This window comes from Microchirus variegatus (assembly GCF_963457635.1).
Source record: "Microchirus variegatus genome assembly, chromosome: 2".
NCBI classification, from domain to species: domain Eukaryota; kingdom Metazoa; phylum Chordata; class Actinopteri; order Pleuronectiformes; family Soleidae; genus Microchirus; species Microchirus variegatus.
Genome location: NC_139803.1, coordinates 35,413,958 through 35,556,037, shown reverse-complemented (window position 1 = coordinate 35,556,037; position 142,080 = coordinate 35,413,958). Strand labels below are relative to the sequence as shown.

The following is a 142,080-nucleotide window of genomic DNA, read 5'->3' as shown; positions in this document are numbered from 1 at the left end:
ATGTCAGGTGAACACGTTCGTCCGACTAAAATTGACACAACCTTCATACAACCTTAATAGAACGTTCTATGTTGGTTTCCAGAACGTTCCCATAACCACTTTTGTCATATAACCTTTATAGAACCTTTTCTTTTGTTCCCCAGAATGTTCCCCTAACGATACTTTTTCACCACCTACATGCTACCTTTATAGAACGTTCTCTTTTAAAGTTCCCCTAAGGTTACTTTGTCACCTTTATGCAACCTTTATAGAAGGTTCTCTTTTAACATTCCCCTATCGTTACTTTGTCACCTTTATGCAACCTTTATAGAACATTCTCTTTTAACATTCCCCTTAAGTTACTTTGTCACAACCGTTATAGAACGTTCTCTTTTAAAGTTCCCCTAAGGTTACTTTGTCACCTTTATGCAACCTTTATAGAAGGTTCTCTTTTAACGTTCCCCTTCCGTTACTTCGTCACAACCTTTATAGAACATTCTCTGTTAAAGTTCCCCTAAGGTAACTTTGTCACCTTTATGCAACCTTTATAGAAGGTTCTCTTTTAACATTCCCCTTCTGTTACCTTGTCACAACCTTTATAGAACATTCTCTGTTAAAGTTCCCCTAAGGTTACTTTGTCACCTTTATGCAACCTTTATAGAAGGTTCTCTTTTAACATTCCCCTTCCGTTACTTTGTCACAACCTTCATGCAACCTTTATTGAACGTCCTCTTTTAATGTTCATCTAACGTAACTTTGTCACAACCTTTATAGAATGTTTTCTTTTAATGTTCACCTAAAGTTACTTTGTCACAACCTTTATAGAACGTTCTCTTTTAAAGTTCCCCTAAGGTTACTTTGTCACCTTTATGCAACCTTTATAGAAGGTTCTCTTTTAACATTCCCCTTCCGTTACTTTGTCACAACCTTTATAGAACATTCTCTGTTAAAGTTCCCCTAAGGTTACTTTGTCACCTTTATGCAACCTTTATAGAAGGTTCTCTTTTAACATTCCCCTTCCGTTACTTTGTCACAACCTTCATGCAACCTTTATAGAAGGCTCTCTTTTAACGTTCCCCTACCGTTACTTTGTCACAACCGTTATAGAACGTTCTCTTTTAACGTTCCCCTAAAATACTTTGTCATAACCTTCATACAACCTTTGCAGGACGTTCTGTATTGGTTCCCAGAACGTTCCCCCAATGTAACTTTTATCACAAGCTTCATGCAACCTTTGTAGAACATGACTTTTGGTGGCATTTCCATGGCAGCACTTGGCAACATTTGACACGCTGTCCTCATACATGTAGTCTTAGAAGAATGAACATGCAGACTTGACAGGACGGTGTTAGTAGGGCCCTATCTTTTGAAGAATGCGCCCTCTGTCCTCACTCTACTATGGCGAGTAGATCTATCTATAACTCAGGGTAACAGCAGCTGTAGTAGACGCGCGCGCCTTTAAATCAGCGTGCGTGCGCACATGCGTAATAAAGTGTAGTAGGAGGCCGCGCATGGCATCTGTGATCCGGCTGCTGCTGCTGTCGCTGCTGCTGCTGCTCCTCCGCCGCTGGGTCCCCGCTGTTGTTACTGTTACTGCTGCTGTTGCTGCTGGTGATGCCGAGCTCAGCGTCTCTATGTGCGGACACAACCGCATCGAGTTCCCGAGACTGATGATGCCGAATGAGACGCGAGCGGACGCTGAATGGTGATGATGGTGGCGATGGTGATGATGAAGATGACGGATGGTGTGAGCCGTTTCTCATCGCTCGGACAGCTGTAACGTCGTCGTCGTCGGCGGCGGCGGACACGCGCGTGGATTCATCAAAAAGGTGAGAGTGCGGCTGTGAATCACAGAGTAAAAAAAAAAAAAAAAAAGCAACACATCCTGCGTGATTCCACTCTGGAGCACTTCTTCTCCTCATCTGATGCTGATGCTGCTGGTCCTCTGATGATGATGATGATGATGCTGTAAACGCAAACCTGAGTGATTTTCCTCCGGTAAAAGGCCAATTAATTTCTCTATCATAACGATTACCTCTTGTTCGACGCCAGTGTGGAATGAGCACAATAAGGTTTGAAGGGGGACAAAAAAAAAAAAAAAATCATGTTTATGTGGAGACAGCTTTATTCCCTCTGCAGGCATGAGGTAATAAAAAAAAAAAGGCAGTTAAATCATCAACATGGCTGCTATTTTTTTTTTTTTTTTTTGAAGTGTTGCAGCATTTGCTCAGTGTGAGAATCCAGACTTGAACAAACGGGAGAAGTGAATGATGTCAGCGGAAGGCAGATACTGCAGCAGCCCAGTCCTTATGTTGACTCAAAGGATGTTGTCATTACCTCGAATGCTGAAGGTGCGGTTATAGAGGGGGAAAAAGGAGGAAATGCACCTTTACGGGCCGTTTATTATGATGATTATTATGTTTAATTAGATCATTTATTTACATGTAAGTAAAAATAAAACATGGATTCGTGTGCTGAGCATCTGCATGTGTGCTTTTGTGTCTATGAATAATTCACTTTTTTTTTTAAATTATTATTCATGGTCACATCTTATTATATTTGATAAAATGATTAATATGCATGTGTCATTTCACTGCCAGGCCCTCACAGCTCACAGCGCCTCTGCCAAACCAAGTGCCGAGTTGCCTACTCATGAATTTCTGCAGTTACTTCACAGGCTGAATATTTACAATGAGCCGTTGTGTTATTTCTTCTCTTCTTTTTTTTTTTTTTGCTGACATGTGTCTGTTGCTTCTCCCACTGAGCAAATGTTTTCTCGTGTATCGCTCCATTAGTGCTTCTCTGACATATTCTTCCACCTACAGATTAATGTTTTTATTATTTCACTGCCAATTTCAGGACCCAGTGCGATGTGTGTTATGTCATTATTTGAAAACATTTAATCCTGAAATGGAGGATACTGGTCACACACAAAAAGATTGGATCAGACCAGATTGGATACACATAGATGTACACAGTCTGTGTACATTTGGCTTGTTTATTATTTGTCTTGCAGTTGGAGTGTTGTGTTTTTAAAGGTTTTTGTTTGTGTCGTCAGCGGCTTCGTTGGACTGATTTCGGTAGATGCTCAAGGTTGTGAAATCGGTTGAAAAAGTGGTTATTTAGCTGTGTTATGGCGCTTTTCCACCAGCGCGACTCGCCTCACCTAGCACGACACGGCACGGTTATTTTGCTTTTCCATTAGCGATAGTACCATGGTACCTGCTCTGGCGAGGTTCCTAGAGAGCTAATACTATTACCATGTTTCCACTATGGTGCCAGCTCGGCTCGATTCTACGCGGTTTGGTTGGTTTCCCGTTACAATAAAGTACCTCCTCATTGGGGGCGGAGTCATCACTGCATGAAACTTAAGATTTTAGACATTTCCATACTAAATGTTGGAGATTAACGCACATTTTGAGCATTTTTTGGCATCGTTTTGGTTTGATTCTTGTGTCGGACACTTTGACCAATCAGTGGCCGTCAGGCTGACGACGTCACGCATAGTATTCGGCTCAGCTCGCTTGGAACCACATCAGAGCAGGTACTAAAAAAAGTGCCGGGTACTATCGTGAATGGAAAAGCAAAAGAAAATGGGTCGAGTCGAGTCGTGCCGGGACCATGTAGTGGAAAAGTGGCATTAGAGTCATGTATCACTATTTGACTGAATTACTGAATTTTTCCCAACTAGAGCTGCAACTCACCATTATTAAGTGCCTGTTTGGTCGGTAAAATGTCAGAAAATGTAATGGAAATGATGACGCTCTCAATTAATGTTTTTGTTTGGTCCCCCAAATCAAAAATGGTTCAGTCTTTACTTAAATGTGAAAAATATTCACATTTAAGACGCTGATAAAATCAGAAAGTGTTTGAAAACACACAAGTGATTCCAACCTGGAATTAAGGGAAACACCCGCAAAACAACACCAATCGAGTAAAAGTAGGAAAACAAAGTCTTGATAAGAAATAAAATAGAATAAATTCATAGAAAATGAAAATAAAATGCTTTTATATGCATCCACCCAATGTCAGGTTTATGCCTCAGCTGCCCTAATTTTGATGTTTCTGTAATGGTTAATACACCAGCATGTAGAAGCTCTTTAACCAAAATGCTATTTTCAATACTAAAGTATAGTTATTATAGTTATTTACTTGCATTCCTGAACAGAAAAGTTAGTTTTAGTGGTTAAATGTTATGCTCAAGAAGAAGCCCAGAACTCAAATTAGGAGCTCCCACTTCTTTTCATACATGTAAATTGATATAGTTTGTGTGCGGTGGAATGCCCATCTGCATTGTCAAAACATGACACAAAATCCCTTCATGTCTTCTGACCTTCTGGAGGTAGAGGAGAATCTAAACGTGACCTAGGCATATTTTATTTTGGAAACGCCGTCGTCCCTCCTGTGAGTCCGAGGCTCACACTCATCCGTCACTGGCCAGGGTCGTAATGTGCTCTTCTGTGTCCATTATCATTAAGTTGTTCCCCTTTTGCAGCTCAGTCGGTGTCATTAGCCCACAGGATGCAGTCACTGCTGAGAGTGGGTTGGGGGGGTGGGGGGGTGTTGGTGTCATGGAGAATTATCATTTGCACAGTGCACGAGCACTGGAGCGTTCATCACCAGCTACAGCTACAGCTCACCAACATCTCTCCTCCACCACTGCAGCAGAGAGAAAACACTCAACCTGTGACTTAATAATGAAGTCCTTCAAGATGTTGATGCTCACTAATAACTCTTCATCTTTTTTATTCTCAGGGTCGACGTTTAAGGCTTTTTGACGTTTGACATTCAGCGGCAGGTAAGTACTTTTTACTTTTGTTTGAAAGTTGAATTAAAGCACACCTCCAATGTTATTACTTACACGCTAAAAAGAAATACATGCTTGTTTGTTTATCATTGTCGATAGATAGATTTTAGCTGTCAAAAAAGGGAAAAACACCAAATTCCTACATTGTGATGAAAAAAACACTGGCAGTTGTCGGCCTACTTTAAAATAAAACACTGAAGTATGTAGATCTATTTGAGAGTTAATAAAATAAAATGTAACCCAGTTTGCAGTAAATAAAATACTTTTTGTGGGAGTTTATGTTCCAGAAAACCATAATTATGTGGATTAAAATAAAATAAAAACGCTACAGGGAGCCACTGCCGAGGCGCTGAAGAGCCACATGTGCCTCAAGGGCCACAGTTGCTATATCTTACAATACTTAAGTACTGTTTACTGTTTACTGTGGTGCAAATTATCCTTTGATTTAACCCATTAATTCAAATGTTCAGCTCATCAACAAGCTCTGCAGAAGCCCGATAATTTGAATCAGGTGTGTTGGAGCTAGGAAACTTCTTAAAACATGCAGGTCAGTGGGTCCCCAGGACCAGGACTGAAGGACTCTGATTTAAGCTATTAAACGGTTAAATTTAATGATTATTCTCAAATTAGATGAAGGTTCTTCACAAAACTACACCAAATGTATTCTATTTAGGGCTGAAGAAGTAATTGTTTTTTAAGGTAGGTAGTTCGGTAGCTCGATGCTAGGTATAGGTACCGAGCGATAGATAGATAGATAGATAGATAGATAGATAGATAGATAGATAGATAGATAGATAGATAGATAGATAGATAGATAGATAGATAGATAGATAGATAGATAGATAGATAGATAGATAGATAGATAGATGGATAGAAAGTTAGCTAGCTAGTTAGCTGGATGGATAGATAGAAAGTTCGCTAGCTTGCTAGAGGGATAGAAAGTTAGCTAGTGATAGATAGATAGATAGATAGATAGATAGATAGATAGATAGATAGATAGATAGATAGATAGATAGATAGATAGATAGATAGATAGATAGATAGATAGATAGATAGATAGATAGATAGATAGAAAGTTAGCTAGAGATAGATAGATAGATAGATAGATAGATCGATAGATAGATAGATAGATAGATAGATAGATAGATAGATAGATAGATAGATAGATAGATAGATAGATAGATAGATAGATAGAAAGTTAGCTAGAGATAGATAGATAGATAGATAGATAGATAGATAGATAGATAGATAGATAGATAGATAGATAGATAGATAGATAGATAGATAGATAGATAGATAGATGGATAGATAGATGGATAGATAGATGGATAGATAGATAGATAGATAGATAGATAGATAGATAGATAGATAGATAGATAGATAGATAGATAGATAGATAGATAGATAGATAGATAGATAGATAGAAAGTTAGCTAGCAAGCTAGAGGGATAGAAAGTTAGCTAGTGATAGATAGATAGATAGATAGATAGATAGATAGATAGATAGATAGATAGATAGATAGATAGATAGATAGATAGATAGATAGATAGATAGATAGATAGATAGATAGATAGATAGATAGATAACAAAACATTTTGTTTTAAACACGTTTTTGAAAGATTTTTAAAATATATTTGTTTTCTCATTTTAATGACAAGTAGTCTAATAAAAAAGGTAGAATTGTTATTAAAACCTCTTAATGTTCTTCTTAATCTTGTGTTAGCTTGCCAAACAAAGCCAGATTTGACTAATGACTAATATAGTCCTTTATGTTCAAGGTGATAAAAAAAACAAAACAACACACTGGATCCTAATCTGGGAATTTCAGAAATAACACACATGAAGACCATAATGTTAGGTTTACATATTTATTTGAATATTTTTGTGCTAATTTGCATGTAATCTGAGTGATGTTTGGACGATAAAAACAAACAAACCTGTGCTCTTGTGTGTTGCCTCCTCTCAATGTGTGCTGTGTGCGACGTGTGATGTGCTCCAGAATGATCGAGGAAGGCAGTAAACGAGGCAAGGCCATGGTGGAGAAGAGACAGCTCTTCATGGAGATGAGTGAGTGCAAATCTCTCTTCTTCTTTTTTTTCCTCCACTGTGTGTAATTCTCTGACTGTCTCGAGGTCGCCTGCACAGGAAAGATCACTTTAGACTTGGTCCCGCGCAAACGCAGAAGAGACGGTGTTTTAAATGTGTCCTCACTGAGACGTGACTGTGCTGTAGACTGTGTCTACATTGTTAGACTTATTATTTCCAGATCAGTGTTGAAAGAAAAAAATGGTAAAAAGAGATACAAGATTGTTTGTGTCCTTGTTAAAACAAAGCGAGTCATCATCATAATAAGCCAAATATTTAATTTTCCTCATTTATCACCCAGTCTGTCATAAACCTCTGATCCTTGGTTTGAACCATCATAATTCCACTCTTATTAGAATTCATTTTGACTCAATCCAGCACTCAAATGAGACAACACCTCAATATGTATTTAATAGTTAGTTTGTACATTATTTTTTTGTTGACACTGTATATAATTACACAGTTTTTACCTCGGAAATGAAACTGTCAATAATCAGTGTTGTAATGTAACAAAGTACAAATACTTCTTTACTGTACTTAAGTACAAAATCCACGTATCTATACTTCGCTTTGTTATTTATATTTCTAGCAACTTTACTTTTACTCCACAAAAATTTCCTCTATCTGTCTTTGTTACTCACTACTACCAAATAAAATCAGAAGAAGAAGAGTTGGTAAATGTCTGTATGTGCAGTATATAGAGGTTTTCTAGTAAAAACGTACAATACAAGTACAGTAAATGTCATATAATTTAAGACTTTTACTTAAGTAATATTATAAAATGTGACTTTAACTTCTACTAAAGTAATTTTCGTGGTGAGATAATTGTACTTTTATTCAAGTATCCCTACTTTATACAAGACTGACCAAACATCTGATGATTGATTAAAGTAAAAATCTTAGTCTCTTAGAGAGAGAGCGATAATCCATGTTCACATTAACAAAGAATATTTAATTCCATTGTTGTGGAAAAAACTCTGCATTTATTTAGCAAAAGTACAGTTTGTGCTTTATTTGTCCTTTTTTTTTAGGAGCTCAGAACTTTGACGTTATCAGACTGTCGACGTACAGAACTGCCTGCAAACTCCGCTTTGTGCAGAAGAGATGCAACCGTGAGACACATTTTCTCCTTCCTCCGTTTCCTTTTATCTATTACGACACTGTGTAACCAAATGAACGCAGACTGGATTGATTGATTGATTGATTGATTGATTGATTGATCACACTCGGTCTGTTTACCCCGTCGCTCACAGTTCATCTGGTGGACGTGTGGAATATGATCGAAGCCTTTCGCGACAACGGGCTCAACACGCTGGACCACAACGCCGAGATCAACGTGTCGCGGCTGGAGACGATCCTGTCTTCCATCTACTACCAGCTCAACAAGCGGCTGCCCACCACACACCAGATCAACGTGGAGCAGTCCATCGGGCTGCTGCTCAACTTCATGGTGGCCACGTACGACAGGTCAGAATCAGCAGATTTACTCATGTTGGGGGCTAGAGTTGTATGGAATACACTTTTTAATACACTTTATATAAAAACAGCACCAGGTGTCAGGTACTGTCCCTAATGGAAGCTGCGCTGAGCCGTTCTTGACCTGTACACTGGAAAAGCACCATACAATACAATTTAAAGGTCCAGTGTGAAACAATTGGGACAGAGTTTGGGCTGAAATTTAATTTACTCTACACAAGTATGCTTGCATGAATGTAGCCTTAGAATAAGCCCTTTATATGAGCAAGACTTAATGGAGGATGCTATCTTGTCTACGGCCATTCAAATGGACAAACTAGCCACTTGCGTTCCGTGTTGAATCACCTCTGTTATCTGCAGTCTCTCAACGTTAGATGTCATCAAAATTCTGACACACTGGACCTTTGGAAGAATTAACTGCCGTTTCACTAACGTTAATTTTTCAGTCCTTAACCAAGGACTTAGGAAACAAACAATGCAAAAAATTCAATATGGATGTTATTAATGCATATTTCCTCAAATCACTTTGATTAAAGTGTATATTGAGTCATGTAGAGAGCGTCAGGGTCATATAGGAAGCTATCACGCTGCTATTGTATGTACAGTGGGATAATGTATCATGGCTACTCTCGCCTACTGGGCCTTTAAAGAGCAGCAATATATCTATTGAGCAGCAAACCATCTTGAAGGTTGCTGTAAATCAAATTGAGGGTGATTATAGTGAATTTTAAAGTGTCATTTATCTGATTTCATTGCACAAATGTGCCTTTACAGTACGACACACACACAGGATGTTTTCTCGAAAGGGTTAAAACAAAATTGATGACAATCGCCTCTGATTTATTTGTCTTCAGGGACTAATAGTCCCAGCCCCTGCAAAACACAAACTGTGTGGAAAAATGACTGAAATAAATATTAACATGCACGTCAAACGACAACCAGTGCACTCCATCACACCAACAGTGCACTGTGTTAAAAGAGGTGCCATGAGCTGAAGTGTCCCAGTGATGTTTTACTGTATGTCTCCTCCTCCTCTTAATGTCTCAGAACACTTTAGGTCCTGAAGCACGGAGGTTTATCATTAACCGTAAAGCTCCCCCTTCGTTATTCTGCCTCGTGTGTGCTTAAAAATTGATTGGCCGCTCGCCCCCCACCCCCACTGTCCATTCATGAGCCTGTTCAATTGGTTTACGTTTATCAGTCAGGCAGGCCACTCTGATTATTCATGCAGCCATATCTGTGAGGAAACTCAGTGGAAATGACTGTGTACCGATCACAGGAAGTGGTTTCGCTGTCTGTCCCTGAGGTCCAAACTGAATTAGACAGAAGAGCTTTCATGTACTTACTCTGCTGCTCGGAAGCCAGAGCTGTCTCTCTCTCTCTCTCTCTCTCTCTCTCTCAGCAGGTTATAATGATTTTAACCCTTAGTCCTTATGCGGCACAGATCTGTGCAGATCGGCACAGATCTGTGCAGATCGGCACAGAAGGAGCAATAATTAGTAGCAATAAGTAAGTAGTAATAATTGTGCAGAGGTCACAAAATTAGACTGTTTTTTAAATTTTATTTTTGTTCATAAAAACGAGCCCAGCGAACTTTGAACTGTGACGTACTTCCAAATTTCACAAATTCAATCTGATTTGAAACATTTTGAGGACATTTTGCTCAGCTAGTATTCATTATAGTAGATTATAATTATTATTATTTTATCAGATTGTAGGAGATAAGACACTCTATATTGCACATTCTTATAGCCTCTGTATACTGTAAGTTTAAACATAGTGGTGGAAAAAAACACTCAGTGCAATAGTATTTAATCTTAAAAAAAGAAAAACATTCTGAATTTCTAAATCATAAAACCAGAGATCATAAATAAATAATAAAGAACTTATATTAAAGATATAAAAAACCTTGGAAGAATCAGTCATAGGACAGGTTGTTTATTAAGAAATGTAATGGAAGATGGGAAAAAGCGATACTCTCTCCCTGAAGGTAAAAGTGCATATTCTGGATGTAAAATACAACGTTTTTGTCTTTCAGAAATGTTTGGTGCGTGAGGAAGTTCAGCGTTTCTCATAGATTGATTTTTTAGTGATTTCAGTTTCCTTTTTAATAACCTTTGAAGCTCATAAAACCTGTTTTTCAATCTTTGATTTAATCTGATTTAACGATTTAATCTTTGAGAACCAAATCCAGGCTGCCATCCCATTCTCTTAATAATGCTTTAGGACTGTTTGCTGTTTACTATGGTGCAAATTATCCTTTGATTTAGCCGATTAAACGCTTACATTTCATGATTAGTCTCAAATTAGATGAAGGTTCTTCACAAAATTACACCAGATTTATTCTGTTTAGGGCTGAAGAAGTAATTGTTTTTAAGGTAGGTAGGTAGTGTTATGTTGGGTTTTTTCTCTTCCAAAAGTCACTAATTTAAATTTTTAATGCACTTACATTTGTTTTCTTATTTCCTTGCAGTGAAAGCCATGGCAAGTTGACAGTTTTCTCAATGAAAGCAATGCTGGCAACAATGTGTGGAGGCAAAATTGTGGACAAACTACGTTGTGAGTGCACATTCATCCACTCTTCATCTAACATGTTTTTGATTTTGATGTTTATGTCGTTTTGTCAAATGTCATCTGTAGGTTGGTTTCCCTTAACACTTAAGCCTCAAAAGCCACTTTTTTTTCTTATTCTAAACATAAAAGGGCTAGAAAATGTCCTGTAAGTAAGTGCTTTTGCCCATTTTTCCACAATAACTTTAAATATCTGGCAGTTATTTACAATTTACACTAAAAAAAAGTGTAGTAACAATTTAAAAACCAGTAAAACATATTTAGGATGACATTTGTTTGAGTCTTTGTCTCAATGTTCAAAATCAGGCCAAAAAATTTAAACTATGTGTAGGCGTTTTTCCAACTCTCTCCTCTCTGGTGACAAAGACGCTGATTCTCCAGCTTCCTGCAACAGAATTTTTACTGTCAAGGCCTTGTTAGATAAACGTTAGATAAACCTATTATATATTTCTAGCCTCTGATCATATAATATCAGCAAATGCAGAACCAGTTCTACCACATCATTTCACTACAGGCACTGTTTTAGCTGTTTTATGACGTTTTAAAGGCATTTTATGGACCGTCATGAACGAAACATGTTGGTTTATAATTCTTTTTGACGGTTTCGGATTAAGGATCTTGTTGGTAGGGCCTGTATACTTCTACACTTTATTTTATCTGTTGTTTTAACTGTTATCTGTATAGCTTGTATATTATGTTGTGAGTTTTATATTTATTTTTTATTTAACCTCTATTTAACCAGGAAAATCCCATTGAGATTAAGAACTTCTTTTTCAAGGGAGCCCTGGCCGAGTTAGGCAGCATTGAATATGAAATACTCAACAGTTTAACACAGATAAAACAGAGCAGACAACAAATAAAAAAAGAATCCAGATTCAATTTAAAAGCATTTGAGAAAAACAAGTGCATTTTTTGGAGTTGGACTCAAGAACTCTCAGTTTGGATTTGAAAGCGTTTGATGACGTTAACTCAGTTATTGTCCAGTCTTTCTGCAACATATTCCATGCAAAAGTTACAGAATTATATCTGAAATCATCTTGTCTCTGTAACTATTTTACTATCTGTGGTGCTAAATTGACCAGGACTCCCTGGAAGAAGAGCGCTTGTATCTCAAAGGGACCTTCCTGACTAAACAAAGCATAAATAAATAAATAAATAAAAATTACTGTAGGTAACAAACTGTAGGTGTGAATAGTGTGAACGAGTGTGCTGGTGTCTGCGATGGACTGACCCTTGACCCTCGTGTCATTTCTTATTTGGGCCCAACATGAAATGTTTTCCTTCAGTCCTGGTGGAGCTGAAGTCTCCCTGTAGTTGCTCAAATAGAACACACGGGGGCACTGTTGGAACACAAGAACAGAACTCATTCACTGTGTGACCTCTGATGGGCAGAGGTGGAAAGAGTACTGAAATAATTCTACTCTAAGTAAAAGTGCCAGTATTTTACTGAAGTAAACGTACTTGTATTTAAGTTAAAGTAAAAAAAAGTACCTTTAAAAGAGTGCAGACAAAATTAAATATGCAAACACATGATATATCAGTCAACATGGGTCAAAGGTCACACATGCTTTAACTTTCTCACCTAAATTAGTGCCCGATTCACCTGTCCTCTACCTGTCCTCTACCTGTGTGTATATGTAGATATACATACATATATATATATATATAGATACTATATTTGTACACTGTGGATGAGCAGAATGTGTGTGTTGTCGGAGAGTAAACTGTGACATTTGCTGTCTCTCTCAGATATTTTCTCACAGATCTCCGACTCGGGCGGCGTCATGGTGTTTGCCAAGTTTGATCAGTTTCTCCGGGAGGTTCTGAAACTGCCCACAGCCGTGTTCGAGGGCCCGTCGTTCGGCTACACGGAGCATTCGGTGCGCACGTGCTTCCCTCAGCAGGTGGGATAGTTCAACAACAACCCCGATCCTCCTCTTTTATTGTTATTATTCGTATAATACGTTTGCATAACGTCTAAACACCGGAGACACGTGTCTTGTGCTTGTCTTTCAGAAGAAGATCATGCTGAACACGTTTCTGGACGTGTTGATGGCCGATCCTCCTCCTCAGTGTCTCGTGTGGCTGCCTCTCATGCACCGACTCGCTAATGTTGAAAACGGTAAGATGTGGATCAGACGCAGATGCCTGATTTAGTAGAAAAGTTGAGAGGATTTTTTGACATCCATATTAATCGCTTATCGATTTTTGTATTCAAACCTGACAATTTTACGTGGATCTAAAATTAATTTCTGTCCCACAAAGGAGGGATTATTGTGTGTCGTGTGTCACGGAATGCATCGAAATATCATAGAACAGCTGAGTCGCTTGTTTAATTGGAACACTTCTATAATGTGGTGTGAGGTTAAAGAATGAATTACAGTGCACATATTCTTAGAAACACTGTATCTACATGAGAATTGATACACACCTGAAATAGCTGCTAAAAAGGGATATTTCGTCATTTTTTCACACTTTAAAGCACTGGTTCAGGACTAAGATGACATCTGACAGTCGGACTGCAACTAGCGATTATTTTCACAACTGATTAATTCATATTGGATTACACTTGGTCGGTAAAATATCAGAAAATGTTGAAAAATGATGTTCTCTAATGTCTTTTTTTTGTCTCCAAACCAACAATGATTCAGTTTGAATGATTTCTTTGTTATGTGGCGCAAAGAAACCAGGAAATATTCACATTTTAGAAGCTGAAACAATCAGAGAAACTTACCCAATAATCATTGCAGCCCTATCTGACAGTGATAACTTATTATTATTTCACTGTTCCAACAAATCTAAGCGTCACCAGATACAACTTTGAAAAAGTTCTGTTGTAGACTTTTTTGTGAATGTTTTATTTGTTGTTTATATGAGAAGCATCAAGAGTAAGAGGTGACCCACACTATTTTTGTATTCAGGGATTCCATTGCTCCTTGAAATCATTCAAAGAGGCCCTTGAAAGTTTTGGAAAATTACCCTAAATCGACATGGAAAGTGCTATCACTTTATGCAAGAAAGTTGATATTTATGTAAATGTCTCCCTGTCTCCGGTTCGTGCCCTGCATTGCTTGATGTGCGTAGACTAGGCCTACGCAGAACAAACATGGAGTTTTACGTACTCGCTGTGTACTAGTGTTGTGGACATTGTCCACTGTCTGTCCATATCTCTCCACCGTTGACGTGATATTCCGTGCAGAACAACGAGCGAGTAACGTCAAGCAAGAGAGATTCCAAGATCTCTGTCTCACCACAGAAAAATGACAAAGACTGACTTTGACGGATATCCCAAGGACAGTCGACTTGTCCAGATGCAGCTCGTGCTGCAAATCAATAAACGTAGACGCCATGGGCGAAGCAGCTCTTACAGCGCACTGAATGTCCTTGAATTTCAGGAAATTGGTACTGTAAAGTCCTTACAAAGTCATTGAAAAACACTAGTCATGTTTTAAAATGTGTTGTAATTATACCGAATAAATAGAGTGGGTATTAAATGACCGGTATTACCTTTGAAATGCAGTAGAAGAGAAGCTAAACGTAACAAAAAATGGATATACCAAAGTTTATATCTGACTTGAGTGCATATTTTTTTTTTTTTTTTTGAACAATATGTTTATTGACATTTTTCTCAAAACACATGTGTACAGTGTACAATTCCAGACTCCTAAAAGTGAACAAATATTCCAGGCTACACTGAGACATGTGGTATAAACAAAACTTCAGACAAACAATTTAAGGAAAAATTAAATAAATAATACAAAATACAGAAGAAAATTAAATAAATAATAATAATAAAAAAATTAAACAAAACAAAAGAAACCTCTCAGGTAGTAACACTCATATGTTACAAAATAGTGCAACAATTTGTTGCTTATTCAATCTCATTTATAAATATCTTCACAGTATATATTCTCTTTAGCCTCATTAAGAGGTTTACATTGACCCAAACTCAATCCTCCTCTTCGTCCACTAGCTCCACACCTTTCACAAACCGCTCAAATGGTCCCCAAATTTTCTCAAAAAGTTCTTGTTTCCCTCTCTGTATGTATGTTATTTTTTCCAAAGGGAAAGTAATTAACATTTGCCTAACCCAGTAAGTGACACTTGGTTTGCTGGATTTCTTCCAAAATAATGCTATTGATTTTTTTGCATGTAAAAGACACATGTCTATCAGAACTTGTTCACTCTTGGTATATTTGTGATTTTTGGGGTAGAGTCCTAAAATGAAGAAAACTGGGCTTATCACAAGATCTTTTGAAATAATCTTTTCTATCGCTTTCTTAATTTCTTCCCAAAATTGAGTGCATATTTTAGTTTTAAACTGACTGTATGTTCTTGTCAGTAAAGCTGTGAATGTCTCAGACTGAAAATCCTCTTTGTCACTGCTCAGTCTTCCATCCGGTGGAATGTTCTTATTGCCGGAGCGAGAGCATGATGGGTTTCCGGTATCGGTGCCAACAGTGCCATGGCTACCAGCTTTGTCAGAGCTGCTTCTGGCGTGGCCATGCCAATGGTCCCCATAGCAACCAGCACCAGATGAAGGAGCACTCGTCTTGGGTAAGACAAATCCCCCCGATCGCTCTCAATTTTTTTTTTACACCGCGTTGTTCCCAATTATAAACAACTCAAAAGTCAATATCACTCTGTGAGTGTGGAATGATTTTCCAGCAACGTGAGTAAACGGTTCCTGTACTCGCTTAAGCAAACCCAAGAGGGATTTTACACGCTTTTACTTATTTTGATTGATTGAATTCACATTGTTGCCAGTTTCCCCCTCAAAGCTCAGTCATTATCTTATCAATGGAAACAGGGGAAACAGGTGCTGGAAACCACTCACAGTTTTACCAGCTGATGAAGTGAGGTGCAATCCTCCAGTTTTCCCCCCCGACTTTTAATTGTGTCATTTTGTTTCCAGCTTATTGACCTGTCTGCAATGTTTGGTTTTAGCATTTGGCAGCTTTTCGAGTTCACCTTTCCTCTGTGTCGTTGGCAGAATGAATGGCCACGCTCCGTCTCATGACAGACAATGGTAACGGCTCATTCAGGAGTCATTTTCCCCATCTGTTGCCAAGGTCACTGTTTGTACATCGGATTACATGAGTCCAACGTGCGCAGGGAAGATTATGTATAGCTACCACTGTCAATCAGCTCAAATCGTTTGTTTATCTGAAAAAGTGTTTTTATTTAAATCCTAGAGATTAGATTACATTTTAAAAAGTTGTTTCCCCAATAACACATTAAATTACTCTTTATTTTGTTGTATATAATGGAGAGTATTACACTGACAAGCCTTCTTTAAGGATGTATAATCCTATTTTACCTAACTTATTTTATCTAAGTTAAGTCTAATTGATTCTTGTGTTATTCAATGCATTTTAAGTGTATTTTGCATTTTAAAAATGCTACTTTGATTGAAAACAAAAAAAATTGCTGCCAAAAAATTAGAGGAAGATACATTGAGTTTTGTCTTTATTTTCTTTGGGAGTAAGTTATTCCTTGCTTTAATTTTATTAATTAAGAGTTCCTTTGTGTGGCCCTGCATTGTATACATTGTGTTTCCACCACACTTCCACACAGTAACTCAAATAATATGGTCAAATGAATGAACAATATCATGTATATATAGTGCTTTGTGATTAAACACAACATAAAACGTAAATACAAAGGAATAGAATAGAATAGTCTGCACAAAAAAGCCTCTTCTAAAGGCCAAACTACAGAATAAAAAAAGATCTCATATAAAAATGAAAATATTAGACGGAAGTCAACACAATTTAGATGTGAATTGTGCAAACACAAACTCAGACAGTCACAGCTTGCGTGACCTGTTGTTAATCCACCCTTCTGACCCACAGTAAACAGACTCTTGACCCAGTTATGTAAATGAGTGCTGAAGGTGAAGGTTCTTTTGTTTTGCTCCTCCTCACAGAAGTCTCCAGCCAAAAAGCTGAGCCACGCGATCAGCAAATCTCTCGGCTGCGTCCCCATCGGAGAGCCACCGCATCCTGTTTTCCCCGAGCAGGCGGAGCGACCACAGGAGCTCACTCACACCGTGTAAGTGCCCATGCCCGAGGTGTTTGTTACCTCTCTTTGTGTCATTAATATGGGGCTACTCAGGCCCATTTGTTGATTAACAGCACAGCACGGCCCCACTGTGCTCATGATCTACGGTCTGTTCTTGTCATGTAACTGCCTCCACCTTTTCCATTTCGCTGTCCGGACGTGAGTGATCGAGTGCCATCTCGCCAAGACGTCAAGCCCCTGATTATTTGCCAACGCGGAAATAGCTGATATACTGCACAGGTTCGGCCGCGGCCGTTAAAAAGCACCGGCGTCCTCATCAGTCTGTTGGCAATGAAACGGGGACGACGGTATAAATCTCACACTCCAGGGGCTTTGAAGCTCCTCGAAGTCATTATAGGAAATGCATTATATTCTGCTGCTGTCTTAAACCCCGCACATTCATTTACATTTCAGCTGAAAAATAGGACAATTTCCATAATCAATTCCACCACAGAGAGGCTTCTGCAGCACTTCACAATGCTGAGGTCACTTCATATTTTTCTCATTATTGTCGCACTGAAACGCAGACACTTTTGGCCTCCAACAAGACACAGTCTAATGTTTCAGATTCCAGAAAAAGACATAGGATTTACGATTTCACTCGTTTGTGGCATGAATGATTAGTGATGTGTCTCACGCTCTCATCACAGCTTTGAAGCATTTCTCATGGCACGTTTCACAACGAAATCCCGTTTCATATTCCAGTCACAGCCATCAATCTGAGCTGTCTGTGTGTGTGTATGCGTTGTGCTGCCGGCGAGTGTCAGTGAGTAACTGATAGCGAGCTCCACCACGAGGGGAGAAAGTAGCTCAGTAAATGCCAGGAAAAACAGACACGGTGTAAAATATACGTCATTGTGATTTCCTGTTTTACTTCTGCGATGGGTGTACCACCGCTCTGCCTGCTGGCGTCTCTCGCATCCGTGCACTGCCGTGCCCAAAATGATGCATTTCAGATGAAGTTGAAATGAAGATGAAATTCATCACAGTGCGTGTGGAAAATCAGCTGTTGACCCGACTGCTTCTTGCAGCTGAGAGATGAGCCGATTGGATAAGCCTGTGAGTGGTATAGTCCGTCTACCATGAAATTACATCACAAAAGTAGATTAATATTGATTAAAATACAATTTGTAGCTAAAACTGTTTTGGATTATGACTCTCCAGTGCCCTGAGCAAGTGGTAATCTGTGTCATTTTTTGTCCCCTTTTTCCCTCTGTTGATTATTTCAGATGATGGAGGCTCAGAGAATATTGAGTTCTGTCCATTTGAGGCTCTTGGTTTTATTAGATTTTGTAGCACAAAGGTCATTTATTGTTTTTGTTTTCTCTCTGGGAACTGCAAAGCTTCACATAAAAAGATGAAGGTATTGTATGTAACCTCAATAGAGAGTGTTTTCAGGACTTTGGTTGAGTGTTTTCATTGTTGGCAACTTTATATTTCGGCTTTTCTTCATGTCAGATTGTCAGTTTTCACTCCATCTATGAGTACTAGTTATTTTCCAAATTAAGATTTGACATTAAAATAGAAACTTTACAGCACTATAATGGATTGTAAGGTTCGAGACACATTTTTCCTTTAAACTTTAATTTTATACGTTGTCTTAATAAACGAAAAGCATCAAAACTGCTATACTTGAGCAGATATCCAAGTAAACTCTTTTATAACTGTACAAAGTTATAAAAGAGTGTTTTTGAAGAGAAATGACAGGAAATGCTTTATTTCTGTTTTGCTTTAAAACCCAAATGGACAAAGTGCATTCTCATGTTCTCACAAATGGCATTTCAAGGTTGTGTCACTGATTGTGTTCACTGACTTTTAGGAGAATGGATGTGACGTTGACCCCTGAGACTCATCTTTCTGTCTGTCTGACTCTGTCCTTGTTATATCTACTGCAAGGGTTAAAGTCTCCAGAAAACAAATGCCAGTTTGTGCTTCCAGGTGCATTTATTTGTCCGTGGTGACTATGTAGCGCTTTTTTATAAGCCACTGTATAAATATTCTTTTTTTAATTCCATATTTAACCCTGTGTGTGAAATTCTATGCCAAGTGTCACTGACTTATAAATTATTAGGAGTACTTTGCCTATAGCATAAAGACGTGAAACAAGGGAAAACTGTTAGCCTAGCTGTGTCAATATCAACAAAATTCACCCACAAGCACCAGATGTATTTTTATTTCTTGTAGTCTGGAGTATGACTAATAATATCTGAAACTTTAATTCAAATAATGATACGATTGATAATCTGTCAAATGCTTTATCAAGCAGAGTTAGCTTAGCTTAGCATTACGATGAAACAGCAGGAAGTAGCTTTGTCAAAGGCAACAACATTTAAACCACCTTGTAAGCTCAATATGATCCTGTTATACTCATTAAGTAACAAAAATTAGGCAAAAGCCACTAAGAATATTAGCATTTTTTAGCAATAGTACTAGTAGTCCTAGTTGTAGTAAACCATCATTTTATCAGGTTATATTTATGCTTCAAGCATGTTAGCATAAAACCACAAACATCACAGATAGGGTTTAAAGAGCAATATCAAAGCTAGGAAATTGATTTAGCATATATAATAGACAAGCAAAACATTTAAAAACTAAATGTATAACAAACTCATTGTGTTTAAACGTGTATGTTGGTATCAGACAAAGCCAGGTCAGCTGGTTTCTCCTACACTTGAGCCATGCTAATTGGCTACTGGCCATAGCTTCATATTTAATTCATTTATGAGACTGGCATCGATCTTCTCCTCTAACTTCCCAAAAAAGCTGAACAGTTTCTTTAAACCTAACCACATAGCTCCTGAAGCCATAAGGTAGAAAAACGGAGTGGAGTAATTTCCGTTGTTAAACGGTCGATTTTTAAGAGAACTTATGGCTGAATACAGTAATTATCTGCCTGACCGTTCCCTTGTTGATTTCCCTGCTGGCTTCAGAGATCTTCAAACTGGACCCATCAGATCATTAGTCATGGGAAGAGTGCCAAACCACCGGTTTTAGTTTAACATTAACTCGACGGGGACAAATGCACCGCTGCTGTTCTTAAAGACTCCTGTTTTCTGTGTTATTTCATGTTTCATTTGTCAGCTGGGTCTCTCAGGTGTGTGTGTGTGGGTGTGTACTTGTATTTATATATTTGTGAGGATGTTTTTGACCTTGTGAGGACATTTTGCCTGAACATTAAAGGGCTTTTTCCAGGGTGAAGACCTGGGTTTAGAGTTTGCCACATAGTTGTGATGGTTAAGCTTTGGCTAAGGGAATGCATTACGTCTATGCCGTGTCCTCACTGAGGTATAACAACCAGTTAGTGTGTGTTTGTGTGAGGGGTCGACTGTGCCTGTGAGTGAGTGGTGATGGCAGAATCGGGGTAGAGCGTCAGGTTTGATCAAAACTTCAAATTGAGTTGGACGCGAGTTTCCCAGCTGTCCGACCTCTCGCGTCGTCTCCAGACAAAGTGCAGCTATACTCTGATACCACACTGTTGAAATATTAACTGACATCTGAAGGCGAAGACTAACAAGAGAAGTGAAAGCAGTGCATTTCTTCTTCTTCTTCTTCTTTTTTTTCACCCTCTCCACTCAAACTGTCAGCGAGATTCTTTGGGATTTGAGTTTGGGGTTTGGGGATGAGTCTGACTCTCAGACTTCTGCTGCCAAAACGCAAAGAAATTGTTTCAAAATCTTACCTTACTTTGCATTAATGTGGAACACCCACTTTGGCACCAGATTCTCAGTGCCATAGCAACCAATCTTTTTCTATTCTTGAGGTCAATGCAAATTCCAGTCAGGGTCATTCAAATGAGCGGGAGCACATGCATGTAATCCACTTTTCTGTGTGCGCGCGTGATTCATTATTTTGTTGTTCTGGCAAAGGTAACCTGTAGCCATCGCCGGGGGGGAAAAGTCAAGCTCTTGCTCGCCAGCAGCAGGAGGAAGGCACGCGTCGTCATGTTTGCATATTAATTATCTGAGCCGTGTGAGGGTGACTGAAGACTGTCGCGTCACGCGTCTCTCAGACGTAAAAAGGTGGATCGTCACCAAGGACGGGGGAAAAAAGGGCCGACACATTGTCATTCGCAGCACACGGGTGTAGAACAAGGCTTAGCGCATTGCAGACTTTGATCTCTTACTTCCCAAATGTTTTGTCAGTTCACTCTTATTTGACCTCTGAGCAGTGGCTGACTGTGTGTGTGTGTGTGTGTGTGTGTGTGTGTGTGTGTGTGTGTGTGTGTGTGTGTTCTCAGTTACCACATATGGCTGCAGAGATACTGACACAGACAACTTCAGAGGACATAATCAAAATATTAGAAGGTTGAATGAAATAGAGCAATTGAACCCTACTGTGCACGAGGCAAGGACTGATGATTATTTATAGAAGGGTAGCTGTGAGGAGCTTTGACTTATGTGACTCTTTGAAGGTAAAGTTAAAAAAAAAAAGACATGGAATGTAAATGTTGTTACAAATAGAGTGAAACGTATTGCACACATGGTTTTTGTTAGAAGCTGAAAGTGAGGTGTTTTTGAGTAAATGGCATTTCTCTTAATGATCAGTATTTATCAGAGAGAGGTTAAAAGACAGAGAGTCAGAGCAGCGAGCTTCAAATAGAGAGAGAGAGGCAGTGTGTGTGTGAGGCAGAGAGAGAGATAGAGAAAATCTACGCCATCATAAAGTCATGTGACCGCCGAGTTTCCTTGGAGACAGCAGCAGCAGCAGCAGCAGCAGCAGAGTGTAGTACATTGAGATGCTCGCCTGCTCAGTTGAGGGCAGGTTAGGCATCTGGCAACAGCAGCCGTCGGATGTATTTTGCCAGTCAGGCAGGTGCTCGCTCTCCTCTCAGAGGTAAGTGCGACGCCTCGTGTTCTCGTCGTCCTCTCGTCTGGAGTTCACCTTTTTAAGAGTCAAGAACAATAATTAACTCCGGTGTGAAATGATTCTTGCATGGTACTGGGATTTAAATTCTTTGCTTGTGAAGTTCTTGTTTGAGTTGTGACCGCTGTTTTTTTTTTTGTTTGTTTATTTTACCCCCTCTCTTATTGTTTCTTTGTTATTATCTGAGGATTTTGTTTGTGCAAATTGCCATAGAAACCTACAGTTAAATGAGGACTTTTGAACAGCCATGTTTTTTTGTCTTTTAATCTCTGAGACTAGAGGAAACTAGTAAGTGCAGTATATTATCTTTCAAAAAGGACATACTAACCCCCTTTGAGTATGCTCTTTAATATAGGGAAAATGTACTTTTGTCACTGTAAAATGACAATTTTAGAAGTAGTCCAAACATTTATCTTACTTCATTTTCATTTTAAGTCAAAAATAATGTCTGTGCAGCTCTCAGTTCTTCATGCTGATAACTGTTTTCTGCACAATGTGGATATAAATAGTTTCCTTTGGCAACAAAAAAACACCCCAAAAAAGCTGACAAACGAACATGAACTCAATTCTGTTTGCCTTTTATGTGATAACGAGAGCTTTGAGCCATTATACTGTGCAGACTGAGCAGATGCATCCTCGCAGACGCCGTCGTGAGTGGCTGCCCTCTTCTGTGTCCCGGGTGAAGTGTGAAGCAGACGAGCACCTGAGATGCGCGGGGCGGGAGATATTTTTGCTCCATTAATGAGACTCTGTGGTGCGTGGCTCTCGGGCGAGCTCGTCGCGGGGGCCACCGATTCTGCCCGCCAGATGGCCCCCGTTTGCTTTGTTTACTCTCGCAAATTGCCTCCCACAATGTCACCTTTTTTTCCCTCGTTTTTCACAGACTTCCAGTTTAATTAGATTTTTCCTGTCTGCCGCTGCTGCTGCTGCTGCTGCTTATGTTAATTTGTTTTAAAGCTAATAGCCTGAAAACGTTGAGGTTGCCAGAGCAAAAGTCAATTATTCCGGAACAATTCCAGAGTTAACTTGTTGCCTAGGAGTTTGTCAAGATTGTCACCTGCCTCCACCCCCTTTAACCCTCTTTATTACTGTTAGATTAAAGTGAAGTCAGGAGAACCTGATTTATGAATATTAATAAAAAGCAAATGCACTCCCTTCCACTCCCCCGGTGACAGGTCTCTACAGCGTAGCATTAAAGACTTCTAATCTTGTCTTTTAGTCAGCCGAAACCAGTGGCCAACAACATGAACGACACAATTCTCATGTCCTCCGGGGCACCGACACCTTCCAAAAGGTAAGCAACACCCCCCCCCCTCTCAGACATTGTTAGATTATTCCACAGAACTGGGTTAACATTTGTTATTATTAAATTATGACGTATTCTACCTCATCAGTGGGAATAAAGAACAGTGCTACAGATGTTCCAGACTTGACTTGACTCTCACACTTGACACACATTTTCACAGCATTGCCCTTGTGAGTGTATTTTTAGAGGGGAATTTGTTATGCTGTCGCGAAGGGTGTGTGCGCGCATAAAAGGGCTGATGTGACAAATAGACGATGATAGAACTGGAGCCTGATCGTGCTAAGTGTTATCAGGCGACAGCCCCTTGGAAGCAGCCTAATTATTATAGTCTGATCATTTCAGAGTTTAAAAGGCCACACGTTCTATTATTATTATTATTATTATTTACTCAGAGTGGTAATGAAGCATTGAGGTTGGTAATGACGACCACGCACAGGGAGCTGTAACACATCCTGCAAAGTTTCTCTCTTGTGTACAGTGTATTATTTCTCGCTGTCACATCCTTTCCGGAGGCGCGAGTGCTCAGGGACTTCAGGACGTCCCACGACACATTAGAAGGGACACAAGACGTCACAGTCCACTCAGAGGTCTGACAGTTCACCCCCATTTAAATCCAGACAAAGGCTTTTTGTGGAGGATTTAGAAGAAGAGCAATGGATGTTTTATTACATGCAGTACAACTTGCAAGGACCCAGGCCTCAAAATCTGTAGATTTTACCCCATCATTCCCTCACCTAGAAATGGGCATTACAGTTGGAAGAGAAAGTGTTATCACGTATCGCCGCAGGAAGATTTCCTTTCTTGCATTTTCCAGAAAAAAATGAGATGCCACCAATCAATACTAGATTAAGGCGAGCATTTTTGTGCAGTGCAGTCATGTTTCTCTCTGCGGTTCCCCGCGGCGTCGAGATTAGAGCAGGTCTGACGGAAGCTGACGAGATAGGGACACCCGAGGGCGGTAAAAACGATGCTCTGCATCAGGACCCCGTTGGAGGGCAGGGGGGGCGGTTGAAGGAGTCACGTGTTGTAGTGGAAGGACGGCGCTCTCCTGAGCTTTGTTTCAGGACAGTGGCAGTAATGAAGAAGCTGGATAACCTTTGTCTTGACATTTTTGCTCTGTGAGTCAGAGGCTGCTCATGGAGGATGCGGTGCACGGAGGATGCCGTTTGCCTTGGAGGGGCATTACAGCGACAAAGCTGTCACGTTTAGGGCAGAGATTGTGCATTAATGCGCTTGTGATGCTTTCAAAATAGAGCATTATGTTGAATTCTGATGCCGGTTTCACTCCAGTTTGGCTGCAGAGAATGGAAGACCACTTGAATCAAAGATGTCTCTCCTGCATAATGCAAAATGCTATTTGTGCCTCAGTTGAAGAGCTCCAAAGTGAAAAAGCAACACCAATGTTCCTGCCGCCACTTTTGCTTCTCGAACCTTTTTGAAAAATTTTCCGCGAGACGACAAAGACATGATTGAACGCGCCCCCGTGTGAAAAATCATGCGCACGTTGTGCTTCCAGGCCTGCATCACAGTCGGCTCTGTGATACTGTCTGCTCTGCTGACACGGCATCTGTTCCCTCCTACCTCGCTCTTCCCTGCAGACAATTATTGCTCACTACGAGCTGGTTTTCCTCCGCGGGTGAACCGACACCGCGGTATTTATTACCTGTTAGTCATGCGCAGCCATGGCAGCAGAAGATAAAATTTGTTTTTTAAAAAAAGGAAAAAGGAGGAGATGGAGAACTGATTCAGCAGTTCACCTCGACTAGAAGCATGAGAATTTAATAATAACAACCGTGGCAAATTGAATCTGAGCATCTCTAACCTTTACTAATTTACATGTAATTCCTATTCCTCACATTCTTTAAAAGGTCAAGAGGGAAAGCTGGAGTCGGTCCCAGGAGACATTACAAGTGGCAGGGTACTTCCTTGACAAGTTGTGAACCTGCACTCTTTTAATGTTCTTATAAAATATTGATATTAATTACACTCAAAGGTCCAGTGTGAAACGGCGAGACTGCAAATTATGACAAATTCTTCTGCTCTCCTAGTCAAATTATGCACTTATGTACTTACAGTATTACTCTTCAATGTTAATCTCTTTAAAGGCCCAGTGTGTAAGAATGACTGATATGAAATGGAAGACTCTCTGTTTCCCAAGCACGTAATTGAACTATGGTTGCCTTTGCATAATATTTGTGTAGGATGATTCTATTTTGAACACACAAAATGCACGCTGCTCTAGAAACATGGCAAAACCCTAAACTAAAGCACTAAAGTACAAAATGATTTTTGAATTTCAGGCGATTAAACCTCCTTGATGTCACACACTGGACCTTTAATAGTACAAAATTCACCATTAGTGGCGCAATTACAAACAATTTAGTCTCCTCTCTGGCCTTTTAAAAGTGTCCACCTTAGTTGTTTTCTCATTTTGGCGGTGAGAATTTGTGGCTGAAGTTAAAATACCTGGAAAAGATAGCAGAAACTGCCAGGGGCCACTTCTAGACTCACAGCCTGAAGATACAGACACAGAGTCTGACGCCAAGAGACTGTGCCGGGTCACATCCTCCTCTCCTGAGCCGAACCCGAGCAGCTCCATCGTGTCGGGTAATGTGTTTTTTATTCCGTAGGAAACCTCGGGCTCTGTGCGTGCTGCTGTAGCCTCAGGGCGAGGCCGTAAATTATTTAGGAAGTGTTCCATTTTTGACATCCTCCGCAGAGCGATTACGCTTGTCCCCGCTGCAGAGTTCTCCTGAGGCAGGTGACATTATCTTGTCACGGGTTGATTGATCTGCTGAGTATTTTTAGATCGCTTCAATGGGGGGAAAAAAAGGAAAGAAAACCCTTGATAGGAGCTGGGGTAGTTAAAATTATCTCATTACAATGGCAGCCTTTTTTAAATCTCGCTTTGACCGAGATATTTTGGTAACACTTTGGATTAGGGAGCACATATTCACCATTAACTAGGTGCTTACTAACATGCATATAAGTTGCATACTAGCCCTTTATTAGTGAATATTAAGCATGTATTAACACCTTATGTAGGAAAAATCTTAATTTGTGTCGTAATAGAGGTAGAATAAGGTTATAAAGAATACGTGCTTAATGATTACTAATAAAGAGCTAGTATGCTACTTATATAGAACATTTGATGTTAACTTTCACTTAACTCTAGGCTAGCTGAGCTTCACTTGAAGTTTCGCCGTCCTCGTACACGCTGTATCACGAATGTGATTGAAATCTGATATTTGGTAATCTGGTATTTGTTTTAAAGTGAACACTGGTGCACACTCCAAAACACTGACACATCTACCCAGATGTAGCAGAGGCTATTTGCCAAGTGCTTCTAGAGAGTTTGCCCGTCATGTAGCTCTAAATGACGGGCAAACTCTCTCAAAGCACTCGGCAAATAGCCGTTGACTAGCTAGTTAGCTAGTTAGCTAGCTGCTTTCATAAATCGTCAGTTATTTTCTGACATTAGTGTTCAAACCTCAACGGTCCTTTGCATCAAACCAACGTATTCCAACACATTTTGACACTGTAATGTGCTTATTTGCGAAAATACACATACAGCAAAATTGTTCCTCTGCAGATGTGGCCGCCATCTTTGTTGAAAAAAATCAGCCGGCTCGCTTAATTCGCAAAGCATCATGGGTAATTTCATCTTCCGCTTCGGTTTAAGCCTGCATCAGAGCAATTTAGGGTTAGGGAGGTATTGGGTATTGAGATGGGGCCTAAGGGTATAAGAATATTCAAAAATTACAAAAAAAAATGTGTGAAATAAAATGGCATAACCCATTCCATTCATGTCTCAGAAACCGCCGGGGGAGGAGCTCCTGCCCCTCCCACCACGCCGCTCCGCACAACCGAGTAATGTCTTGGGACCACGAGGTGGAATCGAACCAGCCACCACCGGACTGGAACAAACCTTACTGTTGTGAACGAAACCACTACGCCACACATCCCTGAGAGATTTGGTAGCTCTTGGTGCTTTTCACTGTTCACTTTGGATGTGGAACCTTAAATGTTGGAGGATAAGGCAATCGAACCCAGCACCTCAAGGTCCTGATGACTACTCCTTAACCAGTTGAGCTAACTCCATACTCATTCTTTCATTTTTCGAACTCCTATTTACTGTTCGTGGTTGAATAATGTATTTAAAATTCAGTACATGTAAAATTCAAACCCATATTCACAGGACCCAAGGGTTGAACCCATGACCTCAGGATCCTGAGTACTGCTCCTTAACCAGTTGAGCTAACTCCAGACTCTTCTCTGATTCTTCCAACTCCTATTTATTTTTGGTCGAATATTGTATTTAAAAATCAGGCCATGCAAGATTTGAACCCATACTCACACGAATCTCAGGAACTTGAGTCATTCTCTTAGTCCCATGAGCTATTTGTCCTTGTGTGCTTATTTGCAAAATTCGGAAGCCTTTCAATAATCGAACCTATGACTTCAACGTATTGAACTACTTGATAACGTCTGTTCAGCACACGTGCCCAGCCAAACAGTTAGTGTAATGGTTTACACACTAGTCTTTGGAGCAGGAGACCCTGGTTTGATTTCCGCTTGGAACAAGTACCTTTATGGTGTGGAATTAGCTCAACAGGTTAAGAATCAGGATCCTGAGATCATGGGTCCAACCCTTGGTTCCTGTGACTACAGGTTTGGGTCTTGCATGGGCTGATTTTTGAATACAATATTCAACCACAAACAGTAAAAAGGAGTTTGATAATGAAAGCAAGAGTGTGTGGTTAGCTCAACTGGTTAAGGAGCAGTCTTCAGGATCTTGAGCTTGTGGGTTCAATTCCCTTATACTCCAACATTTAAGGTTCCACATCCAAAGTGAATACTGAAAAACACCAAGAGCTCCTGAATCACAAAGGGATGTGTGGCGTGATGGTTTCATTCGCACCTGTGAGGTTGTGCCAGTCTGGTGGTGGCTGGTTCGATTCCACCTCGCAGTCCCAAGAGATTACTCACTGGCGGTGGTGGGAGATCGGGGCTGTGCTCAAGCCCCCCGGCCCCCCACAGACATGACAGGAGGGGGTTATGACATTTTATTTCACACATTTTATATATATAATAATAAAATATGTATATAAATATAAAACAAGTAGGGATGCAATGATTAGCATTATTAAACCATTACTAAATTAATTGGCTATTACTTTAATAATCAATGAATTGTTGTTGGTTCTTTAATTGTTTTGTTTTATTTTATTACACATGTTGAGCATTTTCCGCTTATAACAAATAAATAATTAAAACAGAATCATTTTTGGCTTGTGGATAAAAAAAAAGAGAAGACATTTGAGAATCATCAATTCCAGGTTTGAGAAACATTGATGAACATTCTTTGTCTTTCTGTAACAAACAGAAAACAACATCATTTGTATGTGAAGACAAATGAAATGAAAGGTGTTTGTTTACTGTGGAGCAGTGACGTCACATTAGCATTAGCATTAGCATTAGCCGGTGGCATGTGAACACCTGTGATCAGATCACGGATGTTAACAACAGTTGTAAACATCAATAGAACATCTAAGACATGTGTGGATCATTTTTAAGCAGCAGTTACCACATGTTTGTCCCCGCTGCTCCTCGTCCTCCTCCCGGTTGTCTCCTCCTGCTCCTGCTGGCTCCAAATGGCAAACAGGAAGTGGAAGATTCCAGATGGATTTATCTAAACTGCCCTCCTGTGGACAAACGTGATATTACATCATTCATGGCTGCTCAACTGTTCAAACTGCCCTCCGGTGGACAAACGTGATACTATCATTAAAGGCTAAACTATGACGTTTTGGACCATTTATGGACGACATACTATAGTATGACGTTTTTGACCAGTTTTGACCATTTCTGGACAACATACCGTACTATGACGTACTACATAGTATAGTGTGACGTTTTTGTCAAGTTTTGGACCAAAAAAATGTTCTTCAAAAATTTTTTCACATTTTGGACGACATAGTATAGTATGTCGTTTTTGTCAAATTTTGGACCAACACTTTTTTTTTTCAAAAAAATTGTCAGATTTTGGACAAAATAGTGTAGTATGACATTGAGGTCGATGACATAGTATAGTAGGCATTTTGGTCACACGTGCAACACATGCTCAGCATTCCTTAAAAGCTACATGTGGCAGACTTCATGTGTCACTTTCTACTTAATGTCTACTTAATATCTCGATAAGCTCGCTTTTGCTGTAAAGAAATAAATCTTGACTAGAAACTATCAATTCTTTTTTGGACATATTAAATATGTTAATTTACCATTAACATTATGAACATATTATGTTCATAATGTTAATGGTAAATATGTGTTCCCTAATCTAAAGTGTTACCAAGATTTTAATACAAATGCTGTTTGAAAGGCAGTTTTGCAGTTGCAGGTTGTTGTTTTTTTGGGGTTTTTTTTGTGGGCCCGTCTAGTGAACCGTGCAGCGACTGTGGCGGGTTGTTGATGCAGCGGAGCGCTCGAGGCCAGATTGCATTTAATGATCTTAATCATCGCTCGCTCTCCAGCCGGAGTTAGATAGCACCCAGCAACGTTTCACGCTCTCCATCACTCCTCATTTCAGCCCTGGACAAAAAAAAAAAAAAACACAGCATATGTTCTGTCATTTGCCACGCCATATGCCACGCCCGCCATCATTTCGAAGTCTCATGCCGTATTTGACATTTCCAATCAGTAATGAAATGGCCAGCCTTGGGTTACTGGCACGATCACAAATGCATTTGGCATGCGGCGCTACCTCATATCCATCCCAGCTCATTGTAACGACCAATTATCTCAGACTGTCTGTCAACGCTGGAGTCAAAGCCAAGAGTCGCATATTAAGGTCACCTCTATTATAAAGTTTCCTTTGTCATATTTTCTTCTTGTACTAAATTTCCTTCCTACTTACAAAAGAGCTTGAGTCAGTGTTGTTGTATATATACACTACTATTCAAAAGTTTGGGGTCACCTATACAATTCTTACTGTGTTTTTTTCATTAAAAGTCACACTTTTATTCATCAAAAGAGTTGCAAAATGAATAGAAAATATAGCCAAGACATTGACAAGATTGAAATAATGATTTTTATTCAAAATAATAATTTTGTCAAAGAACCAGCAAAACTGTTTTCAGCTGTGCTAACATCATTGCACAAGGGTTTTCTAATCATCCAATAGCCTTCTAACACGATTAGCAAACACAATGTACCATTAGAACACTGGAGAGAAATGGGCCTCTATCTATACACCTATGTACATATTCCATTAAAAACCAGATGTTTGCAGCTAGAATAGAGGTTTACCACATTAACAATGTATAGAGTGTATTTCTGATTCATTTAATGTTATATTCATTGAAAAAAGTGATTTTCCTTCAAAAACAAGGACATTTCTAAGTGATCCCAAACTTTTGAAAGGTAGTGTATAGTATATTATGTGTGACATGTCTCTCTGTCTTTGACTTTGGACAGTGTCTTGGAGAGTCCCAGTCGGCTAGATGAAGAGCACCGCCTCATCGCTCGCTACGCCGCACGCCTGGCAGCCGAGGCGGGCAACTCCACGGTGAGTCTCTCGTCGAATGCCCCCCCCCCGGGTGGGATTCAGTCGACCCGCATTGCACGTTTAACGCCCCATGACAAATCATTGTTATGCATTATGTCTCGTGGCCAGAGAAGACAAGTGGTGACTCAGCAGGTGGAAAAGCGTAGCATGCAGTCATACAGAATATGCAGAGGTGGAAAGAGTACACAAATATTCTACTCAAGTAAAAGTACTCGTCTAAAGCTAAAAAACAAGAAAAATACTTCTTTAAAATGTACTCAAAGTAAAAGTTACGTAGTTGCCCTTTAACAAGGTTGGGGTTCTTTCTTGTTATTTCGTTAGTTTTTGTTAGCTATAATAACCTTGAGTTGGCAGTAGTGCTGTCTCGAGAAAGAACCCATTCATGATGCGTGCATTGATTTCCTGTGAATTCCCCGAGCGTAAGAAATCAGAATCCAGTGTGCGAGTGGCGAAACTTCCAGTAAAAGCTTCTATATAGGGAGGTAATAACTGAATAGAATCATAGTGATTGGTTTCTAGACAGAAGAAAAAAAAATCCACCACAGATGAGATCAAAAATAGAACAGGGTTTGGTTTCACGGAAAGGAGAAAAAAAAAAAGTAATCTAAGGCAGAAAGTGTGACTTTGGGTTTAGGGTTTAATTAGATTTCCACGTTGCTGTATGTAGAAGGATAAAGGTGACCGAAAATGGCTCCCTGTTGCATGCAGGAGCATAATCAGTCTCACAGCGAGCGTCATTGCCGCTCGCTGTGGTCAGAAATTAGCTGCTGGTGTTCGACTTGTGCCCACACACACACACACACACACTGTGGTTAATGCCGTTCTGTGATCTTTCCACCCCCCCCCCCCCCCCCCCCCCCAGCAACAGTGTCCTCCGACAGACCTGAGCTTCAACTTTGACGCCAACAAGCAGCAGAGGCAGCTGATCGCAGAACTAGAGAACAAAAACAGGTAGAGTTTCACATTTAAATCACATTTTTGTGTTGATTGACAATACTGCAGCTTTTGTCCGTAGAAGAGCGGAAACGGTTTTCCAAAATCCATCACCGCGATCAGGGTTCTCAGATACATATGACCTAGTCTGTCCAGTAGGTGGCCGGTCAAGTGAGCAACTATTCAGAAAGAGGGAGAGCGATATGAGCTTAACATTATATCACGAAATTCCATTGCGATATCACAATGATAGATTTGACAGAATTTTCAAAATAAAAGTGTCTGTGTCGACATGCAATGATGTATAGCTCACAATAACAATGTATTGATGACTGTTAGTAAAAATAACATGCAGAAATGACTCCATTATATTCGATATTAAGTGGTGGGCCACATGAAATGGCCAGAGGGCCACATGTGGGCCGCAACCTGCGGGTTTGTGACCTCGTGACCTCGCTCGATAGTTAATTGATTGAATTAGTTGATTTTGTATCACGAGTTGTCACTGTTAACCAGACCAGGTCTCAAGCTCAATTTCAAAATAAACACTTTTATTTAGAAATTATGTTTATTTTGAAACAGTGTCACTAATATAACTATTGAGATATCACTCTGAAATATCCAATATCCAGACCAGATGTTTAGCAGCCCTCAGGTCACCTGAGTTTAAGACCCTTTTTTTTGCTTTTTTTGATAATATATGCAGGACTTTCATTGATTTATTTATTTTATATGAATAAAGCACTACTTAAGCTCACTGAATCTCTGTACGAAGTTAAAGGTCCACTGTGTGAGCTATCGGAGGGTTTAAGGGCAGAAATTGAACAAGTGTATAAATGCTTTAAAATAACAAAAGTTTGATCTCTGTCACTTTACGATGTATTACAAATGTATTTTTAGGCAAGTTTTGCCTTTTTAAGGCATTTTGCATTTTGAAGCAGACTTTAAATAACAGCATCCTTTCTGGGATGTTAATGAAAAACATTGTTTTCAATGCGTTTCGGAACATGACGGACCTGCAACTGACAGTCAGACTCATTCTGTTTGAATTTAAATTCTCAAATAATCATATTAGTTCATTTGAAAGACAAAGATTGATAACTTTTATTGGAAAATCACACTTTCATCTGCTATAATTTTAATCAGAGGTGGAAAGTAATTAATTAGATTTACTCCTGTTACTGTAATTGAGTTTTTTTGTGTGCTTTGTAATTTCACTTTTTCTTGGAAGTACTGTACTTTGCTAGGAGTAAATTTTTACTTTAACTTAGGTACATTTTTTTACCTTGTACTTAAGTAAATAGTGGTACTTTTGCTTTTCACCTACTCTTTCCACCTCGGATTTTAATGTATTTTTTTTAGTTTAATGTTGATTTTAATGTCATTTTCATGGCTTTTGTTCCGCCCTGTGTATGAATAGTGCTGTCCAAATAAACTTGCCTTGCCTTAACATATTATTATTGTTATTATTATTATTTTCCAGAGAGATCCTCCAGGAGATCCAGAGGCTGCGCTTGGAGCATGAACAAGCCTCTCAGCCCACACCTGAGAAAGCCCAGCAGAACCCCACGCTCCTGACTGAACTGCGGCTCCTCAGGTATCATGGCACAGCTACACCTCTGACAAAGAAAGGGAGAAGGAGCAATATATATATATATATATATGTGTGTATAGATACTGTATATAATGAAAATGGGCCAGTAAAAACCACTGCAGGGCTGTTGTATTCAAGTAGGCTGAGCTCATTCTTCAAGCTCAAATAATGTCTTCCTTCTTCAGGAGGGTGATTTTTTAATTTTAATTTGCAGCAGCAGGGACATTTATCACGCTGGCAGGACGCTGACAACCATGGGTTTAGTTCTTGGAAGAGACCCACCCTGTGAGGATGTGTTACGGCTTCTGTTGCCCCTGAATGACTCCTCATTATTTGTATGGTCTGCCATCAATAATGAGTTTTGGGCGCGAGGAGGTTCAACTGTTGTGTGATACATCTAATCATTTAAACGTTAATTACGGGCTCAAACTTAAATACAGCAACTAATTATAGCTGAAAGTATTCAATTACATTAAAACAAGGACTCTTGCCTTTGCAGCAAGGAGATCCAGGGTTTGCATGTTCTCCCCGTGTGTGCGTTCCTTCCACAGTCCAAAAACATGCAGATTTGAGGATTAACTGGTCACTCTGAATTCGCCCTATGCGGCTGAGACAGCGATAAAGTGGTATAAGATGGATGGATGGATAAACTTAAACATCCTCACATTGAGTGAACGTTTATGTGAAGAAAACTGAATATACTGTATGCACTAGTAAGAAAATAACGAATACATGATTATTTAATATTGTGCAAGAGTTCATTCACACGCACACTCACAGGCCACTTTATTAGGTACAGAGGACACCTCATAAAGTAGACGGAGCGCTCCTCTGCTGCTGTGGTCCGACATGTTAACAGACGGTCGTCTTGTGCTCATTTCAAACCATCTCGTCTGACCTCTGGCATCGACGAGCCAATTTTCCACCCTCAAATCCTTTTTCTTTTTTTTTTTAGACCATCCTCTGTCAACCCCAGTGTTATGATCCCGGTAGATTAACTGTTTCCCCGAAAAATACTCAAACCAGACTGACAACCATGTTTTATTCAAAGTCACTTAAATCACCTTTGTTCTACATTCTATTCATTCTATTTTATTCTATAATGCTCAGACTCGCACTCGCACTGATGTCACCTACTCTACAGAGTGAAGATGTTCACAGTCCACAGATGTTTCTGAAAGTTCCTTCAAGTGCCATAAAGATGACTGCTGCTTTTTTCCTTTGAGGCTTTACACTCTGTGAACACCAGAGGGCGATAATACGCCGGAGCAGTCGTGGTCCCTATAAAGGGACCACAACTGAGCTGAAATCACAGGGAAATGACTAGTACTAGATATTGTACTCTGACCATGTGTATCTCCCTTGAAAATATCCTGGTCAGTCATTTAATGTTCATGACGAAATATATTCCAGCAGCTTGCCAAAATGTAGACAGAAGCCTACCCTGAGGTAAAGAAAGTCATTTCTTAGTAATTGATTTTTGCCAAAAAAAGACATAAAGTCAAAAAACACATTTGTGTCTCCAAACTTTTCACATAAAAGCAACAGATTCAGACAAATTTCCTCATACGAGCGCAGGGTGTCACCCTGGGCGTCACGAGCACCTGCTTCACGTTTTATTACTGTCATATCCGTGTTCCTCCACCTCCTTTTATTTGTCTTTAATGCCTCCCCGATCTCTCTCCTTCTGCCGCAGACACAGGAAGGACGAGCTGGAGAGGCGCATGTCGGCCCTGCAGGAGAGCAGACGGGAGCTGATGGTGCAGCTGGAGGGCCTGATGAGGCTGCTGAAGGTAAGACAATCGCCTGTTTCTAACACGTTTGTCTCCATAAGTGGGATTCTTTAGCACTTTACAGGTTTTTGCCAAAGCTATTATACACATTTTCTTTGTAATCTTGGTGGCATGTTTGATGAAAGCTCAAAAGTGAGACAATCCTAAGTTATGATAATGTGCCATATGGTGCATGCAGAAGTCGTTTTCTTCGTCTGCTGCTCTCACTCTTCTTGCTCTCTCTTTTTCTCTCTGCTTACCTTTGCTGGCTGATAGGATGAGGAGCAGAAGCAGGCTGTAAGTTGCCCTTAATTCAGTTTGCCACGGTCAATACCTGGCTCGAGTCGCGGCACTTAGTTTAATGCCTCTGCACTCCTGCCTTCACACAGATGTGATTGAAGGAAGTTTGAGCGTAGTCGCTCTCAAGACGGATGTTAGGGAACATGATAGGATTCCTCGATCTAATTGGGTTCCACTGATCCAGTCCTCCAGTTTTCCGCGCTTGTTTTTTTACGAATAACAAGAGAAAGCCACAAACTGAGACGCGCTCTTTAAAGCCAGGTTGCTCAAAACCAGTTGAGAGAAGTGTGTTTTTCCTCAGATGTCAGAGACCTGCTCCTTTCATCGCCACTAACAAACTCCCTTCTAATGTGACTGCAGTCTGGCAGGCCATCTGCTGCCTGGCTCAGAGCCATCGACCTGGGCCTGCACTCGTCCCAGAGTCACACAGTCATCGTTTCTCTGTGAGATACAGCTCCCAACTCAGTTCAGGCCCCCCACACATGCTTCTCATTACCCCCTGGATGTAGTAAAGGTGCACTGTAGAGATGCAGATTTTAGTCAGCCAGGATGGGATTACTAGGAGATTTTCTTGCTTCTAATATTATACCAATGTTTTGTTTGTTTCCCCCCTCAAGGATTATAATCTTTTGGTCACATCTGTGCCTGTGTTGTTTTTTTCCCCCATAAAGTCACCGTTAAAATCAAAAAAGGTCATCTCTTCTTAAAGCTGCAATCTGCGGCTGTGACATAGCCTTCTGCGTTTCAACGCAGCTGTTTGTCGATGAAGAGATAATAGGATCTTACCTTCTTTCCTTTCCTTTCCTTTTTTCTTTTCTTTTCTTTTCTTTTCTTTCTGTAACTGTTTTCAGACATGCACTGGAGTCCGCACATTATCCTGGAATTGTCTGGAGGGGGGGGGTTGTACTGTATGTCGGAAATACAATACAAATGTTCACAAACATTGCGTCGGACATTTTCCAGAACTTTTCCAGCGGCATTCCTGTTCGGATTGCCAGAAAATGTCAGAGTGAGACCATCTGTGTGAACACAGCGGGAAAATCTCATGGCGAACGAGTTGGCTGAATTTTCTGGAAATGTTTCTTTCTGTTTTGCGGAAAAACATCACCAGAAAATCACCTGCTGTGCTCTTCATACTTCAAACTCGAGCAATTTCGTGGATATACACTACCGTTCAAAAGTTTGGGGTCACCTATACAAGTTTTCCATTAAAAGTCACACTTTTATTCATCAAAAGAGTTGCAAAATGAATAGGAAATTATAGTCAAGACATTGACAAGATTAGAAATAATGATTTTTATTCAAAACCTTCAAACTTTGCTTTCTTCAAAGAACCAGCAAAGCTGTTTTCAGCTGTACTAACATCATTGCACAAGGCTTTTCAGGGGTTTTCTAATCATCCAATAGCCTTCTAACACGATTAGCAAACACAATGTACCATTAGAACACTGGAAACGGGCCTCTATACACTTATGTACATATTCCATTAAAAACCAGACGTATAGAGTGTATTTCTGATTCATTTAATGTTATATTCATTGAAAAAAAGTGATCTTCCTTCAAAAATAAGGACATTTCAAGTGACCCCAAACTTTTGAATCAGAGTTCATGTCTGAAAACAGCTCGTACAAATCATTTGACTCACTAAAGTGTTGTAATTCATGAACATGGTAGATACGCTTAACTTGATTTCCTTCTAAATGTCAGGAGGTGCATTAAATATCAAACGATTCGCTGATTATACTGTGACTATAATTACCATTAATTTCTGTTTTTTTTTTTTTACTTTTTATCTTGCAGTCCCAGTCTGGAGGCTCCCCTCATTCTTCCCCCAGTCATGGTGCCGGCTGCTCCATGCCCATGCCCATACGCTCCACGTCGGCTGGATCAACCCCAACTCACACACCACAGGACTGCCTGGCCGGAGTGGGAGGGGACGTGCTGGAGGCCTTTGCTCAGGGTGAGTCCAAACTAACACCTGAGACAAAGAGCATTCATTACAAACTCATGCAACATGTATCACATCCTGAGTAAATAATGAAGCCGTAGGGAGAAAAGTAAAAACAAATAAATGTATACACTACCGTTCAAAAGTTTGGGGTCACTTAGAAATGTCCTTATTTTTGCAGGAAAAGCTCTTTTATGAATATGAATATAACATTAAATGAATCAGAAATACACTCTATACATTGTTAATGTGGTAAACGACTATTCTAGCTGCAAATATCTGTTTTTTAATGGAATATGTACATAGGTGTATAGAGGCCCATTTCTAGTGTTCTAATGGTACATTGTGTTTGCTAATCATGTTAGAAGACTATTGGATGATGAGAAAACCCTTGAAAACCCTTGTGCAATGATGTTAGCACATCTGAAAACAGTTTTGCTGGTTCTTTGACGAAAGGGCAAAATTATTATTTTGAATAAAAATCATTATTTCTAATCTTGTCAATGTCTTATTAGTATATTTTCTATTCATTTTGCAACTCTTTTGATGAATAAAAGTGTGACTTTTAATGGAAAACACACAAAGAAAAAATTGTATAGAACGGTAGTGTAGTCGTCAGTGAACATTATACATTCATATACTGTAAAGCTATAACCTGCACATGTTTCAACCCTGATTTGTAAACGTCTCTGTTGCCCAGGTGTACCTAGAAATCTTCGGAATGATTTATTAGTTGCTGCTGATTCAATCACAAACACCATGTCTTCTCTGGTGAAAGAGCTCCACTCAGGTCAGTCCATAATACACTTTTTTATATTTTATTTTACCCAGACATGTCTGTTCTGCCATCTGGCTTGTATTCTTCCTCTGTTTCCTTGGGTTTGACTCTTTATTAAAGAATTTATCTGCCTGTAAATTGTTATCGTTCTCACATCTGCTTCTCTTGACTGACCTTTTTTTTTTTTTTTTAACATCACTGCAACTGAAACCTGTGGGTTTTTGCTTTTGCAGTAGATGACGGGGGAGAGGAGGAGGACACCAACATGAGGAACGGTGGGGAGAGAGGTGAGTCCACGCACATGTCAACGCAGTCAAAAATATGAGACTTTTTCATTATGAAGCCACACAAAAACAGACTGTAGTAGTATTTATGTCTATCAATAGGATTAGCCAAAACTATGCATATAAATATACATTTCCTTTCTTTTTTTCAGCTGAAGCAGACTGAAGAACAAAAAGTAGGAACTATAATTAATGAAATTTCTATTACAACATTGTGTGAGACACGATGACAATGAAATAATTGATCATTATCACTGGAATATTATGAGTCAGGAGGATGATTATTCTACCGCTCAAAGGTTTGGGGTCACTTATACAATTTGTTTTGTGTTTTCCATTAAAAGTCACACTTTTATTCATCAAAAGAGTTGCAAAATGAATAGAAAATATAGTCAAGACATTGACAAGATAAGAAATAATGATTTTTATTCAAAGTAATCATTTTGCTCTTTCGTCAAAGAACCAGCAAAACTGTTTTCAGCTGTGCTAACATCATTGCACAAGGGTTTTCTAATCATCCAATAGCCTTTTAACACAATTAGCAAACACAATGTACCATTAGAACACTGGAGAGAAATGGGCCTCTATACATACATATTCCATTAAAAACCAGAATAGTCGTTTACCACATCAATAATGTATAGAGTGTATTTCTGATTCATTTAATGGTACATTCATTGTCACTTATTCAAAAATAAGGACATTTCTAAGTGACCCCAAACTTTTGAACGGTAATGTACCTCGTGACCTTCATATAATTTGATATGTAAAATTATTGCAACTGTGGCCGTTTTTTGTGGCCTGCAGTAATTTTATAGAAACAAGTTGCTTGAAGTGAATTGATTTGCAACACATAGAGAAATAGTAGCTCCAGTTAATATTGACTGCATTGTTTTTTTTTGTTTCCATTATTCTGTTAGAAGCAGCTAAATATTAGCATGACATTTAATGTGCTGCTGCTGCTGCTGCTGCTGCAAACTCCTGCATTTCAAAACACTTCCACAGAGGCATGCATATTATACATATTTATGCGTTTTAAAGCAATTCATCCAGACTGAGTGGGGCCCGGCCAGCAACACTTAATCTGTTCCTCTCTGTGTGTGACTATGCAGGCACAGTAAGAGTATAGAAGCACTGAGGGAACGAGAACACCACCTCATCTTGTAAGGACATACGGTCATCAAATCTGAAGAATCAATACCAACAACAACAACAACAACAACAACCCTGGCATTAGCACGTAGAGTAATGCATGCTGTAATCTAACAGGATTTCACTATGTGAAGAAAAAAAAAAAAGAGAAAAGTTTCCTCACACCTTGCAGGTAGCAAGATGTGTCTAATTAGAGTGTGTGTGTTGTCCTGTAAACAAAAAAAAAAAACCCTGCTGTAATTACCCAACGATTTCCCTCATGACTGCTAAAGAATGGCTCGCTGTGTTTTTTCTCACGCCACCATTGCAGGAGGTCATTCTGTATATAAAATACTGTAAACACATGACCTTGGGAAGACCCTGACACGGAGGTTACCTTCTTTCCATAATGTTCCCCGTCATCGCTCCAGTGCTAATATATTTTTATTTTTTTTTTCATAATTATTTGTATTATTTTTGCATGAAGTTGCACTAATGTCTGGATTTAGGTACTGTACCGCGCTATATACGCCAGCTCTTTGTGGGTTATGATGACAGCTGTCATGTCAGAAGTGTCCTGCCTTCAGAATTCACGCCGAGTGTGTTTACTGCACGTCCACGTTTCTCAGGACACGCTGTAGGAACGAGACCAGTGCAATTCTCCTGTATCCAGCTGCAGCCAGGACACAGTTTAGGTTTAACTTAAGCCTGGGAACATGAGAAAACAGATAACTTGGCTCCATCATGGTGTAATAAAGGGACTCTCTAGAGTCTCACTCTCACTGTTCACAGGCAATCGGCAAAAACTCGAGTCAAAAAAAGAAATGGTTTGATACATAATCCCTGAAACCATATTTTTTCTCCCCAACATTCCATAAAATCCACAAAATCCACTTTAGCATTTGATGACACGTTGGGCTGTGGCAAAATGAAATCATATTGTTTCATACTGGTTGAAAATGTAATAATTCTTAGCTTAACACAAACACAAACAACCAAGGAAAACAGCTAGCTAAATTGTGTCTAAAGGCAATAAAATAAAAATATATATCAACAGCTAACTAATAATTAGCAACTGTATGTTTGTTTAAGTGTAAAAACAACACGTTGTTGAATGTGTTTTCAACACTTAATCATTTTTTATAAACAAACAAAACATGCTATAGCTAGCCCCTTGTTTCAGTCTTTATGCTACGCTAAGCTAAGTGGCTACAGACTATTTCCGCCCCAAATGTTGAACCATCATTTTAATAAAATAAAGGCCCTGCTCTTTAAGATTTAGTGACACCTAATGGAGCGACTGCAGTGCGTATTTTTTGTTTCCATTAAGAATAGTACGAAAATAACCGTGCTAAAGCTAAACCAACTACACCCACGATAGTCGGAAAATACGGGGGGCGACAGAAAAACGTAACTCCCTTGCGACCGGTGTTTCTTGTCGTTTCTTGTCGTCCACCACAAACCGAGCTACTGGGTGTTCCTCCTTTGTTGCCTGTTGTGTCACATTCGATGTCGTACAACGTCACGCTATGTATCTCGCTGAGGACGTCATTTCAACTTTGTTTGCGTAGTCAACGTGGTGACACAAGATGGCGGGGCCTCCCTGATGCAAGGCCCTTGCCCAAAGCACATATTTTAAGGCTACGGAAACCAAATATTTTTTATTTTATTTTAATACATATACAAATATTATTTTATTAGTTTATTAAATTTCTTTCAATAAACCCTAATGACCTTTCAAAAGCCAGAACACCAAGCTATACAGTAGAGGTCTCAAACTCAGTCTAGTTTGGCCAGTAGGGGGCCAGTCAAATGAAAAAAAACTATTGAAATAATAATATTTATGATGATATTTCACATATTCCACAAAAAGAACTCATATTAGGATTATTACGATTCCATTCTCAGATGTTTGCAGTATGTTGTGCGTAAAAAGCTGACCCCCCCACCACCACCACCTCTCCGACCTCAACCAGTAAAACATAAGAGCTGGTTTGCAGGATTTTACGTGCACGTAAACACACTCGCTGAATCACACACTGTTCTGCTGCTACTGTGCTCTCCGCGAGCCGGCCCTTTGCAAATAACAGGGCGCAACAATGAGCCGAGTCTCATTGTTTCCTCCCAATGAAAACCCAATGAGCGAATCATTTGTAACACTCTTTTTTTTTTTCAGAATGCACTGACTAGCTGGTATAGCCTCAGTATTTATTTGTTCCGAGTGTACGGAAGCACCTCAGGATGTTTAGTAGTGATGACTTTAGGCTCCGAGTTTTAGTTTTCGTGCAACAGAATGGACAGTTAATATGAGTATGTGAGGATGTAAGGTAGTCGTAAGAGAGTAGGAAAATGCTTTGATAGCTTTATTTAGTTGAAATGTTACGTGCAGGCGCTCAGGGAACGCAGAGCTCCTCTGTAGCTGAGATGTGGTTTAATGTCAATGATGGTTTAAAAATGGAGGGTTTCATTTCCGAAATGTGACACAGTGGATCTTCATAACAAGTTTGTGTTTCCCTCACTGTCACAAAGGTTGTACATTTCCCTTCGATTCCTCCCTCATTTTGGAGTGAAACTCTTCCATATTTGAGATGAAAAGCGGAGTAGAGGAAGTTGGATGATGAGAAGTTTCTCTGAAGTGCTACAGTATGTGGTGAAAGCATGTTATCGGGTATATTCTGTTCTCTGTGTGGATTAGTGTTCCGTCTGTTCCAGATGAGGTTTAATTTGAGCCGGACAGAAGATCAGGTTTACGTTACTGTCACTGTTTTTTTTTTTTTTGTGTCTTCCGGTTTGAATGTCCTTTGTCCCTCAGTGTCGGCGTTCGACTCAAATTCGAGACGAGCTGGAGCAGCGCGTCTGGTTTTTGATGAGATAAATGTGTGGCGGCAGTTTTTTTCCGGAAATGTGACTGAGATAAAACTACAGGAAGCGGGAAGTTTTTTTTGTTATTTTTTTTGTTTTGTTTCAAGTTTTGTACAGTAAGCTTCGGTATAAGGTTCCACCAACCTGTTACACTGTGTCAAGAAAAACAACAAAAACAAGCTCCTCTGTTATTGTCATTTTAAATGTGGTATTTCTTTTTTATTTGTCTTCTCTCTGTGTGTCATCTTTATTGTTCTTCTCCTGGTTTGCAAGTATTCGTGGAGTATATTTGTTGTACTGAGTTTCATGTGCGCCCGGGTTTCAATTCATGCGAAGTGTAGGAACTGAAATACCATTTATTCAGCTTACAAAAGATCCAGAATTGATTAAAATGCAGAGGTAAAAAAAAAAGAATTCCCCTTCCCTGTGGTCACACATCTGAATGCATAACTAAGCTCTTTTTTTGTTGTTGTTCTTTCAGTTTGTGCCTGTAGCTGTTCTGTAAAGTGCTGTAAAAAAAAAAAAAAAAAAAAGAAGTGACCATTCAGCAAATAAGATGATCAATCAGCCTTTATGTCGGCGTTTTAGTCTGTGACTATAGAGGTTTTTATTTCATTTATTTAATGTGTTCTGTGGGGAGAAAAAAAAACAAAAAAAAACAATGATGCTCAGCCTTTTACATTTGTGCCAAACTGTTTGTGTCACACACATCACAGGTATATAAACGACACATATATATATATCTGCATTGGTACGTTGTTGTTGTTGTTGCTGCTCAGTCGTCAATATTCCATACAGATAGAAGGAGACATTCCAGATCTACTGAGTCACTGGTGTCGTTTTTGACCAGTGCAGAGGCAATACTGTTCACCCTGCAGGGTTTAAAACACAGTAACAACACACACACACACACACACACTGAGCCTTTTATTGTTTGCAGAGAGACGATGTGCAAAAAGACAACAACAACAACAACAACAACAGCAACAGCGCTCTCCCCCCCCCTGATGTTATTTATCTATGTGTGTGTTCTGTGTACGGTTCTGCTTCTGGTACTCATTTGTTTCTCATGTTGAGTTTCACAAAAAAAAGTACACAAAGTTTTATGTCACAAAGCCACTGTCTTTTGTAAATAAATCAAAATGTGAGATATATTAAAAAAAAAAAAAAAAAAGATTTCAAATATTTCTCTGACGACTGGGGACTGTCGTGCTTTTTTCATTGTTATTATTATTATTATTATTTTAATGATGTAAAATTAAGAGACGTTTGCGTCACAACCTGAATAAAATATGATTTCTATGTTATGTAAACAGTTAAACTGATCTGTACCTTATAACTTGCATATAAATGCACCATTTAAAATACACTCAAGTTAAGTTGTACGTTATCCCCCTTATTATTTTTCTCTGTATTTGACCCATCCTCTTCTAGAAACCTTCCTAGAATTAGGGACTCAACCTGGCAACCCTCCAGTTCCACTTAGCCATGAGCCCCTATCAAAAATACTCCTCTGAGGAAGTAACAGGTAAGGATGAAGATAATCGCTTATAATCAAGGCTATTAAATACTAATTGATATAGATGATGGGCCACATGGTTGGTGTATATAGGTTAGCGCTCTTGTCTTTGCAGAAAGAAGACCTGGGTTCGAGCCTCAGTTGGAACAAGGACCTTTCTGAATGGAGTTTGCATGTTTCTTCCCGTGTGTGCGTGGGTTTTCTCCAGGTTCTCCGGCTTCCTCCCACAGTCCAAAAACATGCAGATTTGGGGATTACGTGAGTTGGTCACTCTAACCCTTGACCGTCAGAGTGTGAGTGAATGGTTGTTTGTCTCTATATCGGCAAAATTTAAATTTCAAATATAAAATACAGCTTGTATCTTTTTCTACTTAATTTGAGTTAAATGTCTACTTAAATCAGGTCTTGATAATGTTTCTTATATAATATGTGCAGAAAAGGATGCTTAAGTTAAAACAAAGTTTTAAGTTTCTTAACTGCAGTTGTGCTGATACATATAAAATTGAAGGTAATCTTCACCTTCACCTGTGATCATGTGAATTTGGGATGAAGTGATGCGACTTAAAGCTGATCATAATTAGAGCGAGCTGTCAACATGTGTAATGCTCAAGTTTTTTTATGAAATAGAACAAACACAGTATTAACCAGTAACATTAATTAAAGGTGCATTATGTAATAAATCTAAATCAACTGGCCATAAAATCCTCCTAATATGTCACAGAGACTCAGGAATAATGTTCATATAACAAACTGAACTCACCAACAACAACAGTACAGACAAAATATTTGCATTTAAAAAAAAAATATTTTTGCAGACTGCAAATCATGTTTATGTTTTGAAATCATGTTTTGGCATGTGGCGCCACCTACCGCCGTCTACCAATCATTGCAGTCAGTAGAGTCTCAGCTGCCGAGCGACCACGGGTTAGCAGTTACGTCAGAAAACGAAACCTAAAAGACCTCGGTATTTTGAATTTGAATGTAGTAACCGTTTTTGGCCACATTCTCACATATGGCACCTTTAAGGTTCGATTCCAGTATTACAGAGCTGTGTTATTGTTCAAGTGTAATGGTAGATCACGCTAAAAATACTTGACACCTGTAGATGATAGGGTTTTTTTCTGATTTTTTTTTTCTAAACAACAAAAAACTGCATACATCTTTTCTGGATGTGTTCCAGTAAAGTGAAATAGAAATAATTATCCTCTATAGTCGTTATAGCAGCAGCTAAAACAACACGTCTAATGGTGGCCTAAGACTTCTGCACAGTACTGTATATAAGTAATATTGCTATTTCTTTAAATTGTATTTACAGTGTTATATAACACGATATAACATGATAATGAGGTAAACTGTGTGCCAACCTTTCTATATTTAATGTCTCCATACGTGCACTGTCCTCTGTGGCTCACTGCTCTGACCTTGGGTCAGCGGAGGATAAAAATAGCCACATGTCTCCTCAATGGTCTACCCTTAAAACATGAAATGGTTTGTTGATAGTGCATCTGAGAGAGAGAGAGAGAGCGTCCACCAGTGGGTAGCACGACACCGCTCCTGCGTGAAGGACACGAGGCAGCTCGTCTTGCATCTGCTGCAGCTGCTGTCCTCACATGAACCACTGACTTTATGAGAGAGAGAGAGGAGACCCAAGCAGACCTGTCCTGCTGCAGTAACATTAGCCCTCTCACCCTCTTATCTGCCCCCACAGGGGCCTGTTCTGTGAGCCCTGCAGCCTTCACGTGACATTTACTACCTCCCCGTGTCTCCGTCTAGTGGCCGTACATGGTGTGGACGCAGAGGGACCGATGGAGCGACGGTGACATAATGGTGACATCGTTTTGTAACTGCACCTGAGACGCTGAGATGAAACACCTATACAGTATGTGTTACACAGATAGATAGATAGATAGATAGATAGATAGATAGATAGATAGATAGATAGATAGATAGATAGATAGATAGATAGATAGATAGATAGATAGATAGATAGATAGATAGATAGATATTGCCATAATATTGCCAAAATAATGAACAATATAATGTATATAGTGCTTTCTGATTGAGAATAATTAATGGAAAATATATATTTTTTAAATGCATTTTATTTGATAGTCCATATTCAGTTTGCATATTAAAAACATATGTCATTGTAATTACAGGCCACACACTTAATTTAGTGTCTGTGTCATTGAAGGACTGCATTTCCCATAATGCTTTGCAGCGGTGTCGTAAAGGTTGTTTTTCCTGTCTCCTGTTATTTAAGTCGGATGAAACTGCAACACTACTATTAGTAGTGGTAATATTGGTGGCAGTGGTATAATAGTGCTAGTATTAGTAGTAATGGTGGTAAGAGTAGTGTAGTACTCTACTACCATTACTTCTAATACTAGTAGTATTGATAGTAGTTGTAGTAGTATAATAATAGTCGTAGCGGTGGCACAAATAGTAGTGATTGCAGAAGTAGTAGTAGTTCAGTTTTATGTAGTTTTTTACTTTTATAAAGTTAATTTACCACCATATCAGTTGTCCAGACTCCAAGACTTTCACACTAACATTTCAAAATTCCATACTTTCAAGAGTAAGTAAAAAAATATACATAAATGTAGTTTATTTGTGCGCTGAAGGTGTTTGTGAGATACCGTGGACAACATACAATTGATCTTTCCATTTTAAACGCCACATTTGAGTCACACTGAGTCATAACAAATGTCCTCAAGCTCTTTTTGAGACACGATATTTACACGAAAGGGACAAAACGAATTGCCGACGGTCATCAACACTGGTGTTAGCAGTGCTTCTGTACATGTATTGCAACAGAAGGCTCATATGTGGCTTTGTAAAAGTGAAATAGTTGAGGTTTGTAACAAACGGAATGTGCAAGTCTGCAAAAGTCAGCGTCGACCACTATATATATAAAGCACTGGCCACAAAACCACACTGTATGTTCTCAAATATCTGCACCTACACAGAAAAATATGTAAAAGGAGTATGTGCTGTACAAAGCAAGACTTATAGACACCAATGGATTATGGAATAATCTGTCATAATAATCAACATGGACGCCTTATAACATTTTTAAAAAGACTTATGCGGATGACAATTAGTTTTGTCGCCTGATGCAGATGATTGATAATTTACAACTTCCCACTTGCATTTCACAAATCTTGTCGCACGTTTCCCTTTAATGGCCCAACAAAAACAGACAAGATTTGGCCTTTTTGACCTCTGGCACCTGCGCCATTAAATCAACATAAATAAAGTAATTGTACATACATTGATGTACGCAGACTGTACGGAGCCAGTGTGAATTAGAAAAGGGCACCTGGCCTTTGGACAGAGCGGCACTTAGACTCACCAGAGCAGTCATTAGAGACATTTGGCCCATTAAACTGTGAATGAAGCATGGCAGTGTTAGAACTGTGGCCCGGGGTTTAAAACCTGCAAATAAAGCGTTTGGCGTCTTGGAGGCGGTATAATATTAGCCGTGGCCTTTGAGACCTCTGTTGTGTGTCTGCTCGCCTGCTATTGGCTAACTGTCTGTCACTTATTTATAACTGTCTGTCACTTATATACATCTATATATATATAAATATACATATGTATATATATGTTTATGTATATATATAAATATATATATATAAATATATATATATATATTTACATATATACATATAAATATACATAGAACATCCATCAATATAAATAAGTGACAGACAGTTATATTTAGCCAATAGCAGGCGACATGTTGCTGTTAATAAAACATAATACAAATAAGCATATATTAATGATTTTGTGTGCTTATATACTGTGATTAGTAGTAATAGTAATATTAGTGATTGTATTGTACCCTGCTTCTATTACTTCTACTATTAACAGTAGTACTATTAGTAGTAGCAGTTAGGGTTGGTTAGGGCAGTAGAATAAGGTAGTAGAGGTCGTAATGGCAGCAATAGTAATAGTAAGTGCAGTACTACCATTACTTCTACTACTACTACCACTGCTCGTTGTAGACGTAGTACTTGTAGTTGTATAATAATAACAGTGATGGCAAGAAGCAGAAGTAGAAGTAGTAGTAGTCATAGCAGCAGTGGTAGTAGCAGTAGTAATAGTGATAGAAGTAGTAGAAATAGTACTAGGAGCAGCACAGGGGATTGTAATGTAGTGCCACGCTAATGTAGTACTATTTGCAGATATACAGTAGTGTAGTGGTAACCCTAAAACTAGCAGTAGTAGTAGCAGTAGCAGAAATATTAGTAATGGTAGTGCTGTGCTAACTACGAATAGCAGAAATAGTAGGTGTAGCTAGTAGTAGCAGCAGTCGTATTAGTAATGGTAGTGCTGTATTAATAGTAGAACTACTACTAGTAGAAATACTAGGTGGAGTAGTAGCATTAGCATTGGTAGTAGTAATAGGAGCAGTGGTATTAGCCCAAGTAATAATGATAGAAGTAGTAGAAATAGTAATAGTAGCAGCACAGGGGATTGTAATGTAGTGCCACGCTAATGTAGTACTACTATTTGCAGAAATATAGTAGTGTGGTGGTAACCCTAATACTAGCAGTATTAGTAGTAATAGTAGTAGTAGCAGAAGTATTAGTAATGTCAGTGCTGTACAAACTACTACTAGTAGAAATAATAGGTGTAGTAGTAGCAGTCATATTGGTAGTACTCTACTAATAGTTGTAGTTGTAGCTAGTACTAGCATAAGCATTAATGATAGTAGTGTTGTACTAATTGTAGAACTAATAAGTGTAATGGTAGTAATGTAGTCGCAGTAGTAATAGTAAAGTAGTATAGTAGTTGTAGTAGTAGTAGTATGTGTGTATGGGGGTGGGGGGGGGGCCTCCATTAATCACCAGCCCCGCCCCCTCTGCACGCGGTGCTGTGGTTGTAGAGCGACGGGCTTTAGGACCCAGCGGCCGCCGAACACACACACATACACACACATACACACACATACATCCACACGCGTGCAGGCCGCTGCAGTGAGAGCGGCGCATCTGGAAGAGAGCTGTCCGGCTGGGGAGGCGGAGGACGGGGAGAGAAGAGGAAGGAGGCTCCGGGAGCAAGCGAGACAAAAAGGGTCAGGCCTGGGACCTGGGAAAATCGGGTAACGAACACACAGCGATTCATGCACTCAAATCGGTTTTAACCCGGCACTGAAAACCACACAGGAAGGGAAAGCTTGATGCGAGCCAGAGCTGCGAAAGAGCGGAAGACGCTCGATGGAAATGGGGGAAATAGCGATTCGGGCTTTGCCTGTGTGTGTGTGTGCGTGTGTTTTTTTTTCGTGCGCGCAGATGTGCTGATTGGTCATCGCGATGTGCGCTTGAGCTTGACCGGAATCCAGAAGCCGTGATCGCGGCTCCTTCAAACACCGGCCTCATTAATAAAAAATTAGCCGGTGTGTGATCCTCCAGTGGCCGTGGCCTGTAAAAATCCCCGGTGGGTCATGTTGCACACTCACCCCGCTGCAAAAACAGCCGTCAAAACTTTGCCATTTCAGCGCGTTTCCGACCGAATTACGAACGCAAATGAGACATTTCGAGCGAGTGCACTGGTTGTAGTTCGGCGTGCATGTAAATATGAATGTAAAATCAAGCCTGGCCTTATTTTATTCGTATTTTTCCAACACACAGTTTGTGTTTTGCAGGGGGCTGGGACCATTAGTCCCTGAGGATAAATAAATCAGAGGCGATTGTCATCAATTTTGTTTTAACCCTTTCGAGGAAAAACATCCTGTGTGTGTGTGAGTGAAGTCACACTGTAAAGGCACATTTTGTGCAATGAAATCAAACACTTTTGACACTTCAAATCACTATAATCATCCTCAATTTGATTTCCAGCAACTTTCAAGTTGTTTTGCAGCTCAACAGCAGCAAAAAAAAAAACATCCCTAACACTGTACATGTTGTGTAAAGGCCCAGTAGGCGAGAGTAGCCATGGTACATTATTATCCCACTGTATTTACAGTAGCAGCGTGTGAGCTTCCCATGACCCTGACGCTCAAATATGGGCCTGTTTATGACTCAATATACACTTTAACCAAAGTGATTTGAGGAAATATGCATTAATAACAACAATTCATCGGTTTCATGTCGTATTATTCGTAGTTTGTAACTATGCACATAAGCTGCCATTCAGGAATAACCTTATACAGCTAAATGACGTTGCTTCCTCCAAAGGTCTGGTGTTGTGAGAGTGCAGATAACACGTGGTTCAACAATAAATGCAACTTTTGGCTAGTTTGTCCATTTGGGCTGCTGTAGACAAGATGGCGGCCTCCACGAAGCAAGGCCCTTGCCTAAAGTTCATATAAAGGGCTTATAAGGCTACATTCATGCAAAAATATGCATAGTAAATTCAATTTCAACCAAAACTCTGTGCTAATTGTTGCACACTGGACCTTGAAATTGTATATTTATGGTGCGTTTCCACTGTAGAGGTCAGTACAGCTCGACCCAACTTGGGTTTTTTTTGCATTTCCATTAGTGATAGTACCTGGTTCCTGGTGCTTATTTTTGTTTTAGAACCTGCTCTGGCGAGGTTCCATTGTGAGCTGAGCCGATACTAAAACGTGACATCGACAGACTGCGCGGCTACCGATGGGTCAGAGAGTGTCGTCACTGGGAGAGCCATTAGTGAACTACGGTGGACTTCACAAACCAGAAAGGATGCTGTTCTTCTTCATCTATCGTTCGGGCTGCTGTAGAAACTAGGGATGCACGATTTTGGACTTTTTATGCCGATATCAAGCCGATAATATCATGAATCCCTCGTAGAAACACGATGGCACGGGTTGGCAGCGTGTCCTAAATGTTACACACTGGACCTTTAATCTTTGATCCTTGCATGAGAATACAGAGTAGTGAATCTTTTTGATAATGTGATAATTGTTTTAAAACTCAGTTGACTTAAAAATGATGATCGTTCAGTCACAACACTCTTGCAAAATCTTAATTGTGTGTTTTGTTGACATTTTTTTCTTCTTTCACAGGAGAGCGGAGAGAAGAGGGATCATCGTCTCTCATTTCCTTCTTTTATTTTTGTCTGTTCTTTTTAACTTTATTTTCACCTGACACTCCCCACTCATCTACAACCATCAGCCCCCCTCCCCCCCTCCATAAGCCCACAAGACTCTCAACAATGCCGTCCAACACTGTCGCCAACGCCGCCAACACCACTGCATTCAAAGGCTCCGACTTCACCAACTCACCTGGAAACAGAAAGGTAAGAAACTAACACTTCACTTTCGCCTCTTAAAGGTGAAGTAAGTAGTTTATAGTGCCATCTAGAGGAGAGGCTGAAATTTACAACAACGAAATGCTCCTCTGCTCACCCCCCTCCCTTCCCTGAGCGATACGGTGTCCGCAGCCGGTCAAATGTCGTCCTCGTTGTCTTTCTCCGTGTCAGCAGATGAGGTTCGTGAGGTGAGGGAGAGGGCGAGGGTGTTTTGAAACACTACGAAAATGAAACAAAAACTATTATACATCGACTAGACAATGCAGGAGCACATAATGTGTATAAACCCATAAATACTACACAGTGTCCCTTTAAAGGACCAGTATGTAAAATGTGTGTGTGGACTTATTAGTATATAACTGTGCAATCACCTTTCTTTCATTACTCCAGAGTCTTTTATATGGATATCAGGAACCGGGTCAGCTTTTGAATTTGAATTTTGACGGTAACTGAAGGCGACGTGAAGGTTGAGGTGAGGGATATTCAGCTGCAGCGATTGCAACTTTACCAGTAAATGTTGCTCAGTTTTTACACACTGTGCCTTTTAAAGAGCTTGGCAAGACAGGGTGAATTTTAGGCTTTGTCCAAACTGCCAGAAAAAATAAATAAATCCGGATTTGATCCAGATTGAACCGAAAACAACAAAAAACACACGCTCTCAGTCTGTGAATGGATGCTTTTTTTGTCTACTTCAGTTTGATGCTTCGCAGCTTCAGCACCTCGGCTAAATCTAAATACCAGGTGAACTGTGTTTTTGTCCTCAATTTCTCAATCCAGAAAGTCTAGACGGCAAAAAAAAAACAAAAAAAAAAAAACAACACATGAGAGATGAAGTCATATTTAGAGGTAGTTTAACCCTTCTACTCCTAACTCCTAAATTCAGGCTGCTATTTGTCCTCAGGACAGGCTGAGTTAACGCTGCTCTGTGCCGGCTCACAGTGCGCACCGAGAATCCACAGAGGCGGAGCTGATCACCGCCGACAACGTCGCTGCCAGACTATAAATACGTCATATCTTAATACACAAACCACATGTTTAGACTCTAAATGGCCGATTTCTGGCCTCTAATGGTCTTAAAACTGCGTTCCGGGACACGGAAAATATTTATTTCAGGTGAGAAACGGCCACTGTTTCAATGTTATTCCGCTGCAACAACAACAACAGACTTTCTCTCTCGGACGCTATTGCTCACTGTAGCAAGAAGCACAACAACCTTGCATAGCGACCCCTACTGATCGGGCGGAAAATTGCAGTGCGTATCCGGCACCACGACGTAGAACTATGAAGGCTCGAGGGGTCTCCGTGGTTACGCAGTCGGAGAAGTATAATGTGGCCTTCAGTACCATGTTCCTAAAGGTTGTATAAGTGCCAGATATCGAAAGTGAACGTTAACCAAAATCAAAGCAAATCCAGACGGCCTCAATATCAGATAGATAGATAGATAGATAGATAGATAGATAGATAGATAGATAGATAGATAGATAGATAGATAGATAGATAGATAGATAGATAGATAGATAGATAGATAGATAGATAGATAGATAGATAGATAGATAGATAGATGAGCTACGGTCGTCCGGGCGTCTTGCTCATGCCTCTCCCTGTGATGATGTCACGCATAGTATCGGCTCAGCTCGCTTGGAACGTACCAGGTACTATCGCTAATGGAAAAGCAACAAAAAAGGCCTTAATCTCACCAAAACTTTAGAAGGAGTTTATTCTGTACTGCTGTAATCCCCCTTTTTTCTTTTGCAGAAATATCTATAATTGGTGTAAATATAGAAAGAAACGTGTGTTTTGTTACCTGGAATAGCCTTGATATTCAAGAGCTATGTTTACAGCTGCAGTTACGTCAGGTCAAAGCTGGGTTAAGAAAACAGTCCACGATTTTATGAATGGAGTTATGCAAGTCAGTCAAGCTAATGCTCCATTGATCCCTGTAATTCAAAGACTCATGTGAATGGACTGGCGTTGCATTGATCGGCATTGACCATCTGGTTTTTTAACCTATCAATCCATGTCAGCAGGGAGTGCCATGTCAGCTTTAATGACTCATTATCACCATCCATGTGTGTGTGTGTGTGTGTGTGTGACTGCAGCATCACCGGTGCTGCACAGTTGCCGCATCACTGTATTATGTGACATGTGCAGCTGCAATGGTGGTCGGTGACGTGGGCGTTGGCTGGCGGAGGTTTGAACTGGCTCTCTTACTGGGAGAGAGAGAAGCGTCCTCTTCTTCTTCTTCTGTGTTCCCATTACACAGAGCTGCCCCTTAGTCTTGTTGCCTGGCAACAGACTATTGCTTTAAATAACCCGGCTAACCAGACTGAAATAGTGCAGCGATATTGACAGTGAAGTAGGTTCACCCCAGGCTACGACGAATCATATTTGAGGCATTTTTGTTATTTTTTTATTTATTTTTTTTAAGTGGGTGAAGCTGTGTGGGAAAACATTGTGTCGTTTTAACTCTGTGTGTGTCTGTCTGTGTGTGTGTGTGTGCGTAGGCTGAGAATCGGTCGATGTTGTGTAGGCTGCTCCCGCAGGCATCGTCAGGCAACACTGAATTGTGTCATCCTTTTATAAGTGGTTCCCAAATGAGGCTGCGTGCACACTCAAAACGTGCTATTATCTATGCAAATTCTGTCGCCCTGGTACAAAAAAAAAAAAAAACAAAGCACCAGGCTCGCTATTCAATTACACAATGAACAGGCACCAGGTCTGAAAAAACACTTTATCCTGTATCTACATTTAAAATAAAGCCTTTGAAGGCTTGTTATAGCAACATCTGGAGTCTGATCCAGACACAAACTGATGACTATTCTCGCAAAGCCATTATTTTCTTATTATTTATAACCTCATTATTAGTCATTTGTTTTTCCTGATCACAGTAATTTTGTCATGCAAATCAGGCCATCACCCACAATAATGGCTGATGGATTTGTTCCATTTGAGGTCGGGCTTTTGTTACGCGTCGGTTTGGCACGTTGTTTCCGACCGTGGTGTCATTGCAGTCTCTCGTGGGTTGTTGATTGTACAATTTACAATTTCTGGCAGAAATAAAGGACACTACGTTTTTAATAGTGTAAATTGCCTCAGAATAAGCCATTTATATGTACTGGGGGAAAGGGCCTCGCTTTGCAAACCACCTCCAGTGTGCATTTTTACTTCAAAAGTTTTGGGTCGCCAATACAATTTTTTTGGTTTTCCATTAAAAGTCACACTTTTCTTCATCAAAAGAGTTGCAAAATGAATAGAAAACATAGTCAAGACATTGACAAGATTAGAAATAATGATTTTAAACATCATTGCACAAGGGTTTTCAAGGGTTTTTTAATCATCCAATAGCCTTCTAACGCGATTAGCAAACACAATGTACCATTAGAACACTGAGGAGAAATGGGCCTCTATACACCTTTGTACATATTCCATTAAAAACCAGATGTTTGCAGCTAGAATAGTCTTTTACCACATTAACAATGTATAGAGTGTATTTCTGGTTAATTTAATGTTATATTCATTGAAAAAAAGTGCTTTTCCTTCAAAAATAAGGACATCTTTAAATGACCCCAAACTTTTGAGCGGTAGTGTAAATGAAGGTAAATTACATTCTTTCTGGCGTGTAAAGGCCACCGTAGTCCTATGATGCACTTGGGATAGGGAGGGTTGAGTTGAAGGATTAGGATAGGGATCCTGGGCTATTGCCTGCTCTGTTGCAACATCCCTGTTTGGACATAGAGACACAAAAGAGAGTGAAAAGTGAAATGTCTCTGGTCAGTTCCACGTTATTCTCATTTCCTTGTCACATCCGGCTAATCCCACAATGTAAGATCACACTAGGTTGACAGCTGTGATGTGATCTAAACATCTCAAGAGCTTCATCAATGGACAGAATTTGCTTAACGGTCGTAAAAGTTAAGACGTTCTCTTCAAATGTGAGGCTCAGAGATGATCCGACCTGTTTAGTTCTTGGATTCTGAATCGAGTTGAAGGAAGGAGTCTCAACAGGACTGTGTGGCAGAGTTTTCAACATAAAAGAGGGTCAGCATTTCCACCACAAAGGTGGAACAACAGTCTGACATGAAGCTTGGTTTTTGTGGTCTTTGTGCAGCAGCTTACATGTGTCGGAGAATCGGTGGGAGAAGAGAGCCATCGCATCACATGACTCACTGTGGGGACAGGAAGACGCGTTCAGAAAAACAGGAAGTGTTAAACAAAAGACCATTCGTTTTAAAAATCGACATCACGGGAAAGCAAATGTATCTTATTTGGACTGTTCTATGTTAAAGTGTTATTCATTCATGTTTAAATCGGTTCATATCTTAAGGTTATCAGCCTTGCTTTTAGAGTAAAGTAGTTCATATTTTTGATGGCATCTCATGAGAAAATGCTTTATTTTTTAAAATTAAAAATTCAATTGCGTTTTAAATTGCTAGGGAAGGGGGTTGGAGATAATATGTTAATCAATTTCAATGGAAATTGATTATATTAACAGTCATGTGATAATATACGAACAGCTCTCTGTCCTGAACGCCATAAACCACTTAAAAATGGATAGATATTCATATGCAAATTATACTTTATGATATATTCCAGCTTTAGAAAGAGTGGGTACTGGACTAGATACCTTTCCACCCCTTTAGCGTAACCATCTCTGATTTCAGTTTTTATTACTGTAAATACTGCGAAAATAGTTCCATACCCTAGCTTTAAAGAGCGAGCGAGAGATGCTGCACATACTCTACACCGTTTGCTCCACAGTGATATTCTATCGAATCATGTTAAACCGCAGTTTAGTGTTGTACTTGGACACAGTTTTTCGAGCAGATTGGAAATGAGGTTGGAAGACAAAGTAAACTGCTGGTGTGCAGTGTTAGAGTGTTATTACCCTGGAGTTCTTGAAGGTGCTGCGCGTGTCCTTGGTCTCCCCTGAAATTCAGTCCTATATTTAACTCCACCCCGTTATACAGAGACAAAGTCATGTATCTAACACTGAACATAAAGCTGCATCCATACTACTATGTTGTCTTTAAAAAAAAAAAAAAAAAAAATCATGAATGATGCTCTGCACTTTCTCGCCATTTTTGAACCCACCAAAAATGGAGGATTTGTCCTTCTTTTCATTTGAAAACTACACTTTACTACTTTAAATGTAAGTGGACAACTGCATAAAATCTTTAAATAGTTTTCATCCCATATCTCTCGAGTAGACGCTTTAGAGTCTTTGCAAACAAAACTAGAGAAGCACTAAGCAGACCTCCGCCAAGGCAGCTCAGTGCCTACAAAATACACCCTGCCGACATGTCTGGGTCAGACAGCGAGTGTTGTTACCAGTGATAACGTTATGGTCAGACAGCGAGTGTTGTAACCAGTGATAACGTTATGGTCAGACAGCGAGTGTTTTAACCAGTGGTAACGTTATGGTCAGACTGCAAGTGTCGTTACCAGTGATAGCGTTATGGTCAGACAGCGAGTGTTTTAACCAGTGGTAACGTTATGGTCAGACAGCGAGTGTTGTTACCAGTGATAACGTTATGGTTAGACAGCGAGTGTCGTTACCAGTGATAACGCTATGGTCAGACAGCGAGTGTTTTAACCAGTGATAGCGTCTACGGATCATGCCCAAAATTTTATCACTTGTTCCTGGTCCCATTGCGGGCATTTCGAGTTATGTTGTTAACTATCAGACAGACAGACAGACAGACAAACTCCGGCGAAAACATACACCTCTTTGATGGAGGTTAATTATGTCTGAAGCTTCAGATCTACCATGGGGGGGGTACCCCAGGGTTCCGTCCTGGGGCCTATACTGTTCCTATTATGCTTCCTCTCCTTGGGACGGATCATTAAACAGTTCAGCGATGTCTCATATCATCTTTATGCTGATAACATTCAGCTGTACTGCTCTTAATACTGTAATCCTGAATCAACTGTTTGACTCGCATGAAGCAGCGGTTAAACGACGATTATCAACAACTAAGCTAAAGACAGAAACCCTAGTCATTGCCCCCGATGTTAAAATCTTGCTGATCGAGCAGCATATCGGCTCCTTAGGCGCGTCTTTAGCAGCTGAACCTCACAAACCTTGGTGTTGTGTTTGATTCAGAAATGTCCTTAATGAACCAGCTAATCAGAAAATGCTGTTTCCACCTATGGAACATTTCAAAACTAATCTGCTGCACCTTTATTCCCCAAGACGTAATCTCAGGTCAGCAGATCAGGGGCTATTAGTGGTTCCCCACTCAAAGTACAAAACTAGAGATAGTAGCACCTGGACGTCTTTGGAATGCTTTACCACTGCGTAACATGCGTCCACTCTTTTAAAAAGCAGCTGGCTTTAAAACTATTAAGTCTTTTAAATGATTGTCTTTGTTTATGTTTTGTACTTTGGTTGTTGTTATTATTTTACGATATTTTTTATTATTTCTATTTCTATTATTTTTTAAATATTATTTTATTATAGTATATTATATCATATACTTTGTGATTTTATATCTGTGAAAGGTGATGTATAAATAAAATGTACTCACTTATTTACTTGCATCGGAGAAGCTCAACTCCCTGTTTACACCAGCCTGTGGATGCCCATCTGTTTTATTTGAAATGAAAGGGTAATTGTATGGATGTGGCCTAAAATAATATGAATTCATCTTTGAGGGGAAATCTCTCAACACTGGAGGAATTTAATAAGGACCTATCTTCCTCTAACACCCACCCCCCCCTTTGGAGCTGCCACATAGAGCCTTACAGTCTCATTTGCATTCAGACTTGGTTGCTGGTGGTTCTATTCAGCCAATATTGACACTGAAAGCATGTACATTAGGATCATCTTTTCTCCCATCAAAACCCCGGGGGCAGTCGGTGGCGGTGGTGGCGGTGGTGTCGGCGGACACGGGCCTTTGTTCACGGGTTTTATTAATCAGAAAGAAATTGCAGTTGGGGGGGGGGGAAAGGTGGGGGTCGGTCGACGTCTTTGTAGCGGTGTCGAGAGGGAATTGTCTGCGGAAGGTCAGAGCCCGCGTCCGCAGAGCTTTCACTTCAGCTTAGTTCAAAGGAACGTGTCACTCAGGTTCTGTCTGCCTCCCGAAGTACACTCGAGGAACCGCTTTTGGAAGTATGTTTTTGGGGGAGGCGCAGGGTTGAGTGGGTGTTTTCATGTGGATCCAGTATCTCTCGTGTTGTCTCTCTGGATCACGTGAATGCGGAAACCTGAGAAGATGTTAGTGTATGTGTATCTAAGCCATAAAGGGCCACGTAAAATAAAATATATATATATTTTTTGACTAATTTCCAGAGATAAATGTGTTATTCGATCATCAGACATTGGATCTGAGATGCATGTCTCATTCCCACAACAACAGAGGAAGTTGGGATTGAATGAAATAAATGAAACTGACAAATATTCAATGTCAAAATCAACTTTCTTTAGTAAGATCTGGAAAAAAAATGGTCAAAATGAATCCATCTCTGTATTAGAATGTGAATTAAGCAAATACAGCAGCATCATAATGTCCATCTAATTCAAAGAGATGCACTGTAATTTCAGCTTGTGTGTGACACCGTGTGCTCTCTCTGTTTGCAGGGTGACAGCACAATACTGGACATGGACCTGATGACGGAAGAAAAGGCAGCTAAAAGTGGTGCCTCTTGTCAGTTTGGCAAGCCGGGAAGAAAGCGCAAGCATTTTCCAGTGAGTGTTTGACATGTTATGAATTTTTTTTTTACGTCCGTTCATACTCGTTGTATTTGTTAAATATTGCTCTCGGGGCAAGATTTGGATATATCGGCTGGACCGTGAGCACAGAATCTCAAGTTTCCTCTCCGTCTGACGTCTGAATGCAGCGCTTTTCTCACTTTAAGACTGGGCGGACAACTGTGTCTACAGTATTGTCTCCTCCGGACAATGTTATTGCACTCGTTTGTTTTCATGAAAAGTGACAGAAGAAGAAGTCCTCCGCTAAATAGCACATTACTGCGTGCAGTGGCTGCAAATGTTGCATTGTGGACGCTGTCAGACGTAGCGGTTGAAACTCTGTGATCGTGCAGGGGTTTATCAGCTTATTCTAATGCCTGAGTTGTTCGGTTGGTTTTCGTTGGAGCTAACCTTTTTTTCAAGGCAGCTGGATGATCAGTGATTAAAGATTAGAGATTATTAATCAGCGACACTGACAATCCGAATGAATAGCTGCTCCTATTGCATTAGATTTGTGTCAATATTTTCAAGCAATACTTTTTAAGAAGCAAACAACACTTTATGTGAAATGACCTACAAAATCAAAACACACAAATTGTAAATAAAATATCGATTTAATCATTCATCAAGATTGTATTTTACTTCGCGCTCCCTCACTCTCTTTTTTGCGCCGTGGTTTTTTTTGTTTGCGATTCTGACCATGGGGCGGGCCTTAGGAAGCTGCCTGCTGATTGGCTACTGAGTTTTGGAGTGAAAGCTCAATGGACTCGAGGTAGTCGCAGGCTTGGAGTCACTTTCCGTCTGGCTCACGGCTCAAAGAACAACCGAAGGAACGCAAACAAAATTACGAAAATTGCGAAAAAAACACAAATTTTGCAGAGAGTGAGTGACTTTGGTGTGGGAGAGTGAGTGACTTTGGTGTGCGAGAGTGAGTGACTTTGGTGTGTGAGAGTGAGTGACTTTGGTGTGGGAGAGTGAGTGACTTTGGTGTGGGAGAGTGAGTGACTTTGGTGTGTGAGAGTGAGTGACTTTGGTGTGGGAGAGTGAGTGACTTTGGTGTGTGAGAGTGAAAAAGTTGAGATACCTTAGTTTTACACAATAGAACACAATTTTTAGGCCCGTTACAAAAGACACATTTAATAAAAATCTATGTTCACGTCTTCATCTCACTGTTACACAGACTTTTCCTTCCCTGAAGTTTGTAAACCACTCACTCTCCCACACCAACGTCACTCACTCTCCCACACCAAAGTCCATAGAGAAATGATGTGTGTGTTATGATTTAATTGATATTTTATTTGCAATCTGTCTATTTTGATTTTGTGGTTCAGTTTTGTTTATTTCACACGATAGACACGGCACGACAAATGGGTGTCAGGCTGAGGGCATTAAACAGCAAAAGTAGCTGGTGGAGACCACATGTAAATGTATGTTTATGTATATTACGCTGCTGCGCGTATCTATTTATTATCTGCATACTTTTACATACAGTGTATATATAGTACTTGCATATGTTTATTGACTATCAAGTTGGCATTGAGTTGGATTTTGGTGGCTGAGACACAAGATTGAGTTAATCCTGACTGCAGGTCAGGATTACACCGTTAGGCTGGAAGATAAGCGCTTTATTGTGAAGGTATTACTGTTTATAATTATGTTGAATAGTGTAACTAATGAAATGTTTTGCAACCTCTAGGCATTTAATATTACGGTCTGGACCCATGATAGTGAGGAGCAGTGACCAGAGGTTAATATTTAAAATGTAAAACCCTGGTGGAATGAGGTGACCGAGTTAATACTTGACTTTGTTTTTGCATCAGCGAAACCAGAGAAAGTGTTGATTCGGTTACATTTTAATTTGGCCGGAACATGTTTGGGCGACTGTACACTATGAGAACGTCCAGTTACACCCGAGCGTCTGCTTCACTTTGTCTGATTTGTGAAATCCCTCGGCTGTTTGAAAACAAACTGACCCTCAGGAATAACGTTGTGTGTATTTATATTTCCAATCCTCTGTTTGGTTTGTGGGGAATTAATTAACATGATTTCTAAATGTGCAAATGATAAAGATCTCAGGGAAAACACGAGATACACACTGGGCCCAAGAGTCATTATTATTAAATAAAAGGCTTTTGAATAGAAAAGGTACAATAAACAGATTACAAATCTTGTTAGTGTAGTGTTTGTGTGAGGCAGTGCGATGTTTATTCATGAGTACAAAGAAGTACATGTGGTGCCTTTGCAGGTTTCTGCTGGGTTTTTGTCTGTATTTCTTCCATTTGTTCCAAGATCTTTTTCTCCTCAAACGCTTTTTCGAGCTGCCGCGAACCCCATTAATGCAGAGTTAAAGTGAGAACTACTTAATATGATACAGTATGTCATGCGACGAAGTGTTTATAGCCGCGCCAAAAAGCCACACTTGAAGCCGCTGCCACATAAACGGGAGAGATGTATTCGTTGTGTAAATGGTCAGACTGTACACACATGGACCGTCTCCTTTGAAGACCAGTGCAGCTCGAGTATCAGGACGTGTGAAGTTAATGGTTATGGCGCCGTTTTGATCACGCAACAGGCTCGATTATGGGGGAAAATATGTCTTCTATTATTATTGTATATTGTAAAAATCGTTTTGTTTTGATTTTTTTTTGGTTTTATTTTGGTTTGTAGCAGAGGAGACAGTTTTGTTGGGAAACCAAATGCAGGTGCTTTGGATGAACCACCTGTCTGTCCCACTTTAATAAGACGGCTGTGAGAAATTGCGTATATTTATATTGCACTGTTCTTGTCTTGATGATCGTACACTACATTTTAGAGCTGCAACTAACCATTACTTTTATAATTGATTAATCTGTCGAAAAAATGTTGATTGAGTGTTTGTCAAACCTGGAAATGACGATGTTCTTGAACGTCTCGTTTTGTCCACAAACCAAAATGATTCAGTTTTAATGATTTCTTTGTTATGCGGAGCAAGGAAACAAAGAAATAACTACATACTCTACTACATTTTTGCCGATCACCCATTCACGAAATGTACACAGCATGAGGTTAAATGTCTTGCCCACGGACACATCGGCATATAAGCAAGAGGAGCAGGGGTCAAAGGTCGTGGGTTTACCCTAAGCCAAAGATACGGTGGCCCTTGAGAGGTCAGAGCGCTAACAAATTATCACAACACAACGGAAGCGTTTCCAGGGGACACTTGAAAGTGATGCACAAAACCACAGCACATTGATCTGAGCCGTGACGTTAATTTGCCAGCTGTAATACAAAAATAAACTCAAAGTCAAGTAGACCTGGGGGCCACTGAGTGTCTAGTTTGGTCACTGGGGGCCGGTCAAGTGGAAAATAAGTGAAGTTGTTTAAGAAGAAGACATTGAAATAATAATATTTATGATGATTTTCCCACATCATTTTCAAATAAAGGTTTTTCTTTCGCTATGGAACGATACATTCACAATATAAACTTATTTATGATAAGCTTTGTTCGGTCTGTCTTTGTGTCTGTCTCACGTGACCTCACTCAGATATTATCTGGACATTATTTGAGCTGAACCGGGAGGAGAAATTGACCTTTGTGGACATTTGCGTTCTCCCAGCCTCTCCAGACAATCTCCAGGGAATCTCTGAAACTCAGCGCGTGTCTGACAGCAGTTTAAGATGACGTGTAGATGTTCCTCGATGCATCGTTAAGATTAATAAGTGCAGATTAAATGTTTTACTGACACTACATATAGCAGTGCTATCATATCATGGCGTGGCATGGAGTGCTGGATCGGGTAGCTGATGTTTTGTGTTGACCTCTGTCTGCCCGTCTGTCTGTCTGTCCTGCCTGATTTACAGACTGTGACCTCTGACCTCTGGCAAGGGCCTCATGCAGTTCACTGGGTCACTAATCTGTTGCGTAATCCCGTCAGTGACAGTTGTGTGGAGGTTTGTGAGCATGGGACAATGACCACATTGCCTCGGCTTGTGTGTGTGTTTGACTTTCAGTTTGTGTGTGGGTGTGGGGGGATGTGTGTGTGTGTGTACTTGTATTAGTTGTCTCGCAAGGACCTTTTCTGAACACTGCCCTTGTCAGGACCAGTAGTCCTCCATTAGAGGCCAAACCCTTGTCCCAATGAGGCCAAACTCATTTCTGAGGGACTGGTTAAATTTAGGGCTAAGCTAAGCTAAGTTTCCCATTGCTCATGTTAAAACGTATACACAGAAGCTATAAAAATGTGTGTGTATGAGTGTATATTTCCAATCTATAGGCAATCTGACGAACACATCTGAGCAAAAAGTACTTAAAATGTTTCAATATGATAGTATGAACTCAATCATAACTTTGGCTGAACAACACATAAGAAGATATGAAGACATGACCTATACACACGCAGAGCCCAGGATGTCCATAAAAGGAGTTGCGTACGATTCCTGCTGCAATTTACCAAGGGTGCACCTGCTGCACTGATCTGTGCCGTGTAAGCACTCAGGGTTAAGGTTAGGGTTAAGGTAACTCAATGCCGTGTCCTTAGAAGAATATCTGCACAAACCTCTGTGTGTATTTGTACACATTTTCACAAATTAAAAGGGCTTTCAGACTTTGCGTGTGTGTGTGTCACCGTTGGGGACTCGAGCTGATTACTAAATTAATCTTCAACTATTTTGATAATCGATTAATCAGTTTAAAGCTTTTTTCATGATTAAAACATGATTTCTGATTGTTTTAGCTTCTTAAATGTGAATATTTTCTTTGTTTCTTTGCTCCACACAACGAAGAAATCATTAAAACTGAATCATTTTGGTTTGTGGACAAAACAAGACGTTCAAGAACATCGTCATCATTTTGACAAACACTGATCAACGTTTTACAGCATTTTCTGACATTTTAGTATGAAAATAATCGTTAGTTGGTAAGTTGTTGGTGACGTAGCCTCATGTTGGATGACCAAACTCAGTAGATTACCTCAGGTTATATCACTGATGATAAGTAGGATTGTGAGGTGTGTTTTCTAGTTATAAATAAAGGATGTTAAAATTACCATCATTCTGTTTTTTGTCAAATTAAATAGATATGTATAGCAACCAGTCATCGCTTTAAGCCAATTTTAGCACGACGTATCTTTGTGTTGTGACTTTCACTTTGAAGTCCTCGCCGTGTCTCTGTTTTGCGTTCCCGTCATTACACGGATGTTTTGTGCGTCCGTTGGGCCGCATTAATACGTCGCCTTCGCCTCTTCTTCTTGTCAGCGAGAATCGGATTACGTTTGACCTCTTCAGCTCGCGGCACAAGGTCTTGCGTTCGCTGACAGACGAACGCCTCCTGGGGCGCTCACTGTCGCTCGCCTTCGACGCAAACTGCTGCACCTTTACTCGAGATAAAAAGCCTCGGCGCTGCCTCTCGTTTAGCGTTGACAGTCAGTCGGATCTGGAAAGACGCGCTCCGCTTTTGTTCTCCGCGGTGGACTGACAGATCTTCTTGCTGGTGCTTTTTGAGGATCTGGAATTTCTTGGACGACCCCGCAGCTTCACATGTGTCCAGCTCTCTTTGACTTCACTCATAGAATGAAATAGTTTCGCTGGGCGTTCCAAACTGGACAGAGTGAGAGGGGAGGAAAAAGAAAAAAAACACCCTCTCAGTTGTCAAACAGCCAACATTCCTCACATATTTCCATGCTGCTGTAACGATGAGTGCATGACTCCCAGAAAGCTTGGTGGCGTACCTGACTGTAATGTAAAACAATGCCTCACCGGCTCATGTTAATGGCCGTACAGCAACTTTTTATCTGGGCGCGGCCTTTGAAGTCTACAGCTGAAGCGCCCCATAATTCACCGGCTAATAAGTACGAGAGGCCGAGAAACATGTTTGATTCTGTCCAGATGCAGAGGAAAAAGAGAAGGGGGGTGGTAAAAAGCTGCAGTGTGTAACTTTTGGGGACTTTGTTGTTGTCGATTTGTGGGCTGCCTGCGTCCATCATCTGAAAGGAACCAAAACCCTTCAATCTGCTAAACAATCAGGTTTTTTAAGCAGCGACTTTGTGTTTTCAGTCAACCTGATGGCCTTTTCTCGTTGTTACCGTAGCCTCTGTCTGTCTGTCTGTCTGTTTTGAAATTAAACAAATAGAGCTGCAACTAATGATTATTTTCACAATTAATCGTTTGGTACACGGCCTCTCCAGACAGAGAGGAAAATGTTAATAAAAATGTTGATCAGTGTTTGTCAAACCTGGAAATGACGATGTTCTTGAACGTCTTGTTTTGTCCACAAACCAAAATGATTCAGTTTTAATGATTTCTTTGTTATGTGGAGCAAAGAAAGGAAGAAAATATTCACATTTAAAAAGCTAAAACAATCTGAAATCTTCAACCCGATGAATCGATGATCAAAATAGTTGACAATTAATGTAGTCATTGATTAATAACTGATTAATCGATTCATTGATTCAACCCTACAAACAAATCACTTCCAGTGTAAACTTCCCAGCTAGGTTTACAGTGTTTCTTTATGGGGCCTCACACTCAAAATGACCTTCTAGTCTGGTCAGGAGGGGGCCGGGCAAGTGATGTTGACATGTTTCAAGACATGTTTGTTTTGATATATAGTTATAGCTAAAAAACATATTTATGATGCAAAATCCGTATATAAGAAAAACTGACATTAAATCAAAAATAACATGTACACAATAGTAATTTAAACACTAGAATTTAATGTATTATTGTTATTATTATGAAAATATTTTTCACTGTTGGTCAAAGGAATCCTGGTGTTCATGTGTTTGTTTGAATGACAGCAGTCAATATAACAACTGAGCAATTATCTGAACTCAACATTGGTCTAAAAACATCAGAACCAAACTACTCCGGTCTGCTTTTCAGGCGGTTGATGCAAATGATTTTCTGACGGGAATCCTCCACAGGTGGGAACTCTTTAAACACTTTAATAAACCTTTAAAATGGTTTGTTTACTTGTTGCTGCTGGTTTCTTGGGAGTATGGAAGCAGGAGTCTCATTATTCATGTTGCAATCAGGTTCCCCCCCCCTCCCTAGGCCTGGTCGTAACATAAGGACACATAAGAGTCGTACAGGAAAGGCAACCTTAAATGACTTCTGTTGGGGAAAACGCTGACTTCCTGTGTGCAGGAATTGAATTGTTTAAATCTTAACAACATTTCTCTGCTGTATGTTAAAAAATGTCATGTATTGTATGTATTTGTATTGTGCCCCCATCAACTTCATGTGGACTGCCACTCAATATCACTAATAATCACAATAGTTATAATGTAGTCTATATTGTGAACTATTTAAAAATATTTGTCCCAAATGTTATTATTAATATCATGGTGGAATAAGTGAAGCTCTTCATAGATCGTTCAGAAGAACCTGGTTTTTAATTGCTTTTAAACTCTACTTGCATGTCTTACATATAGGCCCTTTAACAGTTACACTTTTAAGGGAAGTGTAAATTAGGCGTGTCTAATATGAAATGGATGAAAGCTTTAATTGACGCTTTTATTCAGACAGCTCATGTAAAGTGCGAAGAGTCTGAAATGCCAACTGTTTCATTGTTCCTCGCTGTGATGACCTTTTGTTCGAGTGCGCTGTGTGATTTGTTGAATCCTGAATGGGGCTTTATTTATTACACAGACAACTCTACAAGTCTATTCAGCGGGACATGTGTCATATCGGCCTGTACACCTTTGTAACATCAAACTGAAACAAACTGCTACAGCGATAGCGATCTGTAAAGCTTGACGGATCGCAAGGCATGTTAACGTTTTAACTCTCTCTTTGCCGGGGCAGGCCGAGGGCTGTGGCTCTTTCAAAGACAGCTACGCTGGAGTCGGTAGGCCGTCCGTGGCACAAGTCCACAACGGAGATGTGGGCGGGCACAGGGACAGGACGTCTGACGCCTGCTTCCCCAAACAGGAGAGGAGGGAAGTGGAGAACGGGATCCCCAGAGGCCCTTCCTCCTGCCGAGCAGAGGACGGCTCCCAGGGTCGGAGCCCGAGTCCTTCCCAGGAGAACGGATTCCTGTCCGGTCGGGAAGAGCCAGACAAGTACGAAAGCCTGATGACGCCGCACAAGAAAAAAGGGAGGCGGAAACTGGAGCGGCCAACGAAATGTGAGTTTTTGTTTTGGGTTTTTTTGGGCTTCTTCTTTCCTGCTCGTCGAGCTATCTTTTTGATCTGCTCTGCGCGGGTCCAGCAGGGAAAAGAGTCATGTGCATGTGACTGGTACAAGATGTTGAGTAAATGGATGTCAGATTGAGTCGGGGCCACAGAGGTTTTGCATTCATTCTCTGTGCACAGTTCTGGGAAGAAAAGGGTCTGTAGAGTTTAAAAAAAAAAAGGGCATTTTTATACTGTTTATTATTCATATTTTTTTGATTTTTGCACAATATACAGAAGGAACTACTTGATTTATTGGTCAGTCAAATAATCTACAAATAAAGTCATTCTTATAAGAAAGACACTTAAAGGTGCATTGTGTAATAAATCTAAAACAACTGGCCATAAAATCCTCCTAATATGTCACAGAGACTCAGGAATAATGTTCATATAACAAACTGAACTCACCAACAACAACAGTACAGCAAAAATATTTGCATTAAAAGAAATCTTTTGCAGACTGCAAATCATGTTTATGTTTTGAAATCATGTTTTGGCATGTGGCGCCACCTACCGCCGTCTACCAATCATTGCAGTCAGTAGAGTCTCAGCTGCCGAGGGACCACGGGTTGCCAGTTAGGTCAGAAAACGAAACCTAAAAGACCTTGGTGTTTTGAATTTGAATGTAGTAACCGTTTTTGACCACATTCTGACATATGGCGCCTTTAAACTATAAACATCAGACAAATTAATAATGAAAACACTAGTCGCCAAAAGTATGGATGCCAAAAAAGACTTTAAAAGAGAGTCAGTTATTATTCTAGTTCTCGATGCAGCAACAGTTTGCCCCTGAAATCAATATCATTATTTAAATGACCCACAAAACAAGTTAATAACCCGCTTCAATGCAAACTGGCCACATTAATTATCATAATTGTATCACATACAATGTTGTTGTTATTATTATTATGATAATAATAAAGTATTTCAAATGGACTCAGTCACACAGAGGAGGATCTGTACCAGCCGCAGAGCAGACGTAGATAAAATTAGCATATAGAGATGATATAAATCAGAGAGCGGTGATGACAGGTACTTTTTAGTCCAGGATGGAGATTAACCGTATCACTCAGCCGACCCACTCCCACTCTCCTTCTCAGTCCTGTCTCTCGCTCTCGCAGCCACACGTCTCCCTCGCTCTGACCTTGGTGAGGAGCGCAGTAAATAAATGGAGGGGAGGAGTGACTCGTCTCCTGGCAACAAGGCTCTGTTTGGAGCTGCCAGGTCTCTGTTGTGGCCGCCTTCCCTGTCAGGGGGAACTGCCAGGTGGATGGCGTCGAGCCCAGAACTCTTTACAAACTATGGTCTGCTTTCTGAACTCACCTGGTCTGTGCTTCGAGGATCCGTTACCTCACATGGAAGCAGGCGTCCCGATGGATCCGTGCATCGTGCGCTCTTCAAAATTAAACAACATAACAACTGATAATCACTCGCTTTTTTTGCCCAATTTCCAATATTGTGCTTAAATGGAAAATTGAAAAAAATTACATGAGCTGAAGGTCGCAGTAGAGTATACAGAAAGTTTGACAACACTACACCGTATTATGGTGGAGGTATTTAATCTTTTTAAATACTTATTTTCGCGCGTTGCACTTTGTAGACGGTCCCTACGCTCCTCCGATCTCACTGATGAGCGCACATAGAGATCGATGTAATTCCTCCAGCCCGAAAGACGGCTCTTTCTGATGGCGTTGCAGCTTGTTTTCGACGTTGCGTGATGTCTTGCGCGAGTTTCAACCATGTTTTATTTAAATGTCGTTGATTGCGGAAGTTTAAATCTGGGAATATCTCTCAACTTTACATAACTTGCAACATTCGGGTCATGTAAATTGCGTTAGATGCAAAACTGGACGATCATTTTTAATTTTGAAGAACGAATGATACACGTTCTGATGGATCTATTGCTGCGATTCAGCTTTAGGATTCAGTGGTGGACATAGAACCTCCATAGTGTATAGAAAAATCGTTGTAGTCTCCCGTTGTGAAGCTTGGGATTTACTTTTTAAAGTTCACACACATCCTCTGCAACCAGGCACCATTTGTATTTTATGGGTCAAAATATCTATTTGGTGATGTCTCGTCGTTCTTTCCTCGTGTAATGCGATAATCAATCCACCAGGGCAAATATCGCTATTTTAATTAACAAATTGAGTCGCTCTAAAGTGAACAGTCCCTGCAAGATTTACTCGCCGGGCGTCACTACTTCATGTCTCCTCACGGCGGCGCTGCTCAAATGAACGAGGAATACTTTTTACAGTTTTACAGCAGGATGATGGTGGAGAAAGCTACGTCAAGAGATGCTCCGTCCAACACATAGACTTTATGCACTTTGTTCTCTATGTTGTGAATAAATAGAGAAAATCCTGCACTTTTAACTTTTCACGTTAATGTTTTGTTTTCGAAGTTTGAGAAATCGCGATGTAACGCTATATGATCGTCTTGCGATGTATCCATTATCACAGAATCGTTGCATCGTAATATTATCGTATCGGGGACCAATGTTTCGTGACGTATCCTGTGATTCCCATGATATTAGCAGTCGCAACGCTTTATCGTCTGTTCTTTCTCTAACTGGGATTATGTAAGTAGTGATTTGGACCATTAACTCCTCAGGAAAATGTTTACTGACGTTACAAATCGAGTGAGAATTAGAAGCTAATTTTCTCATAGACATTCAAACGGAGTTATTTTTGCAAATAGCTGAGTCGCCCTCTGCTATTTCCGTCCTACTTGCTCTGAGCTTTTTATAATACACTCTATGAGAACATGACACAATCTATATAACTGCATATATATATATACACACATTTGACCATTAATACTCCGATTTGGCTCAGTGCTTGGTTTTTAAATGAACGCGGAATAAAAGACGGATGCGGCTGTATGATCTTTAAGTTTTATAAACAGTTACAAAGCCTGTTAAAGGAGCATTCCTCCAGTAATAGCTAGTAATTACTCCAGCCAGTGAAAACATGCATAAAGTCTTTGGGGGGCTTTTCCAAGTCAGAGAAAATAACCCTGCTGATGCGTTGCAGAAATTGTGGAGTTTTGGAGCTTAATCCAAGAGTAAAAGCCAACAGTATCTCACCCTCTGGTGCTTTGCTATTTGTGTTTCTTTTTTTTTTTGGATCAGTTTCTTTTCAGTAAAGATAAGATAATCCTTTATTAGGCCCACAGCGAGGGGAAATTCAGTCATTCCTCAAAAGTGCAGCAGCAAATCACCGCCTTTGACACACATAGTTACAATTAGAACAAGTGTCAGATGTTTTTTTATGGAAAACTTCCCCATTTTAATTTCATCAGAGCCAACAAACGGCGCTGGACTGAGAGAACAATGAAATATTCAGCATGAACAGTGCTAAAAAAAAAACCTCTTACAAATATTCAGATTAGAAGTCTGTGCAGAGTCCACAAGTCCCACAAGACTCGCAGCAGATGGTGGTGACACTTCCACCTCCCTTTTTTTTTTTTTTTTTTCAAGGCTGTGGGCAGCCGTCGTCACTCATGTTGCAATTTGTGAACACGGTGCAGGTTTGAGCCTTTAAGGCCGCATTTAAAGCCGCATTTCATAGACTTTCAGTTACGATCGTGTGGGGGCGAAAGTTCAAAAGTGAACTGTACAAGCTTCGGTTTCAGGGAGAGTTTCAGCAGCAGTGAAACACGCGAGCAGCCGCTGGCACAGGACATCTTTTGAAGGTTCGGGGTGTAGCAGTGCTAATATCTAATTGCGGTTATTTGGACAGGCGATAGGATTCGCGATATCGGGGGGAATGGTCATTTTGACCTCATGATCACTGTGTGACATTTGTGCAGATCTGCGAGGAAGAGGTTATCTTCAGTCTGTAGAATGAGGTGTGCGTGTAGATCACGACAATAATTTATCTAAAATGAACAAATACCGCACATCCTGTGATTTCAAAATTGCAGTAGGCTGTATTTTGCATTTTTCAATTAATTGTTCAGCCCTAGTGTGTAGGAGGCTTTTATTGTCAGGAATTAAATATACTACCTTTTAAGTGTCAGTGTTACTAACAACCTTAATATTGAAATTAGCTTGGTTTTTGTAGCCTTAGAACATTGGTTCTCAAAGTGCGGCCCGCGAGCCAATGGTGGCCCGCAGAAACATTTCTGGCGGCCCGCAATGAATTACAGTTGTTAGTTTTAATCCAGGAGCTACTCAGCTTGTTAAATGTTTATTGGACATTACTGGATACAGACCAATAAGTGTAAACTGTAGAACTGCATAAAAATGATTACAAATGGTATTTTTTTATTTTTTTATTTTTTCCTCAGTCCAATGTTGGTTTCCTAAATTGGCCCTCAGGTATCAAAACTTTGAGAACCCCTGCCTTAGAATAAGTCTTTTATATGCATTTTAGTCAGAGGGCCTTGCTTTATGGAAGTTGCCATCTTGGGCCGACTCATTTTTCCAGAAGCACAAAGGGACAAACCTGCCGTCTGCATTTTAAAGCAGAAAACATACCATGCAATCCTTGAATTACATCCTTTCTGGTCTGCGAAGGCCAACGTAGTTCCCTGACATGTTTGGAAAAGAGAGGTGGGCAGAGGAGTCTTAGAATCTGCAGTCTCACCACTAGATGTCACTACTTCTTACATGGTGGACTGTTGAAACTCAGTTGTGTGATAGATTTGCTTTCCCTTTAAGTTCCCGAAATAGCTAACCATACTGGAACTGGGACGTACAAATAGGAGGGAATGAATATTGTTGTGAATAAAGAGAGTGTTGATACTTTTAGCTCATATTAGAGAGAAGGGACTGCGGTGTAGGGCAGCAGCGCACTGGATCGATCGTCTGCTAAAAATGGTTTTCTCTCACCCATGTGGAGGGCACAGGAAGGATTTTTAGCTTCGGCTGGAGTGGAACTGAACTGGAGCAACTGGACCTGGCTCAAACCGGAGAGGTGTACTCTCTGCGGGCAACATTAGCCAGCTCCCATCACAAACCCAGTGACCTTGGCGGTCTGCTCCGCCTCGGCGATTTGTTATATAGTCACTTATTCTCGATGAGGGGCGATGAAACCAGGAGAGGGGGATGGAAAAGCAGTGAGTGGGAGGGAGTTGAAACCAACTTGAAGAGGCTGCTAAGAGAGCCTACTATTATTTGGACAGGTCTGGAGGACACTTCACTGACGGGTCAATGTTGGCTGTGCAGGAAACGCGGTCTATCAAAAGTTGTCGTAAGCCTCTCGAGTGTTTTCATAGTGCTCGGGCTTCGAACTAAGCCGGTAGTCGTGTTTACTCAGGCTGTGCCATCGTGCTAATTCAGGCCACAGCTGTTTGGATGATGCGCGTAAAAACTCGTATCGCCGTGTCTGGACACTTTGATAAACACCTTTCTTTGAACTTCCCTCGTTTTTTGAAAGATACGCCCGAGGTGTTGATTTGAGCTCCTATGACGGCGCTGACGTTGGCGTCCGTTATCTGCTGCCTGACGTTTTTGATGAATCATGTTTCGGTTGGGTCGTATCCATGCTCCCTGGCTAACCCCGCGCTGCTTCGTTGAACTCGAGCAAACAAAGCTGCTGAAGAATGAATAACATGCCCTTGTTGTTACAGACCCCCACATCTTAAATCATGGCGAAGTTAATGGGAAATCCCAACTGCAGCTTTTATTGTGTTTAAGACATTTTTATAGGACTGCGGTTTTGAGCGCATGTTTCTCAAATGTTTCCTGTGCTATTTCGACGCTCTTTACCCTGGTGGTGGCGCTGCTGCTGTTTTCTTTTCTGTGTTACCTATTGAATCATGCACATCTATTCTTAAATCATCCTTAGAACTGAAAACAACATCATTAACTGTCAGTTTTTCTCTTTGTTTTGAACTAGGCAAGTCTGTTTTTGCAAATGATCCATTGATTACAGGTCTTACATGAACGCAGTGTCGTAAAAAACCTTATGAAACGGGTGTAATGCAAAAGAAAAATCTTGGAATTCACATTAAGGAAAAGTTTCTACAGACACCAACATTAAAACTGTGGTGTTTTCAGTTGTATCACATGATTCTCAGCACTTGTTTCAAAATGTCTTCACATGCCCATGAAGAGTTTTAATCTGCTGATGAAGCATGTGGTAGTTTTATAGCACATCTCTATAAAAAACACTCACAGTTAGTTGATTGTGTTTAAAGGTGCCATATGTCAGAATGTGGCCAAAAACGGTTACTACATTCAAATTCAAAATACCGAGGTCTTTTAGGTTTCCTTTTCTGACGTAACTGGCAACCCGTGGTTGCTCGGCAGCTGAGACTCTACTGACTGCAATGATGTGAGACGGCGGTAGGTGGCGCCACATGCCAAAACATGAATTCAAAACATAAGCATGATTTGCAGTCTGCAAAATAATTTTTGAATGCAAATATTTTGTCTGTACTGTTGTTGTTGGTGAGTTCAGTTTGTTATATGAACATTATTCCTGAGTCTCTGTGACATATTAGGAGGATTTTATGGTCAGTTGCTTTAGATTTATTACATAATGCACCTTTAATGTCCATGCGTTCATATGTATGGACATCTTCTGAAAGTGTATGTATACAAATCAAAGACAGTTGGACTATGAATAGAAGGTAGTGTCTATTCCTGTTTAAGGATAAATGTAACGTATATATATTGGAGCGACTAAGTCCTGTTCTGTGGCACGTAAATCACGACCAGATTCTTCCCTCGTGTTTGAAATGATATGAGCGATTTATTTTCTTCCTATGTCCGCTTATTTTTTATTTATTTTTTTTATCTCACAGATAAAAACAAGACATGGCTCCTACATATATTATTACAGTGTCATTAGACTCGTACATTATCCCAGTATTATTGTGAATTGCAATTCTTTTGGTCACAATAATTGTTGTGTAGTAAGAGACTCCACAAGAGCCACCAAGCAGAGCAATGTCAAGACAGAAATACAGACATCTGTACTTGGATAAGGTAATTAAGCAGTTTAGTACATACATTAGACACACTTTAGTTGTGACCAATGCTCTAACGCAGTTTCTTTTTTTTTTACTTCAAATAACCTAAAAATATCTGTTTCTAGACTGTCCGTTTCTACATAACCCAGCTGCAGCAAGTTGAGGTTCATGTCTTGATGCAGTTAAGGCTTTGGAGATGATAAACTGGTCCCAGTGTCACAAAAATGAAGCAGTATGTTTCTGGGGTTTTTCCAGTGCCTGCAGATTTATTTGATTTGATCAAACTTAATGTATATGAGGGCAGACTTTAACACTCATGGGTAACGTATGCGATGCATGAGAGGTCACTCATGGTTAACATACAGTGAAGACACTGGGGTAAGCGATGTGACCAATTTCCACTCTCCTGTAAATGATTCAGGCCGTCCATTGTGTTGCTGTCTTCTCTCTAGATGTGGAGCACAAGGACGAGGACGGGGGTGATGCGGTCAAGACGGAGGTAAGATTTCTGCTCTGCTGGTGTCTTTTTCTTCGTCTTCCTCTCACTCTAAATTTAACTCTTGATGTGACTTCCACACTTTCCAGCTTCCTTTCTGGCGGCGAAGCGTCTTTTCTGTCACAGACTGCGAATCCTCTGCAGGGTTTCCCCCAGAAAACCTGCTAATCCGAGTGGTAGGACTGCTAAAAAAAAGTGTTAAAAGTTGACAGGAAATTTGAAATTATGACTATTATGTGTTATTGTAGGATATTTATTAACAATACTGAAACACCAACTATAGAGTCTTACAAAAAGGCACACTCTTGAAATACTGTTTTAACAACAAAAAAATTTAATTAAAATAAATAATATCAATTGTTTAAGTTAAATCTTAATTAAGTAATTATAATTAATAATATTGCATATTATATTGATTTGAGAGCATTATTTATTGATTTCACGTTCAGATTTTGTCTCTCAAAACTATTCTTCTTGCGCTCACGAAACTTTGTGACGCTGTCAACCAATAGAAGGCCGGCTAGTGTTGTCCAATCAGATTATCCCTGCTTCTTTGCGGGTGCGTTCGCTGTACTTCGTGGAGCGTTGCATACGGGCGGGCCCTCTTTCAACCGGGTGTATCCACTCCCGCCCTCCAGGGGGTGTATTAAACGTGGTTCCCTTTATTTACTTTTGAAATAGTTATACCGTATCAGTTAATCAATACACATGCGCCCGTGCTTTTCATTACAACAGCTACATAAAGTATAACAATAGCCGCATGACACACCGCCGGGTGTGTCAGGTTGCGGTTAGATGTTTACCGTCGCGGCTCGCTGAAGGCTGCTCTGACGACGTGCTAACATCCTTGCTAGCTCGCACTGGCCTGCCTCATCATAATGTCGGCTCGGCGGCGGTGCGCTCCCCGTGGTCGGCGGGTGAACGAGCGGGCTCATCGTCTCCTCCAGTGCTCCTCCGGCTCAGGTGATGAAGAATACACCTGACCAATGTGTTCACGTATTGACCATAGGATGTCGCCGTTGCGCTTGGTGATGCGGTTGAAAGCTCTACGTACTATATTTGGTATCATTGTTTCAGGTGTATATATATATATATAAAAAAAACAATAGCTTAGCCTGGCGGGGGGCAAGTAAGGCCTGGCGGTCCGCCACTGGGGGAAACCCTGCTCTGCTTTGCCACCATGATAGATGTCTTTAATGGGACAAGGAGTCCGCCTTGTAATGTTATAGTAATGTCCTACGTGTGTCTTAATATTGTATTTGTCTTGTACTGTAGCTGTATTTCCTCAATTAAAGTTACTGTAGTTTTATCGTACCTTTATAGTAGCTTATTTTACCTCAGGCTAAAAATAGCTAGCTTGGTTTTATTTGTGAATACTCTGGCACATTAAGGAATCATTATTGCAATGTCATTTTATTTCTTTTTATACATTTTATGAGAAGGTTTTCTTTTTTCATTCTCATATGTGTCTATATATAATACTTGGGAGTTTGTCTGTTTGTTAGCCTAGCGTAATATAAAGACAGGAAACATGGGGAAAGCTAGCAAAAACAAATTCTCTTTGAAATTTACTTCATCCAGTCTGTGCTTTCTCAGGATTAAAACATTGAAATTCGGTTATTGGTTTGTTGTCTGTGGTCTCTCCCACATTTTTAAAAACAAGTGAGCTTTGATTATCCCCTGAAAAGAAGAAGATATATGGTATAATGTTTTATTTTGTAAGCTTTGGTGGTGCTAGTAGGTGGATTGTGTTGCTTTCACTGTTAGCTGCTACGTCTGTTTGCAGTCTTTATGCTAAGCTAACCTGATCAGCTGCTTGTTTCATATTGGATGAAGCGAGTGTATTTTTTCCATTTTTTTTCAATGCTATGATTATTTTCTTGACATATACTATGCAAGATTTTTATCAAAGTTGTTCCATTTATAGATTCATAAAAAATATTCCTATCAATTATTAACCAAGCAAACTTTATTGACGACCCTGTAGAGGTGTGCTGCGCAGTGTTTATCAGCAGAGACCCTGCCCTCTGACTGCTTTTTTCTTATTTCCTTCTTATCTTTCTGTGTCCAGAAAGTTTCTGGACTGCAACCTTTGGGCAGTGGGTGTACAGCCCACAGCCAATAACACAGGAGGGTGGGATACATGGCTGTCCCTATGTTTTTCTCTCTGTCTTCTCATGATGTATACTGCATGTGTGTCTGTTTGACCGAGGGCGACACACACTCAACTGCACTCACGTAAAATCCAGCACCTTTCCACAGTTTCATATTTGAAACGCTTTTCTAATATGATTTGTTGTTGCTAAAGCATTTCCCTCTCTCAATTCACTACTCTACACTCTCACCTCTTTTTTTCTTAACTTAAGTTATGTAATTAAAAGCAATAAAGGACAAATCCTGCATAGTATACACTACACTTATTACTTTTATTATATATTTCCTGTTTTCGCAGGCTATTTCACAAATGTGTGGTGAAAAGTTAACTGTTTCTGCACTTGGTGGAGTCCAGAAAGACTGCTTGGTTCTCTTGCCTTTGAAAGAAATGGTACCTAATGGTGTATAGAATTGAAATATCAAATACACTTGGGGAGCTCGTCGGATCACTCGGTGCTGTTGACCTTGAGTCTGTTGCCAGGGAGTTGTGATCAGACCCTGTGGCATCACTTCATGCTGCCTGACCAATCACAAGGCTAATTGCACAAACATCAGAGTCATCTTATTTTTAAGAAATTAGACAATCTCATCACCTCAACTTCAAATTACTCAGTCACCAGAGTCCGTCGCACAGGCTCCAGTGACAGATTGGATGCACAGATTTTCCACAAATCTGGATGGTCCCTTATGAGTGAAATTCATAAAGGAAGGATCAAAATTAAGTAGCTAACTTTTTTTTTTTGTAACACCTGAAACAGGGAGGTCGAGGCAGGCTGCGAAGGGGAGTTGGTTGGGAGATCAGCCTTCGTCAGAGGCCCATGCCCAGAATAACCTTCCAGGCTGGTGACCCTTATTACACTAGCAAGCGGACCAGAGAGGAGTGGCTGGCCAAGTGGAAGATGGAGGTGAGTACCGCAGCACTGTCCAGCCACCAGGGCCCGCAGAGTGAGTGACAGCTGTGGAATTAATCTGCCAGGGTCAAAAGATTGGCGCTTGTGGTGTATTTACGAGCAAGTGTATTTGATGGGTCATTTGATATCTCATGGAGGTACCATTTATTTCAGTGGGTTTCCAGGGTCGTTGACTCAGTTGGCTCATGTGTTTTCTGGCTTTGTTTCTTGTCTTTTGAATTAGCAGAGGAGAAATCACACGCAGCTGTGTTGAACACATGTGTCTTATCGTCTTGACGTGATTCATGTTTCCTGGATAAAACTGTTGCCGTAAATTACGGTTTGTATAAATCTGAGAGGTTTTGATGTCAAACATGTTTTAAGCTTCTGAGGTTCGTTTTTTTTTTTCTTTCCCTATTTTTTATTTATTTGATATTTGACAGTGTGGGGAGACAGGAAATAGGGGGAGCGAGAGAGAGAAAATGAAGTATGAGATGAGTCCACAGTTAGAATTTAAGTGGGAGCCCTGTGGTTATATGGCATGTGCCATAACCTTTGTGTTACTAGGGGCACCCCCTGGTAATTTCCCTCTTACCCTGCAATGGTATAGAGCCATTACTTTTTTTTCTTTCTTTTTTTTAAACTAATGCTTGGAGTTTTTAAATTTCACAACCAGTTTTGCATTACACCTGGGTAATTGCACGTTTCTGCTATTACAGTATAAATAGCTCTAATGACGCTTTTCTTGTACATAGTTTAAAATGATAATATCATACTTGGAACGGTATTTGACAAACTCTCATGGTGAGCTGTTTTGAAGGCAAAGGAGAGCTTTTGATTTCCTGCATGAGTTTCTATGGTTTTTTTATGGTCAGTGTCGTCCACTGCAGCTTGAAAAAAAATTGAGACCGTAAACATACTTTTGAAATGGGATTATGGTCACCATGATCATTACTTTGTGTTTTACTTTGAGCTTCTCAGGTGTCTTGTATGATCTTCAGATGGCGTTTCGTCAAAGTTTACAGAAGCGAATCTCAAAAACAGTGGGGAATCTTTAAATCTCAAATTAAATCACATTTAGACATCTGGAAAATGTTATAGAAGACCATGTGATTAAAATTAAAAGTGGACTATGTGGTGAGGTTGATTTGTTGGTCATTCTGTGGTATGACATTAGACATTCGGATTTCTAATGTGGAACATAGAAACCCTGCCCTCCAGATTACTCATTACTTAATCATGATAAATATGACAGGTGTTTAAAGCAGCATGAGCTTTAGTGCACCTTCATCTCTTGCATAATGAGGAGTTCCCTGAATTATAAACATGGGGTCTTCCATTTCTTCTGCTGGGGGATTAGTCATATAAATGTCTCCAAGGAGGAAATATTGCCAAATTAGCAGGGCATGCAGGATTCCCACAAGTGAAGATGTCATAAAAACATGTGGCAGTTTACATTTTCCTCTTAATAAGCTGAGTTTTAAGGGGATTTGCAACCTTGATCTCATTAGCAGAAAGACTTTGTTTTGGCATCAAAGCTCATTTCCTGAGGAGTAACGTGAGGCATCACCTTATTTGGCTTCTGCTTGTACTCCTGCCACAGAACATGTTGCTGTTGCACGCTCCTGCAACAGGAAGAGGACACGGTGGCTGAAAAGGGTTACTGCCGTCTTGCACTTTCTCCAGGACCTTGCTCTCTCTCTTTTTTTTTAAATGTTACAGTGGACTTCTCCGTCTCGCTCTCGCTTGTTTCCTCCCCTATTCTTCTTCCGACCCCTCCCCCAACTATGGGAATGGACTCTGTGCTATGGATATGAGGGTGAAAATGAGGTTTGCAGCAAATTTCCAGCCCTGCTTGCAAGACAGCCTCTTGGCTCACTGCCAACATTTTGCAAGTCCTCTCTAGCCAACCAGGATTCCTGTCGGCAATCACCTGACCCTGAATTCCTAGACAAAGAAATGTTCATGCTTTCTTTTTTTTAAGCGATCTCTTCTGCCCCGAGTGTGGGGGTGAAAAAAAACTCAAGCCAAACACTGGATTATGAGGGTTGCGCGCTGGCGTGTATGGGTATGTGCACTGCATTGTTTGTTTGATAACACAGGGGGGATAGTGTGCATGTCTTATTAGCCAGCTTAAGCAAGGGGAATATGCTGACTTCAGGTATTTCCACGAGAGTTGTTGTGAACCATCTGCTCCGCACGGCTTAAAGGGAAACCATCTCTTTAAAAAAAAAAAAAAAAAGGAAGAGTGAACAGGCTTTAGCCGTGTTTGGGAAAGAAGTTGCTTTGCATGAAAAAAAAGTTTTCCCTTGGGGTGAATGTGTGCTGAAACTATTTCCTGTTTCATATCGGTGCCTAGAAATGTCAAAGAACCATTCTTTTCTTTATAGATCAAGTACATGTGCCTCTTAAAGATGTTGTTTTTTCAGAGCAGATTCTACCTTGCATAACATTGAACTGGGAAAAAGGTTAAGTTGCTGTGCAGGCCTCAAAGCCCTTTGCTTGCAAGCACTGTGCACTTTGTTCTTTTTGACTCAGCACATAAATTTACTGTAAGAACAGTTACTTGATAACTTGAAAAGAGTAGTTCTGTGCACTGAGCCCTGCCGCCTCCTCGGGGGGCATTTCTTAACAAGCCCACTTGTGGATTTATAGGGAATTCTGTTTATGTATTCATCGCTGACTTTGTAATATTCCTAATTATCTCTAAAAAGGATGCAACACAATGAGAACCAGATGGCCCCTTTTGCTGTGACCCCCCAAGGCCACTCATGAAATGCACTGCCTTTGTAGGGATCTGTGTTAAAATCGGGCTAATGAATTCAGAGGCCACATCGCTGCACCACAGAACCTGCCACTTGTGCATTTTCAGTCTGTCTTGATCCGATGGATCTTGAGTTAACCACACCTGTCGCGACTCTTGGACATTTCTACTGTTTGTCCGTTGTCTTTCTTTGCACTGAAGACTTATTTCACTGTATAATCCACCAGACAAGCAGAGAAAGCAGCCCCCGCTGTGTGTCTCTCTTGCCTGTTGCACACGAGAAACTGCCACATTCAAAGGTCAAACTCTTTTGTGTTGCTTCAAAAGGCTCGGTGTCACATCGCGTGAGGAAGTGACGTTCATTGAAGTTTTTTTTTTTTTTCACGTGTGATCAGAGATAGCAGAATGAGTAGCACCTTTCCTGCTACTTAAACTTATTTTCTCTCTAATGCTCAATTTTGTCTGAGGCTTCTTGCCTTTGTCCCTGTGTTACATCCAAGCATTTACACCTTATGCACCACAGTTTACTCTCAACAACTGGACTTTTGATTCTTTGGCCCTTTGAGACTATGAAATTTCCCTTGTAAAGTTAACAACTTTATAATGGACACTTGTTGTATTATAAATAACTGAAAGTGTGCAATAAAGACGACCTTTTTGTTAACAAGTGCAGCCCAGATTGGATATTAAAGTATCATTTGCACTCCCCTGAGACCTATATCTCTGCTGCCTCACCGAGCACTCTGTCACCCCCTGTGCCCTCTGGGTATCATGCTGCATAGTCTCTAAGTTGGATGAGCTCTTATTGTGCACCCAACATGTCTCTACAGAGCTTTGGAGCTTCTGTTTTCACTTTATCCTTTAAAAAAAAATCTATGATTACTATAAGTACAGTAACTCAAGTTTGTTTTTTTCCATTACCTTCATACATACGTATTTGTTCCAAGAGGAAAAAGTTAGTTGTGAGGTTGTTTAAGCACAGTTTCTTCCCTGTGCTCATACATCTACAGTTTGTCTGCTGTCATTTTTGGTATTTGTCTTCGGCACAGCGTGACAGCAGATATAAGTGGTGGTATTTCTGTGCTGTCAGTGACAGGCAGGCGTGCGTAAATGATAAAGACCGCATTGTGTCTCTGCTACCTCCTTTCCTATTTTCCCCCTTTAGACTTTAGAGTGGCTGTCTTGCTGGTAGAGCTGCACACACACTGTGAGGCCCCCAAAAGGGGGCATTTACAACTGGGAAGACGTCCAGACACAAATATCTGGTTCCCTATAGCCACTGTACTTTTCTCTCCTCCCCCCACTGGCATTTTCAGCGTCACTTTCTTATTGGCTCCGTGAAGAAGGAACCCTGGAGACCGAGGCTGACCCAAAACTCACTGAAAAAAAAACGCAGTAGCAGTGGCTTATTGTCTTCCGGTATACATTTGATAACTGGCACAGGACTAAATCTATAAAATCTTGCTTTGCAGTTTACTCTTATCACCTCATTTATTGAGACTGCCCCCCCTCGCTCAGCAATATAACTTCAGACCGTTTCTCCCCATACGCATAACACATTTAGGAGTGTAATTGACATTTGTTAGTTTTTGCAGTTTACCATCTGGAACCACACATCCAAGCAGGCTGTCGAACACTAACTCCAGTGTGCTTGCGCTGGAGCCAAGAGGCCCAACACATATGGCCACTGGCTTTGAACCATCCATCCAGCACTACAGTACAGATATTTATAAACCACAGCAGAGCCTCTTGATTGATCAGCACATGTTTCTACTCTTCTGCACAGATACCCCACCCCATGCCGTCGAGGCACCTCCTCCCTGTAAAGGCGCTATTGTTTACTAGTCACTCTGGGAGAGAAGAGGGAGGATTTGTACTATACTTTCTCTCAGTCTCTCTCCTGCTTGCCCCCTTTTCTCCTCTTCACTGCCGTTCTGTGCATTTGCAGTGTGTGCGAGAGACCGGAGAACCTGAGAAAGTAAGCACAGCTGGGCAGCGCTGCTCTCACGTGGGGCCTATAGTATGACTAACACGTGTTTACATATGGGGCTGCTGCGTGTGTGTGTGTGTGTGTGTGTGTGTGTGTGTGTAAAGGAAAGAGAATGAGAGAGGGAGAAGAAAGTAAGCATGCAAGTTCTAATGTTGTGTGTGTTTGGCAGAAAGAGATCAGAATGAGTGCAGCTGTTGGGGATTTACTGTGAGAGGCTTAAGTCCCGGCTGTGTCTCGTCCTCTCTGATCGACCTAGCAGTTCAGTGTCAGGTACCACAAACCCAGTGAACTCCCCCCTGGCAGCTATGGACACTATAGAGTTACTGTATACACCGCTGCTGATGGATGGGCATGATAAAGACGTGTTTACAAAAGTGCTCAGGCTCCCACTGTCAAGATCCTGCACGTATGCGGCAGAGTCAAGGTGCACCTCGTGGTGTTCAGCTCACTACGATTTCACTGACAGTCGTGAATGGCCAGAAACGTGGCAGGAAGTGAGAATATGATGGCACTTGGGTCACCAAACTGCAATTCTATGAATAAATATAAATAGAACATATTTTTAATCCAAGCCTCAAGCTATAATGTGAAACATTTCTGCATTGATCTATAAAAATCCATAGCACTCCATGGTAGCAGACTATTTTATTAATTTCAATCGCCTTTTAATGATGTCATTGGCTTTGCAGAGAGGCTGCTGTGTTTCACATGGGGTTGACTTTTGAAAATCGCCATAAATAATATGCTTTTCAATGCTCTGAATGCTCCTCTGTACTCAGTTCAGTATGAAGCTGTGCATCTGATGGTCCTGCATCCTCTCTGTTCCATATATGAAAACAGGGAACAGAGAAGTTTCAGTGCTTTTTTACTTTGATTTTCCAGCTGTAATATGGTCCGTGCTGGAATACAAATAGACTTAGAGGATCAGTAGCAGGACCATTCGTCATCAATATTTCCATATTGACCAATGAGGAAGATTTTCCACTTTAGTGCCACTACTTGATGGTGAATGTAAATTACACGTCATGTAATTTACCCATTAAAGATGTAAAGATAAAGAGGATTCACCGTTTTCTTCCCACAGTGCAAAAACATGCATATTTGGGGATTAGACTAATTGGACACTCTAAATTGACTGTAGGTGTGAGTGTGAGAGTGAATGGTTGTTTGTCTCAATGTGGTCCTGTGATGGACCAGGCTGTACCCCGCCTTTCACCCTATGTGAGCACCCCCCGTAATTCTCATGTGGAGGATAAAGCGACAGAAGATGAATGAATGAACAGTTTTAACACATTAAACATAAAATTGTGTCCATAGCACAGGGCATCAAACACTGTAATGGGAGTTAAAGACTGCACTGATGCTTTCTTTCTTCTTTGACCTATTTCCTGATCTATTTTCACCGCTGTTTTTGATATTCTGAAAAGTAACATCATGGCTCTGTCTCAGAGGTAGCACACATTGTTGTAAAAAGCCCTGTCTGTGTTTTTTAGGCAGAGAAAAAAGCCGAACTGATGTCAGCATTGAGCGCAATGAAGGATCACGAGGAGAACGAAATGGAGGCCGAGAAAGAAGAGGTCTCAATAATAAAGCACCCGCAGCCTTCAAAGCAGCAGCAGAAGCAGCATCATCCACCACCACCACTGCCACCACCATCGCCTCAGACACACACTCAGTCTCAGCCTCAGTATCAACAGCAATCACAGCTGTCACTGCCACAGCAACAACATCAGCAGTTGCCTCAGCAGCAGCAGCAGCCGACTGACCCAGCTTCCCCCACTGTGGCCACGACTCCTGAGCCTGTCGCCATCATAGGTGGAGACAAGACATGCCCAAAGTCTGCAGACACTGAGTCCGAGTATGAGGTAGGAGTAAAACCAATGACAAAGACGTTATGCTTTAACCCGTGTGTCTGTCTGTCTGTCAGCAGGATGATGCATGAGCCCAGAAACCATATTATTTAGTTAAAATAGTGGATGAGCCCTCTCCGTAACACACATTTTCGATCAGAAATACAGTATTTATGGTGCGGTGGAGTTGTGCAATTTAGTGCTCACTTTATAACATAAAAATTTTTAAATAGCTAATGATTCATTGTTTTGAATTATGCTAATTCATCAGTGCAGTGTATTTCCTGAGTAGTAGTCGTAGTAGTAGTAGCACTAGTACTCAGTTTAGTCACAAAACTGGCACTAATACTAGTGTGATATAAAAAGTGAAGGGGGAAATTTGTCATTATTATTATAATATATTCTGTATTACTGTATTATTGTTATCTATCATTTTATTTCGTTTTTTTTTTCTACACATAACTACCCGTCACAATGAGTTTCTCTTATTATAATAATAATAATAATAATAATAATAATAATAATGATATTAGAAAGTCTGTCATTTTTTGTGCTCAATTTTTGGGCCTATGTTGGTTTGAATTTACATAAAGTATCTGCCTAATGTTTGTTAACTGTTATACTGTGATTTACTGTGTTTTTCTGTTATAATGGTGTTTAAATTTTATAGGAATTTTATATAAACATAGGATGTTATTGTTAAAATGCTTCTTTTTCTTTATCTTCTGTTACACATAGAAGCATATCAAAAATGATGCAACATACTGTTAATGATACATATTTTAATCCACCTCACACATGTATATTACATTTTTGATCAGTTAATACAATAATCTGAATTATTTATCTGGGCACACGAGCAAACGTGTGTAATAGGGATTTTTCTTGGCAGAGATATGAGCTCCACTGATGGGCATTCAGGTTTTGTACTTGAATAACACTGATGTGTTCAGTTGTAGTCTTGGGTGTTGCAATGGAAATCTCCACTGGAAAAGAGATTACGTTTAAAATCAGGGTTAATCCTTGGAGTTGAGTCAAATAGCCATTTGTGATTTGGGGAAATCATTCACCTGTGGTGTGATGCGGCTTTCAGTCAGAGTTTGCGTAGATGTTGCCAAATATGCACCTTAGAGTCTGTGGTAATGGCCATCATGTGATACAGACGACATCTGCTGTACATTACTGTACATTTGATGTAATGCTGCTGCATGAAAAACAGGTGTCCTGCTGATTCATTTCCCCCTCGTTGAAACAATTTATTGCTGTGTGCACGGTGAATTTGCCCCGGCTTTACATACTACTTATAAACCTTTAGCTGTAATCTCCAGAATCAATAAACAGACTCTGATGAGTGTGTTGTGTCTATTATGGAAGGTTTGAAGAGGAAACGGCAAGTTATGTTAAACAACTTGTGAGGTTTTATTGTTTTTTTTGTTTATATTAACTATATATTGGAACAGAAACAATTTGTCAAAAAATTTAACTCCTTGTAGCGTGCAAGTGCTGCTTATATTAGATAAATATTGGGTTTTTGAAGCAATTTGATTTAATAATTTCCCCTTTTAATTTAATTAATAAATACATAATGGAAATCACTGCTACTTTCTGGACTTAATTAAAAGTACGCATGTGTGTGTGATGTATCATGTTTTTAAATGTTTATGCAAGATTTTCAAGCCTTTCATTTTCTCGACAACCCTTAAAACTTAAGACAGTCTGTGTTTTCACAACCTTGTCCGGTGGTTAAATCAGAGCGGATGACTTGTCTTTTATTTTGGCTGCAGGACAGTCGTGGTTTTGGCATCGGAGACCTGGTTTGGGGGAAGCTGCGCGGCTTCTCGTGGTGGCCAGGCCGCATCGTATCATGGTATATGACGGGACGGAGCAGAGCGGCGGAGGGAACTCGATGGGTCATGTGGTTTGGAGATGGAAAATTCTCAGTGGTGAGTGTTAAGAGCCAGCATTAACATTCATAGAAGGTGATTTTTTTTCTCTGTGTTTACAGTGACACCCACAATTTTATAATACACTTTATTGTTTTATAGGTTTAATCGATTGCTGTTTTCCACAATGTACATAAAAGTCCTAAATCTCACTCTTTATATCTCACAGACCTAATATTTTTGTCCTATGTCCTACTGCAGTGAACATTGATTACATTTTGTGTTTATGTTTGCAGGTCTGTGTAGAGAAACTCATGCCTTTAAGTTCCTTTAACATCGCCTTTCACCAGCCTACTTACAACAAGCAACCCATGTACAAAAAAGCCATCTATGAAGTGTTACAGGTGAGCGTGAGAGCAGTGTGATTCAAAATATTGTTTTCAGTTTGCATTGTTTTTTAGGTTTTATGAAATTGTTGGCTAAGCTAACATTGTAGAGTTCTTTATGGACTTAGTTAAAGAAATAAAAGTTAAAAAAATGTTGCAAATTAATGGCATTTTTCACATTTTCTAGAATAAAAGAAGCTGGAATATAACATAAAGACACTTAAAATGTCTTCTTGACATGTCAAGAAGTCACGCATCATAGTCCATTCAAATGTATGCACAGGGTGGTCAGTTTCCTTCAGATCGTCTCCACGTACTGTATGGAAACAAATTGAGTCATTTTATTTTTTTACGAGTAAGTGCAAGATATTTAAAGCTGCAGTGTGGAACCTTTATAGAGTTGTTTTTATATTAAGTTGTTGTTGTTGTTCATGTTATTATTATACTGCATCTGTTTGGTCTTTGTGAACAGAAATGATGTAACCTTATGTATATGCTGCGTCCTTCATCTTAAAACTCAGCGGGGTCAATTTCTTTGTCACATGGAGCAAAGAAACCAGAAAATATCCACATTTAAGAACTTTTAAAATCAGAAAGTTTGTTTTCAGTTTGCAATCGATTAATATGCGATTAATGGAATAATTATTGCAGCCCTAATTTGTTTGTATTTAAAAGCTACGCACCACAGATTTAAAGAAAAAAAAATACGTACGTCGGCCTAGTATTCACTTCTTTTAACGAGTGTAATTGCGATACCGCTGTTATGTAGCCAATACACTGATTGCACTGAACACACGGCATATTATTTTTGTCTCTACATAAATAAGCCTGCTGTTTTCTTAGGTGGCCAGCAGCCGAGCAGGCAAAGTCTTCATGGCCTGTCCTGACAGTGATGAGACAGAAACCTCCAAATCGGTGGAAATGCTCAACAAGCAGATGATTGACTGGGCCATGACAGGATTTCAACCCACTGGACCAAAGGCCTTAGAGCCACCAGAGGGTAAGAGGAAGTCCAAATCTCAATAATTGCTCTACTAGCTCTAAAAAACTCTCTTCTTAACATGTCCTTAAATACTTCATAATAATGTTTACCACAGAGGAGCGCAACCCATACAAAGAGGTTTACCCTGAGATGTGGGTGGAGCCAGAAGCTGCAGCCTACACACCCCCTCCAGCCAAAAAGCCTCGCAAAAGCACAGTAGAGAAACCCAAGGTCAGGGACATCATCGACGAGAGGACACGAGGTACGAGAGGTGTTTCGCAAATGAGGTTACACTGGGGTCATGAACTCTTTATTCCCTCCCTTGGGGAGGACGTAAGTGGCGAGAGAGCGCGTGGATGGACATGAGGTCCATTAGAGTGACAGGTTTAAGATGAAAGTGAGTAATGTGGCCAGACAAAAAGCCTTTTTAAGACAATGAATAGCTGTTTGTTTGTGATTAATCTCAAGTGTGCTTCAGCCAAATTGCTCCAAGACATGTTGGTAGTGAGTCATTCATCAGTGCAGTATATTACCTGAGTAGTAATGTAGTAGTAGCACCCACTTAATTTAATCACAAAACTGGCACTAATACTAGTGCAATTAAAAAAGTGAAAACAGAGGGGAAAACCAGAAAATGTAAGCCCTTAATATCCTGTAAAACTGTAGTATAGTAACCTAAATGTTGTTGTTTTTCTACACATAAAGCAAAATATACTGGATAATATTGTATAATAACAATATTAGAAAGCTCAGTTTTACTTCGTTACTACTATAACGGTCATATAATATTAATGTTTTCTGATTTTGAGGGTGTGGTTTAAATTTCATAGGAATCTTATATAAATATAGTTTTTTTTTTTGTTATTGTTAAAATTCCTCCTTTTCTTAATATTTTCAGCTACAGATAAAGTTATGTTCAAATCCAACATAGTTAGTGATACATATTTTGATTTAAATAAGAAAGATTTAAGTTTAAATGAAGATATCTTTTTGTCCCCTTTAACATACAATCCAATTTTTTAACTTACTGTAACTTACCTTCATTGTGTGTTTTGTTTGTTTTTACATATTTCGATCAGTTGATACTAACTTGGTTTTGGATGTACGTTATTAACAAATTGCATAACAATTATTTTCAGTTCTATCTTTGTGAATCATGTTTTTGTTTTTGCTTCTTTTGATTAAAAGGATTAACTGTTGTTAGCCTAACAGATAAGATGTTAAAACAGAGATTGCGTTGTAAAGACTGCTATTTAATCCTTCTGATTTTGTTTTGATTTTGAGTTCTCATCCTGCTCAACCTTTCTATATTTCCAGAGCGGCTTGTTCATGAAGTGAGACAAAAGTGCCGCAGCATAGAAGGTAAGTGCTGTGTCCTCTGTGTGCTCTGGCTTGCGGCAGTGCTCGGGGGCCTCTCCTGGGATGAGCACCCAGAGGCTTTGTACTTGGCCTTGTTGTTGACAAGCAAAGTGAGGCCTGTGTGCATCTGAGTTAATCAAACAATAAGAGAACAAAGAGAAAGGAGTAACATTTCTGGGATGCCAGAATCTCCAAGTCTCCTGACTCTCTTGGGTGTTTTTTTTTTTCTCTCCAAACACACTCAGTAGGGTCTAGACCTGCGTCACAGCTGTTCAAATAATTCCATTGAAGTGTGTAGCAGCAGCGTGTTCACACCTCTTTGACCTCTGCCTGTGCAACTCTGACATTATTGCACACTTCATTTTCTGCAGACATCTGTATCTCCTGTGGAAGTCTGAATGTTGGCCTGGAGCACCCACTGTTTGCTGGAGGAATGTGCCAGAGCTGTAAAGTAAGTTGAGCTAAAGGTCAACTCAACTCCAAAAAAAAAAAAAAAAAATCACACTTCCTTTCAAAGTTTATCATATACTGAACATATTTCAAGTTACGGCACCAGATGTGACCCTGTAAAACCATGTTGTTCCTTGCAGAACTGCTTCCTAGAATGTGCATATCAATACGACGATGATGGTTATCAGTCATACTGCACGATCTGCTGCGGGGGACGAGAAGTGCTCATGTGTGGAAACAACAACTGTTGTCGGTGAGGCTCCTGCTGGGTTTCTGCTGTGTCATGGGGAGTAGGGGAAATGCAAATCATGTGTTTTTTTCAAGCATATTTTATTCCAGAAGGCGTGACCAACACTGTAAAGTGGAATGTTGTAGTTGGAGTTACAAAGTACCAAATCAGGCATGGGGCGATTTTAAAATTTTATATATCACAATTATCCTGGCCGATATTAGGTTATGTTTTAATATAATTTTTGTGCAGCTTTATGTCTGTGGAGGGAGACATCACAGATAGGATCCATGTGTTTTAGTGAAAAATGTAAATTTGGATGGATTTTAATGTGCTTGAATTTTGTGCTAAACAAATGCTTTTATTTCCTTCCCAAAAATTGCTTAACGGCCAAATAATTTGTTATAAAACACTTTTTTTTGTTGTGATAGAAAGAGTGAAATAATCCTTCTGAGTATGTACAGTATATAGTCATACTTGCTGGAAGAGCATTAAAAATAACCTTCAAGTGCTTGAATTTTGGATCAAGTGCTTAAACATTCTGTATTACCTTCACAAACATTCCTCAATGACATAGGCATAGTAAAATAATATCTTTGAGTATATGTTTATGTGTGTGTGTGTTTATATATGTATATATATATATATACATACATTAAAACATTAAAAAGTAAGTAACAATTATTGTATGCTGGTGAGCTAGACAGGATTTTCAAGTCACTCACGTGAGATATTGATGATTTTCTACATTCACGATAAACATGATTAATAGAAATTACATTTATTGTAAGTGCTTTTAATCCCGATAAGTGATAATATCGTCTATTGTCCCATCATTAGGTGACATTCACCCTGTTGAGACATTATTTGAATGTTGAAATCCGACTTGGTGTTGCTTTAAAATGTACAGTGTTTTGCTGATTAAGGACTGTACCATCATTGCATACAATAGGGGCTCTGTGTGTGTGTTGTCACAAATCTCACGGCAGTGATTTCAGACTCGACTATAGTAGGTGTAGAGGACACATGGCTGATCACAAATATTATATTAAGTGTGGTTGTATGTGAGTTGGGTAATAAGAAAAGTCTGAAGAGAAATCCTCACACAGCCAGACTATTAAGATTAAGATCTAAAGAATACCACTGAAAACAGATTAAGCATTGTTAGACCGATGCTTGGACAGTCTGTAAACAATGGCTTGCTCTGTTGATGATGACATTTGGATGAAAACTCGCCATCTCCCATTCAAAACAGTTTAAACTAGGCCCTGCAGGAGTAAAGCAAAGACTGGTGCTGCAACTGTGTGGCCTGTTACTGATGTAGAAGTAACAATAATCAAGTCGTTTATCACAGAGTCTACATTTAAATATAAAGAGAGATTCTGCTTGCATTGTACACTTCTGTGAGGTCACTGCAGCTGCAATGAACAATCTTAGTTTCTAATAAATAGCATAGTTGGAGTTTGTGCAGATTTTTATCGGCTACAGCCTACATCAGGTGTGCATTGCAACTTCAAAAAAATGAAAAACAACAATTCATACAATCAGCTGATTCAGTAACGTATGAAATTAATTTCACTCTTCATTTTTGCACATTTTAACTCCTTGTATGCATGTTTTTCCCATGCTTCACACATGTTTCTGCACAGCACCTTTGTGTATGTAAAGTGCGTCATAAATATAACACGGCAGATGATAATGGGATCTGCTGTATCTCTCTTTGTTCAGGTGTTTCTGTGTGGAGTGTGTCGACCTCCTCGTCGGCCAGGGAGCAGCACACGCCGCCATCAAAGAGGATCCGTGGAACTGCTACATGTGCGGAAAGGAGGGCGTGTTTGGTCTGCTGGAACGTCGCACTGACTGGCCCTGTCGTCTCCAGCACTTCTTTGCAAATAACCATGACCAGGATTTCGTAAGTGACGCGCCTTTAGCCGTTAAGTTTCACTGATAACTATGTCACTGTTGACCATTTCACTCTGTTGTATTTCAGGATTCACCAAAGCTTTACCCCCCAGTCATGGCAGAGAAGAGGAAGCCCATACGCGTCCTGTCGCTATTTGACGGCATAGCAACAGGTCAGACAAAGAAAAATCCCGTCTTCTCTTTCACTACATTATTACTTTTTTTATTACTACATGTGTGCACCGCCCGGCTATTGACAAACGATTGTAAAATAAAAATAAATGTTACGCAACAATGACGTCAGTAATCCATAATATGGGCCTAAACGAAGATAATACAATGGTTTTCATCATTTTTATATCTCTATTAACAAAGAAAATACTTCATTTGTATCGCACTCGCTTCGCTGCTTTCGACACCATCTTTCTTATGTGAAAACACGCAATGCATTCTGGGTAGCCCTTGCTCCCAAGGGTGGTGTCGGAAAATCTCAATATTGAGGGCGATACAGCCCTTAAACTCGCCCCTCAACTTAATTTTTCTGAGAATCGGGACAGCACTTAGACTAGCGGGAGCGTGCATTTTTGAGATTGAGGGTTAAGATTGAGGGTTAAGCAAGGAATTGGATTTCACCCTATAATTCCATGTTTGTGAAGTACATGTGAGGAAAATGAGAGTAAATTGTCTTATTGGTAATGAGTCTGCCTCCTGTGAAAAGTCCATAGCTGACTTTGCTCCACCTATGTACACCACTGTATTTTAACGTTGGGAGATTATGGTGTAAATTTGAACTAAATATTTTCTCAAAATATCAATTTGGTTATATATATTTTCACGTTAAAATTTTGTTTTCTTCAGTTAGACAGACATTGTGATTTGTCGTGCTATAGGATTGCCTTGAGATATATTGATATATTATCAAAGAATCATTGTATCACAATATTATTGGTATCGGCAATCTGACGACGCCACACATCGTATTGTATCAGCTCAGCTCGTTTTATAACTTGTCTGAGCAATTAAAAAAAGTACCAGGTAGTATCGCTAATGAAAAAGCGAAATAACGTGCCGTGCCAAGGAAAGTCAATTCATGCTGGGACCACGTTGTGGAAAAGCAGCATAAATGGACTTTCTCTTAATGTTTTGTTTTGTTTTTCTTGTGCTCTGACCTTGCTTCCTGTCTTGTTCAGGGCTTCTGGTGCTGAAAGAACTTGGCATCCACGTCGATCGTTACATAGCTTCCGAAGTGTGTGAAGACTCAATCACTGTGGGCATCGTCCGGCATCAGGGTCGCATCATGTACGTCGGCGACGTGAGGAACGTCACGCGCAAGCACGTAAGTTGAGCGATCGTGTTTTATTTATGAAAAGGAGTGGTCTGACACGCCGGTGCACTAAAGCTGACAGTAGATCTAAAGAAAGGCCGACACTGAGTAAAGACCTGTCACTTGTGATCATAAGATAAGGTGTTATGACTTGTTACAGGCGAGGTATTTCAGATGCACTGCCTGAAAACACAGTGCTAAAAGAAATACGAAGCTATAATTAAAAATGTCTCACTTGACAGCCAAACGAGTCCTACAATAACACAATGTCATCCTGTAATCATCAGAGAGACTTTTCCTCATTGCATGTGAATGCCGAAACCTCATTTATGCACATTTATCCTAATCTGCACACACATTATAGCCACTATATTAGGCAGGAGCAGTATTTGTTTTGGTCTTCTGCTGCTGAACATCTGCTCCAACGGGCAAACCTTGTTTTAATGAGTGGTTGTTTGAGTTACTGTTTCTCATCGTTTCACACCAGTCTACTTATTCTCCTCTGACCTCTGACATCAATGAGGCATTTTTGTCTCCTGTTCACTGGATGTTTCCCTTTTTATTAGTTTTTGTTTTTGTGTAAATGCTTAATTTTTGTTGAGTTTTTATTAGTTTTTTTGGGGATATTTGCCAAGTGCAAGATTCAAAAAGGTAATAGTAAGTATTGTGTCATAAAAACCCAGCAAAAGATAACATTTTAAAATGTTATTAGGACAAATGAACAACCATCTCTGTTCAATCAAATATAACAGTCTTCAAGGAAATGTGCATCATAGTGCTGAGGTTAGATATAGTTTGTGTGAACTTGGGTAAAAAATGTAGCCAACAGACTAAATACACATATTAATATAAGATAAATAATAATAATGATAATAATAATAAATAACCCTCATACTGTAAGACATCACATTGTGAGCCAGGGGTCTCAGGAGCTCAATCTGAGGAAAAACATGTGCAAAATTAAAAAACCTAATAAAAGACTAAAGGTGTTTGATTCACTTAGATGAACTCAGTCCAATTAACTACATACGAAATGTTAGTAATGATATCCTTGTAAACCACAACAAATGAAAAACATTTGATTATGAATGAATGAAAAAGCTGTCTCAAATAATACGCTTCACATGAACCCCAAAGGATTATGTTTGAAATGAGATGATGAAAGATGAAAGATGAAAACTAAGCACATTTTCACTACAATTTCAGTTTTCTTTTCTGTTAAACACACAATTCAGTTTCTGTTAGTTATCTCTTTTTTTTTTACTCAAGTTTTTATTTATATTTCTGTTAACGAAAATGTTGTTTTCAATTTTATTTTTTATTTTCCGTTAACTATAATAATAACAACCTACGACAGCCCACAGCAGACAAAGCCCACACTGGCTGTAGAGCGGCTGTGGCAGGTTCTCCTGTGTGCTTGTAAAAGGGTGGAGTGTGGAGGAGGGGTGCTTCAATGTGGTTTCAATATGCGACCTCGCCACGAGATTCCACTTTAATTGCTTCTTTTTTTTTAATAAACACAGTATGAAATCCAGCTCAAGTTCCCCCTCAGTCTTACCACATATTGTTATCTGCACTGTCTGTCTTTATCTCCCGGTTTCTGACTCTGTATCTTATCTCTGCACAGATAACGGAGTGGGGTCCTTTTGACCTAGTTATAGGAGGAAGCCCGTGCAACGACCTTTCTATAGTCAATCCTGCCAGGAAAGGTCTTTTTGGTATGTTTACACATATCCGCAAGACGGAAAAATCCGTGTGCGTTCTTTACTACGCTTCAGCGTTGTTTAACGGGGCCGTTTGTGTCCCACAGAGGGCACGGGTCGCCTGTTCTTCGAGTTTTACAGGCTGCTGCACGAGGCGCGGCCAAAGGAGGGGGACGACCGGCCTTTCTTCTGGCTCTTTGAAAACGTGGTTGCCATGGGTGTGAGCGATAAGAGGGACATCTCCCGCTTTTTGGAGGTCAGCGTCTTCACCGAACGCAGCGTGGGATGGATTATGAATGCCCCCTTGTGGCGCTTAGTCATTATTGTCAGACACAGGCCATTAGAAAGGAAAGTTGGCCTCTTAATCTTCATGTAGCACTTTAATGTGCTTAAACGCAGATAAAAGACCCACGTCGGCTTTTTGCTTTAGGAATATTTTCCATTTGAGATTGATCAGATACCGTGTAAAATGCACTGTGAAGGTGATGCCAAAGTGATTTTTCCTCCTAAAAACTCTCACTCACTATTCCTCACATGTGTAAATAGAAGCATAAATGAGCATGTTGCCATGGTTTCTCTCTAACTGGTATCTGTTTGTTTTGTTGTCCAGTGTAACCCAGTGATGATTGACGCTAAGGAGGTTTCTGCTGCTCACCGCGCTCGCTACTTCTGGGGTAACCTTCCTGGCATGAACAGGTTGGTGTGTGAATGGTGAGGGCAGCAGCAGCCTTTGACATACACAGTGGAAGGAAAAAAACAGCCCCTCCATATCCATAATTTGTGTCTATTATTGTTGTTGTTTTAGCTCACAAACACTAAGTCAGTCACACTCTGCTGTCTTATAGAGAATATTCTGTCTGTTTTTCTGCTAAATGGTAACAATAATCAAAGTTGTCAACCTTATCTTTTATCTTTTTAAGGTTCATATGCATGTTCTTGGTGTCTAAGGACAGCTAGAGACCTCAGAGAATATATAACCAGTGATAAAAATATTGTGTCTGTTACTATGCCTGAGTAATTATGAGTAAACCAAAGGAGAAAAGTGACATTTCTACTCACGCCTGTTCTGGGCGTGAGTAGAAATTTGTACAGCCCTACAAACAACATTCAAATGGATCATTTTGTCTCCAAATGGAGTAGTTTTATTATACTAAACATACTATAATAAAAACATAGTGAAGAAATACAGAAAATATAGTGAAAAAATGCAGCTATAAGCTCAGATTTGCTTTGTTTTGAGGAGTCTCGTTTTGTGTATCCCTTTTAAAATCATAAAGTAGAGCATTTATTGGAGAACTTGAGGTAATTGTACACTTAAGAAAAGTGTAGTACAATTATTTTACTTTTCAACTTTTACAACTTGAATGCTCGTTTTTAACAATTTCTTTGTTGTATATTTCTTTTAATTCCATATCTGTTTCTAAATGGTTTTGTACAACACCTTAAATCGACCGTGGCGTATGAAAAAGTGGTGGTATAATTATTTTCTGTTCAATTTCAAAAAAGTTTGAAGGACGTGAAGGACGCCTTGTACGAATGTGTGTGAAACATCTTTTTATGAATGAAAATTGAAGTCTAAAATCAGTGGTTCTCAGACTTAGTAGAAAATATTGAGCGCTTGAAGTAACACCATTATCATAATTATGATAATTTGATAAAGACAATTCTGATCACATACCCTGGATTTTCCTCCAAGTACCAGAAGATGCTCACGCACCACAGTTTGAGAACCATGGGGTCTAAATAATAAGTTGTGACTGATGTTCTTTTTTTTTTCTTCTTCTCCTTCAGGCCTTTGTCAGCGATGTGCAATGACAGGCTCGACCTCCAGGACTGTTTAGAACACGGCAGGACAGCGAAGGTACTTAACGTGATACTTGGCCGCGAAACAAAATGTAGTTTGACAGAAGTGAGTGCGTCACCTGGTGAAATGTCAGCACCTGTCCAGACCTGAGGACGTCCTGTTGTGTTTTTGTCTGGTTAGCACTGAGGCCTCACAGCGAGAAGGTGTCTTGACTCCGTTGGCTGTTCAAATGTGGCCTTTTAATGTTTACTCTTGTGTTTGTGTTTGGTATTTTGTGTTTTACTTCTACATCCAGATTCCCCCCCTGACAGTCCAAAGACATGCAGTTTAGGATTAGGTTAAATTATCATCACCTGGGATTTTGCTCTCACAACCCTCAAAGGATCTGGATGATTTAATAAAAAAGAGAAACATGAGTTAGATCTATGACAGGTGCTGTTGAATATGAAAACCATTGATGTTTTACAAAACAGTAAATGTGGTGTGACAGCTGAGGCCCCCTGGTGGGCAGTGAAGATACTGCAGTTGGGCCACGTAAGGTTTTTAGTTTTTAAAATGTTGTACGGGTACTGGAAATCCTTGAAAATGCATGAAATAATGTTGTGTTTTCAAGGTTTGAAAAGTGCTTAAATTTTGGATTAAGTGCTTAAAAATACTGTATTTCCTTCACAAAGATTGCTTAATGGCTGAATAATTTGCTATAAACCTCAATTTTGGCTGTCAGCTTATCACATTTAAAAGTATAGTCATGTTTGATATTATGTTCTGCCTGTCGATCATATATATGATACATAAACATTTAAAGATGTTAGAGAATGTTAGAGTAAAAATTGCTGGAATCCACAATATTTGCACACTAGTGACACCCGGTGGCAGCAGGAGGGAAATGACTGAAAATCTATCACTCTCTTTTAAGACGTCAAGTAACTTCAAACTTATTCAACGACATGCATCAAATAAATCCCTTAATGGACTTTTTCTTTTATATTCTTTGTCTCCAGTTTGGGAAGGTGAGGACCATCACTACCAGGTCTAATTCCATCAAGCAGGGCAAGGACCAGCACTTCCCCGTCTACATGAACGAGAAGGAGGACATACTGTGGTGCACTGAGATGGAGCGGTATGTAAACTAGGCCTGTTTAATGATACACCAATGTCACCATTCACTTCTTATCACGATTTTCGACTTTTCGTTAAAACACTTCATAAATATTACAAAATATAATGTCTGTTGACTGCGCATGGGACGTTTTTTTAAAGCACTTACGGTAAAATGGTGTAGCTCTTGTCGACAACGAGATTACCATCTCTATTGTCTACCGTGTAGCAGAAATGCTCCCATAATGCTGACTTAAACGAACTTAATATCCATAGTATCATCGTTTCCTCCACTCCCCACGTTGTTAAATGAGCGGTAGCCAAACTTTCTCTCACTCGAGACTTGATGAGAAAACTTATCTTCAACTGATTTAAGCTGACGGTTTGTTTGTTTTTATATTTCATGACATACATTCATCACAATAGGTATAATGTGCACTACAAATTAATAATATTAATACCATTCTCATGAATTACTGGGAGAGCTGCACAAGTAAAGCGAGCAAAGGGGGCTGAAGCTTCAGGATGGATAGAGATGTTTTGGGAATGAGTTACAAAGACATTCTCAAAAGCCTGTCCACAGTATTTTGTTTTCACAAATTAGTATTTTCTTTTCACAAATTAGTATTTTGTTTTCACAAATTAGTATTTTCTTTTCACAAATTAAAATCTAAAACGTTTGGTAGCACTGACTACTCTCATGGGTCTGCATCTGGATTGGAAGTACAAACTGTCGGAGTCGGAAGGGGTGTGTTGCGAATCTGCCTTTTCATTTTCGATATGCGTGTCGTTACAGGCCTAATGTAAACGTGAAGCTTGTCCTCCGTATGTCTGTCCACTGCTTTAATCTGAGGTCAAAATCTCAACATTATCTTTCCTGTATCTTCTTCTCTTTTGTGTGTCTTCCCCCCCCCCCCTCCCCCCTTTGGTTGCTTTTGTACGCTGTGTGGCCTGGCCGGTTTTTCTTCCCGCCAGGATCTTTGGTTTTCCAGTCCACTACACGGACGTGTCCAACATGAGCCGACTGGCGAGGCAGAGGCTCCTGGGCAGGTCGTGGAGCGTCCCCGTGATCCGCCACCTGTTTGCACCGCTCAAAGATTACTTTGCCTGTGTTTAAAGCGGCAAAGGGTAAAACTCGTGTAGAGATGCAGCTGTTTTGTTGTGACTAGAAATAAGAGCCTCGAATTATACCCCCCGGTATGATTTTTAAGCGGAAAATATTGACGTAGATTTCACATTACTTCATGTATTTGAATTTTAATTCTTATTCTATTTAATTTTGATATGTTTTACCTTTTTAGCAGTGTTATCAAGTATTGTTGATATGTTTTGTGCAAGCTATACTTGAGACTATGCTTTCTTCTCAAGACACTGAGACGGAGACGTGACAAAGGCGTACGTTAAAATGTGACGGGGGGGGAAAAACAGCAGGAAGCTAGAGAGTGGGGTGTGGAAGCGTTTTGAGCAGCCATGCTTCCAGCTACTGAGCCTCACGGAGATGTGACGAGAAGAGGAGAGTTTCCTCAGTGTCAGGAGAGCTGTGTCTCTGAGAAATCCAAAACACCAGATCACAAATACCTCCTTTGTTTACAGTTTCTATACACAACTGAAGGTAATAAAAGGTACTACTGTAATATGGTTACAATACCATGGTGCTCCAGAGTGATGCGAAACGTCATAACCCATGTGGCACTACAACTTTTAGACAATACAGAGCTCTTTAAACCTGTTGCTAAAACGAGAAAAAAAACTTGATGTTTTTACTCTTAGAGGGAAAACTTCTTCTGTGCACTTTTTTTGTGTTCACTCGGAAAAGGAAACGCAGAAGTGACGGAAAAGAGCCTCGGCTTTTATACACATCGTACTGGTGCTCATTTAACTTCTCTCCGCCTTGCTACGCTCAGGCTCGCGGCCTGCATATGCACAAACAGAGAGTGAAGCTGAAGCCACATGGGAAATGATGCTTTCTGTCATTCTAAAGAAATATATATATGTATATATATATATATACATATATATGTATTTCTTAAGATCAAAGTCTGTGGTGAGCTACTTTTTCTAGTTTCACCCTGACCAGTGACATTACTGTACAACTGTTAGTAAAGGTGCGTGGCTTTGTGGGGGGAGGGAGGGGTGACCAGGCCAGGTAACGCTCCTCCTCCTCCTCCTCCTCTTCCTCCTTCACCTCCTTCTTCACCTCTCCAAACTGAAAAAAAAAAAAAAAAAACTGTCAGGTGCAAATCCTCAACAACATGGTGCGGCTTCACAAAGTTCTTCTACCTTTTTTATAGCAATTTTGTGCTGTTTTATCAACATTATAAAGCACTTTTTATATGTATACTTTCTGTTCTCTTGACATTTTTTTTTCTTTTCTTTTTGTGAATTTTTTTTTTTTTCTTTTTTTGTTTTTATGATGTGAACTGATCGACCCTCGTGTAATACCTTTTGTATACAGTAGGGCTGTGCCAATAGAAGTGAAAGAATGGATTTTTTGATATGTGAAACTCACGTTATTTGACTCGTTGTACAGTAGATGGATGGACATTTGCAAACCCCAACCCACCTTTCCCCCATCGACCATACTGCTAACTGCTTTAAAGGGGCGGCAATACGTGAAATTGGTAAAGCTGTGTGTTCGAAACAGGCTCTGACTGGAGGATTCAAACTCAACTAATGCCGCTTTTCCACTACAAGGTCCCGGCACAACTCGACTCGCCACGGCACGGTATGACCTGTTTTTTTTGCCTTTCCATTAGCGATAGTACCTGGTACTTTTTTTGGTTCTAGCCAGGTTCCAAGCGAGCTGAGCCGACACTCAGAGTGCCGTCACTGGAATAGTCATGAATCAAACCGAACAATGCCGAACTGTAATCGGTTAAAGCGACTTGAAAATGTGCGTTAATCTCAAACATTTAGCACAGAAATGTCTAAAATCTCAATATTTAACAGAGGAGTCTGGTGTATTTGGTGACATCACTGCTGAATGTCATGCAGGAAGTACTAAACTAAAATTTTTAATGAACTGATTGTAATGATGATGGAAAACAACTGCTTTACAAGTCACACGTTTGTGTGTGTCGTAGGGCATTAATGACTTCTCTTTTTTTCACTTATTTGTCAAAAAAGTTGAGTTGACAAGTCATCACATTGACACAGTGGAGGTGCAACAGCTGTACAACGATGAGCAACTTTTATCAAAGTTCTCTGTAACGTTGACAGTCAATATGTATAGTTAACATGACTCAAAGACATGTAAACAAAACAAAACATAGGCTAATACCTTGGATTTTCAGGTAAAAAAAAAGCGCACAACAGAAAGTGATTAAGCTGTCTCCCGCCGTTCTCCAAGTCTGGGCTATGTCCACACGTGGAAATCTGCTTTTCTGTTCATGCCCTACTGTGTCGCGGCAGTTTCATGACTCCACCCACGTTGAGGAGGTGCTGTATTGTAATGGAAAAAAAACAACCAAACCGCGTACAGTCGAGCCGTACCGTGCCGGGACCATGCAGTGGAAAAGCGGCAAAACTTTTCTGGCAACCCCGTGTGACAAAGTGCTTGCGTTATCGAGACTCCGAAACACAACCTCATCGACATAAACCAAGGCGTTTGAAATGTAATTGTGAAGTCAGTTTTTTTAAACTATTTAACATGTTTTCTGATCTTAACATGACATTTTTAACATTTCTCACACAGTGAACCTTTAAAGCAGCGACGCAGCGCCGGTGCGTTTCCACCCACATTCATGGGTGGAATGTCTTCTTCGTCTGTTAAAGATTGTAAAAAAAAAAAAAAAAAAGGTCAGTCAAAGAGTCAAAGAGAAACTACGTCGTGTGCTTTTGCGTAGAACGTGTTTGTCCCTTATGAAGGACAGTCCCCCCACCCCCCCCCTCCCGTTCAATCGTAGTCGTCATGTTGGCAAATTCTACAGAGTTCTGATCCAAAATTTGGATTAAAAACTAAATTCTCTTGATTGTAAAAAAAAAACACAAAAACCTGTTAAGCTAAAGTGCGGAGGATTTAGGCTGCGGTTTGTCAAAACTAAAAACTGACACAGTGTTTGACGGCAGACGTCGGCACTCAAAGAGTAGAGGAAAAAAACAGATTTATATCATATTTAAGATTGAAATTGTTTTGGGGAAATTTAATTTCTTAATGTAATTCATTTCTTAAGTGACCTTATTGCTATAAATTTTTTGTCCATGCACAGAATTGCTTTGTGATATTTTATCTCCCCCCCTACTCCCTCCCCATGTTTGTACAATTTGTACATAGAGTTTTCCGGTTGCTGTTTTCCTTTTTTTTTTTAACGTATGAGATGTACAAATATAATTCTTTGCTAATATATATATATCATCACGTTTGAAAACAAAGAAAACAATATGGAAGAATACAAATCAAAATTTGATTCAAAACTTGCTGCGAGCGCTAGAAACGAGAAGGTCTGGACTTCACTGCACAGCCCTACACGCTTCATCACTTCTGTTTCTTTTCTAAGATTCCGTATCGTAGGTGCTTTTTTTTCCGATGGTGCTAAACATTCAAACAAAAACAAAAAAAAGATTTGATTGGAAGAGACAACAACGACTGTTTTTAAGTTTCCTTGTAGTCATGGGAAAAAAAACAACAACTATTATTTCACTCATATAAATATATATTAACAAAGGCATTTTAACTTTGTACTTGAAAAAAAATGAAAAAAATAAGTCAAGGATAACAAATAATGAAAGGTTTCCTATATTGTTTTAGACTAGAGATTGCTGTAGTTGGTGCTTATCTGTGGGAAAAATCGTGTGAGGAAAAAAAAAAAATTGGTAACTTTTACTGTAGCATAATGTACGCTTAATACGCATCGCTTCTTGATCCTACATTCCATGCTGTAATAATCTCCATGTTGTTTTTGAACTGGTTTTTTTTGTTTTGTTTTGTTTTTGTGAATCAGAAACAACATTTCATTTTTATTTACTGTTCAATGCAGGTCAATAATTTGATATCCAGTGACACTGTTGACGCTCGTGGATCGTGACTTTTTCCTTTTCTGTCACAACTGTTTTGTTTTTTTGTTTCCCTTTTGTTTCAAGAGCAGTTCATACAGCAAATGTAGCAGTCATTCTCCACTTTGAACCCCTCATACTTATGTTTAGTGTCCAGAGAGAAGATAAAAAGGCTCCGTATGTACTTGTGCTGGAGAACACTTGAATAAATGTATTGTTTTTGTGCAAAAAAACAAGAAAAATCTGCTTTATTTTTTTACTTTTTTCATTAAGGTTTAGTTTTCCGTCATCACCTCAAGCTGTAATGAATTAATTTTCAGCGGCTTATCAATCCTTCTCACTGATATTGATGAAATCATTCTACAAGTATGGACATTAATGTTTAATTTATCTACTTTGTTTGTTTATTGGAGCAAAAAATACTGAATACGTTTAGTTAAAGCTTGCAGAGTATCTTCAGTCATATTATTATTATAGGTATTATTCAAATATACTCTTAAATATTTAATTCATCTGCTTTGTGTATGTTTATCGACAAACGTTGCAGAGAACGGTATTTAATACATGAGTTAAAGCTTGTAGACTATGTTCAACCCTATATTTAGACAGTTATTCCTTGAAAATATGGTCATAAATGTTTAATTTATCTGCTTTATGTTTATTTATTGACCAATGCTGCAAGAAAAAGTACATTATACATTTAATTAAAGCTTGTAGACAATGTTCAACCCTATATTTAGACAGTTATTCTTCAAAAAAATGCTAATAATTTTTTTATGTATCTGTGTTTTATTTGTTTATTGACAAATGTTGCAGAGAACAATACTTAATACATTTAATTAAAGCTTGTAGAGTTTGTTCAACCCTATATTTAGACAGTAATTGTTCAAAAATATGATCTTAAATATTTAATTTATCTCCACCCCTCTTTCACGCATAGTGGTACAGCCCCCCTCGTGGCGGACACGCCCCAAGCGTAAAGTAATTGGTTGCTTAGGCGACCAAGCCTTCAGTCACCGCAGCTGATTGGAGCTTTGCGCCATCTCACGGCCTGGAGCGCGCGAGCGGTGTCAAGTTCACAGCAGACAGATAGAATGGTACCGGAAGTCTGATTACAGCCCTACAAAGTAAAAGCATAACAAATGCGTGTCAGTTAACCCGAAAAATACATTTAATTATTAATATTATTATTATTTTTTTAATGTTAGTCAGAGATGCAAATATAGTGATACTGTTAAATAAGGGTGGACAGTGAAATTATTTATCTTTCTTCAAAGACGGCAAGGGTTTGTGATGGAAGACGACAATTAAGAAAAGGTGAACTGTTGTACTGATGTAGAAAATGAAGGTGATGCAACATTATGGAAGCCATAAAACATCCAAGGTGGAAGAACAAGAAAAGCAACACAATACCTAAGAGCAGGACAAAGATGATGAAGACCCATCAAGATCCAGAAGTAGCAAAAAATTGCATGTCAAAAGCCTTAAAACAAAGAAAGAATGGCAAAAACTGAGGAGGATGGAAAAGATGGAAAATACCCTGTGGATGTTAAAATCTAAACTGGCTCTTCAACACAGTTATTAAGGTAAGAAAAGTGACCTGAAAGTATAATAACATTACTGTAATTGTAATTGTATTATTTGAATTCAACCTAATAAGTTATTGTCATTTAAAGTGAAATACGTTTTTTCTCTTTGATAACTGAATTAAGCATGTTGGATGGAGATCTTATTTTGAAAAAGCCATGAACGGAAGTGCGCCTTGTGTCTTGCTGTTTGTTGATGATGATGCTGCGGTCTGCTGCTGGTCCCACACCGGCCAGGAAGGCACCCATCCATCTGCTGTGTGTCTGTGTGGGTGAGTGAGTGTGTGTGTGTGTGTGTAGTGTGTGTGTAGTGCCATCCACGGGGTTGTGTTGCAGTGTGAGCCGGTTGGAGCAGCAGCAGCAGGAGGAAGGAGATCCACACAGGCAGGAGGTAAGATGTTTCCCTCTGGCTGCAGCAAATCTGTGCTCCAATCCTGTGCGGGGAGACTTTGTTTCCACACTCCCTGTCCTCATCCTCATCCTCATCCTCCTCATCCTCCTCCTCTTCTTTATCATCATCTCTGGATGTTCACAGATGCTGCACCTGCGAGGCCACAGTGTTTTTGTGCAGTTTGTGCACAGAATTAAAGCTGCTGTTTGCGCAGGAGGAGGAGGAGGAGGATGGACTCGGTCGATAGTAAATCTGTGCAGCCGGGGTTTTTTTGTGTGTGTGTGTGTGTGTCACCGGATGGAGAGACCGGTTTCTTTGTGTCAAGTCGCACTTCAGTGGGGAAGTGTCACTGGATGTGCCCGCTATAATCGAGCGTTGAAATGTGCGTGGTTTAAATCCAGTCGACTAGAATATAATAATAATAATTCACTCAAAAGTGTAATAATGTGCAAGTAAAGTGACATCATTTCACCTGGTTGTAACTTTAACAGTGAGTCTACTGCAGGTAGTAATATGATAATATGGTAATAATACATGTATTATAGTGTGCAGCTGCTTCCGGGTCTGCTGAAATAGATGCATAAAAGCTAAGATATGTAACTTATTATTATTATTATTATCATTAATATGAATCTTATGCACGTTATCCTCCAGTGTATCAGACTGTGGATGTGAGAAGGAGAAGGAGTCCATGCAGTCAAGTTGCCGCACCCTCATACGCACGCACACATACACGCAATCACGCAGGGTAGAGAGAGACACACACACACACACACACACAGGAAATCAGTGTGTGATAAGAGGCAGATCTTTGTTGTTCATGAATTGTTAATCACTGCCAGTAACTGCATTAAATAACTGGGCTTATTTTTAGACTTCTACTATCTAATTTTCACTTATTGTTTATCATTATTAATGTTATTATCATTATGAGTAGTTTTATACTACACTAATGATATTTTTTGATATTTTTTCATTTTGCCATTTGTGTTCATAGACAAACAAAAAAACGTACATCAACAATGATTTAAGGTCATAATTACTTTTCTTTTTAATGTTTCTAATTTATTCTGTTTTTGTTTGTTTGTTTGTTTTTTTTAAATCAGCTCAGCAAATTTTATTTTGTGACATAAATGAAAAGTCTAAATGCCCTTTTGACTTTCCGATTCAGATTCAGAAAACTTTATTGGTCCCAGAACGGCAAAAATTAATCTGTAGCTTCCCATGTACATTCATCATGAAATTCATGATGATTGTATATTCATGACAATGAGGAAAATTGACCACAAAGATGACCAAATTTAGTCAAATCGACTCAGATCCAAGTGAACTTGTCTGATAGCTGAGAGTATGAAAAGATTTATAGTTACCTTTAGTTCTGCTGCAGCGGCAAACGGCCTTTTTTCCAAACAACCCATCTCCCAGAGTGTACACAGGTGTCTATGACCTCTGACCCCAGTAATAAAAAAAACACTGAAGCAACAAATACAAGAGAACGTTAAAAGAGTTCCACATCCTCAGGTGGATTCTCTGTTGTCCCCATTTTGCGATGGACTCAGTGTTGGAGCACTGTGTCAAGATATTTATAAGTCTCTCCACTCACTGGACTAACTCCTGACTATGAACCACACTGGATTTGTGTTCACAGTTGCAATTTCTAAAATAGTACTTTTAGACTAAAATTTCACAAATTACAATCTGATTTTTAAAAAAAACATTTTGTACTTTTTGCCCAGGTGTCATTTTGTATAGTTGGTGAAAATACACAATACACTCTATATTGCACATTCTTATAGCCTCTGTACATATGTTTTATCACAGTAATGGATGGAAAAAAGCAGCCTCAATGCTCTGTGTTGTCAGGGTGAAGCATTTTTAAGCAGTTTATCCAAAGCTCAAGGCCATTTTTAATGCTTTTCCAGCACCTTGCACTTGTCCTATGAATATATACCAACTCAAAAAAGATAATTTCACTCTTTCTATCACGTTAAAAGCGATGTTAAATCAATGTTTTCTAGCACGTATACAGCACGTTTAAGTGTAAATGTGACCGTCTGTGGCCCGAGTGAGTGGACGCCATTGTCGAGTAGCTTTGTGCTGCATCAGTCTTTACAGAATAATGGTCTTTTTCACTCATATTGTGATCCACAATTACTCCTCGGGTCACAGGCGGTGACTGACACGGTCCACTCAGACTCAGAGCTGATGTCAGTTCAGTCTCAGAGCAGCAGCAGCAGCAGCAGCAGCAGCAGCAGCAGCAGCAGCAGCAGCAGCAGCAGCAGCAGCAGCAGCAGCAGCAGCAGCAGCAGCAGCACCGGTTCTTCTGTCTCCTCTGTACTTTTACTACACCGTGTCAGAATGAGGTGCTGGGACATGTTCTGTTTTATGATAAACGTTTTTAGTCTCAGGACACAACAGTTTCGCTTCTTGTGTTTTTGCAGCTGCAACTGGGAAGAAATAAAGTAAATCTGCTTGTGTCTCTCTTTGCCCCACAGAGCTATAGCCATGTCTTCCAGCTCAGCGATGGTGCGGATCCTGATCAAGGGCGGCAAAGTGGTGAACGACGACTGCACCCAGGAGGCCGACGTCTACATCGAGAACGGGATCATCCAGCAGGTGGGGAAGGAGATGATGATCCCCGGCGGGGCCAAGGTGATCGACGCGTCAGGGAAACTGGTCCTTCCCGGAGGCATCGACACCAGCGTGCACCTGGAGGAGAGCTTCATGAACGCCACCACGGCTGACGACTACTACAGCGGCACCAAGGTAACGTCCTGCTGGACATGAAGGAAGGACAGATAAGAAATGTTGTTTTCTGTCATAGAATTATTGATTTGACTTGACTTTCTTATTATTGTCTTGTTGCTGGCCCTAGTAACACACAACATTCCCCTAAGGTTCTCCTAAGGTTAGTTATAACCAAACCAAAATCTAATGTTTAGAGAATGTTCCCTCAGGGTTAAGTAGGAGTGTAACGTTCACTAAACGTTGAGGGAACCAAAAACTGAAATGTTCTCCAGTGGTTGCGCCGTGGTTTCCACACAATGTTCCCGTTTGGTTGTTTTTTGGTTATATTTTTTTACAACTAAAAGAGAACGTTGTCCAGATGTCCAGTTCCCAGTACCTTTTGGTGGCCTGAAGGTTCCCCGCAGGTTCTCCTGTGGTTGACTCTGTCAGTTTTTGGTCGCACATTTGGTTCCTAGTACGTTACTTTGTCACAAACTTCCCACAACCTTTAGAGAACGTTCTCTAAAGGTTCCCAGAACGGTTCTCTTAACGTTACTTTCCTACAACAAAAGTGGTTACGGGAACGTTTACATGTCAACCACAGGAACCTTCAGGGAACGTTCCCAGAACCAAAAATTGTTAGCTGGGGATGATCACAATCTAGGTTAATCCGTAATGTTTCTTGGTTTTGAAGTGATGATGTCAGTTTCTTAACTTTGTAACACACAATATGTGAGTAATTTTGGACGTAACTACACACAACAACAGTTAGACATGTTAAACTGTATCGTTTTCTATTATATAGCACTTTTCTTAAGTTTGCAATGGTTTAACCTCCATGGGATCAATCCTGTTTAAATTTGAAGCTGCAGCCCAAAAGATACACCTTATATCAGCACCAATTGCAATGTTTTGATTTTTTGTGACATTAAAGTCTCTCGCCGACGATGCAAAGATGATTCGGCGCCGCTTTTATTAGCAGGATAAAGAGTTGCCAGAACCGGGATGTCCCACTCTGCTTCAGAGCATCATCATGACTCATCACTCTGTAGCACTTTGAGATAATGGGAGCAGAAACACGACGCGCGCTGGCATCCGTGTGTTTCTAGTGAGCGGACGGTCCAGTCTGGTCGACCGTGGCGTCAGACAATATTTGCCATACTACTCTGTCACCGGCTTCTTAGCCCCTCCCACCACCACCACCGCCCATGCTCCAATTCAGTCCATCTGCATCTCCAAAATGCAGATGACTATCCGTTTCCATGGATACCAGGGAGCTGCTGCAAAGGCTGTCGCAAAGCCTTTTCACTCGCACCATTGTGCGTAAAGACAATGGTTGCCAGACAAACTCCCCCCCGCCGCTCTTACTACACACACACACACACACACACACACACACACACACACACACACACACACACACACACACACACACACACACACACACACACACACACAGTGCTCCACTCTCTAGGGTCAGCTGACAGATGCTCACTGAGACACACACTTAAAACACAAACACACACTCCCTGACTTCACTTGTTTGGTTACTGTAGATTTCGATTTTTTATTCTTTTAATTCTTTTAGTTAAATTCTGTTAGTTCACTTTTTACAGTGTGTTTTTAATTGGTCTTTTCATGCTTTGATTTATGTTTCATGAAGATGTTTCACCGTCTGTTTTTATTGCTGTGTGTCTGTGATACTTTTATTTTGTAAAGGCGCTTTGGTCACCTGAGGGGAAGAGGTGGAAAGAGTACTGAAATATTCTACTCAAGTAAAAGTCCCACTAGTACTGTTACTGTTACTGTAAAGAACACTCTGTATGCAGTTATGTTCATAGTGTGAGGCTGAGTTGGTCCTGTAGGACTAATATCTCTCAGTCTACTGCTCATAACAATAAAGACGAGCATAAACGGTTATTGAGGCTTTTATTTTTATGTTCCTGGCCGTAGCTGTGTTCGTGCTTGTCAGCGGGTTTATGGTCTCTTCAGTATTCATGGACTCCATAATGTTCATTTAATTTCGGTTAATGTAAAGATGTGCTTTTCAAGTTTCACAACTCGATTCACAAATGATTATTCCCAGTGACAGAAGCAATACGTGGAACAATGAATGGATGTTACATTTAAACTGCTCTGCGTTTTCCTGCAGGCGGCTCTCGCTGGTGGCACGACGATGGTGATCGGACACGTTCTGCCAGAGAAGAACGAGTCTCTGCTGGAGGCGTACGAGACGTGCCGCAGCCTGGCCGACTCCACAGTCTGCTGTGACTACGCTCTGCACGTGGGAGTCACCTGGTGGGGACCCAAGGTACTGCACGCAGTGTTGTTACTACAAAAGTCACGCATCTGTACTTTACTTTGTTATTTATATTTACAATTTGTACTTTTACTCCTGTCTTTGTTACTCGTTACTGCCTAGTCTTGTTGGGTCAAGTGTCTTGCTCAAGGACACATATAGACTAGACCAGAGTCAGGAATTGAACTCACAACCTTCCACATGAAAGACAACTCGCCCCATCACCTAATCCTCACTTTTTTTTTTAACTTTTAACTTTTACTTCTAAAACTTAGGTACATTTTATTTTAGAAATGTACTTTTGATACTTAAATACAGAGAATATCTTATACTTTAACACTTTTACTTGAGTAATATAAGAAAGAAGTGACTTCAACTTCTGGTAAAGATACTTGTACTTTAACTTGATTTTGTTTTAAACCAATCAGTCTTTTCCGTATATATAACATATATATATAAAAAGTTATTTATTTTTAGACCATTTTATGGTCTAAAAACACACAATAAATGAATTATTTTCAATATACCTCATGCAAACTGGATTATTTTTGTCTTATTTGGATTATATTTTCCCAATATTCAGAGAATGTGTTCCGACAGACTTTTCAAAGATGAATCTAAACCTAAAGCTAAAACTAACCTGATACCGTTTCCAAGTAGAATTCATTCACTCTCTCCTCCCTTTTTTATCCTAAAGGTACAAGCTGAGATGGAGAAGCTGGTGAGAGAGAAAGGAGTGAATTCCTTTCAGATGTTCATGGCCTACAAGGACACGTTCATGCTGAGAGACGGCGAGCTGTTCCAGGCCCTGCAACACTGTAAGGACATCGGAGCCATCGCGAGAGTCCACGCTGAGAACGGGGAGCTGGTGGCAGAGGTTACAGACACTTTCACTACGACCACTTCATTCATATTTCCGTCCATTATAGTTTGTAATATGCACGGATTTGTTTTCATTTTCTGGTTGCAGGGTGCAAAAGAAGTACTGGACTTGGGTATCAGCGGACCGGAGGGGATTGAAATCAGCAGGCCTGAAGAGGTATGATTTAATCCTAAATGAATCTGAGTTTCCTCCCTAACTTGCTGTCTAGAATACTGAGATGTGTGTGTTTCTTCACAGCTGGAAGCAGAGGCAACCCACAGGGCAATCACCATCGCCAACAGGGTGAGTGAAAGTTCACATAAAAAACAACAACACATTAATACATTAATAAAAATGTGCAGCATTGCTATAGATTTGTTCTCAAACTACTACTAATTTCATTTTAGCCGTATGCTAAAATGTTAGTCGAGTGTGTTTTGGACAAAGTGGCGGAGGGTTTGATATGTAATTTAGTTGTTATTTGAGCTGTGTTTTTCACATTTAAAGTCCCCCAATTCAGGAACCTTCAGGTTTAGAATCATGGCTATAGTAAATGAATTTTGAACAAATATCTATCTTGGAAATAAAAGTGCTGAGTAAAACCAAACCATATAAGGTTCTTTGGCTTGTCCTAAGGGTTCCAGCTCGACCTTGAACCCTTAGTGTTACCAAGAACCCTTTAAAAACCCATTATTCAGGAAAGGGGTTTTAAAGGGTTCTCTGGATCAAAATGGTTCTTGGAACTGGAACCATTAGTGTTATAAAGGCCACATTATACTTCTCCGACTGCGTATGCGTTATCCGTCTGCGTCACCACGGAGACGCCTCGAGCATTTATACTTCTGCGTCGTGGTGACGGACACTCGCTGCAATTTCCCGCCCGATCAGTAGGGGTCGCTGCGCAAGGTTGTTGTGCTTCTGGCTACAGTGAGCAATGGCGTCCGAGAAAGAAAGAGAGAGGAAGACTGTTGTTGTTGAAAAAGTGGCCGTTTCTCACTTTTCTGTGTCACGGAACGCAGTTTTAAGATAATTTGAGGCGAGAAATTGGCCATTTAGAGTCTAAACATGTGCTGTGTGTGTTAAGATATGACGTATTTATAGTTCGGCAGCGGTGTTATCGGCGGGGATCAGCTCCGCCTCTGTCAGGACGCCCGGAGCGCACTGAGAGCCGGCACAGAGCAGCTTAGCTCAGCCTGTCCTGAGGACCAATCGCAGCTCTTGCCGTCTCCGTAGTCCCTTGACGGAGTGACGGACACTTAAAAAATATTCCGTGCACCCGGAGACGACGCAGAGGCTCTTCGACAGGTTCTGCGTCGACGCAGAGGACTCTGCGTAGCTACGCAGAGCACTTTACGCAGGAGTATAAATTGGGCGTCACCAAGAACCCTTGAAAAACAAATGGTTCCAGGTAGAACCTCAGCCCTTGTAGAAGAACACTTTTGGAAAACCCTTATTTCTAAGATTATACTTGCTAATCCAAAATGGTGAATGTGGTACAAGTCATACCTGCTAAACCAGGGGTTAAGTTAAAGTTAAACTATGTGGGAAATTCGCTTAAAATCAAAGATATTCATGATGATATTTCATAGGATTTCAAAATAAAAGTCTTTGTTATGATACGGAAAAGTACAGTTGACAATAAAAACAACAACAAAGTAAATTAAGTTTAAAAAAACACATGGATAACTGTAATAAAAACTAGCTCATATCATTAGTCATTATTAATAAAATGTTAAACTCCCTGTTTATGACAATAGCTAACAATGATGTTTCGTATTATATTTTGTCTATAGTCTATAAAAGGATTATAACTTGCTATGAAGTGGCGGGCTGCATTCAATTGTTAATTCTGTAAATAAACGTTGATTATATAAAGGATTATGTACCTTTTGTGTGTTTTGTCAAAGGCCCACTGTCCAATCTATCTGGTGAATGTGTCCAGCATGTCTGCAGGAGACGTAGTGGCTACAGCAAAGATGCAAGGTGAGACATTTCTATTTAAAAATGTGATCTTACTGTTACTTTAAGTAAAGTAACCATGAAAAAGTGACTCCCAGGGCTGTTTTTGTCTTGAAATCTAGTTCAGAAACATGTATTTGTATGTTCTCCCCAATGGAAGACACAATACTTATTATACCTTTTTACATCTTGCACCTGGCAAATACTATATACTCTAAAAAACGAATGAAAAATCCAAAGCTATTATAACCTTGATTCAGATTGGGCTTAGGTTAATCAAAGACTCTAAATTGCCTCACTTGAAGCATTGATGAATTACCAAAGTATTTTAGTATCAGAACACCAATATTGAGTGGTTGACTGTGAGTCCATATTGTCCACAGGTAAAGTCGTCCACGGGGAGACGACCACGGCCCACACTGTTCTGAACGGTATGCAGTACTATCATCAGGACTGGGCGTACGCTGCTGCCCATGTCACGGTGCCTCCCCTCCGTCTGGACCCCAATACTCCCAATGTCCTCATGAGTCTCCTGGGAAAGTATGTAGAATATACATTCACGCTTTAAATGCAACACAATTCTTACTCGTATGATGTGTAACTGTGATGTTCTCCTTTGTTCTGTCCCAACCCATCAGCGACACTCTGAACGTCGTGGGCTCCGATCATCGTCCGTTCACCGTCAAACAGAAAGCCATGGGTAAGGACGATTTCACGAAGATTCCCCACGGTCTCCCTGGCATTCAGGACCGCATGAGCGTCATCTGGGAGAAAGGAGTGGTACGTGGAGCTCGTTTGCTCTTTGTCAGACTGCTGAGATCCTCCAAGAACAGGACACCTGTTTTGTTTTTGAGGTTATCGATTTCAACCTTGAAAAAACATATCTGTGTATGTATCCCCACGATTTATTACGCATGTATTTGCTATGATTTTCACAGATCGGAGGTAAGATGGACGAGAATCGCTTCGTCGCAGTCACAAGCTCAAATGCGGCCAAGATCTACAACCTCTACCCCAGGAAAGGCCGGATCATCGCGGGAGCAGATGCTGATATCGTGGTCTGGGACCCCGAGGGATCAAAGTATGAAACTGGATCCATCCATTCATCGAGCAGCTTTTCTCGCCACAGCTTTTATCCCATATCTCAGAGGATGATTAGGTTTTTTTGTGTGTGTGTGTGTCTGGATAAAGTGGCTCATCCCTTTCTTTCATCCCTGTCCTCGCACAGGACCATTTCTGTGGACAACCAGGTCCAGGGAGGGGACATAAACCTGTACGAAGGCCTTCGTTGCCACGGCGTGCCCCTGGTCACCATCAGCCGTGGGCGGCTGGTCTACGAAAACGACATGTTTACATGTGCCGAAGGCTCTGGGAAGTTTTGCCCTCTGAGAACCTTTCCAGATTATCTTTACAAGAAGATGGTTCAGAGGGAAAAGGTATGAGACGGACTTTTGTGAATTTGTGATTCAAGTAAAGATGAGACATGGCTCCTACACAAGTGTTAATCTGATATAGTATTAAGCGCAGTCAATAATTACTACGTCCTAAATAGTTTTAAAGACGTGCAAAGAAACCAGAACCAGAAATCTCACACTCAAATGTATTGATTATTCAAATATTACTATGACTAATCAAATTTACCTTTGCAGCACTTTAATACTGCTGTTTGCTGCTTCTTTATTTATACTACTGCTTTTTTCAAATATATAAGTGAATCACTATCTCTAATATAAATGATACTGCTGATGAAGAAGTAACCACTTTTTCCATTTGCAGTGTTGAGACTTAAAGGTTTAAATTAACTAAATAATACCCTTCTATCAAATCCTTTTATTATTTTATTGATTGGCTTTGGTAGTCGACCTATCGTAGGCACTTTTAATTTAGCTTTTATATATATATATATATATATATATATATGTATATATTATATATTATATATATATATATATGTATATATTATATATATATATATATATATATATTTGTATATATATATAATATATAAAACAACATGATGTGATCATGAAATTTGCTTAGAAATACTGTCAGGATATCAGATAATGGACTGATGAAAATGGAACATTCAATACAATCCAAAAATCCTCTATATATATATAAAAATGCTTCACTATGCACAGACTGCAAAAAAGTAAATAAAAAGCAGCAAAAGCATTTTAGCTGAGTCACGTTTGGGTTGTTTTTATTTCTTCTTTTTGCCAGTATGATATTTTGTTACACAAATGTGAAGTTAACAGCTAAACAACAAAAATCTTCTAAAATGTTTGTGATATCGGTGTCAGACACAAAAAAGTGTCCGTTTCAGTGATGATGATGATGTTGATGATGTGCAAATGAAATGTCCTTTGAACCTTTGTCCACGTGTGTGTGTCTCTTGTCTCGTTGCTCGACCAGTGCCAGGCAGTGAAAGCCGTGGAGCGGGAGCCTTACACGGGTGACGTCGTTGCGCTGGCCAATTCAGGAAAGAGGGATTTCGGGGCGTCGGATGTGGACACTCCGACACGTCCATGCACCAGGCACGGAGGCGTGAGGGACCTCCATGAGTCCGGCTTCAGCCTGTCTGGTGAGAAGGAGGACATTTGTTCTTTTATTTGTGTCATTTGTGTCCAGAAGAATATACTTGCAAAGTTGGGTCCATTTATTAAAACTAACATGGTTTGTTTTTGGTACAACTTGGATTACAGCCAGTCAAGATTTTGGTCACTTGAATTAAAACAATGGACCGATGAGGGCGCTGTAGTGACCGTTACAGTTTGACACCTTGCAGTTGAGGTCTTTGTCTACTTTGTTGCGGGGGATGAAATGTTGAAAAACCAGTTTACACTGTATTCCAAGTCATTTAAAAGATTAGGTTGTTATATAACTGGATATGACCTTTTATTTTCATGGAGAAAATCAAGGTCCATGAAGGAACCATTTGACCGTCTGTGGCAAAAAAAAATGAAATCCAAAAATAGAATATATTTAAGAATACACACGAAAAACAAATAAAGTGAAAGGAACATTTTTATGAAAGAACAAGTGTTTCCCTGCCCTTGTCCTGCATGTTTTAGACGTTTCCCCATGCAGCAACCTTCATAAAGCCTTTAGAGAACGTTCCCCTCACGTTACTTTTATACAAACTTCATACAACCTTTAGGCAACGTTCATACATTAACATGACAGACAGTTCATTCATTATATATCACTAATATTATTTTAATACTTCCATAAACGAACAGGTAAACTTGACATAATTAAAAGTTTTATTTTAAATGAACCAAAGTATATACAAAAATGTAAGCGAAATAAAAAATATATAATCTTACGCTTATAAGCATCTTGATTTAAAAGATTTAACTGTGGAAACTAGGCAGAACATTGGTGGATCAAATGTCTGAGGCCAATCAAATCAAGGATGTTTTAAGTCAAGCCTGACTTGTGCCTGAAATCCTACCTTTATCAAAAACTGAAAAATCTGACTGGAACTGAATAATTTCATGGTTTTACAGCTCATATAAGAAGTAAGTGCTGAACTGGTTTGATTCCTGTTCCTTGCTTCCTCGTTTCAGGCGCGCAGCTCGACGACAACATTCCAAAGAGATCCTCGGCCAGGATCCTCGCTCCTCCTGGAGGGAGGTCCAGTGGGATCTGGTAAACTGAACAGGAGGACGTCACGTGGAGCAGAACAATGATACCTGAGGGAAACTTATGGCCAAGCAAGACAACTTGTATTTTTTTTTATTATTATTATTGTTATTGTTCTGGAAGCTTATAATAATTAGTGGGGGGTAACTGAGTCCTGTTTTCATTTTGAACTCAGCAGAGTTGTTTTGGGCTATAAAACATTAAACTGAAAACTGAAAACAAGCTGAAAAGTAACAATAACTTGCCCATAAATGACTTTGGCGATTGGAGGAGAAATACTGTACCTTACTAATACAATTTAGGAATATGACTGTTTTACCTCACTGTAAAATATGATTTTTGCACTTGTATCATGTACTATTTAGATGCCTTTTTTTATACATGATTTCATGTCACAAATGTGTTTTTAACTGCGATTCATGGATGAATGAAATGTTATAAATGACAACGGTGTCGGCACGACGTTAAAATGTAACGACCATTTAATAATGCATTTAAGTGTGTATATTTATCATTTTTTTTCTACTTCATATTTGAGCTATTTCCCTTCAATATCACTGCCCCCCCCCCAAAAGAGAAAATTGAACATTAGTTCATCGTTGTCAGATCATGTTTACAGATTTATAGAATAGACTTCTGATCCACCCCCAATGAATGTGAATGTTGTGTGTACTGTGCACGAGGATGACGAGCAAAAGAAAAGTCTCACCTAAACTGCCTTTTTCACCCCGAAACTCACCCGTGTGTTCTGAAAGTGCAGCGTTCCTCTGCCCGACACTTCTGATGTAGCATAACCACTGTGACGCATAGAGAAGGCGGAGTGATCGTCATTACTATTGGTACTGACCTTGAATTAATCCATACTCTTTCTTCAGGAGGAGGAGGAGGGGGGGGTCCATGCTGTTTTTTTGTTAAGTTCTACAACTACTGTATTGTTTTTCTGAATATAATCCATCTTGTGAATGACTGTCTTAGTTGTATGTTTTTGTTTTTGCAGGAAAGCACACAAAATTTAGCTCACGTTAAGACCTGCGACGGTAAAGGTACTTTTTTTTTTTTCTTTACTGGACATATTTCACTTGTAGAAACTCCACTGAAGGTTGTTGTGTCTTCCTCTTTCCACATGTGCACTGGTGCTGAACAATGTGTCGTCACATTGATTTACTTTTATCTCCTTTTTTTTTTTTGTTCCCTTCCCTGCAGCTCTTTATCACATGATTTGAGTGCAAATAAAATCACAAGGAAATCACCAGCTGGCAAGTTTGACTACTGCATTTACTCAGGAACAAGGAACTGTGCACGGACATATTTACAGATTACAGTTTTAGAGAAATCATATTAGCACATTTCCGTCAGTTCTGGACAAGACTGACTAGGTTGTGTTCAGGATGTGTGAAGTCATAGTCTAGTCATAGATGTCCTAAACACAGCTTTGTTTTTAAATGGAACTTAAAAATGTTTTATAAAATAATGTTCTCAGTTACAAAAAAAAGTGCAAATGTGGGACTTTTAATTTGAAATTTCACTGAAATTATATGGATTTTTTTGATTAACAGTATGCAAATAGCCATAGATGTCTTGAAAATCTAACCCTGTTTTTATTTTGATCTTTTTCACTAAATTCTCAGCAGCAGTAACAGCAGTAGTTTAATTCCAAAACAGCCACATTATGCATGTGCCTTTCAGTTGGAACAGGCCAAAGTCCCGTTTCTGTTCTTTGCCTGCTCCTGCTGGCCGTCCGCGTTCTCGACTTGCTCGGCGCGAAAGGCATGATGGGAGTACGTTCCTCACGTGACGCGCAAGTGGATTTCATGAATACCGATGCACGTTAGCTTCGGTTTTAAAGGTCACATAGAGTGGTCCTGTTGCACATAAATGTTAGTTATGGAGGTCTACTTACATATATTAACTTGTTTTTATGGTCAAAAACCTCCTAGTTTCTGTAAAACAGCTGATAGAAATCCTCTTTTCTGACAGTGTTTTTCAGCCGCGATGTTTCAGAGTGAACTTTCACCCCCAGAAGACAGAGTCTTGTGATTGGCCAGTACTATCCAGCACATCCGTTCTCAGAAGCGCAGCGCCCCCCTCTGGAACGGCGGATGCACTGCTCCTCATTATCAAAACATTGTTTTAAAAGTGTTTAAAAATAGCTTCGTCACGACTCCCCGCCGCAGTCCCTTTGATGACTTTAAACCGGAGTCAGATCCAGAGTCAGAAGACACTGTTGCTCGTGAAACACCTCCACAACGGACGTTATTCTTCTTCTGCGGTTCAATGTACGTAACCGGATGTGCCCGGACTACCGCCCGGAGCAGGACGATCGGTTGTTCAGGAGAACCGCTGCTTACGTAACTATTACGGGATTTTCAGTGATCTCGTTGAGCCCCGAGATTACAATAAAACACAACGTTCTCAGCAATGGCTGAACTGTTTGTTTCGAACCGTCAGGCTTCATAAACAAGGTAATGACGCAGATACACACCAAAAAAAAACCCAGCGATAATAGGAACTTCCGGTCTAGTTCCGCTTTAAACTATATTATTGTCCAAGAAAATAATGACAACATTACTTACTTTTATGATGATTAAAAAAAACAAAAAAACAATTCCATTGCATATCAACCATGTTTTTGAATAGGTGGTTTAATTAAGCTAACTTATCGTTATAATTACTATTATGGTGAATATAATAATCATGAACTATTAAAATAAAGTCAGGACAGAAGACCTGCAGACTCTGACATGATCATATTACTAGGAACAATAACAACGTGTTAAAAGTGCGTTTATATTTATGTATATTTTTTTATCACGATGTCAGCCTCCTCTCCTAAATGAATCGTTAAAACGTGGATAATACGTTTGAAAATAAATGCTAATGAGCGACGAATAAATAACTAAAACCTGCTTTGACGTAATATTTTAAAATTGCTTCCATTTATTCAACATTTCTCATAAAGTTTTCATATGAACGGTTCACTGACAGTAGCGCCGTTCCCGAGACGCCACGTGACCGCGCTTTGATGTGCTCGTACACAGCTGTGACGTCACTCAGGGAAATACTATTTTTATTCGCTTTGTATGGCCTTTAGGAAGGTTTCATAAACATGAAAGTACATGAATTAAAAAATAAAGAATATAAAGAGCTATCAAAGCCTATGTCCATGTCTGGAGGTGTCCTGTGGACACGTTTACAAGGCGTTTATTTTACTATTGTGGTGAATGGGGAAAATTGCTTTTTGGGCCCGGTGTATTTTTTGTTGCAGTACCCAGAAGTGGCCACCATGAGTAAATTGTCTTGACGGCAGAGGGGGCGGTGCTCTCTATCCAGCTCTTACAATACATCCATGCTCCAGACAGACGAGGCGGCCCGTTACCAAGCGAACAAGCCAGAGTGAACAGCGCTGCTGCCGCACGGTCTGACAACAACGACGACGCGAGTGGAGCCTGACACAGGAACACACTCAAGAACAACAACAACAACAATAACAACAATAACAACAACAAGAAGCAGCGGACTCTCCTCGACACTGTAAGTACATGAGAAATCACTGCTCTCTTCCCGCTGCGTCTTGGACCGAGTGTGGGATTATTTCCCGTGCACTGGCTGCGCTGAGGTGTGTGTGGAGGCCTGTAGAGGGGGCCGCAGGAAGATACAGGCGCTGCGGTCTGCGGCTTTTTAAAGCAGGAGGCTCCCTGACACTGAAAAGGGCTCATTTATTGTTCTCAGCGCAGGCTGGAGATGTCAGAACCCCCGCCCCGTTTCTCCCTGCGCCCACTTCAGCAGCACTCGGGATTTTGCTGCAGTCATTACACCAGAAGCTCACTGAAAGGCCCGACTGTTTTTCTTATTTTGGGGGGGGGATAGAATATCCTCTTTTTTACCGTCATAATAAAAATAACACACCTTTATTAGAAGCTGCACCCATGCTGTATCACCCCACAGTGCTGTGTCTGCCTGCTTTTATTCCAATAAACTGATTTATTGTTGCTCTTGTAGGTAATAATCATGTTATTGCAAGCTTTGCCAGGCTTCATGCTGCTGTAGAAATCAGTCTAGTGCACTTTTGCAGGTAAAACACAAGTCATTCAGAAGTCAGCACCTTTGCCTGGGTCAGTGTCCATTTTCCTCTGCAGGGAATAATGTCATCGGTGTTAAGAGTCCAGGAAATTAAACGTGACCACATACACTCACACAGACTATTGATGCTCATAAACGTGGGGATATTTCAGGCTTATGTGCCGAGGATTATGTCTACAACACACGTGTAGATTAACACTTTCGACTAAAGAAGCCAAAAACAGGCTGAAATCGCTGGTTATGACTTTAAATGAAGCTCTAATTGCAATTATTTTTGAAGTTTTCTGGGTTAACATAGTTAAAACTTGACTATGTTTGTTCTGTGGACCAAACAGCACACTTGAGAGCATCATCCTTTCCAGGTTTGGGAAACATTTTTCAACATTTTGCGAACCATCGATTGTGATCTTGTTCGACCTTGTCATTTTTAAACTTAAGTTTATTTGGCCTTTGACCTAAGTTTCCAGAAAAAACAACCTTGTTTATTTCTTCCCTCTGCTCTTGGTTTCAGGTAGGGGATGGCAGTGAATGTGTACGCCACATCGGTGTCCATTGACAACCTCAGCCGACATGACATGCTGGCATGGGTCAACGATTCCTTGCAACTCACCTACACCAAAATTGAACAGCTCTGTTCAGGTAAAGAGTTTGCGAGTTTGTCTTCTACTAAACCTTCTACAAATCAAACGAGTCCACAAAAACAAACACCTTTGTCTTTGTCTCCTCCAGGAGCAGCATATTGCCAGTTCATGGACATGTTGTTTCCAGGTTGCATCCTTCTGAAGAAGGTCAAATTTCAAGCCAAGTTGGAGCACGAGTCTATACACAACTTCAAAGTTCTTCAGGCAGCTTTTAAAAGGATGAGTGTTGACAAAGTCAGAATCCTTTCGTTACCATATTGTTGCATATGTGCCCGTTGTCTCAGCTGTTCAACCATTTCCTGTTTACATTCTCCAGATCATTCCCGTAGAAAAGCTTGTAAAAGGGAAGTTCCAGGACAACTTTGAGTTTGTGCAGTGGTTCAAGAAGTTCTTCGATGCCAACTATGATGGGAAGGAGTACGACCCTTTGCTAGCCAGACAGGGACAGGACATGGCCCCCGCCCCCAACCCAGGTGATCACTTTATCCACAAACCAAAGAGAAACCCAGGTAAACCAAACAGTTTTGCCTTTGCTGCACGGTCTTGCTGAGCTTTGGATGGCTCGACGGCGCTCCCTGCAAGCAAGTGGTGCGAGCAGCACGAGTCATAGTAATTGCTGTCTTCTTAGGTCCATCTCACTGCCCAGCATTCACAAGCAAGTGGATATGCTTTAATATGAGAACCTGTTCAGAACTGGCATAAACATCTGTCCTGAGTGTTACAGTCACGAGTGGACCGCTTGAAGTACAGTGTGAAGGCGTCTTAAGCCGCGTTCGTTTTGGTTCAGTACGGTACGTTTTTTTTTTTTAAGTTTCTATTCGGATTAGTACCAAAATAACCAGTATGCTTCCCTTTGGGTACCAGAATAGTGGTATGATACGGTACAGGTGGAGCTGGACTATGGAATTAGATTTCTATCAATATTTTCAAACAGCACTTTTGCGTTTGCGCTCCCTGATTTGTTTTTTTTGCGCCGTGTTTTTTTTGTTTGTGATTCTGACCATGGGCTTTGGGAGCTGCCTGCTGATTGGCTACGGAGCTTTGGAGTAGAGCTGACACGATGAATCGATGATTCGATTATTAATCGATTACTAAATTAATCTTCAACTATTTTGATAATCGATAGTGGGTTTGAAGCTTTTTTCATTGTGATTGTTTTGGCTTCTTAAATGTGAATATTTTCACATTATCGTTTCTTTGCTTCACATAAAGAAATCATTAACACTGAAGCATTTTGGTTTGTGGACAAAACAAAACATTCAAGAACATCGTCATTCCCAGGTTTGTCATTTTCCAGGTTCGATGTTTTTTAGAACATTTTTCTGACATTTTAAGGACCAACCGATTCATCGATTTATCGAGAAAATAATCGACAGATTAATCGATTACGAAAATAATAGTTAGTTGCAGCTCTACTTTGGAGCGACGGCTAAATGGACTGGAATTAGTCACAGGTTTGGAGTCGCTGTCCGTCTGGAATTCGGTCCCCAAGTTTTCGCCTTCGACAGCCGACAAAATAATTGTAAGCGTCTAACGTTTGTCGTCGCACCGGCACGTTGTCACGCTATGTATTCTCGCTGATACTGTTTTCAGTCGAAACGCAGGCCTGACCCAAGGCTTCACCGTACCACACCGCACCGTACCGTACCAAACCAAACTGTACCACGATGCACCCGGCTTTGTAATGTGTCCTGAATGCGTCTTCAGATCTGATGCAAAAAAAAACCCCACACATTCTGAGGTGGTTTGGGATGCATTTAGCCTCTATTATTTTTGTATGAATGCAAATCTATCCACTGGATGCATCAAAGCCACCTCTTAATCTCACATCCTCTGAGCTGCTGCCATTTCCATGAGCCACATTATCAATGGAGGGGATTGTTGACGTCCCAGGTTGGTTCAAGGAAACAGTGAAGTCGGTGTTGATAATGGGAGACTATCTGGTACAACCCCACGCTTCTATTACTAACACACTACCACATATGCAAATGCAGACAGAAACACAATTCACTGTTGGGGAAGCAAGATCTAAATCACTTTGGCAGTAGAGACAACCAGGATGCATTTGAATGCCAGGTGTGAAAGGCCGCACTCAAATCTGTCCACTAGTGATTGGATCTTTCAGGTCAGATCATACAAAGTCTCATTTAACTTCCCCCCCGATTCTAATTCATCACGATCGGCAATGCCAGAGGACCTGAAGAAAAACTTAGACAACTATGTTCTCCTGCTGCAGCTTCTCTGAAAGTTTGTGCTGATACACGAGGAGGTGTATCTACTTTTACTAACAAGAGCCTGACCAGCCTTGCTCTTTCTGCTTGGAAATCATGGCAAACAAATTAATTTTGAGTTGTAGTGTGTCATAAGCCTGCTGTGTGACACAGTCACTGGCAAGCAGTGTGATTGTACACGGTCATTTATTTCAAAATAGTAACGCGTGTTGGCATGTTTTGCCTTTGAGTATATTGGAAATTTGGCTCTTTTTTTAAAATCTAAAATGTTCTGTTTACAAATGATTTGCAATCTATTCACAAAAAAATAAACGTACCAAAGGCACAACATCCTGCTACAAGCTGATATCATCAGCTCTCAACAATGTGCTACATCCATCGCCACACTTGCTACTGAGCCAGGAAAAGACACTGTTTTGATCCAAATGTTCAACATCTCTCACCATCTCTGACCCACTCAGGACCGCAGAGGACGTCTCCGACAGTTCCTAAGAACATGCCAACACCACAGCGGGTCCAACACAACACTCCAGCCTTGAGGAAGAACCCATCTTTGTCTAGAAATGGGGGAGGTGATGCAGAGATCATGGAGCTAAATCAACAGGTACAGTTGCATGGGTGGTGCACCAATCCAACTTGGATCCAATATCAGTTTTTACATTAAATATTAATAATATATTATTCAAGCTGGATTCTTCTTATCCATATGAATTGTTTTGCCGTAGCAAGCCTGAAACACTGTATTGTGTTATGAGTATGATATTATATAAGTGTGTAAACATAGAACATAGAATTGAATCGAACAGCTTGGCTCTATGGATTTTGTCCCATATGTCAAACATGTCTGATCTAACCACATTAGTCAATATCAGACCAGTATCCAGTGTCATTAGTGATCAATGCATCCCTGTCTGTTTGTCTTTACATGTTTTTACCCCTTGTCTCATATCAATGGTTTTTCTATATAATTGAGATTATTATCAAATTCACATTTTACAGCAGATAATATGACAGAGTAAAAAATAGTATACCATATTATTATTAGGATCTTATTACACTAAAAAGTAAGTATAAGTATTAAACAAGTTGTGGTCCTATTCTCTCTGTTAGTATAAACCAAAGCAAAGGCACTTTTATTTGTGTATGTAGTTTTGGATTACCCGTGTAAACACATTTTTTTTCCTGCTTCTGTTCTCAGTTAATGGAGTTGAAGTTGACCGTAGACGGACTAGAGAAGGAGCGAGACTTCTACTTCAGCAAACTACGGGACATCGAGCTGATCTGCCAGGAGCACGAGAGCGAAAACAGCCCCGTCCTCAGCAAGATAATCGACATTCTCTACGCAACAGAGGCACGGGTTCAATTACGAGTTCGAAATGATGCATTATCGGTTCAATTTTGAAAAAAAATCACAAAGGTTATCGTGTTAGAGAACCAATAACACAGGCTGACTTTAGCATTACATTTAGACTTCTTACTCATTCAGAGAGACATAAAAATAAAACAAATATTTTCTTTTCTTCATTTCAGGAAGGCTTTGCGCCTCCAGAAGATGAAGAACTTGAAGAACAAGCTCATCTGGACCAGGATGAATACTAGACGCTTTACTCCCAACATGTCTGTTTTCTTCTGTTTTCTTTTCACCCTCATTTGTTTTCTACTCTCTCTCTCTCTCTCTCTCTTTGCACGCTTTCTATAAATACTTCTCATTGTCCCCTGTTCCTTTCCAGTTTCTTTCTCATCTTTCTTTTTCATGTGTCCGTTTCTCAGCCCGTCGACACACTACATCAACGCAGCGTCTTTGCATCTCCAGTTTCTGCTCAATCCCTTCCTCCACTTACACAGTAACAACAACAGTAATCTACAACATATCCCAGTTACTTCAGCATGACGCAATGGAACCAGCATTGAAGGTTGCTATTGAGAAACAGTGAATTTAAAGTCTGTAAATATTACCGATGTTTTGGTTTCCGAGAGAAAGATGTTTTTTTTTTTTTTTGCTCGTTATGGAGGTATTTATGTTGCCTTTGGTGCGCTTCTAATGATTATAGCCCAGAAAATAGCTGCTCCAATGTGCCATCAGGACACTCCCACGGCTACTGAAAATGTAAGTCATTTTTTTTAAATGAATAGTTTCTTATTTATTCAACTTATATTTAATTTAGATTAACTTTCTGCGGCTGAGTAGGTGCAGAACCTTCTGTACATGGACTGAAATCCGAGGGCCTTGTATGTTATTTGAGTGTGTTCAAGGCATGTGAAGGAACACTGAAGGAAATACCTCGGTGTTATGACGAGTGCTCTGCAGATTATTGATTTTTTTATTCGACAGCAGCATATCTGAGCATGAGAATGTTTAACATTGACAGTGAATGAGTGAATATTTTGTAAATGTATCTTCTTTTTTTTTTTGGGTGAAGATATCGTCTGATGTTGCACAATCCAATCTTACCGCAGACTGAAAACACGGTGATAGATTGTAGCAGTTTGGTGTTAACAGCCACTCACACTGAAGCTAAACACTATTCTCACACGACAGCTTTCATTATGTTTTTTATAGCCAGTTATAATTTGCAGTAAAGACTTGTTAGTTTGGAACAAAAGTCTGTATTAACAGATCTGTGACAGTTTTAACCAAGGGAGTCTTTTGTTGTCCTTCCCCTGCTATTTCTGTTTTGCAAACTGGCTGTCGTCTGCTCTGGCACACGCAATTCTTTGGACCACGTGAAACATCTAGAGATCACTCATCCATTTGAGTTTTGAATAAACAAACAGCTGTGAAATAAAAACTGTTTTGCACTTACTTTGTGTTTGGGACAGGTTTGTCGTGCAGCGATGTGTAAATACAGACATACAGACAGCTAGAGTGTTCTCATTTAGAAATGTGGATTGAACTCAATGGACCATACACAAATATGGCCAGACGACAACCAACATAAAATATATTGGTGATTGTTTTCATGCATTTGCTAGCTATACATTTGAAGCTGAGGGTTCATGTGTAACTAAATAATTGTGACGAATGGTAAATACTATTTTTGAAGTCTTACCATACTACTGAAATTCATTCCGGTCTCCGATACGCGTGTGGTTTGTATATGTAGTACATCTCGAACATTAGCTCTAAGAGGGGGATTAGCTCAGATGGTAGAGCGCTCGCTTAGCATGCGAGAGGTAGCGGGATCGATGCCCGCATCCTCCAATTTTATTTTTTTTGGAAGTACATGTACGGTCTTTTAGTGTTGTTGTCGTAATGTTTGTTCTTTTAATTGTAAATTACTTTATGCGGAACGGAAGAATAGCTGTGGCTTAGCAGCAGCTAATGGGGGTCCTAATAACCGGGGGAGCAGTGCAGGAATATCACTGAGGACTCATGCGCTGCGCCCGCTCCCTCCCGGACTCGGACAGACTCACGAACGGGGGTGAGGGGTGCAACAACTGGGTCAGACCCGATTGTCTAGCGGCACTATTTGTGTTACTGAGCAAGCGGGGGGGTGCAGCGATGCTGTCCGGACCGAGGTGGATGAAAGGAGGGGGTGCACAGACTCCGTGGGAACTGAAAACTATTTTGACCCGAAAAACACAAAAAGTCCTATCACCTCGATGTCAACAAGTGCCTGACTGTTGTAATGGACATCTAGCGATATTTTTTAAACCCAGTTTAACCCTATTATTTCCACTATGTTCTTACCGAGCTCCAGTGCAAAAACACCGAACTGGGCTTACTTTGCCGAAGGGAGGGACGTGATTGGTCAAAAGTAAGCCCAGGCGGAAGCTCAGGGAGGAACGTGATTGGTTGAAAGTAAGCCCATGCGGAAGCGCAGGAAGGAACGTGATTGGCTAATGTGGGCTTACTTTGGGCTTACTTTGGGCTTACTTTGGCGGAATTGTTGGGATAGATGCCCGCATCTTGCACACGGGATCGATGCCCGCATCTTGCACACAACATCGATGCCCGCATCTTGCACACAACATCGATGCCCGCATCTTGCACACAACATATTTTTTTTGGAAGCACATGGAAGGTCTTTCTGTGTTTTGTTCTTTTAATTGTAAATAACTTTATGTGGAAGAATAGCTGTGGCTTAGCAGCAGCTAATGGGGATCCCGATTAGACTAAACCTGCACATAAAAGTGTGCAACTGTAACAGAGGTTATATCCCGTCTCCTTTGGTAGTGTAACCGAAATACATCTCATATACGGACGACGACATGGTGCACCGGGCGTCCTACTTTTCTGGTTGAATTTCAGTGAAAAGTAAACGTTAAAATATTAATTAGCATTAAGGAGTGATTCTCAACCTCAGGTTTAAGCTTCATAATTTATTTAATCATCATAATGATTTTTTTTTTAACAATTAAGATGTCAAAAAAAGAGAGAAAAAGTCATAGTATAGTATGTGGTCCAAAATTTGACAAAAACGTCATAGTATAGTATGTGGTCCAAAATTTGACCAAAAGTGTCATAGTATAGTATGTCGTCGTAAAATGGTCAAAATTGGTCAGAAACGTCATAGTATAGTATGTCATCCAAAAATGGTCAAAAAAACGTAACAGTATAGTATGTATTCCAAAATTAAAAAAAAACGTCATAGGATAGTATGTCTTCCAAAAATGGTCAAAATTGGTCAAAAACATCATAGTATAGTATGTCGTTCAAAAATGGTCAAAAACGTCATAGTATAGTATGTCATCCAAAAATGGTCAAAAACGTCATAGTATAGTATGTCATCCAAAAATGGTCAAAAACGTCATAGTATAGTATGTCATCCAAAAATGGTCAAAAACGTCATAGTATAGTATGTCGTCCAAAAATGGTCAAAAACGTCATAGTATAGTATGTCGTCCAAAAGTGATTCAAAATGTCATAGTATAGTATGTTGTCCAAAAATGGTCAGAAACGCCATATACTATATACATATAGTATGTCTTCCAAAAATTGTCAAAATTGGTCAAAAACGTCATATTATAGTATGTCGTTCAAAATTGGTCAAAAGCGTCATAGTTATGTATGTCGTCCAAAAATGATCAAAAGCATCATACTATAGTACGTCGTCGTAAAATGGTCAAAATTGGTCAAAAACGTCATAGTATAGTATGTCGTTCAAAATTGGTCAAAAACGTCATAGTATAGTATGTCATCAAAAAATTTGCAAAAACGTCATAGTATAGTATGTCGTCCAAAAGGAGGTCGACCTTCTGACCACGTGGTGCAGAGACAACAACCTCCTGCTGAATGTCAGTCAAACTAAGGAGATTGTTGTTGACTTCCGGAGAGGCCACACTGTGCACCCACCACTGTCCATCAATGGCACTGCTGTGGAGAGAGTGACAAGCATCAAATTCCTCGGGGTGTACATCAGCGAGGACCTCTCCTGGACCACCAACACTGCATCACTGGCAAAGAAAGCCCAGCGGCGCCTCTACTTCCTGCGCAAACTCAAGCGAGCGAAAGCTCCCCCTACCATCTTGTGCTCATTCTACAGGGGCACCATCAAAAGCATCCTGTCCAGCTGCATCACTGTGTGGGGCGGGAGCTGTACTGAGTACAGTAGGAGATCACTACAACGCATAGTGAATACAGCTGGAAAAATCATTGGTGCCCTACTCCCCTCCCTACAAGACATATACTCTACCCGCCTCACCTGTAAAGCCATCTCGATTGTGAGCGATGCCAGTCACCCTGCTCACAGTCTGTTCACGCTCCTGCCGTCTGGAAGAAGGTACAGGAGCCTCCATGCCCGCTCCACCAGACTCACAAAAACCTTCATCCACCAAGCTGTCAGGAAGCTAAATTCTCTCCCCTTCCTCCCCCCAGCCACATCCCTCAGGCTGTCAGGAAGCTGAACTCCCTCCTGCACACACACACACACACACACACACACACACTGTTTGTTACACTGTTTATACTGGTTGTTATTTTACTTATTTACCACACTGTCTATAATGTTTATACTTTTCTGGCTGTTATTCTTATTTATTTACATACAGTTTATCACACTGTTTATACTGTTATATTTTTCTTCTGACTGCTAGTTACAATTTTACATCTACAGCACATAACGTACCTCGAACTGCCACTACCATTACATCTGCCACTTTTTGCACTTTTGTATTTTTACTTTTATTTTTTACTTTTTTTTTAATTTCTTATTTGTTGTATATTTTATATTTCATATGTTTAATTTAGGTTCTTTAGTTCAGTATTAGGGACGTCTGTCCATCTGTGTGCCAGTGCACTTTAACTTTCACCGCAGACGAATGAGAAACCTTGTATGTCTGGTACATGTGAAAAATTGGCAATAAAGCTGACTTTGACTTTGAATTTGAAAAATGGTCAAAAACGTCATGGTATAGTATGTCATCCAAAAATGGTCAAAAACGTCATAGTATAGTATGTCGTCCAAAAATGGTCAAAAACGTCATAGTAAAGTATGTTGTCCAAAAATCTGTCAAAAATGTCATAGTATAGTATGTTGTCCAAAAATGATCAAAAACGTCATAGTATAGTACAGGGGTCACCAACCTTTTTGAGACAGAGAGCTACCTGAAGGGTAAAAAATAATATGGAGGGCTACCATATAATATTTTTTTGTTTGTTTACCATTTAAATGATTAATAATATGCATTCAACTGCATACACATTCATTCCAGTGCTTACTCCTAACGATTACCAGTTTTTATGAACAATATCAAAGATATTTTACTGAGCGATCATACGGATACATGCAAGTGAGGTGAAGTGAAGTGAGCCCGTGGGCACCGTATTGGCTACCTGCGGGCTACCAGGTGCCCGTGGGCACCACGTTGGTGACCCCTGGTATAGTATGTCATCCAAAATCAGACGATTTTTTTGAAAAGCATTTTTTTGGTTCAAAACTTAACAAAAACGTCATACTATACTATGTAGTACGTCATAGTATACTATGTCATCCAAAATGTGACCATTTTTTGAAAAAGAAATTTGGTCCAAAATTTGACAAAAACGACATACTATATACTATGTCGTCCAAAATCGGACAATTTTTTTGAAAAAGATTTTTTTGGTCCAAAGCTTTACAAAAACGTCATACTATACTATGTAGTACGTCATACTATACTATGTCATTCAAAATGTGACCATTTTCTGGAAAAAAAACTTTGGTCCAAAATTTGACAAAAACGACATACTATACTATGTCGTCCAAAATCGGACAATTTTTTTGAAAAACATTTTTTTGGTCCAAAACTTAACAAAAACGTCATACTATACTATGTAGTACGTCATACTATACTATGTCGTTGAAAATGTGACCATTTTCTGGAAAAAAAACTTTGGTCCAAAATTTGACAAAAACGACATACTATACTATGTAGAACGTCATACTACACTATGTCGTCCAAAATGTGACAATTTTTGGGGAAAAAAATTTGGTCCAAAATTTGACAAAAACGACATACTATACTGTCGTCCAAAATCTGTAAATTTTTTTGAAAAACGTTTTTTTTGGTCCAAATGAGACAAAAACGTCTTACTATACTATGTAGTACGTCATACTACACAATGTCGTCCAAAATTTGACATTTTTTTTCAAAATCATTTTTTTGGTCTAAAAAGCGTCATATGTCGTCCGAAATTTGACTATAACGTAATACTATGCTATATCATCCAAATGTGACAGCTTTTGAGAAAAAAAAAATTTGGTCCAAAATTTGAAAAAACATACATACTAAAAAAACATCATACTATACCCCCTCCTTGAACTGGCACCTTATCGTGGTGGAGGGGTTTGAGTATCCGTATGATCCCAGGAGCTACGTTGTCCGGGGCTTAATGCCCCTGGTAGGGTCTCCCAAGGCAAACAGGTCCTAGGTGACGGATCAGACGAAGAGCAGTTCACTTACCCCCTTATGAGAAGAAATTACATCAAGACGAGTACGTCGCCCGGACTGGCGTTACCGGGGCCCCATCCTGGAGCCAGGCCCGGGAGGGGGGCTCGCAGGCGAGCGCCTGGTGGCCGGGTCTTTGCCCACGAGACCCGGCCGGGCTCAGCCCGAAAGAGCGACGTGGGCGCCCTTTCAAGTGGGCCCACCACCCACATGAAGGGCCATAAGGGGCCGGTGCAATGTGATATGGGTGGCAGTCGTGGGCGGGGGCCCCGACGGCCCAATCGCGGGACAACAATCCTAGCTATGGGGACATGGAATGTCACCTCGCTGGGGGGGAAGGAGCCTGAACTTGTGCGGGAGGTGGAGCGATACCGACTAGAAATAGTCGGGCTCACCTCCACGCACAGTCTGGGCTCTGGAACCCAACTCCTTGAGAGAGGCTGGACTCTCTACTACTCTGGAGTTGCCCAAGGTGAGAGGCGGCGGGCTGGTGTGGGCTTGCTTATAGCTCCCCAGCTCAGCCGCCATGTGTTGGAGTTCTCCCCGCAGAGCGAAAGGGTCGCGTCCCTCCGCCTTCGGGTGGGGGGTAGGTCTCTCACTGTTGTTTCGGCTTACGGGCCGAACAGCAGTGCGGAGTACCCGGCCTTTTTGGAGTCCCTGGAAGGCGTACTGGAAAGTGCTCCAACCGGGGACTCCGTAGTTCTGTTGGGAGACTTCAATGCTCACGTGGGTAATGACAGTGTGACCTGGAGGGGCGTGATTGGGAGGAATGGCCTCCCCGATCTGAACCCGAGTGGTGTTTTGTTATTGGACTTCTGTGCTAGTCATGGTTTGTCCATAACAAACACCATGTTCAAGCATAAGGGTGTCCATCAGTGCACGTGGCACCAGGACACCCTAGGCCGGAGGTCAATGATCGACTTTGTGGTCGTGTCATCTGGCCTCCGACCGCATGTCTTGGACACTCGGGTGAAGAGAGGGGCTGAGCTGTCAACCGATCACCACCTGGTGGTGAGTTGGATCCGCTGGCGGGGGAGGAAGCTGGACAGACTTGGCAGGCCCAAGCGTGTTGTGAGGGTCTGTTGGGAACGCCTGGCGGAATCACCTGTCAGGGAGGTCTTCAACTCCCACCTCCGGGAGAGCTTTGACCAGATCCCGAGGGAAGCTGGAGATATTGAGTCAGAGTGGACCATGTTCTCCACTTCCATTGTGGACGCGGCTGTTCGAAGCTGCGGCCGTAAGGTCTCCGGTGCCTGTCGTGGCGGCAATCCCCGAACCCGGTGGTGGACGCCGGAAGTAAGGGATGCTGTCAAGCTGAAGAAGGAGTCCTATCGAGCCTGGTTGGTTCGAGGGACTCCTGAGGCAGCTGACAGGTACCGACAGACCAAGCGGACGGCGGCCCGAGCAGTCGCAGAAGCAAAAACTCGGGACTGGGAAAAGTTCGGGGAGGCCATGGAGGAGGACTACCGGTCGGCCTCGAAGAGATTCTGGCAAACTGTCCGGCGCCTCAGGAGGGGGAAGCAGTACTCCGCCAACACTGTCTACAGTGGGGGTGGGGAGCTGTTGATCTCGACTGGGGACATCGTTGGGCGGTGGAAGGAATACTTCGAGGATCTCCTCAATCCCACTGACACGCATTCCCCAGAGGAAGCAGAGGCTGGGGACTCAGGGGTCGACTCACCCATTACCCAAGCTGAAGTCACTGAGGTGGTTAGAAAGCTGCCCAGTGGCAAGGCACCGGGAGTGGATGAGATCCGACCTGAGTACCTTAAGTCTCTGGATGCTGTAGGGCTGTCCTGGTTGACACGTCTCTGCAGCATTGCGTGGCGGTTGGGGACAGTGCCTCTGGAATGGCAGACCGGGGTGGTGGTCCCTCTTTTTAAAAAGGGGGATCGGAGGGTGTGTTCCAACTATCGGGGGATCACACTCCTCAGCCTCCCGGGGAAAGTCTATTCCAGGGTACTGGAGAGGAGAGTTCGGCCGATAGTCGAACCTCGGATTCAAGAGGAACAATGCGGCTTTCGTCCTGGCCGTGGAACACTGGACCAGCTCTATACCCTTCGCAGGGTGCTCGAGGGTTCATGGGAGTTTGCTCAACCAGTCCACATGTGTTTTGTGGACTTGGAGAAGGCTTTCGACCGTGTCCCTCGTGGCATTCTGTGGGGGGTGCTCCGGGAGTATGGGGTCGGGGGCCCTTTGCTAAGGGCCGTGCGGTCCCTGTACGACCGGAGCAGGAGCTTGGTTCGCATCGCCGGCAGTAAGTCAGACTTGTTCCCAGTGCATGTCGGACTCCGGCAGGGCTGCCCTTTGTCACCGGTTCTGTTCATTATTTTTATGGACAGAATTTCTAGGCACAGCCGGGGGCCGGAAGGGGTCCAGTTCGGGAGCGGTTGGATTCCATCTCTGCTCTTTGCAGATGATGTGGTCTTGATGGCTCCTACGAACCAGGAACTCCAGAATGCGCTGGGGCGGTTTGCAGCCGAGTGTGAAGCGGCGGGGATGAGAATTAGCACCTCTAAGTCCGAGGCCATGGTTCTCGACCGGAAAAAGGTGGCTTGCTCCCTCCGGGTCAGTGGAGAGATCCTGCCTCAGGTGGAGGAGTTTAAGTATCTTGGGGTCTTGTTCACGAGTGAGGGAAGGATGGAGCGTGAGATTGACAGGCGGATCGGTGCAGCGGCCGCAGTAATGCGGTCGTTGTATCGGTCCGCTGTGGTGAAGAAGGAGCTGAGCCGAAAGGCAAAGCTCTCGATTTACCGGTCAATCTACGTTCCTACCCTCACCTATGGTCATGAGCTTTGGGTTATGACCGAAAGAACAAGATCCCGGATACAAGCGGCTGAAATGAGTTTTCTCCGCAGGGTGGCGGAGCGCTCCCTTAGAGATAGGGTGAGGAGCTCTGTCACCCGGGAGGAGCTCGGAGTAGAGCCGCTGCTCCTCCACATCGAGAGGAGCCAGCTGAGGTGGCTCGGGCATCTGAATCGGATGCCCCCTGGACGCCTCCCTCGGGAGGTGCTCCGGGCATGTCCCACCGTGAGGAGACCCAGAGGAAGACCCAGGACACGCTGGAGTGACTACGTCACCCGGCTGGCCTGGGAACGCCTTGGGGTCCCCCCGGAAGAGCTGGAGGAAGTGTCCTGCGAGAGGGAGGTCTGGGCGTCCCTTCTCAGACTGCTGCCCCCGCGACCCGGCCCCGGATAAGCGGTGGAAAATGGATGGATGGATGGATCATACTATACTATGTCGTCCAAATTTTTCATTTTTTTTTCAAAATCATTTTTTGGTCTTAAAAGCGTCATATGTCGTCCGAAATTTGACTATTAGGTAATACTATGCTATATCATCCAAATGTGGCAGCTTTTGAGAAAAAATAAATTTGGTCCAAAATTTGAAAAACATCATACTATACTATGTCGTCCAAAATTTTTATTTTTTTTCAAAATCATTTTTTGGGTCTAAAAAGCGTCATATGTCGTCCGAAATTTGACTATAACGTAGTACTATGCTATATCATCCAAATGTGGCAGCTTTTGAGAAAAAAAAAATTTGGTCCAAAATTTGAAAAACATCATACTATACTATGTCGTCCAAAATTTGACATTTTTTTTCAAAATCATTTTTTGGTCTAAAAAACATCATATGTCGTCCGAAATTTGACTATAAGGTAATACTATGCTATATCATCCAAATGTGGCAGCTTTTGAGAAAAAAAAAATTTGGTCCAAAATTTGAAAAACATCATACTATACTATGTGGTCCAAAATTTGAAATTTTTTTCCAAAATCATTTTTTTGGTCTAAAAAGCGTCATATGTCGTCCGAAATTTGACTATAATGTAATACTATGCTATATCATCCAAATGTGACAGTTTTTGAGAAAAAAAAAATTTGGTCCAAAATTTGAAAAAACATCATACTATACTATGTCGTCCAAAATTTTAATTTTTTTTTCAAAATCATTTTTTGGTCTAAAAAAGCGTCATATGTGGTCCGAAATTTGACTATAAGGTAATACTATGCTATATCATCCAAATGTGGCAGCTTTTGAGAAAAAAAAGAATTTGGTCCAAAATTTGAAAAACATCATACTATACTATGTCGTCCAAAATTTGAAATTTTTTTTCAAAATCATTTTTTTGGTCTAAAAAGCATCATATGTCGTCCGAAATTTGACTATAAGGTAATACTATGCTTTATCATCCAAATGTGGCAGCTTTTGAGAAAAAAAAAATTTGGTCCAAAATTTGAAAAACATCATACTATACTATGTCGTCCAAAATTTTAATTTTTTTTTCAAAATCATTTTTTGGTCTAAAAAAGCGTCATACGTAGTCCAAAATTTGACTATAAGGTAATACTATGCTATATCATCCAAATGTGGCAGCTTTTGAGAAAAAAAAAATTTGGTCCAAAATTTGAAAAACATCATACTATACTATGTCGTCCAAAATTTGACTTTTTTTTTTTAAATCATTTTTTTGGTCTAAAAAAGCGTCATATGTCGTCCGGAATTTGACTATAAGGTAATACTATGCTATATCATCCAAATGTGGCAGCTTTTGAGAAAAAAAAAATTTGGTCCAAAATTTGAAAAACATCATACTATACTATGTCGTCCAAAATTTGACATTTTTTTTCAAAATCATTTTTTTGGTCTAAAAAGCGTCATATGTCGTCCGAAATTTGACTATAACGTAATACTATGCTATATCATCCAAATGTGACAGCTTTTGAGAAAAAAAAAATTTGGTCCAAAATTTGAAAAAACATCATACTATACTATGTCGTCCAAAATTTTCTTTTTTTTTTCAAAATCATTTTTTGGTCTAAAAAAGCGTCATATGTCGTCCGAAATTTGACTATAAGGTAATACTATGCTATATCATCCAAATGTGGCAGCTTTTGAGAAAAAAAAAATTTGGTCCAAAATTTGAAAAACATCATACTATACTATGTCGTCCAAAATTTGACATTTTTTTTTAAAATCATTTTTTTGGTCTAAAAAAGCGTCATATGTCGTCCGGAATTTGACTATAAGGTAATACTATGCTATATCATCCAAATGTGGCAGCTTTTGAGAAAAAAAAAATTTGGTCCAAAATTTGAAAAACATCATACTATACTATGTCGTCCAAAATTTGACATTTTTTTTCAAAATCATTTTTTTGGTCTAAAAAGCGTCATATGTCGTCCGAAATTTGACTATAACGTAATACTATGCTATATCATCCAAATGTGACAGCTTTTGAGAAAAAAAAAATTTGGTCCAAAATTTGAAAAAACATCATACTATACTATGTCGTCCAAAATTTTCTTTTTTTTTTCAAAATCATTTTTTGGTCTAAAAAAGCGTCATATGTCGTCCGAAATTTGACTATAACGTAATACTATGCTATATCATCCAAATGTGACAGCTTTTGAGAAAAAAAAATATTTGGTCCAAAATTTGAAAAAACATCATACTATACTATGTCGTCCAAAATTTTCTTTTTTTTTTCAAAATCATTTTTTGGTCTAAAAAAGCGTCATATGTCGTCCGAAATTTGACTATAAGGTAATACTATGCTATATCATCCAAATGTGGCAGCTTTTGAGAAAAAAAAGAATTTGGTCCAAAATTTGAAAAACATCATACTATACTATGTCGTCCAAAATTTGACATTTTTTTTCAAAATCATTTTTTTGGTCTAAAAAGCATCATATGTCGTCCGAAATTTGACTGTAAGGTAATACTATGCTATATCATCCAAATGTGGCAGCTTTTGAGAAAAAATAAATTTGGTCCAAAATTTGAAAAACATCATACTATACTATGTCGTCCAAAATTTGACATTTTTTTCCAAAATCATTTTTTTGGTCTAAAAAGCGTCATATGTCGTCCGAAATTTGACTATAACGTAATACTATGCTATATCATCCAAATGTGACAGCTTTTGAGAAAAAAAAAATTTGGTCCAAAATTTGAAAAACATCATACTATACTATGTCGTCCAAAATTTTAATTTTTTTTTCAAAATCATTTTTTGGTCTAAAAAAGCGTCATATGTCGTCCAAAATTTGACTATAAGGTAATACTATGCTATATCATCCAAATGTGGCAGCTTTTGAGAAAAAAAAAATTTGGTCCAAATTTTGAAAAACATCATACTATACTATGTCGTCCAAAATTTGACCATTTTTTTAATGTATATTTTTTGGGGCTTTTTCGCCTGTAATGAGTAGCATAGTTGAGACAAAGTAAAGAGAGGGATAAAGGACATGGGTAGAGGGCCAGTCAGTGCGGGATTCGAACATGGTGTGTTTGTAAGGAGAACTACAACATCAATTAAATGAACCAGGTCATGTGCTCTGCCAACTGAGCTAAAGACCAGCTAATTTGTATCTCTCTTACCTTACTATAAAAAACATCATACTATACTATGTTGTCCATAATTTGCCTTTTTCTTTCAAAATCATTTTTTTGGTCTAAAATGCGTCATATGTCTTCCGAAATTTGACTATAAGGTAATACTATGCTATATCATCCAAATGTGACAACTTTTGAGAAAAAAAAAGATTTGGTCCAAAATTTGAAAAACATCATACTATACTATGTCGTCCAAAATTTGACATTTTTTTTCAAAATCATTTTTTTGGTCTAAAAAAGCGTCATATGTCGTCCGAAATTTGACTATAAGGTAATACTATGCTATATCATCCAAATGTGGCAGCTTTTGAGAAAAAAAAAATTTGATCCAAAATTTGAAAAAACATCATACTATACTATGTTGTCCAAAATTTTTATTTTTTTTTCAAAATAATTTTTTGGTCTAAAAAAGTGTCATATGTCGTCCGAAATTTGACTATAAGGTAATACTATGCTATATCATCCAAATGTGACAGCTTTTGAGAAAAATAAAATTTGGTCCAAAATTTGAAAAAAACATCATACTATACTATGTTGTCCAAAATTTTTATTTTTTTTTCAAAATAATTTTTTGGTCTAAAAAAGTGTCATATGTCGTCCGAAATTTGACTATAACGTAATACTATGCTATATCATCCAAATGTGGCAGCTTTTGAGAAAAAAAAGATTTGGTCCAAAATTTGAAAAAACATCATACTATACTATGTCGTCCAAAATTTTCATTTTTTTTTCAAAATCATTTTTTGGTCTAAAAAAGCGTCATATGTCGTCCAAAATTTGACTATAAGGTAATACTATGCTATATCATCCAAATGTGGCAGCTTTTGAGAAAAAAAAATTTGGTCCAAAATTTGAAAAACATCATACTATACTATGTCGTCCAAAATTTGACAATTGTTTTAATGTATATTTTTTGGGGCTTTTTCGCCTGTAATGAGTAGCATAGTTGAGACAAAGGAAAGAGAGGGATAAAGGACATGTGTAGAGGGCCAGTCAGTGCGGGATTCGAACATGGTGTGTTTGTAAGGAGAACTACAACATCAATTAAATGAACCAGGTCATGTGCTCTGCCAACTGAGCTAAAGACCAGCTAATTTGTATCTCTCTTACTTTACTATAAAAAACATCATACTATACTATGTTGTCCATAATTTGCCTTTTTCTTTCAAAATCATTTTTTTGGTCTAAAAAGCGTCATATGTCTTCCGAAATTTGACTATAACGTAGTACTATGCTATATCATCCAAATGTGACAACTTTTGAGAAAAAAAAAGATTTGGTCCAAAATTTGAAGAACATCATACTATACTATGTCGTCCAAAATTTGACTTTTTTTCAAAATCATTTTTTGGTCTAAAAAGCGTCATATGTCGTCCGAAATTTGACTATAACGTAGTACTATGCTATATCATCCAAATGTGGCAGCTTTTGAGAAAAAAAAAATTTGGTCCAAAATTTGAAAAACATCATACAATACTATGTCGTCCAAAATTTGACATTTTTTTTCAAAATCATTTTTTGGTCTAAAAAAGCGTCATATGTCGTCCAAAATTTGACTATAAGGTAATACTATGCTATATCATCCAAATGTGGCAGCTTTTGAGAAAAAAAAAATTTGGTCAAAAATTTGAACAACATCATACTATACTATGTCGTCCAAAATTTGACATTTTTTTCCAAAATCATTTTTTTGGTCTAAAAAGCGTCATATGTCGTCCGAAATTTGACTATAACGTAATACTATGCTATATCATCCAAATGTGACAGCTTTTGAGAAAAAAAAGATTTGGTCCAAAATTAGAAAAAACATCATACTATACTATGTCGTCCAAAATTTTTTTTTTTTTTTCAAAATCATTTTTTGGTCTTAAAAGCGTCATATGTCGTCCGAAATTTGACTATAACGTAATACTATGCTATATCATCCAAATGTGACAGCTTTTGAGAAAAAAAAAATTTGGTCCAAAATTTGAAAAACATCATACTATACTATGTCGTCCAAAATTTTAATTTTTTTTTCAAAATCATTTTTTGGTCTAAAAAAGCGTCATATGTCGTCCAAAATTTGACTATAAGGTAGTACTATGCTATATCATCCAAATGTGGCAGCTTTTGAGAAAAAAAAAATTTGGTCCAAAATTTGAAAAACATCATACTATACTATGTCGTCCAAAATTTGACAATTTTTTTAATGTATATTTTTTGGGGCTTTTTCGCCTGTAATGAGTAGCATAGTTGAGACAAAGGAAAGAGAGGGATAAAGGACATGCGTAGAGGGCCAGTCAGTGCGGGATTCGAACATGGTGTGTTTGTAAGGAGAACTACAACATCAATTAAATGAACCAGGTCATGTGCTCTGCCAACTGAGCTAAAGACCAGCTAATTTGTATCATACTATACTATGTCGTTCAAAATGTGACCATTTTCTGGAAAAAAAACTTTGATCCAAAATTTGACAAAAACGACATACTATACTATGTCGTCCAAAATCTGACAATTTTATTGAAAAACATTATTTTGGTCCAAAACCTGACAAAATCGTCATACTATACTATGTAGTACGTCATACTATACTATTTGTCCAAAATGTGACCATTTTTTGGAAAAAAAACTTGGTCCAAAATTTGACAAAAACGACATACTATATTTTTTTGGTCCAAAACTTGACAAAAACGTCATACTATACTATGTAGTGCGTCATATTATACTATGTTGTCCAAAATGTGATCATTTTTTGAAAAAAAAATTTGGGCCAAAATTTGACAAAAACGACATACTATACTATGTCGTCCAAAATCGGACAATTTTTTGGAAAAACATTATTTTTGTCCAAAACTTGACATTAACGTCATACTATACTATGTAGTACGTCATACTATACTATGTCGTCCAAAATGTGACCATTTTTTGAAAAAAAAATTTGGTCCAAAATTTGACAAAAACGACATACTATACTATGTCGTCCAATATTGGACAATTTTTTGGAAAAACATTATTTTGGTCAAAAACTTGACAAAAACGTCATACTATACTATATCGTCCAAAATGTGACCATTTTTTGAAAAAAAAATGTGTCCAAAATTTGACAAAAACGACATACTATACTATGTCGTCCAAAATTGGACAATTTTTTGGAAAAACATTTTTTTGGTCCAAAACTTGACAAAACCGTCATAGTATGATATGTCGTCCAAAAATGGTCAAAAACGTCATAGTATAGTATGTCGTACAAAAATGGTCAAAAAACATCATAGTATAGTATGTCGTACAAAAATGGTAAAAAACGTCATAGTATAGTATGTCGTCCAAAAATGGTCAAAATGGGTCAAAAACGTCATTGTATAGTATGTCGTCCAAAAATGGTCAAAAATGTCATAGTATAGTATGTCGTCCAAAAATGGTCAAAACGTCATCGTATTGTATGTCGTCCAAAATTGGTCAAAAACATCATAGTATAGTATGTCGTCCAAATTTTCAAAAAATGTGATTGTATAGTATGTGGTCCAAAAATGGTCAAAAACTTCATAGTATAGTATGTCGTCCAAAATTGGTCAAAAATGTCATAGTAAAGTATGTAGTCCAAAAATGGCCAAAATTGGTCAAAAATGTCATAGTATATAGTATGTCGTCCAAAAATGGTCAAAAAACATCATAGTATAATATATCGTCCAAAAATGGTTCAAAACGTCATAGGATAGTATGTTGTCCAAAAACGGTCAAAAACGTCATAGTATAGTTTGTTGTCCAAAAATGGTCAAAAACGTCACAGTATAGTATGTTGTCCAAAAATGGTCAAAAACGTCATAGTATAGTATGTCGTCCAAAAATGGTCAAAAATGTCATAGTGTAGTATGTCGTCCAAAAATGGTAAAAAAAACGTCATAGTATAGTATGTCGTCCAAAAATGGTAAAAAATGTCATAGTGTAGTATGTCGTCCAAAAATGGTAAAAAAAACGTCATAGTATAGTATGTCGTCCAAAAATGGTCAAAATGGGTCAAAAACGTCATTGTATAGTATGTCGTCCAAAAATGGTCAAAAATGTCATAGTATAGTATGTCGTCCAAAAATGGTCAAAACGTCATCGTATTGTATGTCGTCCAAAATTGGTCAAAAACATCATAGTATAGTATGTCGTCCAAATTTTCAAAAAATGTGATTGTATAGTATGTGGTCCAAAAATGGTCAAAAACTTCATAGTATAGTATGTCGTCCAAAATTGGTCAAAAATGTCATAGTAAAGTATGTAGTCCAAAAATGGCCAAAATTGGTCAAAAATGTCATAGTATATAGTATGTCGTCCAAAAATGGTCAAAAAACATCATAGTATAATATATCGTCCAAAAATGGTTCAAAACGTCATAGGATAGTATGTTGTCCAAAAACGGTCAAAAACGTCATAGTATAGTTTGTTGTCCAAAAATGGTCAAAAACGTCACAGTATAGTATGTTGTCCAAAAATGGTCAAAAACGTCATAGTATAGTATGTCGTCCAAAAATGGTCAAAAATGTCATAGTGTAGTATGTCGTCCAAAAATGGTAAAAAAAACGTCATAGTATAGTATGTCGTCCAAAAATGGTAAAAAATGTCATAGTGTAGTATGTCGTCCAAAAATGGTAAAAAAAACGTCATAGTATAGTATGTCGTCCAAAAATGGTAAAAAATGTCATAGTGTAGTATGTCGTCCAAAAATGGTAAAAAAAACGTCATAGTATAGTATGTCGTCCAAAAATGGTAAAAAATGTCATAGTGTAGTATGTCGTCCAAAAATGGTAAAAAAAACGTCATAGTATAGTATGTCGTCCAAAAATGGTCAAAATGGGTCAAAAACGTCATTGTATAGTATGTCGTCCAAAAATGGTCAAAAATGTCATAGTATAGTATGTCGTCCAAAAATGGTCAAAACGTCATCGTATTGTATGTCGTCCAAAATTGGTCAAAAACATCATAGTATAGTATGTCGTCCAAATTTTCAAAAAATGTGATTGTATAGTATGTGGTCCAAAAATGGTCAAAAACTTCATAGTATAGTATGTCGTCCAAAATTGGTCAAAAATGTCATAGTAAAGTATGTAGTCCAAAAATGGCCAAAATTGGTCAAAAATGTCATAGTATATAGTATGTCGTCCAAAAATGGTCAAAAAACATCATAGTATAATATATCGTCCAAAAATGGTTCAAAACGTCATAGGATAGTATGTTGTCCAAAAACGGTCAAAAACGTCATAGTATAGTTTGTTGTCCAAAAATGGTCAAAAACGTCACAGTATAGTATGTTGTCCAAA

The 142,080-nt window shown here is 39.8% G+C and overlaps 4 protein-coding genes across 5 annotated transcripts; all 4 read left to right on the top strand.

The window, feature by feature from the left end:
• The first annotated feature begins 1,761 nt into the window (after positions 1-1,761).
• dtnbb (dystrobrevin, beta b) lies at positions 1,762-39,565 on the top strand. Its single transcript, XM_083908221.1, has 21 exons — positions 1,762-1,808; positions 4,735-4,777; positions 6,786-6,853; positions 7,903-7,983; positions 8,125-8,338; positions 10,821-10,906; positions 12,668-12,822; positions 12,935-13,040; positions 15,309-15,475; positions 16,848-16,972; positions 23,064-23,138; positions 30,627-30,717; positions 31,583-31,668; positions 33,134-33,247; positions 34,941-35,037; positions 35,293-35,313; positions 37,117-37,276; positions 37,965-38,054; positions 38,276-38,329; positions 38,479-38,502; positions 39,439-39,565. The coding sequence occupies exons 3-20, from the start codon at positions 6,787-6,789 to the stop codon at positions 38,490-38,492; spliced, it is 1,803 nt and encodes a 600-aa protein (XP_083764347.1). The 5' UTR covers positions 1,762-1,808; positions 4,735-4,777; position 6,786; the 3' UTR covers positions 38,493-38,502; positions 39,439-39,565.
• An 11,419-nt stretch (positions 39,566-50,984) lies between these two features.
• On the top strand, positions 50,985-98,225 carry dnmt3ab (DNA (cytosine-5-)-methyltransferase 3 alpha b; the record flags this gene model as incomplete). The annotated part of the gene is made up of 22 exons (XM_083910175.1): positions 50,985-51,068; positions 58,660-58,767; positions 66,553-66,874; positions 74,297-74,343; positions 77,253-77,399; positions 83,632-84,003; positions 85,773-85,931; positions 86,168-86,275; positions 87,101-87,257; positions 87,355-87,501; positions 88,557-88,601; positions 88,970-89,049; positions 89,189-89,301; positions 91,006-91,189; positions 91,268-91,352; positions 92,370-92,515; positions 94,131-94,221; positions 94,314-94,462; positions 94,817-94,902; positions 95,998-96,067; positions 97,012-97,130; positions 98,084-98,225. 22 exons carry the CDS (start codon positions 50,985-50,987, stop codon positions 98,223-98,225), a joined length of 2,961 nt encoding a protein of 986 aa, XP_083766301.1.
• Positions 98,226-106,582: 8,357 nt separating this feature from the next.
• On the top strand, positions 106,583-115,582 carry dpysl5a (dihydropyrimidinase like 5a; the record flags this gene model as incomplete). The annotated part of the gene is made up of 12 exons (XM_083885832.1): positions 106,583-106,843; positions 108,957-109,115; positions 109,801-109,980; positions 110,074-110,142; positions 110,224-110,268; positions 111,873-111,948; positions 112,308-112,464; positions 112,563-112,704; positions 112,863-113,005; positions 113,153-113,360; positions 114,340-114,508; positions 115,497-115,582. The coding sequence occupies 12 exons, from the start codon at positions 106,583-106,585 to the stop codon at positions 115,580-115,582; spliced, it is 1,695 nt and encodes a 564-aa protein (XP_083741958.1).
• Positions 115,583-120,170: 4,588 nt separating this feature from the next.
• Positions 120,171-124,208, top strand: mapre3a (microtubule-associated protein, RP/EB family, member 3a; the record flags this gene model as incomplete). 2 transcript variants are annotated; one of them, XM_083903172.1, is made up of 6 exons in its annotated part: positions 120,171-120,291; positions 120,382-120,527; positions 120,610-120,766; positions 122,986-123,128; positions 123,723-123,875; positions 124,055-124,208. In XM_083903172.1, the coding sequence occupies 6 exons, from the start codon at positions 120,171-120,173 to the stop codon at positions 124,121-124,123; spliced, it is 789 nt and encodes a 262-aa protein (XP_083759298.1). In that variant the 3' UTR covers positions 124,124-124,208. The 2 variants fall into 2 exon arrangements, with proteins under 2 accessions (XP_083759298.1, XP_083759297.1); XM_083903171.1 differs by having other exon boundaries at positions 120,610-120,802.
• Positions 124,209-142,080: the final 17,872 nt, after the last annotated feature.

What these genes read in the sequence shown, in the direction of transcription:
- dtnbb (XM_083908221.1), top strand. Translation starts at nt 6,787, where the DNA reads ATGATCGAGGAAGGCAGTAAACGAGGCAAGGCCATGGTGGAGAAGAGA. An exon ending in TGTGCAGAAGAGATGCAACC is followed by an intron (nt 7,984 to 8,124) that starts GTGAGACACATT and finishes CGTCGCTCACAG; the next exon opens with TTCATCTGGTGGACGTGTGG. An exon ending in AATTGTGGACAAACTACGTT is followed by an intron (nt 10,907 to 12,667) that starts GTGAGTGCACAT and finishes TGTCTCTCTCAG; the next exon opens with ATATTTTCTCACAGATCTCC.